The 138,770-nt window shown below is 43.7% G+C and overlaps 73 non-coding genes across 73 annotated transcripts; 38 read left to right on the forward strand and 35 right to left on the reverse strand.

The window, feature by feature from the left end:
- The first annotated feature begins 6,776 nt into the window (after window positions 1-6,776).
- On the forward strand, window positions 6,777-6,848 carry Trnaq-uug (transfer RNA glutamine (anticodon UUG)). The gene has a single exon. It is a non-coding gene; the product is annotated as a tRNA-Gln (tRNA).
- Window positions 6,849-7,973: 1,125 nt separating this feature from the next.
- On the forward strand, window positions 7,974-8,045 carry Trnaq-cug (transfer RNA glutamine (anticodon CUG)). Its single transcript has one exon. It is a non-coding gene; the product is annotated as a tRNA-Gln (tRNA).
- Window positions 8,046-9,170: 1,125 nt separating this feature from the next.
- Window positions 9,171-9,242, forward strand: Trnaq-cug (transfer RNA glutamine (anticodon CUG)). Its single transcript has one exon. It is a non-coding gene; the product is annotated as a tRNA-Gln (tRNA).
- Window positions 9,243-10,367: 1,125 nt separating this feature from the next.
- On the forward strand, window positions 10,368-10,439 carry Trnaq-uug (transfer RNA glutamine (anticodon UUG)). The gene has a single exon. It is a non-coding gene; the product is annotated as a tRNA-Gln (tRNA).
- Window positions 10,440-11,564: 1,125 nt separating this feature from the next.
- Trnaq-uug (transfer RNA glutamine (anticodon UUG)) lies at window positions 11,565-11,636 on the forward strand. The gene has a single exon. It is a non-coding gene; the product is annotated as a tRNA-Gln (tRNA).
- Window positions 11,637-12,761: 1,125 nt separating this feature from the next.
- Window positions 12,762-12,833, forward strand: Trnaq-uug (transfer RNA glutamine (anticodon UUG)). Its single transcript has one exon. It is a non-coding gene; the product is annotated as a tRNA-Gln (tRNA).
- Window positions 12,834-13,958: 1,125 nt separating this feature from the next.
- On the forward strand, window positions 13,959-14,030 carry Trnaq-uug (transfer RNA glutamine (anticodon UUG)). Its single transcript has one exon. It is a non-coding gene; the product is annotated as a tRNA-Gln (tRNA).
- Window positions 14,031-14,528: 498 nt separating this feature from the next.
- On the reverse strand, window positions 14,529-14,600 carry Trnap-ugg (transfer RNA proline (anticodon UGG)). Its single transcript has one exon. It is a non-coding gene; the product is annotated as a tRNA-Pro (tRNA).
- A 555-nt stretch (window positions 14,601-15,155) lies between these two features.
- On the forward strand, window positions 15,156-15,227 carry Trnaq-uug (transfer RNA glutamine (anticodon UUG)). The gene has a single exon. It is a non-coding gene; the product is annotated as a tRNA-Gln (tRNA).
- Window positions 15,228-15,725: 498 nt separating this feature from the next.
- Window positions 15,726-15,797, reverse strand: Trnap-ugg (transfer RNA proline (anticodon UGG)). Its single transcript has one exon. It is a non-coding gene; the product is annotated as a tRNA-Pro (tRNA).
- A 555-nt stretch (window positions 15,798-16,352) lies between these two features.
- Window positions 16,353-16,424, forward strand: Trnaq-cug (transfer RNA glutamine (anticodon CUG)). Its single transcript has one exon. It is a non-coding gene; the product is annotated as a tRNA-Gln (tRNA).
- Window positions 16,425-17,549: 1,125 nt separating this feature from the next.
- On the forward strand, window positions 17,550-17,621 carry Trnaq-cug (transfer RNA glutamine (anticodon CUG)). Its single transcript has one exon. It is a non-coding gene; the product is annotated as a tRNA-Gln (tRNA).
- A 1,125-nt stretch (window positions 17,622-18,746) lies between these two features.
- On the forward strand, window positions 18,747-18,818 carry Trnaq-uug (transfer RNA glutamine (anticodon UUG)). Its single transcript has one exon. It is a non-coding gene; the product is annotated as a tRNA-Gln (tRNA).
- A 1,124-nt stretch (window positions 18,819-19,942) lies between these two features.
- Window positions 19,943-20,014, forward strand: Trnaq-cug (transfer RNA glutamine (anticodon CUG)). The gene has a single exon. It is a non-coding gene; the product is annotated as a tRNA-Gln (tRNA).
- Window positions 20,015-21,139: 1,125 nt separating this feature from the next.
- On the forward strand, window positions 21,140-21,211 carry Trnaq-uug (transfer RNA glutamine (anticodon UUG)). The gene has a single exon. It is a non-coding gene; the product is annotated as a tRNA-Gln (tRNA).
- A 498-nt stretch (window positions 21,212-21,709) lies between these two features.
- Trnap-ugg (transfer RNA proline (anticodon UGG)) lies at window positions 21,710-21,781 on the reverse strand. Its single transcript has one exon. It is a non-coding gene; the product is annotated as a tRNA-Pro (tRNA).
- Window positions 21,782-24,730: 2,949 nt separating this feature from the next.
- Window positions 24,731-24,802, forward strand: Trnaq-uug (transfer RNA glutamine (anticodon UUG)). Its single transcript has one exon. It is a non-coding gene; the product is annotated as a tRNA-Gln (tRNA).
- A 1,125-nt stretch (window positions 24,803-25,927) lies between these two features.
- On the forward strand, window positions 25,928-25,999 carry Trnaq-uug (transfer RNA glutamine (anticodon UUG)). The gene has a single exon. It is a non-coding gene; the product is annotated as a tRNA-Gln (tRNA).
- Window positions 26,000-26,497: 498 nt separating this feature from the next.
- Trnap-ugg (transfer RNA proline (anticodon UGG)) lies at window positions 26,498-26,569 on the reverse strand. Its single transcript has one exon. It is a non-coding gene; the product is annotated as a tRNA-Pro (tRNA).
- Window positions 26,570-27,694: 1,125 nt separating this feature from the next.
- Trnap-ugg (transfer RNA proline (anticodon UGG)) lies at window positions 27,695-27,766 on the reverse strand. The gene has a single exon. It is a non-coding gene; the product is annotated as a tRNA-Pro (tRNA).
- A 2,949-nt stretch (window positions 27,767-30,715) lies between these two features.
- Trnaq-uug (transfer RNA glutamine (anticodon UUG)) lies at window positions 30,716-30,787 on the forward strand. The gene has a single exon. It is a non-coding gene; the product is annotated as a tRNA-Gln (tRNA).
- A 1,123-nt stretch (window positions 30,788-31,910) lies between these two features.
- Trnaq-uug (transfer RNA glutamine (anticodon UUG)) lies at window positions 31,911-31,982 on the forward strand. Its single transcript has one exon. It is a non-coding gene; the product is annotated as a tRNA-Gln (tRNA).
- A 498-nt stretch (window positions 31,983-32,480) lies between these two features.
- On the reverse strand, window positions 32,481-32,552 carry Trnap-ugg (transfer RNA proline (anticodon UGG)). The gene has a single exon. It is a non-coding gene; the product is annotated as a tRNA-Pro (tRNA).
- Window positions 32,553-33,107: 555 nt separating this feature from the next.
- Trnaq-uug (transfer RNA glutamine (anticodon UUG)) lies at window positions 33,108-33,179 on the forward strand. The gene has a single exon. It is a non-coding gene; the product is annotated as a tRNA-Gln (tRNA).
- A 498-nt stretch (window positions 33,180-33,677) lies between these two features.
- Trnap-ugg (transfer RNA proline (anticodon UGG)) lies at window positions 33,678-33,749 on the reverse strand. Its single transcript has one exon. It is a non-coding gene; the product is annotated as a tRNA-Pro (tRNA).
- Window positions 33,750-34,303: 554 nt separating this feature from the next.
- Trnaq-uug (transfer RNA glutamine (anticodon UUG)) lies at window positions 34,304-34,375 on the forward strand. Its single transcript has one exon. It is a non-coding gene; the product is annotated as a tRNA-Gln (tRNA).
- A 498-nt stretch (window positions 34,376-34,873) lies between these two features.
- Window positions 34,874-34,945, reverse strand: Trnap-ugg (transfer RNA proline (anticodon UGG)). The gene has a single exon. It is a non-coding gene; the product is annotated as a tRNA-Pro (tRNA).
- Window positions 34,946-42,232: 7,287 nt separating this feature from the next.
- Window positions 42,233-42,304, reverse strand: Trnap-ugg (transfer RNA proline (anticodon UGG)). The gene has a single exon. It is a non-coding gene; the product is annotated as a tRNA-Pro (tRNA).
- A 1,124-nt stretch (window positions 42,305-43,428) lies between these two features.
- Trnap-ugg (transfer RNA proline (anticodon UGG)) lies at window positions 43,429-43,500 on the reverse strand. Its single transcript has one exon. It is a non-coding gene; the product is annotated as a tRNA-Pro (tRNA).
- Window positions 43,501-44,055: 555 nt separating this feature from the next.
- On the forward strand, window positions 44,056-44,127 carry Trnaq-uug (transfer RNA glutamine (anticodon UUG)). Its single transcript has one exon. It is a non-coding gene; the product is annotated as a tRNA-Gln (tRNA).
- Window positions 44,128-44,625: 498 nt separating this feature from the next.
- Trnap-ugg (transfer RNA proline (anticodon UGG)) lies at window positions 44,626-44,697 on the reverse strand. Its single transcript has one exon. It is a non-coding gene; the product is annotated as a tRNA-Pro (tRNA).
- Window positions 44,698-45,252: 555 nt separating this feature from the next.
- On the forward strand, window positions 45,253-45,324 carry Trnaq-uug (transfer RNA glutamine (anticodon UUG)). Its single transcript has one exon. It is a non-coding gene; the product is annotated as a tRNA-Gln (tRNA).
- A 498-nt stretch (window positions 45,325-45,822) lies between these two features.
- Window positions 45,823-45,894, reverse strand: Trnap-ugg (transfer RNA proline (anticodon UGG)). Its single transcript has one exon. It is a non-coding gene; the product is annotated as a tRNA-Pro (tRNA).
- A 555-nt stretch (window positions 45,895-46,449) lies between these two features.
- Window positions 46,450-46,521, forward strand: Trnaq-uug (transfer RNA glutamine (anticodon UUG)). Its single transcript has one exon. It is a non-coding gene; the product is annotated as a tRNA-Gln (tRNA).
- Window positions 46,522-47,019: 498 nt separating this feature from the next.
- Window positions 47,020-47,091, reverse strand: Trnap-ugg (transfer RNA proline (anticodon UGG)). The gene has a single exon. It is a non-coding gene; the product is annotated as a tRNA-Pro (tRNA).
- A 555-nt stretch (window positions 47,092-47,646) lies between these two features.
- On the forward strand, window positions 47,647-47,718 carry Trnaq-uug (transfer RNA glutamine (anticodon UUG)). Its single transcript has one exon. It is a non-coding gene; the product is annotated as a tRNA-Gln (tRNA).
- A 498-nt stretch (window positions 47,719-48,216) lies between these two features.
- Window positions 48,217-48,288, reverse strand: Trnap-ugg (transfer RNA proline (anticodon UGG)). Its single transcript has one exon. It is a non-coding gene; the product is annotated as a tRNA-Pro (tRNA).
- A 1,124-nt stretch (window positions 48,289-49,412) lies between these two features.
- Window positions 49,413-49,484, reverse strand: Trnap-ugg (transfer RNA proline (anticodon UGG)). The gene has a single exon. It is a non-coding gene; the product is annotated as a tRNA-Pro (tRNA).
- A 555-nt stretch (window positions 49,485-50,039) lies between these two features.
- On the forward strand, window positions 50,040-50,111 carry Trnaq-uug (transfer RNA glutamine (anticodon UUG)). The gene has a single exon. It is a non-coding gene; the product is annotated as a tRNA-Gln (tRNA).
- A 498-nt stretch (window positions 50,112-50,609) lies between these two features.
- Window positions 50,610-50,681, reverse strand: Trnap-ugg (transfer RNA proline (anticodon UGG)). The gene has a single exon. It is a non-coding gene; the product is annotated as a tRNA-Pro (tRNA).
- A 555-nt stretch (window positions 50,682-51,236) lies between these two features.
- Window positions 51,237-51,308, forward strand: Trnaq-uug (transfer RNA glutamine (anticodon UUG)). The gene has a single exon. It is a non-coding gene; the product is annotated as a tRNA-Gln (tRNA).
- Window positions 51,309-51,806: 498 nt separating this feature from the next.
- On the reverse strand, window positions 51,807-51,878 carry Trnap-ugg (transfer RNA proline (anticodon UGG)). Its single transcript has one exon. It is a non-coding gene; the product is annotated as a tRNA-Pro (tRNA).
- A 555-nt stretch (window positions 51,879-52,433) lies between these two features.
- Trnaq-uug (transfer RNA glutamine (anticodon UUG)) lies at window positions 52,434-52,505 on the forward strand. Its single transcript has one exon. It is a non-coding gene; the product is annotated as a tRNA-Gln (tRNA).
- A 498-nt stretch (window positions 52,506-53,003) lies between these two features.
- Trnap-ugg (transfer RNA proline (anticodon UGG)) lies at window positions 53,004-53,075 on the reverse strand. The gene has a single exon. It is a non-coding gene; the product is annotated as a tRNA-Pro (tRNA).
- A 1,124-nt stretch (window positions 53,076-54,199) lies between these two features.
- On the reverse strand, window positions 54,200-54,271 carry Trnap-ugg (transfer RNA proline (anticodon UGG)). The gene has a single exon. It is a non-coding gene; the product is annotated as a tRNA-Pro (tRNA).
- A 554-nt stretch (window positions 54,272-54,825) lies between these two features.
- On the forward strand, window positions 54,826-54,897 carry Trnaq-cug (transfer RNA glutamine (anticodon CUG)). Its single transcript has one exon. It is a non-coding gene; the product is annotated as a tRNA-Gln (tRNA).
- A 498-nt stretch (window positions 54,898-55,395) lies between these two features.
- Trnap-ugg (transfer RNA proline (anticodon UGG)) lies at window positions 55,396-55,467 on the reverse strand. Its single transcript has one exon. It is a non-coding gene; the product is annotated as a tRNA-Pro (tRNA).
- An 8,754-nt stretch (window positions 55,468-64,221) lies between these two features.
- Trnaq-uug (transfer RNA glutamine (anticodon UUG)) lies at window positions 64,222-64,293 on the forward strand. The gene has a single exon. It is a non-coding gene; the product is annotated as a tRNA-Gln (tRNA).
- A 498-nt stretch (window positions 64,294-64,791) lies between these two features.
- Trnap-ugg (transfer RNA proline (anticodon UGG)) lies at window positions 64,792-64,863 on the reverse strand. The gene has a single exon. It is a non-coding gene; the product is annotated as a tRNA-Pro (tRNA).
- A 554-nt stretch (window positions 64,864-65,417) lies between these two features.
- Window positions 65,418-65,489, forward strand: Trnaq-uug (transfer RNA glutamine (anticodon UUG)). The gene has a single exon. It is a non-coding gene; the product is annotated as a tRNA-Gln (tRNA).
- A 498-nt stretch (window positions 65,490-65,987) lies between these two features.
- Window positions 65,988-66,059, reverse strand: Trnap-ugg (transfer RNA proline (anticodon UGG)). Its single transcript has one exon. It is a non-coding gene; the product is annotated as a tRNA-Pro (tRNA).
- Window positions 66,060-68,230: 2,171 nt separating this feature from the next.
- Trnaq-uug (transfer RNA glutamine (anticodon UUG)) lies at window positions 68,231-68,302 on the forward strand. Its single transcript has one exon. It is a non-coding gene; the product is annotated as a tRNA-Gln (tRNA).
- Window positions 68,303-68,800: 498 nt separating this feature from the next.
- Trnap-ugg (transfer RNA proline (anticodon UGG)) lies at window positions 68,801-68,872 on the reverse strand. Its single transcript has one exon. It is a non-coding gene; the product is annotated as a tRNA-Pro (tRNA).
- Window positions 68,873-75,485: 6,613 nt separating this feature from the next.
- Window positions 75,486-75,557, reverse strand: Trnas-uga (transfer RNA serine (anticodon UGA)). The gene has a single exon. It is a non-coding gene; the product is annotated as a tRNA-Ser (tRNA).
- A 552-nt stretch (window positions 75,558-76,109) lies between these two features.
- Window positions 76,110-76,181, forward strand: Trnaq-uug (transfer RNA glutamine (anticodon UUG)). Its single transcript has one exon. It is a non-coding gene; the product is annotated as a tRNA-Gln (tRNA).
- A 1,886-nt stretch (window positions 76,182-78,067) lies between these two features.
- On the reverse strand, window positions 78,068-78,139 carry Trnap-ugg (transfer RNA proline (anticodon UGG)). The gene has a single exon. It is a non-coding gene; the product is annotated as a tRNA-Pro (tRNA).
- A 1,121-nt stretch (window positions 78,140-79,260) lies between these two features.
- On the reverse strand, window positions 79,261-79,331 carry Trnas-uga (transfer RNA serine (anticodon UGA)). The gene has a single exon. It is a non-coding gene; the product is annotated as a tRNA-Ser (tRNA).
- A 552-nt stretch (window positions 79,332-79,883) lies between these two features.
- Trnaq-uug (transfer RNA glutamine (anticodon UUG)) lies at window positions 79,884-79,955 on the forward strand. The gene has a single exon. It is a non-coding gene; the product is annotated as a tRNA-Gln (tRNA).
- Window positions 79,956-80,888: 933 nt separating this feature from the next.
- On the reverse strand, window positions 80,889-80,960 carry Trnap-ugg (transfer RNA proline (anticodon UGG)). The gene has a single exon. It is a non-coding gene; the product is annotated as a tRNA-Pro (tRNA).
- A 554-nt stretch (window positions 80,961-81,514) lies between these two features.
- Trnaq-uug (transfer RNA glutamine (anticodon UUG)) lies at window positions 81,515-81,586 on the forward strand. The gene has a single exon. It is a non-coding gene; the product is annotated as a tRNA-Gln (tRNA).
- A 961-nt stretch (window positions 81,587-82,547) lies between these two features.
- Window positions 82,548-82,619, reverse strand: Trnas-uga (transfer RNA serine (anticodon UGA)). Its single transcript has one exon. It is a non-coding gene; the product is annotated as a tRNA-Ser (tRNA).
- Window positions 82,620-83,171: 552 nt separating this feature from the next.
- Trnaq-uug (transfer RNA glutamine (anticodon UUG)) lies at window positions 83,172-83,243 on the forward strand. Its single transcript has one exon. It is a non-coding gene; the product is annotated as a tRNA-Gln (tRNA).
- Window positions 83,244-83,741: 498 nt separating this feature from the next.
- On the reverse strand, window positions 83,742-83,813 carry Trnap-ugg (transfer RNA proline (anticodon UGG)). Its single transcript has one exon. It is a non-coding gene; the product is annotated as a tRNA-Pro (tRNA).
- A 552-nt stretch (window positions 83,814-84,365) lies between these two features.
- Window positions 84,366-84,437, forward strand: Trnaq-uug (transfer RNA glutamine (anticodon UUG)). The gene has a single exon. It is a non-coding gene; the product is annotated as a tRNA-Gln (tRNA).
- A 961-nt stretch (window positions 84,438-85,398) lies between these two features.
- Window positions 85,399-85,470, reverse strand: Trnap-ugg (transfer RNA proline (anticodon UGG)). The gene has a single exon. It is a non-coding gene; the product is annotated as a tRNA-Pro (tRNA).
- Window positions 85,471-92,728: 7,258 nt separating this feature from the next.
- On the reverse strand, window positions 92,729-92,800 carry Trnas-uga (transfer RNA serine (anticodon UGA)). Its single transcript has one exon. It is a non-coding gene; the product is annotated as a tRNA-Ser (tRNA).
- A 1,122-nt stretch (window positions 92,801-93,922) lies between these two features.
- Trnap-ugg (transfer RNA proline (anticodon UGG)) lies at window positions 93,923-93,994 on the reverse strand. The gene has a single exon. It is a non-coding gene; the product is annotated as a tRNA-Pro (tRNA).
- Window positions 93,995-94,546: 552 nt separating this feature from the next.
- On the forward strand, window positions 94,547-94,618 carry Trnaq-uug (transfer RNA glutamine (anticodon UUG)). Its single transcript has one exon. It is a non-coding gene; the product is annotated as a tRNA-Gln (tRNA).
- Window positions 94,619-95,116: 498 nt separating this feature from the next.
- Window positions 95,117-95,188, reverse strand: Trnas-uga (transfer RNA serine (anticodon UGA)). Its single transcript has one exon. It is a non-coding gene; the product is annotated as a tRNA-Ser (tRNA).
- A 552-nt stretch (window positions 95,189-95,740) lies between these two features.
- On the forward strand, window positions 95,741-95,812 carry Trnaq-uug (transfer RNA glutamine (anticodon UUG)). Its single transcript has one exon. It is a non-coding gene; the product is annotated as a tRNA-Gln (tRNA).
- A 961-nt stretch (window positions 95,813-96,773) lies between these two features.
- On the reverse strand, window positions 96,774-96,845 carry Trnap-ugg (transfer RNA proline (anticodon UGG)). The gene has a single exon. It is a non-coding gene; the product is annotated as a tRNA-Pro (tRNA).
- A 1,524-nt stretch (window positions 96,846-98,369) lies between these two features.
- On the reverse strand, window positions 98,370-98,441 carry Trnap-ugg (transfer RNA proline (anticodon UGG)). The gene has a single exon. It is a non-coding gene; the product is annotated as a tRNA-Pro (tRNA).
- A 555-nt stretch (window positions 98,442-98,996) lies between these two features.
- Window positions 98,997-99,068, forward strand: Trnaq-uug (transfer RNA glutamine (anticodon UUG)). The gene has a single exon. It is a non-coding gene; the product is annotated as a tRNA-Gln (tRNA).
- Window positions 99,069-138,770: the final 39,702 nt, after the last annotated feature.

The following is a 138,770-nucleotide window of genomic DNA, read 5'->3' on the forward strand; positions in this document are numbered from 1 at the left end:
CTGCGCTGGAAATCCACGATTGGCTGACTGAGGTAATCGGTATTAATTCTGACTCTGTTCATACCACGCAATTAGATGCTGAAAAATACTGTGTTTTTGTTAAATTTCTGAACTCAGTGACAGTCGATAAGTTGCTTGCAAAATGGGGTAATTCCGTCGAATTTGTTCATCGAGACGGTTCAAAAAGTAATGTCTCTGTACGAAAAGCTGATATCATGTACACCAATGTCAGGATTTTGAATGTTCCAATTGAAATTGATAATCAGTTGATCAAGGACGCTCTATCTAAATATGGCGAAGTTAAATCTATCTATAACGAAAGATGGTCGAAGCTATACAAGATACAGTGTTTTAATGGCATTAGATCCGTTGAAATGGAGGTGAAAGCCAACATTCCGTCCCATATATCCGTTGCAGGCCATAAAGCACATGTTGTGTATTCTGGTCAGGAGCGCACGTGCAATATTTGCAATGAGACAGGTCATTTCCGACAAGATTGTCCGCGCCGTGTTTTTGTTCTTAGGAACAATCTAACACAGCGTCAAAAACTGACCCTCAGCGATGTCTTACCAAATAGCACTTCCCTTCTTTCGGTTAACGACAGTGGTGCATGTACTTCTGCAGTGCCCGCCATAACTACTACGGAGTTCCCTCCCCTGAGCGTCATTACATCACACCCTTCTGTTCCCGATTGCGATCTCCAGAATAAGAAGCGACCGTTGGAAACGACCGATGACGGCTCGGACGGCGAGTCCGCCCGTAATTCGCCTTCCACCCGCAAGCAGAAGCAGTGTAATGCGGATATGCTCGAGGAAACAAACAGTACATGTATTGACGTGACGACAGCCGCTGAGGCAACCCGGCCGCTGTCGGCGGCTGAACAGGTACAAACGGTCCACGGAGGGGACGCAGTAACGATTGTCGCGGAGACGGAAGAGGCGCACTCCGAAGCACAAGAGGTGACGGAGCGGAACCCAACTCAAGAACTTACAGACCCACAAACCGCCGACTCAGTCAGTACTCTGGAGCTAGTGACGGAAGAACAAGGAAATGGCACTCGTAAAAAGGACGCTGTTGAGGCAGCTTCGGTCACAACGGTGGTAAAGATAGACAATCCGAATGACGGCGCGTTGAACCAAGATGTCCGAAGACGCCGACTCAAACCGCTACCTACTCTCAAAGCTTCCCGTAACCAAAGCAAACAACAACCAGCACAAGAGGAAGCGACGGCCAAGAACGTCTTGTATGAAATCATCACGGAAAGACCTAAGGAGGTACCTTCAAGTGACATTAGTGATGCAAAGCCCCTCGGTAAAACTAAAACCCGAGATGTTCGGAATCCTGCACCAAAATGAGGCTGTAAGATGAAAAAAAAAAAAAGGATTTTGTTGAACCAGTTTCATTTCTAATTGTACTACTGTCTTAGTCATATTTCAGAGGAACCAGATGAAGTGTTTACCGAGCTTCAAATACTGACTATTCTTTTAGATGTTTGTTTAAGCGGAGTCGTTTCTCTCTTCTAGAAGCTGCACATCTCTTTTCTTTTTTTTTTTATTAATATTTTGTTATCTTTTTAATCACTTATTTACTTTTTATGCAAACTAAATGTCCCAGGCATATACAATTACGACTATCAATATTAACAGGATTACATCCGTGACTAAAGTTACAGCGCTCAAGGATTATTTATATGAGTCAGGGACGGACATTGCTTTCCTACAGGAAGTAGTGCTGACTAATCTTACAGTGCCTGGATATTTGGCGATTTTAAATGTCTCACTTGACACCAACGTCGGTACAGCAATTTTAGTCAGGGAGGGGATTCCTGTCTCGGATATCGAGAGGTTGGACTCCGGCAGAGCGATAGGTATAAAAGTCTTTGGTTCTACCCTTATCAATCTGTATGCCCCTTCTGGCACATCCAATAGAATGGAAAGAGCACAGTTCTATAAAGAAGAAATCATTTATTTATTACGGAAAAACCCAAAAGATCTTATAATAGGCGGTGATTTTAATTGTGTGATAAATAAGAAAGACCAGGTTCCGAATTTTAATAACTGCAGTGAACTGAAGCGTTTCGTCACTGTTTTACAGCTTAAAGATGCTTGGGAAATAATGTATCCCACTTTTGTGGCATTTACATTCCTAGGTCCTCACTCACGTAGCAGGATCGACAGACTCTACATATCGCAAAGTCTAGTTAGCTCCTTCATTAAAGCAGAGACGATTCCAGTTTACTTTTCTGATCATAGCTCCGTGCTAGCTTCCATCAACCTTACTGCGCAACCCACTCGCCGTTTTAGAAGTTCATGGCACCTTAATACGTCACTGATGCAGGACGACGGATTAGAAGAAAGTTTGACAGAAGCGTGGGCATTGTGCCTCCGCTCTGCAGATAGACACGTCTCAGTACTAGACTGGTGGTGCAACAGGGCAAAGCCTAAACTGAGAAAAGTTCTCATCCAGTATAGTGTACAACGATCGAAAGACTTGAAAAATTCCATCGAATTTTATTATACCATGCTGCGAAATTTATATGAGCAGGCAAACACTTCCAACGTCCGTCTGGCAGATATCAAGCAAACTAAGGCCAAATTGCTCAGTCTTAAAAGACAGCAGATGGAGGGTCTGAAATTAAAATCCAAGGCTAAGACAGTCGTGGAGGATGAACATGCTTCCTTGTACCATCTACTGAAGCACGAAAGAAACAGGAGACGCACCTTCATTGATGGACTTCAGTCTGAAACTGGCGAGACACTCACGACTCAGAGAGACATCGTCAATGCAGTGCACAAATATTACGAAGACCTATACACTGCCAACCCGGTATGTGAAGAGTCCTTCGATGAGTTCCTTAGTTACATAGCTCCACAGGTCTCGGACGAGGAAAACGAAGACCTTCTCGTTGAGTGTACTAACGAAGATATCCACAGAATCATCTGCAAATCTCCTCTGAGGAAATCGCCGGGACCGGATGGTTTGCCTGTTGAATTTTATAAACGATACTGGCCACTGATTGGTGACATGTTTACCCGAATGACGAACGAGGTGCTTCAAGGAAAGCATTTACCTGCTGTTTTTAAAGAGAGCACAATAGTACTAATCCCAAAAAATGCTGCAAAAAGAAACCTCAACAACTTTCGTCCTATTTCCCTGTTAAACTCTGATTATAAAATCATCGGCAGAATTTTAAACAACAGACTCTCTCAGTTGGCCAAAAAGATAGTAAGTCCATACCAGTCCTGTGTGCCTACCAAGAGCATTTTCAAAAGCATAGCTGAATATAGAGATATAATTGCCATCACTGCTGTGACCACCATAAAATGTGCTATCATGTTTATTGACTTCCAGAAAGCATTTGATCGTGTGGATCATAGATTCCTTAGTGCCACACTGAACAAAATAGGTTTTAATGAGCGAGTCGTAAGTGTGATCAGCAATGTTGCAACAGGCATCAGCGCTTGTATATCAGTTAACTGCCAGAGGACAAAGCAGATTCAGATCAGGCGCGGCGTTCCTCAAGGAAGCCCCCTCTCCATGTTCCTATTCGTGCTTTCATTAGAACCTTTCCTCCGCAGTGTTCATGCCACTCTAACTGGCATCACATTATCTGGTCACCGAACAGTCATAAAAGCCTATGCCGATGATGTCGGAGTCGTCCTGCGAAATCCCGACGACATTTTGAAATTGGAAACGCTAATTAAAAAGTACTGTAGAGTCTCCGGAGCAGGTGTCAACGCAAACAAAAGCAAACTCCTAAACCTGCGGGGTTTTCAACATACCACCTTAGCCTGGGCCACAATGGTCACCCAATGCAAAGCACTAGGAATAACACTGACACCTTGTCCGTTAAAAATGGCAGCTATCAATTGGAGAAATACGTCGGGACAACTTCTTGGAACAACAAGAGAAAACCTCCACCGTAACTTGAACCAAGTTCAGAGGGTGATTTTCATTAACCACTGCATTCTCTCCAGGAGTTACTTTATAGCACAGATCTTCCCACTACCGAAAATGATTGGAAAAAAGATAATGTCTACCATTGCCAGCTATCTTTGGAGAGGGGAAATATTCAGAGTCGACGCAAAAACTGCGACCTTAGATCCCAGGAATGGAGGTTTGGGGTTAGTTGACATCAGAAATAAGGCGTCTGCGCTTTTTATAAAAAGGACCGCCACTATCCTTAGCGACCACGCTGATAGCATTACAACTAAATTATTTGAAGTTGTCAGGCCTGCCAGTTTACAGGCGCCGGTGAATGTGCAAAAAATAAATAACCGGCTCCAGTACGTTCGTGTATATTTTGTGGAATTCAGCTATCTCGGCGGTGTCATCATCAACTCACGACGGATTACGGCCCGCGATATTCTGTCCCATCGAAAGAAAATGGAGGGGAGAAACAAATTGGAAAGTAAATACCCACACACTGATTGGGACGCCATATGGAAAAATATTAATATGCGTGGTCTACCATCGGACGTCAAGTCAGCGTGGTATAAAACAGTGAATGAGACCGTAAGCACCAATGAAAGGTTACATGCAATCGGCGTTAGCGACACGAACCTATGTCTCAAATGTAAATTGATCGACACGTTAGTGCACAGATTCACGTGCGGTGGCAATCTACAACTCTGTAATTGGATTAGGGAACAACTGGCTTTTCTTACGAGATCTTCGGTGGAAAATTTTCCCCCTGTTACATTCCTCAGGCCTCAGACTTGCTATTTTCCAGCAGCAAAAAACAACTCGGTCCATTGGTTAATGGGACACTATGTGAATTACGTAATTAATCACCTGGGAAATGACAATTCCACTGATTTTTACATGTACTTGAAGTGTGCTTTTTATAACGCCCTGAAATATAAAGACCACAAGAAAAACTACGGCAATATGCTTAAAATTGTATTCGAGCGACTGGGCATTGGTTGACAAGCCAACGAGATAAACAAAAATCGTTTATTTAAGCGAAACGACGCTTAAACAAAAACAATTGGGGAGAAGTACACTTTTACAGTTTCATATTACAATCACTTATCTTCTGCTGGCAAAGAAGGCTATTTTGTTTATTGCACAGAAGAAGCCGAAGCCGAAAGCCAGTATCGCAGGGTTAAAGATAAATTGTTTTCTTATACATTCATTTATGACTGAGAAGGAAGTCTTATTTGTTTCCATGGAAGGGAACATACTTTTTTATTATTATTATTAATCTCAAGAAGGAAAGGAGGCTATGGAATTAGTGCCTTAACATAAAATTCCTTCTTCACATTCCATGAAGATTTTTCTTTTACAATAAAAAAATAACAAACAAACAAAAATAATAATAATAACAATAAAAAAAAAACTAAACAGAAATTAAAAAAAATAATATACAGGTTCAGGGTCCACTACTTCCCATAACTTTATTATATATTACAAAGAAGTATGCTAGGTTGCCGAGAAGCAGTGGATGAAAAAAAAAAAAAAAAAAAAAAAAAAAAAGCACTAAAGCTATAACCTTCAATCTCTATTGCCTCGGCATGACATAAATTTTTTGTTTCAAATGAAGCATCTTTTGGTTAAAAAAAAAAAAAAAAAAAAAAAAAAAAATGGTGTAATGGTTAGCACTCTGGACTTTGAATCCAGCGATCCGAGTTCGAGTCTCGGTGGAACCTGATTCAGTGTTTTGCGATCGTTTCTAGAAACGTGTACGAGCTGGCAGTTGGAATTGTATATGCAAAATTTTAGCTAGGATCATGTAATGCAAATTGTTAATAGCAGTCCACACGTGAATGGGGAAGGCTCCAAATGCTTATGCTTTTGCTACTAGGATTAATAACGGAACGTAAGGGGTTCAACTGCGAGAAGACGACCTCAGCTGCTTCTCCCAGCATCTCTCCGTTTTGGGTGCTGCATGCACATGCATTTAACAAACGTGTATGCGATGTACTAGTTCCTGGGAAACGAATAGAATCGTTGTACGTGTCAGTCTTTAGGTATAGATATAAGTAATCGAAGACGGCTTAATCCTGCTTCGTAGATTGCTTTCCACAAGACGCACTTGCCAGTATCATTGGCCGGAGGCCCGACATGCATTTTGCCCCGTTGCATGGCTTACTTTCAGAGACTCGCTAGTTTATCGTAGTGCTTGGTTGTCGCGAAAGTGAATAGTAGGGCCTGTCCGGCATTTGAATCCGGGACCTCCTGCACCCAAAGCAGGAATCATACCCCTAGAAAAACAGGCGGCAAAAGTAAGCAGCTGTGCACCCCGCCACCTACTGAGATCTTGCCGCACTTGCTATTGAAGCATCCAATCTGGACCATATTCTCAAAGAGGTTTCTTAATCCGACACCTACAACATGAGCTGTGCTGAGGACCAATGTAGTTGAAGGCTGAAAGAGCTGCTTGAGTTGTGAGACAGTATGTCGATCGTGTGAAGTGCAAATGTAATAGTGTCAAGCACCATCCGCCCACTACGTAGCGTTGTGTGACAGCACGTACTTTTCGACAGTACTCTGTGTCCATAGCTGTTTTCATAGCTAGGCTGCTTCCAGCACAAAGCATCCACCATACGAAAGTGGCTGTTCCGCGATTTTGATTACCTGACCCTTCGACATCACTTCATGTACGAATACTGGCAAGAATTCTCGCTACATTCGAAGTTGTTCCCTCCACTTTCAACCTACTTGGTTGCTTCATTTGCCACGCAAACACTTCCTGAGGACGCTACATGTAATAAATCGCAGCTTACTGGTATAATGACATGATGCTGCTCAGTTTACGTCCGCTAGAGGCACACGGTTCCATGGTGTAATGGTTAGCACTCTGGACTTTGAATCCAGCGATCCGAGTTCGAGTCTCGGTGGAACCTGATTCAGTGTTTTGCGATCGTTTCTAGAAACGTGTACGAGCTGGCAGTTGGAATTGTATATGCAAAATTTTAGCTAGGATCATGTAATGCAAATTGTTAATAGCAGTCCACACGTGAATGGGGAACGCTCCAAATGCTTATGCTTTTGCTACTAGGATTAATAACGGAACGTAAGGGGTTCAACTGCGAGAAGACGACCTCAGCTGCTTCTCCCAGCATCTCTCCGTTTTGGGTGCTGCATGCACATGCATTTAACAAACGTGTATGCGATGTACTAGTTCCTGGGAAACGAATAGAATCGTTGTACGTGTCAGTCTTTAGGTATAGATATAAGTAATCGAAGACGGCTTAATCCTGCTTCGTAGATTGCTTTCCACAAGACGCACTTGCCAGTATCATTGGCCGGAGGCCCGACATGCATTTTGCCCCGTTGCATGGCTTACTTTCAGAGACTCGCTAGTTTATCGTAGTGCTTGGTTGTCGCGAAAGTGAAAAGTAGGGCCTGTCCGGCATTTGAACCCGGGACCTCCTGCACCCAAAGCAGGAATCATACCCCTAGAAAAACAGGCCGCAAAAGTAAGCAGCTGTGCACCCCGCCACCTACTGAGATCTTGCCGCACTTGCTATTGAAGCATCCAATCTGGACCATATTCTCAAAGAGGTTTCTTAATCCGACACCTACAACATGAGCTGTGCTGAGGACCAATGTAGTTGACGTCTGAAAGAGCTGCTTGAGTTGTGAGACAGTATGTCGATCGTGTGAAGTGCAAATGTAATCGTGTCAAGCACCATCCGCCCACTACGTAGCGTTGTGTGACAGCACGTACTTTTCGACAGTACTCTGTGTCCATAGCTGTTTTCAGAGACAGGCTGCTTCCAGCACAAAGCATCCACCATACGAAAGTGGCTGTTCCGCGATTTTGATTACCTGACCCTTCGACATCACTTCATGTACGAATACTGGCAAGAATTCTCGCTACATTCGAAGTTGTTCCCTCCACTTTCAACCTACTTGGTTGCTTCATTTGCCACGCAAACACTTCCTGAGGACGCTACATGTAATAAATCGCAGCTTACCGGTTTAATGACATGATGCTGCTCAGTTTAAGTCCGCTAGAGGCACACGGTTCCATGGTGTAATGGTTAGCACTCTGGACTCTGAATCCAGCGATTTGAGTTCGAGTCTCGGTGGAACCTGATTCAGTGTTTTGCGATCGTTTCTAGAAACGTGTACGAGCTGGCAGTTGGAATTGTATATGCAAAATTTTAGCTAGGATCATGTAATGCAAATTGTTAATAGCAGTCCACACGTGAATGGGGAAGGCTCCAAATGCTTATGCTTTTGCTACTAGGATTAATAACGGAACGTAAGGGGTTCAACTGCGAGAAGACGACCTCAGCTGCTTCTCCCAGCATCTCTCCGTTTTGGGTGCTGCATGCACATGCATTTAACAAACGTGCATGCGATGTACTAGTTCCTGGGAAACGAATAGAATCGTTGTACGTGTCAGTCTTTAGGTATAGATATAAGTAATCGAAGACGGCTTAATCCTGCTTCGTAGATTGCTTTCCACAAGACGCACTTGCCAGTATCATTGGCCGGTGGCCCGACATGCAGTTTGCCCCGTTGCATGGCTTACTTTCAGAGACTCGCTAGTTTATCGTAGTGCTTGGTTGTCGCGAAAGTGAAAAGTAGGGCCTGTCCGGCATTTGAATCCGGGACCTCCTGCACCCAAAGCAGGAATCATACCCCTAGACCAACAGTCCGCAAACGTAAGCAGCTGTGCACCCCGCCACCTACTGAGATCTTGCCGCACTTGCTATTGAAGCATCCAATCTGGACCATATTCTCAAAGAGGTTTGTTAATCCGACACCTACAACATGAGCTGTGCTGAGGACCAATGTAGTTGAAGGCTGAAAGAGCTGCTTGAGTTGTGAGACAGTATGTCGATCGTGTGAAGTGCAAATGTAATCGTGTCAAGCACCATCAGCCCACTACGTAGCGTTGTGTGACAGCACGTACTTTTCGACAGTACTCTGTGTCCATAGCTGTTTTCATAGCTAGGCTGCTTCCAGCACAAAGCATCCACCATACGAAAGTGGCTGTTCCGCGATTTTGATTACCTGACCCTTCGACATCACTTCATGTACGAATACTGGCAAGAATTCTCGCTACATTCGAAGTTGTTCCCTCCACTTTCAACCTACTTGGTTGCTTCATTTGCCACGCAAACACTTCCTGAGGACGCTACATGTAATAAATCGCAGCTTACCGGTTTAATGACATGATGCTGCTCAGTTTAAGTCCACTAGAGGCACACGGTTCCATGGTGTAATGGTTAGCACTCTGGACTCTGAATCCAGCGATCCGAGTTCGAGTCTCGGTGGAACCTGATTCAGTGTTTTGCGATCGTTTCTAGAAACGTGTACGAGCTGGCAGTTGGAATTGTATATGCAAAATTTTAGCTAGGATCATGTAATGCAAATTGTTAATAGCAGTCCACACGTGAATGGGGAACGCTCCAAATGCTTATGCTTTTGCTACTAGGATTAATAACGGAACGTAAGGGGTTCAACTGCGAGAAGACGACCTCAGCTGCTTCTCCCAGCATCTCTCCGTTTTGGGTGCTGCATGCACATGCATTTAACAAACGTGCATGCGATGTACTAGTTCCTGGGAAACGAATAGAATCGTTGTACGTGTCAGTCTTTAGGTATAGATATAAGTAATCGAAGACGGCTTAATCCTGCTTCGTAGATTGCTTTCCACAAGACGCACTTGCCAGTATCATTGGCCGGAGGACCGACATGCAGTTTGCCCCGTTGCATGGCTTACTTTCAGAGACTCGCTAGTTTATCGTAGTGCTTGGTTGTCGCGAAAGTGAAAAGTAGGGCCTGTCCGGCATTTGAATCCGGGACCTCCTGCACCCAAAGCAGGAATCATACCCCTAGACCAACAGTCCGCAAACGTAAGCAGCTGTGCACCCCGCCACCTACTGAGATCTTGCCGCACTTGCTATTGAAGCATCCAATCTGGACCATATTCTCAAAGATGTTTCTTAATCCGACACCTACAACATGAGCTGTGCTGAGGACCAATGTAGTTGAAGGCTGAAAGAGCTGCTTGAGTTGTGAGACAGTATGTCGATCGTGTGAAGTGCAAATGTAATAGTGTCAAGCACCATCCGCCCACTACGTAGCGTTGTGTGACAGCACGTACTTTTCGACAGTACTCTGTGTCCATAGCTGTTTTCATAGCTAGGCTGCTTCCAGCACAAAGCATCCACCATACGAAAGTGGCTGTTCCGCGATTTTGATTACCTGACCCTTCGACATCACTTCATGTACGAATACTGGCAAGAATTCTCGCTACATTCGAAGTTGTTCCCTCCACTTTCAACCTACTTGGTTGCTTCATTTGCCACGCAAACACTTCCTGAGGACGCTACATGTAATAAATCGCAGCTTACCGGTTTAATGACATGATGCTGCTCAGTTTAAGTCCGCTAGAGGCCCACGGTTCCATGGTGTAATGGTTAGCACTCTGGACTTTGAATCCAGCGATCCGAGTTCGAGTCTCGGTGGAACCTGATTCAGTGTTTTGCGATCGTTTCTAGAAACGTGTACGAGCTGGCAGTTGGAATTGTATATGCAAAATTTTAGCTAGGATCATGTAATGCAAATTGTTAATAGCAGTCCACACGTGAATGGGGAACGCTCCAAATGCTTATGCTTTTGCTACTAGGATTAATAACGGAACGTAAGGGGTTCAACTGCGAGAAGACGACCTCAGCTGCTTCTCCCAGCATCTCTCCGTTTTGGGTGCTGCATGCACATGCATTTAACAAACGTGCATGCGATGTACTAGTTCCTGGGAAACGAATAGAATCGTTGTACGTGTCAGTCTTTAGGTATAGATATAAGTAATCGAAGACGGCTTAATCCTGCTTCGTAGATTGCTTTCCACAAGACGCACTTGCCAGTATCATTGGCCGGTGGCCCGACATGCAGTTTGCCCCGTTGCATGGCTTACTTTTAGAGACTCGCTAGTTTATCGTAGTGCTTGGTTGTCGCGAAAGTGAATAGTAGGGCCTGTCCGGCATTTGAATCCGGGACCTCCTGCACCCAAAGCAGGAATCATACCCCTAGAAAAACAGGCGGCAAAAGTAAGCAGCTGTGCACCCCGCCACCTACTGAGATCTTGCCGCACTTGCTATTGAAGCATCCAATCTGGACCATATTCTCAAAGAGGTTTCTTAATCCGACACCTACAACATGAGCTGTGCTGAGGACCAATGTAGTTGAAGGCTGAAAGAGCTGCTTGAGTTGTGAGACAGTATGTCGATCGTGTGAAGTGCAAATGTAATCGTGTCAAGCACCATCAGCCCACTACGTTGCGTTGTGTGACAGCACGTACTTTTCGACAGTACTCTGTGTCCATAGCTGTTTTCATAGCTAGGCTGCTTCCAGCACAAAGCATCCACCATACGAAAGTGGCTGTTCCGCGATTTTGATTACCTGACCCTTCGACATCACTTCATGTACGAATACTGGCAAGAATTCTCGCTACATTCGAAGTTGTTCCCTCCACTTTCAACCTACTTGGTTGCTTCATTTGCCACGCAAACACTTCCTGAGGACGCTACATGTAATAAATCGCAGCTTACCGGTTTAATGACATGATGCTGCTCAGTTTAAGTCCGCTAGAGGCACACGGTTCCATGGTGTAATGGTTAGCACTCTGGACTTTGAATCCAGCGATCCGAGTTCGAGTCTCGGTGGAACCTGATTCAGTGTTTTGCGATCGTTTCTAGAAACGTGTACGAGCTGGCAGTTGGAATTGTATATGCAAAATTTTAGCTAGGATCATGTAATGCAAATTGTTAATAGCAGTCCACACGTGAATGGGGAACGCTCCAAATGCTTATGCTTTTGCTACTAGGATTAATAACGGAACGTAAGGGGTTCAACTGCGAGAAGACGACCTCAGCTGCTTCTCCCAGCATCTCTCCGTTTTGGGTGCTGCATGCACATGCATTTAACAAACGTGCATGCGATGTACTAGTTCCTGGGAAACGAATAGAATCGTTGTACGTGTCAGTCTTTAGGTATAGATATAAGTAATCGAAGACGGCTTAATCCTGCTTCGTAGATTGCTTTCCACAAGACGCACTTGCCAGTATCATTGGCCGGTGGCCCGACATGCAGTTTGCCCCGTTGCATGGCTTACTTTTAGAGACTCGCTAGTTTATCGTAGTGCTTGGTTGTCGCGAAAGTGAATAGTAGGGCCTGTCCGGCATTTGAATCCGGGACCTCCTGGACCCAAAGCAGGAATCATACCCCTAGAAAAACAGGCGGCAAAAGTAAGCAGCTGTGCACCCCGCCACCTACTGAGATCTTGCCGCACTTGCTATTGAAGCATCCAATCTGGACCATATTCTCAAAGAGGTTTCTTAATCCGACACCTACAACATGAGCTGTGCTGAGGACCAATGTAGTTGAAGGCTGAAAGAGCTGCTTGAGTTGTGAGACAGTATGTCGATCGTGTGAAGTGCAAATGTAATCGTGTCAAGCACCATCAGCCCACTACGTAGCGTTGTGTGACAGCACGTACTTTTCGACAGTACTCTGTGTCCATAGCTGTTTTCATAGCTAGGCTGCTTCCAGCACAAAGCATCCACCATACGAAAGTGGCTGTTCCGCGATTTTGATTACCTGACCCTTCGACATCACTTCATGTACGAATACTGGCAAGAATTCTCGCTACATTCGAAGTTGTTCCCTCCACTTTCAACCTACTTGGTTGCTTCATTTGCCACGCAAACACTTCCTGAGGACGCTACATGTAATAAATCGCAGCTTACCGGTTTAATGACATGATGCTGCTCAGTTTAAGTCCGCTAGAGGCACACGGTTCCATGGTGTAATGGTTAGCACTCTGGACTTTGAATCCAGCGATCCGAGTTCGAGTCTCGGTGGAACCTGATTCAGTGTTTTGCGATCGTTTCTAGAAACGTGTACGAGCTGGCAGTTGGAATTGTATATGCAAAATTTTAGCTAGGATCATGTAATGCAAATTGTTAATAGCAGTCCACACGTGAATGGGGAACGCTCCAAATGCTTAAGCTTTTGCTACTAGGATTAATAACGGAACGTAAGGGGTTCAACTGCGAGAAGACGACCTCAGCTGCTTCTCCCAGCATCTCTCCGTTTTGGGTGCTGCATGCACATGCATTTAACAAACGTGCATGCGATGTACTAGTTCCTGGGAAACGAATAGAATCGTTGTACGTGTCAGTCTTTAGGTATAGATATAAGTAATCGAAGACGGCTTAATCCTGCTTCGTAGATTGCTTTCCACAAGACGCACTTGCCAGTATCATTGGCCGGTGGCCCGACATGCAGTTTGCCCCGTTGCATGGCTTACTTTCAGAGACTCGCTAGTTTATCGTAGTGCTTGGTTGTCGCGAAAGTGAAAAGTAGGGCCTGTCCGGCATTTGAATCCGGGACCTCCTGCACCCAAAGCAGGAATCATACCCCTAGACCAACAGTCCGCAAACGTAAGCAGCTGTGCACCCCGCCACCTACTGAGATCTTGCCGCACTTGCTATTGAAGCATCCAATCTGGACCATATTCTCAAAGAGGTTTCTTAATCCGACACCTACAACATGAGCTGTGCTGAGGACCAATGTAGTTGAAGGCTGAAAGAGCTGCTTGAGTTGTGAGACAGTATGTCGATCGTGTGAAGTGCAAATGTAATAGTGTCAAGCACCATCCGCCCACTACGTAGCGTTGTGTGACAGCACGTACTTTTCGACAGTACTCTGTGTCCATAGCTGTTTTCATAGCTAGGCTGCTTCCAGCACAAAGCATCCACCATACGAAAGTGGCTGTTCCGCGATTTTGATAACCTGACCCTTCGACATCACTTCATGTACGAATACTGGCAAGAATTCTCGCTACATTCGAAGTTGTTCCCTCCACTTTCAACCTACTTGGTTGCTTCATTTGCCACGCAAACACTTCCTGAGGACGCTACATGTAATAAATCGCAGCTTACCGGTTTAATGACATGATGCTGCTCAGTTTAAGTCCGCTAGAGGCCCACGGTTCCATGGTGTAATGGTTAGCACTCTGGACTTTGAATCCAGCGATCCGAGTTCGAGTCTCCGTGGAACCTGATTCAGTGTTTTGCGATCGTTTCTAGAAACGTGTACGAGCTGGCAGTTGGAATTGTATATGCAAAATTTTAGCTAGGATCATGTAATGCAAATTGTTAATAGCAGTCCACACGTGAATGGGGAAAGCTCCAAATGCTTATGCTTTTGCTACTAGGATTAATAACGGAACGTAAGGGGTTCAACTGCGAGAAGACGACCTCAGCTGCTTCTCCCAGCATCTCTCCGTTTTGGGTGCTGCATGCACATGCATTTAACAAACGTGCATGCGATGTACTAGTTCCTGGGAAACGAATAGAATCGTTGTACGTGTCAGTCTTTAGGTATAGATATAAGTAATCGAAGACGGCTTAATCCTGCTTCGTAGATTGCTTTCCACAAGACGCACTTGCCAGTATCATTGGCCGGTGGCCCGACATGCAGTTTGCCCCGTTGCATGTCTTACTTTCAGAGACTCGCTAGTTTATCGTAGTGCTTGGTTGTCGCGAAAGTGAAAAGTAGGGCCTGTCCGGCATTTGAATCCGGGACCTCCTGCACCCAAAGCAGGAATCATACCCCTAGACCAACAGGCCGCAAAAGTAAGCAGCTGTGCATCCCGCCACCTACTGAGATCTTGCCGCACTTGCTATTGAAGCATCCAATCTGGACCATATTCTCAAAGAGGTTTCTTATTCCGACACAAACAACATGAGCTGTGCTGAGGACCAATGTAGTTGAAGGCTGAAAGAGCTGCTTGAGTTGTGAGACAGTATGTCGATCGTGTGAAGTGCAAATGTAATCGTGTCAAGCACCATCAGCCCACTACGTAGCGTTGTGTGACAGCACGTACTTTTCGACAGTACTCTGTGTCCATAGCTGTTTTCATAGCTAGGCTGCTTCCAGCACAAAGCATCCACCATACGAAAGTGGCTGTTCCGCGATTTTGATTACCTGACCCTTCGACATCACTTCATGTACGAATACTGGCAAGAATTCTCGCTACATTCGAAGTTGTTCCCTCCACTTTCAACCTACTTGGTTGCTTCATTTGCCACGCAAACACTTCCTGAGGACGCTACATGTAATAAATCGCAGCTTACCGGTTTAATGACATGATGCTGCTCAGTTTAAGTCCGCTAGAGGCCCACGGTTCCATGGTGTAATGGTTAGCACTCTGGACTTTGAATCCAGCGATCCGAGTTCGAGTCTCCGTGGAACCTGATTCAGTGTTTTGCGATCGTTTCTAGAAACGTGTACGAGCTGGCAGTTGGAATTGTATATGCAAAATTTTAGCTAGGATCATGTAATGCAAATTGTTAATAGCAGTCCACACGTGAATGGGGAAAGCTCCAAATGCTTATGCTTTTGCTACTAGGATTAATAACGGAACGTAAGGGGTTCAACTGCGAGAAGACGACCTCAGCTGCTTCTCCCAGCATCTCTCCGTTTTGGGTGCTGCATGCACATGCATTTAACAAACGTGCATGCGATGTACTAGTTCCTGGGAAACGAATAGAATCGTTGTACGTGTCAGTCTTTAGGTATAGATATAAGTAATCGAAGACGGCTTAATCCTGCTTCGTAGATTGCTTTCCACAAGACGCACTTGCCAGTATCATTGGCCGGTGGCCCGACATGCAGTTTGCCCCGTTGCATGGCTTACTTTCAGAGACTCGCTAGTTTATCGTAGTGCTTGGTTGTCGCGAAAGTGAAAAGTAGGGCCTGTCCGGCATTTGAATCCGGGACCTCCTGCACCCAAAGCAGGAATCATACCCCTAGACCAACAGGCCGCAAAAGTAAGCAGCTGTGCACCCCGCCACCTACTGAGATCTTGCCGCACTTGCTATTGAAGCATCCAATCTGGACCATATTCTCAAAGAGGTTTCTTAATCCGACACCTACAACATGAGCTGTGCTGAGGACCAATGTAGTTGAAGGCTGAAAGAGCTGCTTAAGTTGTGAGACAGTATGTCGATCGTGTGAAGTGCAAATGTAATCGTGTCAAGCACCATCAGCCCACTACGTAGCGTTGTGTGACAGCACGAACTTTTCGACAGTACTCTGTGTCCATAGCTGTTTTCATAGCTAGGCTGCTTCCAGCACAAAGCATCCACCATACGAAAGTGGCTGTTCCGCGATTTTGATTACCTGACCCTTCGACATCACTTCATGTACGAATACTGGCAAGAATTCTCGCTACATTCGAAGTTGTTCCCTCCACTTTCAACCTACTTGGTTGCTTCATTTGCCACGCAAACACTTCCTGAGGACGCTACATGTAATAAATCGCAGCTTACCGGTTTAATGACATGATGCTGCTCAGTTTAAGTCCGCTAGAGGCACACGGTTCCATGGTGTAATGGTTAGCACTCTGGACTCTGAATCCAGCGATCCGAGTTCGAGTCTCGGTGGAACCTGATTCAGTGTTTTGCGATCGTTTCTAGAAACGTGTGCGAGCTGGCAGTTGGAATTGTATATGCAAAATTTTAGCTAGGATCATGTAATGCAAATTGTTAATAGCAGTCCACACGTGAATGGGGAAGGCTCCAAATGCTTATGCTTTTGCTACTAGGATTAATAACGGAACGTAAGGGGTTCAACTGCGAGAAGACGACCTCAGCTGCTTCTCCCAGCATCTCTCCGTTTTGGGTGCTGCATGCACATGCATTTAACAAACGTGCATGCGATGTACTAGTTCCTGGGAAACGAATAGAATCGTTGTACGTGTCAGTCTTTAGGTATAGATATAAGTAATCGAAGACGGCTTAATCCTGCTTCGTAGATTGCTTTCCACAAGACGCACTTGCCAGTATCATTGGCCGGTGGCCCGACATGCAGTTTGCCCCGTTGCATGGCTTACTTTCAGAGACTCGCTAGTTTATCGTAGTGCTTGGTTGTCGCGAAAGTGAAAAGTAGGGCTTGTCCGGCATTTGAATCCGGGACCTCCTGCACCCAAAGCAGGAATCATACCCCTAGACCAACAGTCCGCAAACGTAAGCAGCTGTGCACCCCGCCACCTACTGAGATCTTGCCGCACTTGCTATTGAAGCATCCAATCTGGACCATATTCTCAAAGAGGATTCTTAATCCGACACCTACAACATGAGCTGTGCTGAGGACCAATGTAGTTGAAGGCTGAAAGAGCTGCTTGAGTTGTGAGACAGTATGTCGATCGTGTGACGTGCAAATGTAATAGTGTCAAGCACCATCCGCCCACTACGTAGCGTTGTGTGACAGCACGTACTTTTCGACAGTACTCTGTGTCCATAGCTGTTTTCATAGCTAGGCTGCTTCCAGCACAAAGCATCCACCATACGAAAGTGGCTGTTCCGCGATTTTGATTACCTGACCCTTCGACATCACTTCATGTACGAATACTGGCAAGAATTCTCGCTACATTCGAAGTTATTCCCTCCACTTTCAACCTACTTGGTTGCTTCATTTGCCACGCAAACACTTCCTGAGGACGCTACATGTAATAAATCGCAGCTTACCGGTTTAATGACATGATGCTGCTCAGTTTAAGTGCGCTAGAGGCACACGGTTCCATGGTGTAATGGTTAGCACTCTGGACTCTGAATCCAGCGATCCGAGTTCGAGTCTCGGTGGAACCTGATTCAGTGTTTTGCGATCGTTTCTAGAAACGTGTACGAGCTGGCAGTTGGAATTGTATATGCAAAATTTTAGCTAGGATCATGTAATGCAAATTGTTAATAGCAGTCCACACGTGAATGGGGAACGCTCCAAATGCTTATGCTTTTGCTACTAGGATTAATAACGGAACGTAAGGGGTTCAACTGCGAGAAGACGACCTCAGCTGCTTCTCCCAGCATCTCTCCGTTTTGGGTGCTGCATGCACATGCATTTAACAAACGTGCATGCGATGTACTAGTTCCTGGGAAACGAATAGAATCGTTGTACGTGTCAGTCTTTAGGTATAGATATAAGTAATCGAAGACGGCTTAATCCTGCTTCGTAGATTGCTTTCCACAAGACGCACTTGCCAGTATCATTGGCCGGAGGCCCGACATGCAGTTTGCCCCGTTGCATGGCTTACTTTCAGAGACTCGCTAGTTTATCGTAGTGCTTGGTTGTCGCGAAAGTGAAAAGTAGGGCCTGTCCGGCTTTTGAATCCGGGACCTCCTGCACCCAAAGCAGGAATCATACCCCTAGACCAACAGTCCGCAAACGTAAGCAGCTGTACACCCCGCCACCTACTGAGATCTTGCCGCACTTGCTATTGAAGCATCCAATCTGGACCATATTCTCAAAGAGGTTTCTTAATCCGACACAAACAACATGAGCTGTGCTGAGGACCAATGTAGTTGAAGGCTGAAAGAGCTGCTTGAGTTGTGAGACATAATGTCGATCGTGTGAAGTGCAAATGTAATAGTGTCAAGCACCATCCGCCCACTACGTAGCGTTGTGTGACAGCACGTACTTTTCGACAGTACTCTGTGTCCATAGCTGTTTTCATAGCTAGGCTGCTTCCAGCACAAAGCATCCACCATACGAAAGTGGCTGTTCCGCGATTTTGATTACCTGACCCTTCGACATCACTTCATGTACGAATACTGGCAAGAATTCTCGCTACATTCGAAGTTATTCCCTCCACTTTCAACCTACTTGGTTGCTTCATTTGCCATGCAAACACTTCCTGAGGACGCTACATGTAATAAATCGCAGCTTACCGGTTTAATGACATGACGATGCTCACATTAAGACCGCTAGAGGCACTCGGTTCCATGGTGTAATGGTTAGCACTCTGGGCTTTGAATCCAGCGGTCCGAGATCGAGTCTCGGTGGAACCTGGTTCAGTGTTTTGCGATCGTTTCTAGAAACGTGTACGAGCTGGCAGTTGGAATTGTATATGCAAAATTTTAGCTAGGATCATGTAATGCAAATTGTTAATAGCAGTCCACACGTGAATGGGGAACGCTCCAAATGCTTATGCTTTTGCTACTAGGATTAATAACGGAACGTAAGGGGTTCAACTGCGAGAAGACGACCTCAGCTGCTTCTCCCAGCATCTCTCCGTTTTGGGTGCTGCATGCACATGCATTTAACAAACGTGCATGCGATGTACTAGTTCCTGGGAAACGAATAGAATCGTTGTATGTGTCAGTCTTTAGGTATAGATATAAGTAATCGAAGACGGCTTAATCCTGCTTCGTAGATTGCTTTCCACAAGACGCACTTGCCAGTATCATTGGCCGGTGGCCCGACATGCAGTTTGCCCCGTTGCATGGCTTACTTTCAGAGGCTCGCTAGTTTATCGTAGTGCTTGGTTGTCGCGAAAGTGAAAAGTAGGGCCTGTCCGGCATTTGAATCCGGGACCTCCTGCACCCAAAGCAGGAATCATACCCCTAGAAAAACAGGCGGCAAAAGTAAGCAGCTGTGCACCCCGCCACCTACTGAGATCTTGCCGCACTTGCTATTGAAGCATCCAATCTGGACCATATTCTCAAAGAGGTTTCTTAATCCGACACCTACAACATGAGCTGTGCTGAGGACCAATGTAGTTGAAGGCTGAAAGAGCTGCTTGAGTTGTGAGACAGTATGTCGATCGTGTGAAGTGCAAATGTAATCGTGTCAAGCACCATCAGCCCACTACGTAGCGTTGTGTGACAGCACGTACTTTTCGACAGTACTCTGTGTCCATAGCTGTTTTCATAGCTAGGCTGCTTCCAGCACAAAGCATCCACCATACGAAAGTGGCTGTTCCGCGATTTTGATTACCTGACCCTTCGACATCACTTCATGTACGAATACTGGCAAGAATTCTCGCTACATTCGAAGTTGTTCCCTCCACTTTCAACCTACTTGGTTGCTTCATTTGCCACGCAAACACTTCCTGAGGACGCTACATGTAATAAATCGCAGCTACCGGTTTAATGACATGATGCTGCTCAGTTTAAGTCCGCTAGAGGCACACGGTTCCATGGTGTAATGGTTAGCACTCTGGACTCTGAATCCAGCGATCCGAGTTCGAGTCTCGGTGGAACCTGATTCAGTGTTTTGCGATCGTTTCTAGAAACGTGTACGAGCTGGCAGTTGGAATTGTATATGCAAAATTTTAGCTAGGATCATGTAATGCAAATTGTTAATAGCAGTCCACACGTGAATGGGGAAGGCTCCAAATGCTTATGCTTTTGCTACTAGGATTAATAACGGAACGTAAGGGGTTCAACTGCGAGAAGACGACCTCAGCTGCTTCTCCCAGCATCTCTCCGTTTTGGGTGCTGCATGCACATGCATTTAACAAACGTGCATGCGATGTACTAGTTCCTGGGAAACGAATAGAATCGTTGTACGTGTCAGTCTTTAGGTATAGATATAAGTAATCGAAGACGGCTTAATCCTGCTTCGTAGATTGCTTTCCACAAGACGCACTTGCCAGTATCATTGGCCGGTGGCCCGACATGCAGTTTGCCCCGTTGCATGGCTTACTTTCAGAGACTCGCTAGTTTATCGTAGTGCTTGGTTGTCGCGAAAGTGAAAAGTAGGTCCTGTCCGGCATTTGAATCCGGGACCTCCTGCACCCAAAGCAGGAATCATACCCCTAGACCAACAGTCCGCAAACGTAAGCAGCTGTGCACCCCGCCACCTACTGAGATCTTGCCGCACTTGCTATTGAAGCATTCAATCTGGACCATATTCTCAAAGAGGTTTCTTAATCCGACACCTACAACATGAGCTGTGCTGAGGACCAATGTAGTTGAAGGCTGAAAGAGCTGCTTGAGTTGTGCGACAGTATGTCGATCGTGTGAAGTGCAAATGTAATAGTGTCAAGCACCATCCGCCCACTACGTAGCGTTGTGTGACAGCACGTACTTTTCGACAGTACTCTGTGTCCATAGCTGTTTTCATAGCTAGGCTGCTTCCAGCACAAAGCATCCACCATACGAAAGTGGCTGTTCCGCGATTTTGATTACCTGACCCTTCGACATCACTTCATGTACGAATACTGACAAGAATTCTCGCTAAATTCGAAGTTGTTCCCTCCACTTTCAACCTACTTGGTTGCTTCATTTGCCACGCAAACACTTCCTGAGGACGCTACATGTAATAAATCGCAGCTTACCGGTTTAATGACATGATGCTGCTCAGTTTACGTCCGCTAGAGGCACACGGTTCCATGGTGTAATGGTTAGCACTTTGGACTTTGAATCCAGCGATCCGAGTTCGAGTCTCGGTGGAACCTGATTCAGTGTTTTGCGATCGTTTCTAGAAACGTGTACGAGCTGGCAGTTGGAATTGTATATGCAAAATTTTAGCTAGGATCATGTAATGCAAATTGTTAATAGCAGTCCACACGTGAATGGGGAACGCTCCAAATGCTTATGCTTTTGCTACTAGGATTAATAACGGAACGTAAGGGGTTCAACTGCGAGAAGACGACCTCAGCTGCTTCTCCCAGCATCTCTCCGTTTTGGGTGCTGCATGCACATGCATTTAACAAACGTGTATGCGATGTACTAGTTCCTGGGAAACGAATAGAATCGTTGTACGTGTCAGTCTTTAGGTATAGATATAAGTAATCGAAGACGGCTTAATCCTGCTTCGTAGATTGCTTTCCACAAGACGCACTTGCCAGTATCATTGACCGGAGGCCCGACATGCAGTTTGCCCCGTTGCATGGCTTACTTTCAGAGACTCGCTAGTTTATCGTAGTGCTTGGTTGTCGCGAAAGTGAAAAGTAGGGCCTGTCCGGCATTTGAACCCGGGACCTCCTGCACCCAAAGCAGGAATCATACCCCTAGACCAACAGGCCGCGAAAGTAAGCAGCTGTGCACCCCGCCACCTACTGAGATCTTGCCGCACTTGCTATTGAAGCATCCAATCTGGACCATATTCTCAAAGAGGTTTCTTAATCCGACACCTACAACATGAGCTGTGCTGAGGACCAATGTAGTTGAAGTCTGAAAGAGCTGCTTGAGTTGTGAGACAGTATGTCGATCGTGTGAAGTGCAAATGTAATCGTGTCAAGCACCATCAGCCCACTACGTAGCGTTGTGTGACAGCACGTACTTTTCGACAGTACTCTGTGTCCATAGCTGTTTTCATAGCTAGGCTGCTTCCAACACAAAGCATCCACCATACGAATGTGGCTGTTCCGCGATTTTGATTACCTGACCTTTCGACATCACTTCATGTACGAATACTGGCAAGAATTCTCGCTACATTCGAAGTTGTTCCCTCCACTTTCAACCTACTTGGTTGCTTCATTTGCCACGCAAACACTTCCTGAGGACGCTACATGTAATAAATCGCAGCTTACCGGTTTAATGACATGATGCTGCTCAGTTTAAGTCCGCTAGAGGCACACGGTTCCATGGTGTAATGGTTAGCACTCTGGAATTTGAATCCAGCGATCCGAGTGCGAGTCTCGGTGGTACCTGGTTCAGTGTTTTGCGATCGTTTCTAGAAACGTGTACGAGCTGGCAGTTGGAATTGTATATGCAAAATTTTAGCTAGGATCATGTAATGCAAATTGTTAATAGCAGTCCACACGTGAATGGGGAAGGCTCCAAATGCTTATGCTTTTGCTACTAGGATTAATAACGGAACGTAAGGGGTTCAACTGCGAGAAGACGACCTCAGCTGCTTCTCCCAGCATCTCTCCGTTTTGGGTGCTGCATGCACATGCATTTAACAAACGTGTATGCGATGTACTAGTTCCTGGGAAACGAATAGAATCGTTGTACGTGTCAGTCTTTAGGTATAGATATAAGTAATCGAAGACGGCTTAATCCTGCTTCGTAGATTGCTTTCCACAAGACGCACTTGCCAGTATCATTGGCCGGAGGCCCGACATGCAGTTTGCCCCGTTTCATGGCTTACTTTCAGAGACTCGCTAGTTTATCGTAGTGCTTGGTTGTCGCGAAAGTGAAAAGTAGGGCCTGTCCGGCATTTGAACCCGGGACCTCCTGCACCCAAAGCAGGAATCATACGCCTAGAAAAACAGGCCGCAAACGTAAGCAGCTGTGCACCCCGCCACCTACTGAGATCTTGCCGCACTTGCTATTGAAGCATCCAATCTGGACCATATTCTCAAAGAGGTTTCTTAATCCGACACCTACAACATGAGCTGTGCTGAGGACCAATGTAGTTGAAGGCTGAAAGAGCTGCTTGAGTTGTGAGACAGTATGTCGATCGTGTGAAGTGCAAATGTAATCGTGTCAAGCACCATCAGCCCACTACGTAGCGTTGTGTGACAGCACGTACTTTTCGACAGTACTCTGTGTCCATAGCTGTTTTCATAGCTAGGCTGCTTCCAGCACAAAGCATCCACCATACGAAAGTGGCTGTTCCGCGATTTTGATTACCTGACCCTTCGACATCACTTCATGTACGAATACTGGCAAGAATTCTCGCTACATTCGAAGTTGTTCCCTCCACTTTCAACCTACTTGGTTGCTTCATTTGCCACGCAAACACTTCCTGAGGACGCTACATGTAATAAATCGCAGCTTACCGGTTTAATGACATGATGCTGCTCAGTTTAAGTCCGCTAGAGGCACACGGTTCCATGGTGTAATGGTTAGCACTCTGGAATTTGAATCCAGCGATCCGAGATCGAGTCTCGATGGAACCAGATTCAGTGTTTTGCGATCGTTTCTAGAAACGTGTACGAGCTGGCAGTTGGAATTGTATATGCAAAATTTTAGCTAGGATCATGTAATGCAAATTGTTAATAGCAGTCCACACGTGAATGGGGAACGCTCCAAATGCTTATGCTTTTGCTACTAGGATTAATAACGGAACGTAAGGGGTTCAACTGCGAGAAGACGACCTCAGCTGCTTCTCCCAGCATCTCTCCGTTTTGGGTGCTGCATGCACATGCATTTAACAAACGTGTATGCGATGTACTAGTTCCTGGGAAACGAATAGAATCGTTGTACGTGTCAGTCTTTAGGTATAGATATAAGTAATCGAAGACGGCTTAATCCTGCTTCGTAGATTGCTTTCCACAAGACGCACTTGCCAGTATCATTGGCCGGAGGCCCGACATGCAGTTTGCCCCGTTTCATGGCTTACTTTCAGAGACTCGCTAGTTTATCGTAGTGCTTGGTTGTCGCGAAAGTGAAAAGTAGGGCCTGTCCGGCATTTGAACCCGGGACCTCCTGCACCCAAAGCAGGAATCATACGCCTAGAAAAACAGGCCGCAAACGTAAGCAGCTGTGCACCCCGCCACCTACTGAGATCTTGCCGCACTTGCTATTGAAGCATCCAATCTGGACCATATTCTCAAAGAGGTTTCTTAATCCGACACCTACAACATGAGCTGTGCTGAGGACCAATGTAGTTGAAGGCTGAAAGAGCTGCTTGAGTTGTGAGACAGTATGTCGATCGTGTGAAGTGCAAATGTAATCGTGTCAAGCACCATCAGCCCACTACGTAGCGTTGTGTGACAGCACGTACTTTTCGACAGTACTCTGTGTCCATAGCTGTTTTCATAGCTAGGCTGCTTCCAGCACAAAGCATCCACCATACGAAAGTGGCTGTTCCGCGATTTTGATTACCTGACCCTTCGACATCACTTCATGTACGAATACTGGCAAGAATTCTCGCTACATTCGAAGTTGTTCCCTCCACTTTCAACCTACTTGGTTGCTTCATTTGCCACGCAAACACTTCCTGAGGACGCTACATGTAATAAATCGCAGCTTACCGGTTTAATGACATGATGCTGCTCAGTTTACGTCCGCTAGAGGCACACGGTTCCATGGTGTAATGCTTAGCACTCTGGACTTTGAATCCAGCGATCCGAGTTCGAGTCTCGGTGGAACCTGATTCAGTGTTTTGCGATCGTTTCTAGAAACGTGTACGAGCTGGCAGTTGGAATTGTATATGCAAAATTTTAGCTAGGATCATGTAATGCAAATTGTTAATAGCAGTCCACACGTGAATGGGGAAGGCTCCAAATGCTTATGCTTTTGCTACTAGGATTAATAACGGAACGTAAGGGGTTCAACTGCGAGAAGACGACCTCAGCTGCTTCTCCCAGCATCTCTCCGTTTTGGGTGCTGCATGCACATGCATTTAACAAACGTGCATGCGATGTACTAGTTCCTGGGAAACGAATAGAATCGTTGTACGTGTCAGTCTTTAGGTATAGATATAAGTAATCGAAGACGGCTTAATCCTGCTTCGTAGATTGCTTTCCACAAGACGCACTTGCCAGTATCATTGGCCGGTGGCCCGACATGCAGTTTGCCCCGTTTCATGGCTTACTTTCAGAGACTCGCTAGTTTATCGTAGTGCTTGGTTGTCGCGAAAGTGAAAAGTAGGGCCTGTCCGGCATTTGAACCCGGGACCTCCTGCACCCAAAGCAGGAATCATACCCCTAGAAAAACAGGCCGCAAAAGTAAGCAGCTGTGCACCCCGCCACCTACTGAGATCTTGCCGCACTTGCTATTGAAGCATCCAATCTGGACCATATTCTCAAAGAGGTTTCTTAATCCGACACCTACAACATGAGCTGTGCTGAGGACCAATGTAGTTGAAGGCTGAAAGAGCTGCTTGAGTTGTGAGACAGTATGTCGATCGTGTGAAGTGCAAATGTAATCGTGTCAAGCACCATCAGCCCACTACGTAGCGTTGTGTGACAGCACGTACTTTTCGACAGTACTCTGTGTCCATAGCTGTTTTCATAGCTAGGCTGCTTCCAGCACAAAGCATCCACCATACGAAAGTGGCTGTTCCGCGATTTTGATTACCTGACCCTTCGACATCACTTCATGTACGAATACTGGCAAGAATTCTCGCTACATTCGAAGTTGTTCCCTCCACTTTCAACCTACTTGGTTGCTTCATTTGCCACGCAAACACTTCCTGAGGACGCTACATGTAATAAATCGCAGCTTACCGGTTTAATGACATGATGCTGCTCAGTTTACGTCCGCTAGAGGCACACGGTTCCATGGTGTAATGCTTAGCACTCTGGACTTTGAATCCAGCGATCCGAGTTCGAGTCTCGGTGGAACCTGATTCAGTGTTTTGCGATCGTTTCTAGAAACGTGTACGAGCTGGCAGTTGGAATTGTATATGCAAAATTTTAGCTAGGATCATGTAATGCAAATTGTTAATAGCAGTCCACACGTGAATGGGGAAGGCTCCAAATGCTTATGCTTTTGCTACTAGGATTAATAACGGAACGTAAGGGGTTCAACTGCGAGAAGACGACCTCAGCTGCTTCTCCCAGCATCTCTCCGTTTTGGGTGCTGCATGCGCATGCATTTAACAAACGTGCATGCGATGTACTAGTTCCTGGGAAACGAATAGAATCGTTGTACGTGTCAGTCTTTAGGTGTAGATATAAGTAATCGAAGACGGCTTAATCCTGCTTCGTAGATTGCTTTCCACAAGACGCACTTGCCAGTATCATTGGCCGGAGGCCCGACATGCAGTTTGCCCCGTTTCATGGCTTACTTTCAGAGACTCGCTAGTTTATCGTAGTGCTTGGTTGTCGCGAAAGTGAAAAGTAGGGCCTGTCCGGCATTTGAACCCGGGACCTCCTGCACCCAAAGCAGGAATCATACCCCTAGACCAACAGGCCGCGAAAGTAAGCAGCTGTGCACCCCGCCACCTACTGAGATCTTGCCGCACTTGCTATTGAAGCATCCAATCTGGACCATATTCTCAAAGAGGTTTCTTAATCCGACACCTACAACATCAGCTGTGCTGAGGACCAATGTAGTTGAAGTCTGAAAGAGCTGCTTGAGTTGTGAGACAGTATGTCGATCGTGTGAAGTGCAAATGTAATCGTGTCAAGCACCATCAGCCCACTACGTAGCGTTGTGTGACAGCACGTACTTTTCGACAGTACTCTGTGTCCATAGCTGTTTTCATAGCTAGGCTGCTTCCAGCACAAAGCATCCACCATACGAATGTGGCTGTTCCGCGATTTTGATTACCTGACCCTTCGACATCACTTCATGTACGAATACTGGCAAGAATTCTCGCTACATTCGAAGTTGTTCCCTCCACTTTCAACCTACTTGGTTGCTTCATTTGCCACGCAAACACTTCCTGAGGACGCTACATGTAATAAATCGCAGCTTACCGGTTTAATGACATGATGCTGCTCAGTTTAAGTCCGCTAGAGGCACACGGTTCCATGGTGTAATGGTTAGCACTCTGGAATTTGAATCCAGCGATCCGAGTGCGAGTCTCGGTGGTACCTGGTTCAGTGTTTTGCGATCGTTTCTAGAAACGTGTACGAGCTGGCAGTTGGAATTGTATATGCAAAATTTTAGCTAGGATCATGTAATGCAAATTGTTAATAGCAGTCCACACGTGAATGGGGAAGGCTCCAAATGCTTATGCTTTTGCTACTAGGATTAATAACGGAACGTAAGGGGTTCAACTGCGAGAAGACGACCTCAGCTGCTTCTCCCTGCATCTCTCCGTTTTGGGTGCTGCATGCACATGCATTTAACAAACGTGTATGCGATGTACTAGTTCCTGGGAAACGAATAGAATCGTTGTACGTGTCAGTCTTTAGGTATAGATATAAGTAATCGAAGACGGCTTAATCCTGCTTCGTAGATTGCTTTCCACAAGACGCACTTGCCAGTATCATTGGCCGGAGGCCCGACATGCAGTTTGCCCCGTTTCATGGCTTACTTTCAGAGACTCGCTAGTTTATCGTAGTGCTTGGTTGTCGCGAAAGTGAAAAGTAGGGCCTGTCCGGCATTTGAACCCGGGACCTCCTGCACCCAAAGCAGGAATCATACCCCTAGACCAACAGGCCGCGAAAGTAAGCAGCTGTGCACCCCGCCACCTACTGAGATCTTGCCGCACTTGCTATTGAAGCATCCAATCTGGACCATATTCTCAAAGAGGTTTCTTAATCCGACACCTACAACATGAGCTGTGCTGAGGACCAATGTAGTTGAAGTCTGAAAGAGCTGCTTGAGTTGTGAGACAGTATGTCGATCGTGTGAAGTGCAAATGTAATCGTGTCAAGCACCATCAGCCCACTACGTAGCGTTGTGTGACAGCACGTACTTTTCGACAGTACTCTGTGTCCATAGCTGTTTTCATAGCTAGGCTGCTTCCAGCACAAAGCATCCACCATACGAAAGTGGCTGTTCCGCGATTTTGATTACCTGACCCTTCGACATCACTTCATGTACGAATACTGGCAAGAATTCTCGCTACATTCGAAGTTGTTCCCTCCACTTTCAACCTACTTGGTTGCTTCATTTGCCACGCAAACACTTCCTGAGGACGCTACATGTAATAAATCGCAGCTTACCGGTTTAATGACATGATGCTGCTCAGTTTAAGTCCGCTAGAGGCACACGGTTCCATGGTGTAATGGTTAGCACTCTGGAATTTGAATCCAGCGATCCGAGTGCGAGTCTCGGTGGAACCTGGTTCAGTGTTTTGCGATCGTTTCTAGAAACGTGTACGAGCTGGCAGTTGGAATTGTATATGCAAAATTTTAGCTAGGATCATGTAATGCAAATTGTTAATAGCAGTCCACACGTGAATGGGGAACGCTCCAAATGCTTATGCTTTTGCTACTAGGATTAATAACGGAACGTAAGGGGTTCAACTGCGAGAAGACGACCTCAGCTGCTTCTCCCAGCATCTCTCCGTTTTGGGTGCTGCATGCACATGCATTTAACAAACGTGTATGCGATGTACTAGTTCCTGGGAAACGAATAGAATCGTTGTACGTGTTAGTCTTTAGGTATAGATATAAGTAATCGAAGACGGCTTAATCCTGCTTCGTAGATTGCTTTCCACAAGACGCACTTGCCAGTATCATTGGCCGGAGGCCCGACATGCAGTTTGCCCCGTTTCATGGCTTACTTTCAGAGACTCGCTAGTTTATCGTAGTGCTTGGTTGTCGCGAAAGTGAAAAGTAGGGCCTGTCCGGCATTTGAACCCGGGACCTCCTGCACCCAAAGCAGGAATCATACGCCTAGAAAAACAGGCCGCAAACGTAAGCAGCTGTGCACCCCGCCACCTACTGAGATCTTGCCGCACTTGCTATTGAAGCATCCAATCTGGACCATATTCTCAAAGAGGTTTCTTAATCCGACACCTACAACATGAGCTGTGCTGAGGACCAATGTAGTTGAAGGCTGAAAGAGCTGCTTGAGTTGTGAGACAGTATGTCGATCGTGTGAAGTGCAAATGTAATCGTGTCAAGCACCATCAGCCCACTACGTAGCGTTGTGTGACAGCACGTACTTTTCGACAGTACTCTGTGTCCATAGCTGTTTTCATAGCTAGGCTGCTTCCAGCACAAAGCATCCACCATACGAAAGTGGCTGTTCCGCGATTTTGATTACCTGACCCTTCGACATCACTTCATGTACGAATACTGGCAAGAATTCTCGCTACATTCGAAGTTGTTCCCTCCACTTTCAACCTACTTGGTTGCTTCATTTGCCACGCAAACACTTCCTGAGGACGCTACATGTAATAAATCGCAGCTTACCGGTTTAATGACATGATGCTGCTCAGTTTAAGTCCGCTAGAGGCACACGGTTCCATGGTGTAATGGTTAGCACTCTGGAATTTGAATCCAGCGATCCGAGATCGAGACTCGGTGGTACCTGGTTCAGTGTTTTGCGATCGTTTCTAGAAACGTGTACGAGCTGGCAGTTGGAATTGTATATGCAAAATTTTAGCTAGGATCATGTAATGCAAATTGTTAATAGCAGTCCACACGTGAATGGGGAAGGCTCCAAATGCTTATGCTTTTGCTACTAGGATTAATAACGGAACGTAAGGGGCTCAACTGCGAGAAGACGACCTCAGCTGCTTCTCCCAGCATCTCTCCGTTTTGGGTGCTGCATGCACATGCATTTAACAAACGTGTATGCGATGTACTAGTTCCTGGGAAACGAATAGAATCGTTGTACGTGTCAGTCTTTAGGTATAGATATAAGTAATCGAAGACGGCTTAATCCTGCTTCGTAGATTGCTTTCCACAAGACGCACTTGCCAGTATCATTGGCCGGAGGCCCGACATGCAGTTTGCCCCGTTTCATGGCTTACTTTCAGAGACTCGCTAGTTTATCGTAGTGCTTGGTTGTCGCGAAAGTGAAAAGTAGGGCCTGTCCGGCATTTGAACCCGGGACCTCCTGCACCCAAAGCAGGAATCATACGCCTAGAAAAACAGGCCGCAAACGTAAGCAGCTGTGCACCCCGCCACCTACTGAGATCTTGCCGCACTTGCTATTGAAGCATCCAATCTGGACCATATTCTCAAAGAGGTTTCTTAATCCGACACCTACAACATGAGCTGTGCTGAGGACCAATGTAGTTGAAGGCTGAAAGAGCTGCTTGAGTTGTGAGACAGTATGTCGATCGTGTGAAGTGCAAATGTAATCGTGTCAAGCACCATCAGCCCACTACGTAGCGTTGTGTGACAGCACGTACTTTTCGACAGTACTCTGTGTCCATAGCTGTTTTCATAGCTAGGCTGCTTCCAGCACAAAGCATCCACCATACGAAAGTGGCTGTTCCGCGATTTTGATTACCTGACCCTTCGACATCACTTCATGTACGAATACTGGCAAGAATTCTCGCTACATTCGAAGTTGTTCCCTCCACTTTCAACCTACTTGGTTGCTTCATTTGCCACGCAAACACTTCCTGAGGACGCTACATGTAATAAATCGCAGCTTACCGGTTTAATGACATGATGCTGCTCAGTTTACGTCCGCTAGAGGCACACGGTTCCATGGTGTAATGCTTAGCACTCTGGACTTTGAATCCAGCGATCCGAGTTCGACTCTCGGTGGAACCTGATTCAGTGTTTTGCGATCGTTTCTAGAAACGTGTACGAGCTGGCAGTTGGAATTGTATATGCAAAATTTTAGCTAGGATCATGTAATGCAAATTGTTAATAGCAGTCCACACGTGAATGGGGAAGGCTCCAAATGCTTATGCTTTTGCTACTAGGATTAATAACGGAACGTAAGGGGTTCAACTGCGAGAAGACGACCTCAGCTGCTTCTCCCAGCATCTCTCCGTTTTGGGTGCTGCATGCACATGCATTTAACAAACGTGCATGCGATGTACTAGTTCCTGGGAAACGAATAGAATCGTTGTACGTGTCAGTCTTTAGGTATAGATATAAGTAATCGAAGACGGCTTAATCCTGCTTCGTAGATTGCTTTCCACAAGACGCACTTGCCAGTATCATTGGCCGGTGGCCCGACATGCAGTTTGCCCCGTTGCATGGCTTACTTTCAGAGACTCGCTAGTTTATCGTAGTGCTTGGTGTCGCGAAAGTGAAAAGTAGGGCCTGTCCGGCATTTGAATCCGGGACCTCCTGCACCCAAAGCAGGAAACATACACCTAGACCAACAGGCCGCAAAAGTTAGCAGCTGTGCACCCCGCCACCTACTGAGATCTTGCCGCACTTGCTACTGAAGCATCCAATCTGGACCATATTCTCAAAGAGGTTTCTTAATCCGACACCTACAACATGAGCTGTGCTGAGGACCAATGTAGTTGAAGGCTGAAAGAGCTGCTTGAGTTGTGAGACAGTATGTCGATCGTGTGAAGTGCAAATGTAATCGTGTCAAGCACCATCAGCCCACTACGTAGCGTTGTGTGACAGCACGTACTTTTCGACAGTACTCTGTGTCCATAGCTGTTTTCATAGATAGGCTGCTTCCAGCACAAAGCATCCACCATACGAAAGTGGCTGTTCCGCGATTTTGATTACCTGACCCTTCGACATCACTTCATGTACGAATACTGGCAAGAATTCTCGCTACAGTCGAAGTTGTTCCTTCCACTTTCAACCTACTTGGTTGCTTCATTTGCCACGCAAAGACTTCTTGAGGACGCTACATGTAAAAATCGCAGCTTACCGGTTTAATGACATGACGATGCTCAAAATATGACCGCTAGAGGCACACGGTTCCATGCTGTAATGGTTAGCACTCTGGACTTTGAATCCAGCGATCCGAGTTCGAGTCTCGGTGGAACCTGATTCAGTGTTTTGAGATCGTGTCTAGAAACGTGTACGAGCTGGCAGTTGGAATTGTATATGCAAAATTTTAGCTAGGATCATGTAATGCAAATTGTTAATGGCAGTCCACACGTGAATGGGGAACGCTCCAAATGCTTATGCTTTTGCTACTAGGATTAATAACGGAACGTAAGGGGTTCAAATGCGAGAAGACGACCTCAGCTGCTTCTCCCTGCATCTCTCCGTTTTGGGTGCTGCATGCACATGCATTTAACAAACGTGCATGCGATGTACTAGTTCCTGGGAAACGAATAGAATCGTTGTACGTGTCAGTCTTTAGGTATAGATATAAGTAATCGAAGACGGCTTAATCCTGCTTCGTAGATTGCTTTCCACAAGACGCACTTGCCAGTATCATTGGCCGGTGGCCCGACATGCAGTTGGCCCCGTTGCATGGCTTACTTTCAGAGACTCGCTAGTTTATCGTAGTGCTTGGTTGTCGCGAAAGTGAAAAGTAGGGCCTGTCCGGCATTTGAACCCGGGACCTCCTGCACCCAAAGCAGGAATCATACCCCTAGACCAACAGGCCGCAAAAGTAAGCACCTGTGCACCCCGCCACCTACTGAGATCTTGCCGCACTTGCTATTGAAGCATCCAATCTGGACCATATTCTCAAAGAGGTTTCTTAATCCGACACCTACAACATGAGCTGTGCTGAGGACCAATGTAGTTGAAGGCTGAAAGAGCTGCTTGAGTTGTGAGACAGTATGTCGATCGTGTGAAGTGCAAATGTAATCGTGTCAAGCACCATCAGCCCACTACGTAGCGTTGTGTGACAGCACGTACTTTTCGACAGTACTCTGTGTCCATAGCTGTTTTCATAGCTAGGCTGCTTCCAGCACAAAGCATCCACCATACGAAAGTGGCTGTTACGCGATTTTGATTACCTGGCCCTTCGACATCACTTCATGTACGAATACTGGCAAGAATTCTCGCTACATTCGAAGTTGTTCCCTCCACTTTCAACCTACTTGGTTGCTTCATTTGCCACGCAAACACTTCCTGAGGACGCTACATGTAATAAATCGCAGCTTACCGGTTTAATGACATGACGATGCTCAAAATATGACCGCTAGAGGCACACGGTTCCATGGTGTAATGGTTAGCTCTCTGGACTTTGAATCCAGCTATCCGAGTTCGAGTCTCGGTGGAACCTGATTCAGTGTTTTGCGATCGTTTCTAGAAACGTGTACGAGCTTGCAGTTGGAATTGTATATGCAAAATTTTAGCTAGGATCATGTAATGCAAATTGTTAATAGCAGTCCACACGTGAATGGGGAACGCTCCAAATGCTTATGCTTTTGCTACTAGGATTAATAACGGAACGTAAGGGGTTCAACTGCGAGAAGACGACCTCAGCTGCTTCTCCCAGCATCTCTCCGTTTTGGGTGCTGCATGCACATGCATTTAACAAACGTGCATGCGATGTACTAGTTCCTAGGAAACGAATAGAATCGTTGTACGTGTCAGTCTTTAGGTATAGATATAAGTAATCGAAGACGGCTTAATCCTGCTTCGTAGATTGCTTTCCACAAGACGCACTTGCCAGTATCATTGGCCGGTGGCCCGACATGCAGTTTGCCCCGTTGCATGGCTTACTTTCAGAGACTCGCTAGTTTATCGTAGTGCTTGGTTGTCGCGAAAGTGAAAAGTAGGGCCTGTCCGGCATTTGAACCCGGGACCTCCTGCACCCAAAGCAGGAATCATACCCCTAGACCAACAGGCCGCAAAAGTAAGCACTTGTGCACCCCGCCACCTACTGAGATCTTGGCGCACTTGCTATTGAAGCATCCAATCTGGACCATATTCTCAAAGAGGTTTCTTAATCCGACACCTACAACATGAGCTGTGCTGAGGACCAATGTCGTTGAAGGCTGAAAGAGCTGATTGAGTTGTGAGACAGTATGTCGATCGTGTGAAGTGCAAATGTAATCGTGTCAAGCACCATCAGCCCACTACGTAGCGTTGTGTGACAGCACGTACTTTTCGACAGTACTCTGTGTCCATAGCTGTTTTCATAGCTAGGCTGCTTCCAGCACAAAGCATCCACCATACGAAAGTGGCTGTTCCGCGATTTTGATTACCTGACCCTTCGACATCACTTCATGTACAAATACTGGCAAGAATTCTCGCTGCAGTCGAAGTTGTTCCTTCCACTTTCAACCTAATTGGTTGCTTCATTTGCCACGCAAACACTTCCTGAGGACGCTACATGTAAAAATCGCAGCTTACCGGTTTAATGACATGACGATGCTCAAAATATGACCGCTAGAGGCACACGGTTCCATGGTGTAATGGTTAGCACTCTGGACTTTGAATCCAGCGATCCGAGTTCGAGTCTCGGTGGAACCTGATTCAGTGTTTTGCGATCGTTTCTAGAAACGTGTACGAGCTGGCAGTTGGAATTGTATATGCAAAATTTTAGCTAGGATCATGTAATGCAAATTGTTAATGGCAGTCCACACGTGAATGGGGAACGCTCCAAATGCTTATGCTTTTGCTACTAGGATTAATAACGGAACGTAAGGGGTTCAACTGCGAGAAGACGACCTCAGCTGCTTCTCCCAGCATCTCTCCGTTTTGGGTGCTGCATGCACATGCATTTAACAAACGTGCATGCGATGTACTAGTTCCTGGGAAACGAATAGAATCGTTGTACGTGTCAGTCTTTAGGTATAGATATAAGTAATCGAAGACGGCTTAATCCTGCTTCGTAGATTGCTTTCCACAAGACGCACTTGCCAGTATCATTGGCCGGTGGCCCGACATGCAGTTTGCCCCGTTTCATGGCTTACTTTCAGAGACTCGCTAGTTTATCGTAGTGCTTGGTTGTCGCGAAAGTGAAAAGTAGGGCCTGTCCGGCATTTGAACCCGGGACCTCCTGCACCCAAAGCAGGAATCATACCCCTAGACCAACAGGCCGCGAAAGTAAGCAGCTGTGCACCTCGCCACCTACTGAGATCTTGGCGCACTTGCTATTGAAGCATCCTATCTGGACCATAATCTCAAAGAGGTTTCTTAATCCGACACCTACAACATGAGCTGTGCTGAGGACCAATGTCGTTGAAGGCTGAAAGAGCTGATTGAGTTGTGAGACAGTATGTCGATCGTGTGAAGTGCAAATGTAATCGTGTCAAGCACCATCAGCCCACTACGTAGCGTTGTGTGACAGCACGTACTTTTCGACAGTACTCTGTGTCCATAGCTGTTTTCATAGCTAGGCTGCTTCCAGCACAAAGCATCCACCATACGAAAGTGGCTGTTCCGCGATTTTGATTACCTGACCCTTCGACATCACTTCATGTACGAATAATGGCAAGAATTCTCGCTACATTCGAAGTTGTTCCCTCCACTTTCAACCTACTTGGTTGCTTCATTTGCCACGCAAACACTTCCTGAGGACGCTACATGTAATAAATCGCAGCTTACCGGTTTAATGACATGATGCTGCTCAGTTTAAGTCCGCTAGAGGCACACGGTTCCATGCTTTAGCCGTCGCCGCGGTCGGACGTGCTTGTTGTTTACTCCGCGTACGTTAGCGCTATCGCCGGTGTTTGGTGTTTACGTGAAGTTAGCTGTACATTTTCGCTGTTATTTTTTGAGTGGTGTCTCTGATAAGTGTTTTTATAGTGCTTTCGTCCGTTCCACGTTTCGTGCTTCGCCGCAATTTCGGTTGTTGCCGGAATTTCGTCGGAACCGACGACCATGTCTGACACCGTCAGGAAGAATACTTTAGTCTTCTCGTTCGAGAAAGAAACACGGCCGGTCCAACCCACTGCGCTGGAAATCCACGATTGGCTGACTGAGGTAATCGGTATAAATTCTGACTCTGTTCATACCACGCAATTAGATGCTGAAAAATACTGTGTTTTTGTTAAATTTCTGAACTCAGTGACAGTCGATAAGTTGCTTGCAAAATGGGGTAATTCCGTCGAATTTGTTCACCGAGACGGTTCAAAAAGTAATGTCTCTGTACGAAAAGCTGATATCATGTACACCAATGTCAGGATTTTGAATGTTCCAATTGAAATTGATAATCAGTTGATCAAGGACGCTCTATCTAAATATGGCGAAGTTAAATCTATCTATAACGAAAGATGGTCGAAGCTATACAAGATACAATGTTTTAATGGCATTAGATCCGTTGAAATGGAGGTGAAAGCCAACATTCCGTCCCATATATCCGTTGCAGGCCATAAAGCACATGTTGTGTATTCTGGTCAGGAGCGCACGTGCAATATTTGCAATGAGACAGGTCATTTCCGACAAGATTGTCCGCGCCGTGTTTTTGTTCTTCGGAACAATCTAACACAGCGCCAAAAACTGACCCTCAGCGATGTCTTACCAAATAGCACTTCCCTTCTTTCGGTTAACGACAGTGGTGCATGTACTTCTGCAGTGCCCGCCATAACTACTACGGAGTTCCCTCCCCTGAGCGTCATTACATCACACCCTTCTGTTCCCGATTGCGATCTCCCGAATAAGAAGCGACCGTTGGAAACGACCGATGACGGCTCGGACGGCGAGTCCGCCCGTAATTCGCCTTCCACCCGCAAGCAGAAGCAATGTAATGCGGATGTGCTCGAGGAAACAAACAGTACATGTATTGACGTGACGACAGCCGCTGAGCCAACCCGGCCGCTGTCGGCGGCTGAACAGGTACAAACGGTCCACGGAGGGGACGCAGTAACGATTGTCGCGGAGACGGATGAGGCGCACTCCGAAGCACAGGAGGTGACGGAGCGGAACCCAACTCAAGAACTTACAGACCCACAAACCGCCGACTCAGTCAGTGCTCTGGAGCTAGTGACGGAAGAACAAGGAAATGACACTCGTAAAAAGGACGCTGTTGAGGCAGCTTCGGTCACAACGGTGGTAAAGATAGACAATCCGACTGACGGCGCGTTGAACCAAGATGTCCGAAGACGCCGACTCAAACCGCAACCTACTCTCAAAGCTTCCCGTAACCAAAGCAAACAACAACCAGCACAAGAGGAAGCGACGGCCAAGAACGTCTTGTATGAAATCATCACGGAAAGACCTAAGGAGGTACCTTCAAGTGACATTAGTGATGCAAAGCCCCTCGGTAAAACTAAAACCCGAGATGTTCGGAATCCTGCACCAAAATGAGGCTGTAAGATGAAAAAAAAAAAAAAAGGATTTTGTTGAACCAGTTTCATTTCTAATTGTACTACTGTCTTAGTCATATTTCAGAGGAACCAGATGAAGTGTTTACCGAGCTTCAAATACTGACTATTCTTTTAGATGTTTGTTTAAGCGGAGTCGTTCTCCCTTCTAGAAGCTGCACATCTCTTTTCTTTTTTTTTTTATTAATATTTTGTTATCTTTTTAATCACTTATTTACTTTTTATGCAAACTAAATGTCCCAGGCATATACAATTACGACTATCAATATTAACAGGATTACATCCGTGACTAAAGTTACAGCGCTCAAGGATTATTTATATGAGTCAGGGACGGACATTGCTTTCCTACAGGAAGTAGTGCTGACTAATCTTACAGTGCCTGGATATTTGGCGATTTTAAATGTCTCACTTGACACCAACGTCGGTACAGCAATTTTAGTCAGGGAGGGGATTCCTGTCTCGGATATCGAGAGGTTGGACTCCGGCAGAGCGATAGGTATAAAAGTCTTTGGTTCTACCCTTATCAATCTGTATGCCCCTTCTGGCACATCCAATAGAATGGAAAGAGCACAGTTCTATAAAGAAGAAATCATTTATTTATTACGGAAAAACCCAAAAGATCTTATAATAGGCGGTGATTTTAATTGTGTGATAAATAAGAAAGACCAAGTTCCGAATTTTAATAACTGCAATGAACTGAAGCGTTTCGTCACTGTTTTACAGCTTAAAGATGCTTGGGAAATAATGTATCCCACATTTGTGGCATTTACATTCCTAGGTCCTCACTCACGTAGCAGGATCGACAGACTCTACATATCGCAAAGTCTAGTTAGCTCCTTCATTAAAGCAGAGACGATTCCAGTTTACTTTTCTGATCATAGCTCCGTGCTAGCTTCCATCAACCTTACTGCGCAACCCACTCGCCGTTTTAGAAGTTCATGGCACCTTAATACGTCACTGATGCAGGACGACGGATTAGAAGAAAGTTTGACAGAAGCGTGGGCATTGTGCCTCCGCTCTGCAGATAGACACGTCTCAGTACTAGACTGGTGGTGCAACAGGGCAAAGCCTAAACTGAGAAAAGTTCTCATCCAGTATAGTGTACAACGATCGAAAGACTTAAAAAATTCCATAGAATTTTATTATACCATGCTGCGAAATTTATATGAGCAGGCAAACACTTCCAACGTCCGTCTGGCAGATATCAAGCAAACTAAGGCCAAATTGCTCAGTCTTAAAAGACAGCAGATGGAGGGTCTGAAATTAAAATCCAAGGCTAAGACAGTCGTGGAGGATGAACATGCTTCCTTGTACCATCTACTGAAGCACGAAAGAAACAGGAGACGCACCTTCATTGATGGACTTCAGTCTGAAACTGGCGAGACACTCACGACTCAGAGAGACATCGTCAATGCAGTGCACAAATATTACGAAGACCTATACACTGCCAACCCGTTATGTGAAGAGTCCTTCGATGAGTTCCTTAATTCCATAGCTCCACAGGTCTCGGACGAGGAAAACGAAGACCTTCTCGTTGAGTGTACTAACGAAGATATCCACAGAATCATCTGCAAATCTCCTCTGAGGAAATCGCCGGGACCGGATGGTTTGCCTGTTGAATTTTATAAACGATACTGGCCACTGATTGGTGACATGTTTACCCGAATGACGAACGAGGTGCTTCAGGGAAAGCATTTACCTGCTGTTTTTAAAGAGAGCACAATAGTACTAATCCCAAAAAATGCTGCAAAAAGAAACCTCAACAACTTTCGTCCTATCTCCCTGTTAAACTCCGATTATAAAATCATCGGCAGAATTTTAAACAACAGACTCTCACAGTTGGCCAAAAAGATAGTAAGTCCATACCAGTCCTGTGTGCCTACCAAGAGCATTTTCAAAAGCATAGCTGAATATAGAGATATAATTGCAATCACTGCTGTGACCACCATAAAATGTGCTATCATGTTTATTGACTTCCAGAAAGCATTTGATCGTGTGGATCATAGATTCCTTAGTGCCACACTGAACAAAATAGGTTTTAATGAGCGAGTCGTAAGTGTGATCAGAAATGTTGCAACAGGCATCAGCGCTTGTATATCAGTTAACTGCCAGAGGACAAAGCAGATTCAGATCGGGCGCGGCGTTCCTCAAGGAAGCCCCCTCTCCATGTTCCTATTCGTGCTTTCATTAGAACCTTTCCTCCGCAGTGTTCATGCCACTCTAACTGGCATCACATTATCTGGTCACCGAACAGTCATAAACGCCTATGCCGATGATGTCGGAGTCGTCCTGCGAAATCCCGACGACATTTTGAAATTGGAAACGCTAATTAAAAAGTACTGTAGAGTCTCCGGAGCAGGTGTCAACGCAAACAAAAGCAAACTCCTAAACCTGCGGGGTTTTCAACATACCACCTTAGCCTGGGCCACAATGGTCACCCAATGCAAAGCACTAGGAATAACACTGACACCTTGTCCGTTAAAAATGGCAGCTATCAATTGGAGAAATACGTCGGGACAACTTCTTGGAACAACAAGAGAAAACCTCCACCGTCACATGAACCAAGTTCAGAGGGTGATTTTCATTAACCACTGCATTCTCTCCAGGAGTTACTTTATAGCACAGATCTTCCCACTACCGAAAATGATTGGAAAAAAGATAATGTCTACCATTGCCAGCTATCTTTGGAGAGGGGATATATTCAGAGTCGACGCAAAAACTGCGACCTTAGATCCCAGGAATGGAGGTTTGGGGTTAGTTGACATCAGAAATAAGGCGTCTGCGCTTTTTATAAAAAGGACCGCCACTATCCTTAGCGACCACGCTGATAGCATTACAACTAAATTATTTGAAGTTGTCAGGCCTGCCAGTTTACAGGCGCCGGTGAATGTGCAAAAAATAAATAACCGGCTCCAGTACGTTCGTGTATATTTTGTGGAATTCAGCTATCTCGGCGGTGTCATCATCAACTCACGACGGATCACGGCCCGCGATATTCTGTCCCATCGAAAGAAAATGGAGGGGAGAAACAAATTGGAAAGTAAATACCCACACACTGATTGGGACGCCATATGGAAAAATATTAATATGCGTGGTCTACCATCGGACGTCAAGTCAGCGTGGTATAAAACAGTGAATGAGACCGTAAGCACCAATGAAAGGTTACATGCAATCGGCGTTAGCGACACGAACCTAAGTCTCAAATGTAAATTGATCGACACGTTAGTGCACAGATTCACGTGCGGTGGCAATCTACAACTCTGTAATTGGATTAGGGAACAACTGGCTTTTCTTACGAGATCTTCGGTGGAAAATTTTCCCCCTGTTACATTCCTCAGGCCTCAGACTTGCTATTTTCCAGCAGCAAAAAACAACTCGGTCCATTGGTTAATGGGACACTATGTGAATTACGTAATTAATCACCTGGGAAATGACAATTCCACTGATTTTTACATGTACTTGAAGTGTGCTTTTTATAACGCCCTGAAATATAAAGACCACAAGAAAAACTACGGCAATATGCTTAAAGTTGTATTCGAGCGACTGGGCATTGGTTGACAAGCCAACGAGATAAACAAAAATCGTTTATTTAAGCGAAACGACGCTTAAACAAAAACAATTGGGGAGAAGTACAATTTTACAGTTTCATATTACAATCACTTATCCTCTGCTGGCAAAGAAGGCTATTTTTGTTTATTGCACAGAAGAAGCCGAAGCCGAAAGCCAGTATCGCAGGGTTAAAGATAAATTGTTTTCTTATACATTCATTTTATGACTGAGAAGGAAGTCTCATTTGTTTCCATGGAAGGGAACATACTTTTTTATTATTATTATTAATCTCAAGAAGGAAAGGAGGCTATGGAATTAGTGCCTTAACATAAAATTCCTTCTTCACATTCCATGAAGATTTTTCTTTTACGATAAAAAAATAACAAACAAACAAAAATAATAATAATAACAATAAAAAAACTAAACAGAAATTAAAAAAAATAATATACAGGTTCAGGGTCCACTACTTCCTACAACTTTATTATATATTACAAAGAAGTATGCTAGGTTGCCGAGAAGCAGTGGATGAGGAAAAAAAAAAAAAAAAAAAAAAAAAAAAAAAAAAAAAAAAAAAAAAAAAAAAAAAAAGAGCACTAAAGCTATAACCTTCAATCTCTATTGCCTCGGCATGACATAAATTTTTTGTTTCAAATGAAGCATCTTTTGGTTCAGGATTTCGAAGGCAAAACAGCATATATCTACGTATACACAAGATGTAAAATTTCTTATTGAAAACTATGATAAAGACACGCCTCAGCAACAGGACTGGGTGGAGACATCGCGGCCAGGCCTCGAGATTTTGACCCCTGCCCGCTTTGCCTCCGCCTGCCTCATGCTGCTTATATAAGAAAAAAAAAAAAAAAAAAAAAAGTGGCTAGGATACCTGGCTCTCACCCAGGAGGCCCGGGTTCGATTCCCGGTAAAAAAAAAAAAAAAAAAAAAAAAAAAAATGGTGTAATGGTTAGCACTCTGGACTTTGAATCCAGCGATCCGAGTTCGAGTCTCGGTGGAACCTGATTCAGTGTTTTGCGATCGTTTCTAGAAACGTGTACGAGCTGGCAGTTGGAATTGTATATGCAAAATTTTAGCTAGGATCATGTAATGCAAATTGTTAATAGCAGTCCACACGTGAATGGGGAACGCTCCAAATGCTTATGCTTTTGCTACTAGGATTAATAACGGAACGTAAGGGGTTCAACTGCGAGAAGACGACCTCAGCTGCTTCTCCCAGCATCTCTCCGTTTTGGGTGCTGCATGCACATGCATTTAACAAACGTGCATGCGATGTACTAGTTCCTGGGAAACGAATAGAATCGTTGTACGTGTCAGTCTTTAGGTATAGATATAAGTAATCGAAGACGGCTTAATCCTGCTTCGTAGATTGCTTTCCACAAGACGCACTTGCCAGTATCATTGGCCGGTGGCCCGACATGCAGTTTGCCCCGTTGCATGGCTTACTTTCAGAGACTCGCTAGTTTATCGTAGTGCTTGGTTGTCGCGAAAGTGAAAAGTAGGGCCTGTCCGGCATTTGAACCCGGGACCTCCTGCACCCAAAGCAGGAATCATACCCCTAGACCAACAGGCCGCAAAAGTAAGCACTTGTGCACCCCGCCACCTACTGAGATCTTGGCGCACTTGCTATTGAAGCATCCAATCTGGACCATATTCTCAAAGAGGTTTCTTAATCCGACACCTACAACATGAGCTGTGCTGAGGACCAATGTCGTTGAAGGCTGAAAGGGCTGATTGAGTTGTGAGACAGTATGTCGATCGTGTGAAGTGCAAATGTAATCGTGTCAAGCACCATCAGCCCACTACGTAGCGTTGTGTGACAGCACGTACTTTTCGACAGTACTCTGTGTCCATAGCTGTTTTCATAGCTAGGCTGCTTCCAGCACAAAGCATCCACCATACGAAAGTGGCTGTTCCGCGATTTTGATTACCTGACCCTTCGACATCACTTCATGTACAAATACTGGCAAGAATTCTCGCTACAGTCGAAGTTGTTCCTTCCACTTTCAACCTACTTGGTTGCTTCATTTGCCACGCAAACACTTCCTGAGGACGCTATATGTAAAAATCGCAGCTTACCGGTTTAATGACATGACGATGCTCAAAATATGACCGCTAGAGGCACACGGTTCCATGGTGTAATGGTTAGCACTCTGGACTTTAAATCCAGCGATCCGAGTTCGAGTCTCGGTGGAACCTGATTCAGTGTTTTGCGATCGTTTCTAGAAACGTGTACGAGCTGGCAGTTGGAATTGTATATGCAAAATTTTAGCTAGGATCATGTAATGCAAATTGTTAATGGCAGTCCACACGTGAATGGGGAACGCTCCAAATGCTTATGCTTTTGCTACTAGGATTAATAACGGAACGTAAGGGGTTCAAATGCGAGAAGACGACCTCAGCTGCTTCTCCCTGCATCTCTCCGTTTTGGGTGCTGCATGCACATGCATTTAACAAACGTGCATGCGATGTACTAGTTCCTGGGAAACGAATAGAATCGTTGTACGTGTCAGTCTTTAGGTATAGATATAAGTAATCGAAGACGGCTTAATCCTGCTTCGTAGATTGCTTTCCACAAGACGCACTTGCCAGTATCATTGGCCGGTGGCCCGACATGCAGTTGGCCCCGTTGCATGGCTTACTTTCAGAGACTCGCTAGTTTATCGTAGTGCTGGGTCGTCGCGAAAGTGAAAAGTAGGGCCTGTCCGGCATTTGAACCCGGGACCTCCTGCACCCAAAGCAGGAACCATACCCCTAGACCAACAGGCCCCAAAAGTAAGCACCTGTGCACCCCGCCACCTACTGAGATCTTGCCGCACTTGCTATTGAAGCATCCAATCTGGACCATATTCTCAAAGAGGTTTCTTAATCCGACACCTACAACATGAGCTGTGCTGAGGACCAATGTAGTTGAAGGCTGAAAGAGCTGATTGAGTTGTGAGACAGTATGTCGATCGTGTGAAGTGCAAATGTAATCGTGTCAAGCACCATCAGCCCACTACGTAGCGTTGTGTGACAGCACGTACTTTTCGACAGTACTCTTTTTCCATACCTGTTTTCATAGCTAGGCTGCTTCCAGCACAAAGCATCCACCATACGAAAGTGGCTGTTACGCGATTTTGATTACCTGGCCCTTCGACATCACTTCATGTACGAATACTGGGAAGAATTCTCGCTACATTCGAAGTTGTTCCCTCCACTTTCAACCTACTTGGTTGCTTCATTTGCCACGCAAACACTTCCTGAGGACGCTACATGTAATAAATCGCAGCTTACCGGTTTAATGACATGACGATGCTCAAAATATGACCGCTAGAGGCACACGGTTCCATGGTGTAATGGTTAGCTCTCTGGACTTTGAATCCAGCTATCCGAGTTCGAGTCTCGGTGGAACCTGATTCAGTGTTTTGCGATCGTTTCTAGAAACGTGTACGAGCTTGCAGTTGGAATTGCATATGCAAAATTTTAGCTAGGATCATGTAATGCAAATTGTTAATAGCAGTCCACACGTGAATGGGGAACGCTCCAAATGCTTATGCTTTTGCTACTAGGATTAATAACGGAACGTAAGGGGTTCAACTGCGAGAAGACGACCTCAGCTGCTTCTCCCAGCATCTCTCCGTTTTGGGTGCTGCATGCACATGCATTTAACAAACGTGCATGCGATGTACTAGTTCCTGGGAAACGAATAGAATCGTTGTACGTGTCAGTCTTTAGGTATAGATATAAGTAATCGAAGACGGCTTAATCCTGCTTCGTAGATTGCTTTCCACAAGACGCACTTGCCAGTATCATTGGCCGGTGGCCCGACATGCAGTTTGCCCCGTTGCATGGCTTACTTTCAGAGACTCGCTAGTTTATCGTAGTGCTTGGTTGTCGCGAAAGTGAAAAGTAGGGCCTGTCCGGCATTTGAACCCGGGACCTCCTGCACCCAAAGCAGGAATCATACCCCTAGACCAACAGGCCGCGAAAGTAAGCAGCTGTGCACCTCGCCACCTACTGAGATCTTGGCGCACTTGCTATTGAAGCATCCTATCTGGACCATAATCTCAAAGAGGTTTCTTAATCCGACACCTACAACATGAGCTGTGCTGAGGACCAATGTAGTTGAAGGCTGAAAGAGCTGCTTGAGTTGTGAGACAGTATGTCGATCGTGTGAAGTGCAAATGTAATCGTGTCAAGCACCATCAGCCCACTACGTAGCGTTGTGTGACAGCACGTACTTTTCGACAGTACTCTGTGTCCATAGCTGTTTTCATAGCTAGGCTGCTTCCAGCACAAAGCATCCACCATACGAAAGTGGCTGTTCCGCGATTTTGATTACCTGACCCTTCGACATCACTTCATGTACGAATACTGGCAAGAATTCTCGCTACATTCGAAGTTGTTCCCTCCACTTTCAACCTACTTGGTTGCTTCATTTGCCACGCAAACACTTCCTGAGGACGCTACATGTAATAAATCGCAGCTTACCGGTTTAATGACATGATGCTGCTCAGTTTAAGTCCGCTACAGGCACACGGTTCCATCGTGTAATGGTTAGCACTCTGGACTTTGAATCCAGCGATCCGAGTTCGAGTCTCCGTGGAACCTGATTCAGTGTTTTGCGATCGTTTCTAGAAACGTGTACGAGCTGGCAGTTGGAATTGTATATGCAAAATTTTAGCTAGGATCATGTAATGCAAATTGTTAATAGCAGTCCACACGTGAATGGGGAAGGCTCCAAATGCTTATGCTTTTGCTACTAGGATTAATAACGGAACGTAAGGGGTTCAACTGCGAGAAGACGACCTCAGCTGCTTCTCCCAGCATCTCTCCGTTTTGGGTGCTGCATGCACATGCATTTAACAAACGTGCATGCGATGTACTAGTTCCTGGGAAACGAATAGAATCGTTGTACGTGTCAGTCTTTAGGTATAGATATAAGTAATCGAAGACGGCTTAATCCTGCTTCGTAGATTGCTTTCCACAAGACGCACTTGCCAGTATCATTGGCCGGTGGCCCGACATGCAGTTTGCCCCGTTGCATGGCTTACTTTCAGAGACTCGCTAGTTTATCGTAGTGCTTGGTTGTCGCGAAAGTGAAAAGTAGGGCCTGTCCGGCATTTGAACCCGGGACCTCCTGCACCCAAAGCAGGAATCATACCCCTAGACCAACAGGCCGCGAAAGTAAGCAGCTGTGCACCTCGCCACCTACTGAGATCTTGGCGCACTTGCTATTGAAGCATCCTATCTGGACCATAATCTCAAAGAGGTTTCTTAATCCGACACCTACAACATGAGCTGTGCTGAGGACCAATGTAGTTGAAGGCTGAAAGAGCTGCTTGAGTTGTGAGACAGTATGTCGATCGTGTGAAGTGCAAATGTAATCGTGTCAAGCACCATCAGCCCACTACGTAGCGTTGTGTGACAGCACGTACTTTTCGACAGTACTCTGTGTCCATAGCTGTTTTCATAGCTAGGCTGCTTCCAGCACAAAGCATCCACCATACGAAAGTGGCTGTTCCGCGATTTTGATTACCTGACCCTTCGACATCACTTCATGTACGAATACTGGCAAGAATTCTCGCTACATTCGAAGTTGTTCCCTCCACTTTCAACCTACTTGGTTGCTTCATTTGCCACGCAAACACTTCCTGAGGACGCTACATGTAATAAATCGCAGCTTACCGGTTTAATGACATGATGCTGCTCAGTTTAAGTCCGCTACAGGCACACGGTTCCATCGTGTAATGGTTAGCACTCTGGACTTTGAATCCAGCGATCCGAGTTCGAGTCTCCGTGGAACCTGATTCAGTGTTTTGCGATCGTTTCTAGAAACGTGTACGAGCTGGCAGTTGGAATTGTATATGCAAAATTTTAGCTAGGATCATGTAATGCAAATTGTTAATAGCAGTCCACACGTGAATGGGGAACGCTCCAAATGCTTATGCTTTTGCTACTAGGATTAATAACGGAACGTAAGGGGTTCAACTGCGAGAAGACGACCTCAGCTGCTTCTCCCAGCATCTCTCCGTTTTGGGTGCTGCATGCACATGCATTTAACAAACGTGCATGCGATGTACTAGTTCCTGGGAAACGAATAGAATCGTTGTACGTGTCAGTCTTTAGGTATAGATATAAGTAATCGAAGACGGCTTAATCCTGCTTCGTAGATTGCTTTCCACAAGACGCACTTGCCAGTATCATTGGCCGGTGGCCCGACATGCAGTTTGCCCCGTTTCATGGCTTACTTTCAGAGACTCGCTAGTTTATCGTAGTGCTTGGTTGTCGCGAAAGTGAAAAGTAGGGCCTGTCCGGCATTTGAACCCGGGACCTCCTGCACCCAAAGCAGGAATCATACCCCTAGACCAACAGGCCGCGAAAGTAAGCAGCTGTGCACCTCGCCACCTACTGAGATCTTGGCGCACTTGCTATTGAAGCATCCTATCTGGACCATAATCTCAAAGAGGTTTCTTAATCCGACACCTACAACATGAGCTGTGCTGAGGACCAATGTCGTTGAAGGCTGAAAGAGCTGATTGAGTTGTGAGACAGTATGTCGATCGTGTGAAGTGCAAATGTAATCGTGTCAAGCACCATCAGCCCACTACGTAGCGTTGTGTGACAGCACGTACTTTTCGACAGTACTCTGTGTCCATAGCTGTTTTCATAGCTAGGCTGCTTCCAGCACAAAGCATCCACCATACGAAAGTGGCTGTTCCGCGATTTTGATTACCTGACCCTTCGACATCACTTCATGTACGAATACTGGCAAGAATTCTCGCTACATTCGAAGTTGTTCCCTCCACTTTCAACCTACTTGGTTGCTTCATTTGCCACGCAAACACTTCCTGAGGACGCTACATGTAATAAATCGCAGCTTACCGGTTTAATGACATGATGCTGCTCAGTTTAAGTCCGCTAGAGGCACACGGTTCCATGGTGTAATGGTTAGCACTCTGGACTTTGAATCCAGCGATCCGAGTTCGAGTCTCGGTGGAACCTGATTCAGTGTTTTGCGATCGTTTCTAGAAACGTGTACGAGCTGGCAGTTGGAATTGTATATGCAAAATTTTAGCTAGGATCATGTAATGCAAATTGTTAATAGCAGTCCACACGTGAATGGGGAACGCTCCAAATGCTTATGCTTTTGCTACTAGGATTAATAACGGAACGTAAGGGGTTCAACTGCGAGAAGACGACCTCAGCTGCTTCTCCCAGCATCTCTCCGTTTTGGGTGCTGCATGCACATGCATTTAACAAACGTGCATGCGATGTACTAGTTCCTGGGAAACGAATAGAATCGTTGTACGTGTCAGTCTTTAGGTATAGATATAAGTAATCGAAGACGGCTTAATCCTGCTTCGTAGATTGCTTTCCACAAGACGCACTTGCCAGTATCATTGGCCGGTGGCCCGACATGCAGTTTGCCCCGTTGCATGGCTTACTTTCAGAGACTCGCTAGTTTATCGTAGTGCTTGGTTGTCGCGAAAGTGAAAAGTAGGGCCTGTCCGGCATTTGAACCCGGGACCTCCTGCACCCAAAGCAGGAATCATACCCCTAGACCAACAGGCCGCAAAAGTAAGCACTTGTGCACCCCGCCACCTACTGAGATCTTGGCGCACTTGCTATTGAAGCATCCAATCTGGACCATATTCTCAAAGAGGTTTCTTAATCCGACACCTACAACATGAGCTGTGCTGAGGACCAATGTCGTTGAAGGCTGAAAGAGCTGATTGAGTTGTGAGACAGTATGTCGATCGTGTGAAGTGCAAATGTAATCGTGTCAAGCACCATCAGCCCACTACGTAGCGTTGTGTGACAGCACGTACTTTTCGACAGTACTCTGTGTCCATAGCTGTTTTCATAGCTAGGCTGCTTCCAGCACAAAGCATCCACCATACGAAAGTGGCTGTTCCGCGATTTTGATTACCTGACCCTTCGACATCACTTCATGTACAAATACTGGCAAGAATTCTCGCTACAGTCGAAGTTGTTCCTTCCACTTTCAACCTACTTGGTTGCTTCATTTGCCACGCAAACACTTCCTGAGGACGCTATATGTAAAAATCGCAGCTTACCGGTTTAATGACATGACGATGCTCAAAATATGACCGCTAGAGGCACACGGTTCCATGGTGTAATGGTTAGCACTCTGGACTTTAAATCCAGCGATCCGAGTTCGAGTCTCGGTGGAACCTGATTCAGTGTTTTGCGATCGTTTCTAGAAACGTGTACGAGCTGGCAGTTGGAATTGTATATGCAAAATTTTAGCTAGGATCATGTAATGCAAATTGTTAATGGCAGTCCACACGTGAATGGGGAACGCTCCAAATGCTTATGCTTTTGCTACTAGGATTAATAACGGAACGTAAGGGGTTCAAATGCGAGAAGACGACCTCAGCTGCTTCTCCCTGCATCTCTCCGTTTTGGGTGCTGCATGCACATGCATTTAACAAACGTGCATGCGATGTACTAGTTCCTGGGAAACGAATAGAATCGTTGTACGTGTCAGTCTTTAGGTATAGATATAAGTAATCGAAGACGGCTTAATCCTGCTTCGTAGATTGCTTTCCACAAGACGCACTTGCCAGTATCATTGGCCGGTGGCCCGACATGCAGTTGGCCCCGTTGCATGGCTTACTTTCAGAGACTCGCTAGTTTATCGTAGTGCTGGGTCGTCGCGAAAGTGAAAAGTAGGGCCTGTCCGGCATTTGAACCCGGGACCTCCTGCACCCAAAGCAGGAACCATACCCCTAGACCAACAGGCCCCAAAAGTAAGCACCTGTGCACCCCGCCACCTACTGAGATCTTGCCGCACTTGCTATTGAAGCATCCAATCTGGACCATATTCTCAAAGAGGTTTCTTAATCCGACACCTACAACATGAGCTGTGCTGAGGACCAATGTAGTTGAAGGCTGAAAGAGCTGATTGAGTTGTGAGACAGTATGTCGATCGTGTGAAGTGCAAATGTAATCGTGTCAAGCACCATCAGCCCACTACGTAGCGTTGTGTGACAGCACGTACTTTTCGACAGTACTCTTTTTCCATACCTGTTTTCATAGCTAGGCTGCTTCCAGCACAAAGCATCCACCATACGAAAGTGGCTGTTACGCGATTTTGATTACCTGGCCCTTCGACATCACTTCATGTACGAATACTGGGAAGAATTCTCGCTACATTCGAAGTTGTTCCCTCCACTTTCAACCTACTTGGTTGCTTCATTTGCCACGCAAACACTTCCTGAGGACGCTACATGTAATAAATCGCAGCTTACCGGTTTAATGACATGACGATGCTCAAAATATGACCGCTAGAGGCACACGGTTCCATGGTGTAATGGTTAGCTCTCTGGACTTTGAATCCAGCTATCCGAGTTCGAGTCTCGGTGGAACCTGATTCAGTGTTTTGCGATCGTTTCTAGAAACGTGTACGAGCTTGCAGTTGGAATTGCATATGCAAAATTTTAGCTAGGATCATGTAATGCAAATTGTTAATAGCAGTCCACACGTGAATGGGGAACGCTCCAAATGCTTATGCTTTTGCTACTAGGATTAATAACGGAACGTAAGGGGTTCAACTGCGAGAAGACGACCTCAGCTGCTTCTCCCAGCATCTCTCCGTTTTGGGTGCTGCATGCACATGCATTTAACAAACGTGCATGCGATGTACTAGTTCCTGGGAAACGAATAGAATCGTTGTACGTGTCAGTCTTTAGGTATAGATATAAGTAATCGAAGACGGCTTAATCCTGCTTCGTAGATTGCTTTCCACAAGACGCACTTGCCAGTATCATTGGCCGGTGGCCCGACATGCAGTTTGCCACGTTGCATGGCTTACTTTCAGAGACTCGCTAGTTTATCGTAGTGCTTGGTTGTCGCGAAAGTGAAAAGTAGGGCCTGTCCGGCATTTGAACCCGGGACCTCCTGCACCCAAAGCAGGAATCATACCCCTAGACCAACAGGCCGCGAAAGTAAGCAGCTGTGCACCTCGCCACCTACTGAGATCTTGGCGCACTTGCTATTGAAGCATCCTATCTGGACCATAATCTCAAAGAGGTTTCTTAATCCGACACCTACAACATGAGCTGTGCTGAGGACCAATGTAGTTGAAGGCTGAAAGAGCTGCTTGAGTTGTGAGACAGTATGTCGATCGTGTGAAGTGCAAATGTAATCGTGTCAAGCACCATCAGCCCACTACGTAGCGTTGTGTGACAGCACGTACTTTTCGACAGTACTCTGTGTCCATAGCTGTTTTCATAGCTAGGCTGCTTCCAGCACAAAGCATCCACCATACGAAAGTGGCTGTTCCGCGATTTTGATTACCTGACCCTTCGACATCACTTCATGTACGAATACTGGCAAGAATTCTCGCTACATTCGAAGTTGTTCCCTCCACTTTCAACCTACTTGGTTGCTTCATTTGCCACGCAAACACTTCCTGAGGACGCTACATGTAATAAATCGCAGCTTACCGGTTTAATGACATGATGCTGCTCAGTTTAAGTCCGCTACAGGCACACGGTTCCATCGTGTAATGGTTAGCACTCTGGACTTTGAATCCAGCGATCCGAGTTCGAGTCTCCGTGGAACCTGATTCAGTGTTTTGCGATCGTTTCTAGAAACGTGTACGAGCTGGCAGTTGGAATTGTATATGCAAAATTTTAGCTAGGATCATGTAATGCAAATTGTTAATAGCAGTCCACACGTGAATGGGGAACGCTCCAAATGCTTATGCTTTTGCTACTAGGATTAATAACGGAACGTAAGGGGTTCAACTGCGAGAAGACGACCTCAGCTGCTTCTCCCAGCATCTCTCCGTTTTGGGTGCTGCATGCACATGCATTTAACAAACGTGCATGCGATGTACTAGTTCCTGGGAAACGAATAGAATCGTTGTACGTGTCAGTCTTTAGGTATAGATATAAGTAATCGAAGACGGCTTAATCCTGCTTCGTAGATTGCTTTCCACAAGACGCACTTGCCAGTATCATTGGCCGGTGGCCCGACATGCAGTTTGCCCCGTTGCATGGCTTACTTTCAGAGACTCGCTAGTTTATCGTAGTGCTTGGTTGTCGCGAAAGTGAAAAGTAGGGCCTGTCCGGCATTTGAACCCGGGACCTCCTGCACCCAAAGCAGGAATCATACCCCTAGACCAACAGGCCGCGAAAGTAAGCAGCTGTGCACCCCGCCACCTACTGAGATCTTGGCGCACTTGCTATTGAAGCATCCTATCTGGACCATAATCTCAAAGAGGTTTCTTAATCCGACACCTACAACATGAGCTGTGCTGAGGACCAATGTAGTTGAAGGCTGAAAGAGCTGCTTGAGTTGTGAGACAGTATGTCGATCGTGTGAAGTGCAAATGTAATCGTGTCAAGCACCATCAGCCCACTACGTAGCGTTGTGTGACAGCACGTACTTTTCGACAGTACTCTGTGTCCATAGCTGTTTTCATAGCTAGGCTGCTTCCAGCACAAAGCATCCACCATACGAAAGTGGCTGTTCCGCGATTTTGATTACCTGACCCTTCGACATCACTTCATGTACGAATACTGGCAAGAATTCTCGCTACATTCGAAGTTGTTCCCTCCACTTTCAACCTACTTGGTTGCTTCATTTGCCACGCAAACACTTCCTGAGGACGCTACATGTAATAAATCGCAGCTTACCGGTTTAATGACATGATGCTGCTCAGTTTAAGTCCGCTACAGGCACACGGTTCCATCGTGTAATGGTTAGCACTCTGGACTTTGAATCCAGCGATCCGAGTTCGAGTCTCCGTGGAACCTGATTCAGTGTTTTGCGATCGTTTCTAGAAACGTGTACGAGCTGGCAGTTGGAATTGTATATGCAAAATTTTAGCTAGGATCATGTAATGCAAATTGTTAATAGCAGTCCACACGTGAATGGGGAACGCTCCAAATGCTTATGCTTTTGCTACTAGGATTAATAACGGAACGTAAGGGGTTCAACTGCGAGAAGACGACCTCAGCTGCTTCTCCCAGCATCTCTCCGTTTTGGGTGCTGCATGCACATGCATTTAACAAACGTGCATGCGATGTACTAGTTCCTGGGAAACGAATAGAATCGTTGTACGTGTCAGTCTTTAGGTATAGATATAAGTAATCGAAGACGGCTTAATCCTGCTTCGTAGATTGCTTTCCACAAGACGCACTTGCCAGTATCATTGGCCGGTGGCCCGACATGCAGTTTGCCCCGTTGCATGGCTTACTTTCAGAGACTCGCTAGTTTATCGTAGTGCTTGGTTGTCGCGAAAGTGAAAAGTAGGGCCTGTCCGGCATTTGAACCCGGGACCTCCTGCACCCAAAGCAGGAATCATACCCCTAGACCAACAGGCCGCAAAAGTAAGCACTTGTGCACCCCGCCACCTACTGAGATCTTGGCGCACTTGCTATTGAAGCATCCAATCTGGACCATATTCTCAAAGAGGTTTCTTAATCCGACACCTACAACATGAGCTGTGCTGAGGACCAATGTAGTTGAAGGCTGAAAGAGCTGATTGAGTTGTGAGACAGTATGTCGATCGTGTGAAGTGCAAATGTAATCGTGTCAAGCACCATCAGCCCACTACGTAGCGTTGTGTGACAGCACGTACTTTTCGACAGTACTCTTTTTCCATAGCTGTTTTCATAGCTAGGCTGCTTCCAGCACAAAGCATCCACCATACGAAAGTGGCTGTTACGCGATTTTGATTACCTGGCCCTTCGACATCACTTCATGTACGAATACTGGGAAGAATTCTCGCTACATTCGAAGTTGTTCCCTCCACTTTCAACCTACTTGGTTGCTTCATTTGCCACGCAAACACTTCCTGAGGACGCTACATGTAAAAATCGCAGCTTACCGGTTTAATGACATGACGATGCTCAAAATATGACCGCTAGAGGCACACGGTTCCATGGTGTAATGGTTAGCACTCTGGACTTTAAATCCAGCGATCCGAGTTCGAGTCTCCGTGGAACCTGATTCAGTGTTTTGCGATCGTTTCTAGAAACGTGTACGAGCTGGCAGTTGGAATTGTATATGCAAAATTTTAGCTAGGATCATGTAATGCAAATTGTTAATAGCAGTCCACACGTGAATGGGGAACGCTCCAAATGCTTATGCTTTTGCTACTAGGATTAATAACGGAACGTAAGGGGTTCAACTGCGAGAAGACGACCTCAGCTGCTTCTCCCAGCATCTCTCCGTTTTGGGTGCTGCATGCACATGCATTTAACAAACGTGCATGCGATGTACTAGTTCCTGGGAAACGAATAGAATCGTTGTACGTGTCAGTCTTTAGGTATAGATATAAGTAATCGAAGACGGCTTAATCCTGCTTCGTAGATTGCTTTCCACAAGACGCACTTGCCAGTATCATTGGCCGGTGGCCCGACATGCAGTTTCCCCCGTTGCATGGCTTACTTTCAGAGACTCGCTAGTTTATCGTAGTGCTCGGTTGTCGCGAAAGTGAAAAGTAGGGCCTGTCCGGCATTTGAACCCGGGACCTCCTGCACCCAAAGCAGGAATCATACCCCTAGACCAACAGGCCGCGAAAGTAAGCAGCTGTGCACCTCGCCACCTACTGAGATCTTGGCGCACTTGCTATTGAAGCATCCTATCTGGACCATATTCTCAAAGAGGTTTCTTAATCCGACACCTACAACATGAGCTGTGCTGAGGACCAATGTAGTTGAAGGCTGAAAGAGCTGCTTGAGTTGTGAGACAGTATGTCGATCGTGTGAAGTGCAAATGTAATCGTGTCAAGCACCATCAGCCCACTACGTAGCGTTGTGTGACAGCACGTACTTTTCGACAGTACTCTGTGTCCATAGCTGTTTTCATAGCTAGGCTGCTTCCAGCACAAAGCATCCACCATACGAAAGTGGCTGTTCCGCGATTTTGATTACCTGACCCTTCGACATCACTTAATGTACGAATACTGGCAAGAATTCTCGCTACATTCGAAGTTGTTCCCTCCACTTTCAACCTACTTGGTTGCTTCATTTGCCACGCAAACACTTCCTGAGGACGCTACATGTAATAAATCGCAGCTACCGGTTTAATGACATGATGCTGCTCAGTTTAAGTCCGCTAGAGGCACACGGTTCCATGGTGTAATGGTTAGCACTCTGGACTCTGAATCCAGCGATCCGAGTTCGAGTCTCGGTGGAACCTGATTCAGTGTTTTGCGATCGTTTCTAGAAACGTGTACGAGCTGGCAGTTGGAATTGTATATGCAAAATTTTAGCTAGGATCATGTAATGCAAATTGTTAATAGCAGTCCACACGTGAATGGGGAACGCTCCAAATGCTTATGCTTTTGCTACTAGGATTAATAACGGAACGTAAGGGGTTCAACTGCGAGAAGACGACCTCAGCTGCTTCTCCCAGCATCTCTCCGTTTTGGGTGCTGCATGCACATGCATTTAACAAACGTGCATGCGATGTACTAGTTCCTGGGAAACGAATAGAATCGTTGTACGTGTCAGTCTTTAGGTATAGATATAAGTAATCGAAGACGGCTTAATCCTGCTTCGTAGATTGCTTTCCACAAGACGCACTTGCCAGTATCATTGGCCGGTGGCCCGACATGCAGTTTGCCCCGTTGCATGGCTTACTTTCAGAGACTCGCTAGTTTATCGTAGTGCTCGGTTGTCGCGAAAGTGAAAAGTAGGGCCTGTCCGGCATTTGAACCCGGGACCTCCTGCACCCAAAGCAGGAATCATACCCCTAGACCAACAGGCCGCGAAAGTAAGCAGCTGTGCACCTCGCCACCTACTGAGATCTTGGCGCACTTGCTATTGAAGCATCCTATCTGGACCATATTCTCAAAGAGGTTTCTTAATCCGACACCTACAACATGAGCTGTGCTGAGGACCAATGTAGTTGAAGGCTGAAAGAGCTGCTTGAGTTGTGAGACAGTATGTCGATCGTGTGAAGTGCAAATGTAATCGTGTCAAGCACCATCAGCCCACTACGTAGCGTTGTGTGACAGCACGTACTTTTCGACAGTACTCTGTGTCCATAGCTGTTTTCATAGCTAGGCTGCTTCCAGCACAAAGCATCCACCATACGAAAGTGGCTGTTCCGCGATTTTGATTACCTGACCCTTCGACATCACTTAATGTACGAATACTGGCAAGAATTCTCGCTACATTCGAAGTTGTTCCCTCCACTTTCAACCTACTTGGTTGCTTCATTTGCCACGCAAACACTTCCTGAGGACGCTACATGTAATAAATCGCAGCTTACCGGTTTAATGACATGATGCTGCACAGTTTAAGTCCGCTAGAGGCACACGGTTCCATGGGCGCATTCTGGCTTTAGCCGTCGCCGCGGTCGGACGTGCTTGTTGTTTACTCCGCGTACGTTAGCGCTATCGCCGGTGTTTGGTGTTTACGTGAAGTTAGCTGTACATTTTCGCTGTTATTTTTTGAGTGGTGTCTCTGATAAGTGTTTTTATAGTGCTTTCGTCCGTTCCACGTCTCGTGCTTCGCCGCAATTTCGGTTGTTGCCGAAATTTCGTCGGAACCGACGACCATGTCTGACACCGTCAGGAAGAATACTTTAGTCTTCTCGTTCGAGAAAGAAACACGGCCGGTCCAACCCACTGCGCTGGAAATCCACGATTGGCTGACTGAGGTAATCGGTATAAATTCTGACTCTGTTCATACCACGCAATTAGATGCTGAAAAATACTGTGTTTTTGTTAAATTTCTGAACTCAGTGACAGTCGATAAGTTGCTTGCAAAATGGGGTAATTCCGTCGAATTTGTTCATCGAGACTGTTCAAAAAGTAATGTCTCTGTACGAAAAGCTGATATCATGTACACCAATGTCAGGATTTTGAATGTTCCAATTGAAATTGATAATCAGTTGATCAAGGACGCTCTATCTAAATATGGCGAAGTTAAATCTATCTATAACGAAAGGTGGTCGAAGCTATACAAGATACAGTGTTTTAATGGCATTAGATCCGTTGAAATGGAGGTGAAAGCCAACATTCCGTCCCATATATCCGTTGCAGGCCATAAAGCACATGTTATGTATTCTGGTCAGGAGCGCACGTGCAATATTTGCAATGAGACAGGTCATTTCCGACAAGATTGTCCGCGCCGTGTTTTTATTCTTCGGAACAATCTAACACAGCGTCAAAAACTGACCCTCAGCGATGTCTTACCAAATAGCACTTCCCTTCTTTCGGTTAACGACAGTGGTGCATGTACTTCTGCAGTGCCCGCCATAACTACTACGGAGTTCCCTCCCCTGAGCGTCATTACATCACACCCTTCTGTTCCCGATTGCGATCTCCAGAATAAGAAGCGACCGTTGGAAACGACCGATGACGGCTCGGACGGCGAGTCCGCCCGTAATTCGCCTTCCACCCGCAAGCAGAAGCAGTGTAATGCGGATGTGCTCGAGGAAACAAACAGTACATGTATTGACGTGACGACAGCCGCTGAGGCAACCCGGCCGCTGTCGGCGGCTGAACAGGTACAAACGGTCCACGGAGGGGACGCAGTAACGATTGTCGCGGAGACGGAAGAGGCGCACTCCGAAGCACAGGAGGTGACGGAGCGGAACCCAACTCAAGAACTTACAGACCCACAAACCGCCGACTCAGTCAGTGCTCTGGAGCTAGTGACGGAAGAACAAGGAAATGGCACTCGTAAAAAGGACGCTGTTGAGGCAGCTTCGGTCACAACGGTGGTAAAGATAGACAATCCGAATGACGGCGCGTTGAACCAAGATGTCCGAAGACGCCGACTCAAACCGCAACCTACTCTCAAAGCTTCCCGTAACCAAAGCAAACAACAACCAGCACAAGAGGAAGCGACGGCCAAGAACGTCTTGTATGAAATCATCACGGAAAGACCTAAGGAGGTACCTTCAAGTGACATTAGTGATGCAAAGCCCCTCGGTAAAACTAAAACCCGAGATGTTCGGAATCCTGCACCAAAATGAGGCTGTAAGATGAAAAAAAAAAAGGATTTTGTTGAACCAGTTTCATTTCTAATTGTACTACTGTCTTAGTCATATTTCAGAGGAACCAGATGAAGTGTTTACCGAGCTTCAAATACTGACTATTCTTTTAGATGTTTGTTTAAGCGGAGTCGTTTCTCCCTTCTAGAAGCTGCACATCTCTTTTCTTTTTTTTTTATTAATATTTTGTTATCTTTTTAATCACTTATTTACTTTTTATGCAAACTAAATGTCCCAGGCATATACAATTACGACTATCAATATTAACAGGATTACATCCGTGACTAAAGTTACAGCGCTCAAGGATTATTTATATGAGTCAGGGACGGACATTGCTTTCCTACAGGAAGTAGTGCTGACTAATCTTACAGTGCCTGGATATTTGGCGATTTTGAATGTCTCACTTGACACCAACGTCGGTACTGCAATTTTAATCAGGGAGGGGATTCCTGTCTCGGATATCGAGAGGTTGGACTCCGGCAGAGCGATAGGTATAAAAGTCTTTGGTTCTACCCTTATCAATCTGTATGCCCCTTCTGGCACATCCAATAGAATGGAAAGAGCACAGTTCTATAAAGAAGAAATCATTTATTTATTACGGAAAAACCCAAAAGATCTTATAATAGGCGGTGATTTTAATTGTGTGATAAATAAGAAAGACCAGGTTCCGAATTTTAATAACTGCAATGAACTGAAGCGTTTCGTCACTGTTTTACAGCTTAAAGATGCTTGGGAAATAATGTATCCCACATTTGTGGCATTTACATTCCTAGGTCCTCACTCACGTAGCAGGATCGACAGACTCTACATATCGCAAAGTCTAGTTAGCTCCTTCATTAAAGCAGAGACGATTCCAGTTTACTTTTCTGATCATAGCTCCGTGCTAGCTTCCATCAACCTTACTGCGCAACCCACTCGCCGTTTTAGAAGTTCATGGCACCTTAATACGTCACTGATGCAGGACGACGGATTAGAAGAAAGTTTGACAGAAGCGTGGGCATTGTGCCTCCGCTCTGCAGATAGACACGTCTCAGTACTAGACTGGTGGTGCAACAGGGCAAAGCCTAAACTGAGAAAAGTTCTCATCCAGTATAGTGTACAACGATCGAAAGACTTGAAAAATTCCATAGAATTTTATTATACCATGCTGCGAAATTTATATGAGCAGGCAAACACTTCCAACGTCCGTCTGGCAGATATCAAGCAAACTAAGGCCAAATTGCTCAGTCTTAAAAGACAGCAGATGGAGGGTCTGAAATTAAAATCCAAGGCTAAGACAGTCGTGGAGGATGAACATGCTTCCTTGTACCATCTACTGAAGCACGAAAGAAACAGGAGACGCACCTTCATTGATGGACTTCAGTCTGAAACTGGCGAGACACTCACGACTCAGAGAGACATCGTCAATGCAGTGCACAAATATTACGAAGACCTATACACTGCCAACCCGGTATGTGAAGAGTCCTTCGATGAGTTCCTTAGTTCCATAGCTCAACAGGTCTCGGACAAGGAAAACGAAGACCTTCTCGTTGAGTGTACTAACGAAGATATCCACAGAATCATCTGCAAATCTCCTCTGAGGAAATCGCCGGGACCGGATGGTTTGCCTGTTGAATTTTATAAACGATACTGGCCACTGATTGGTGACATGTTTACCCGAATGACGAACGAGGTGCTTCAGGGAAAGCATTTACCTGCTGTTTTTAAAGAGAGCACAATAGTACTAATCCCAAAAAATGCTGCAAAAAGAAACCTCAACAACTTTCGTCCTATCTCCCTGTTAAACTCCGATTATAAAATCATCGGCAGAATTTTAAACAACAGACTCTCACAGTTGGCCAAAAAGATAGTAAGTCCATACCAGTCCTGTGTGCCTACCAAGAGCATTTTCAAAAGCATAGCTGAATATAGAGATATAATTGCAATCACTGCTGTGACCACCATAAAATGTGCTATCATGTTTATTGACTTCCAGAAAGCATTTGATCGTGTGGATCATAGATTCCTTAGTGCCACACTGAACAAAATAGGTTTTAATGAGCGAGTCGTAAGTGTGATCAGAAATGTTGCAACAGGCATCAGCGCTTGTATATCAGTTAACTGCCAGAGGACAAAGCAGATTCAGATCGGGCGCGGCGTTCCTCAAGGAAGCCCCCTCTCCATGTTCCTATTCGTGCTTTCATTAGAACCTTTCCTCCGCAGTGTTCATGCCACTCTAACTGGCATCACATTATCTGGTCACCGAACAGTCATAAACGCCTATGCCGATGATGTCGGAGTCGTCCTGCGAAATCCCGACGACATTTTGAAATTGGAAACGCTAATTAAAAAGTACTGTAGAGTCTCCGGAGCAGGTGTCAACGCAAACAAAAGCAAACTCCTAAACCTGCGGGGTTTTCAACATACCACCTTAGCCTGGGCCACAATGGTCACCCAATGCAAAGCACTAGGAATAACACTGACACCTTGTCCGTTAAAAATGGCAGCTATCAATTGGAGAAATACGTCGGGACAACTTCTTGGAACAACAAGAGAAAACCTCCACCGTAACATGAACCAAGTTCAGAGGGTGATTTTCATTAACCACTGCATTCTCTCCAGGAGTTACTTTATAGCACAGATCTTCCCACTACCGAAAATGATTGGAAAAAAGATAATGTCTACCATTGCCAGCTATCTTTGGAGAGGGGATATATTCAGAGTCGACGCAAAAACTGCGACCTTAGATCCCAGGAATGGAGGTTTGGGGTTAGTTGACATCAGAAATAAGGCGTCTGCGCTTTTTATAAAAAGGACCGCCACTATCCTTAGCGACCACGCTGATAGCATTACAACTAAATTATTTGAAGTTGTCAGGCCTGCCAGTTTACAGGCGCCGGTGAATGTGCAAAAAATAAATAACCGGCTCCAGTACGTTCGTGTATATTTTGTGGAATTCAGCTATCTCGGCGGTGTCATCATCAACTCACGACGGATCACGGCCCGCGATATTCTGTCCCATCGAAAGAAAATGGAGGGGAGAAACAAATTGGAAAGTAAATACCCACACACTGATTGGGACGCCATATGGAAAAATATTAATATGCGTGGTCTACCATCGGACGTCAAGTCAGCGTGGTATAAAACAGTGAATGAGACCGTAAGCACCAATGAAAGGTTACATGCAATCGGCGTTAGCGACACGAACCTATGTCTCAAATGTAAATTGATCGACACGTTAGTGCACAGATTCACGTGCGGTGGCAATCTACAACTCTGTAATTGGATTAGGGAACAACTGGCTTTTCTTACGAGATCTTCGGTGGAAAATTTTCCCCCTGTTACATTCCTCAGGCCTCAGACTTGCTATTTTCCAGCAGCAAAAAACAACTCGGTCCATTGGTTAATGGGACACTATGTGAATTACGTAATTAATCACCTGGGAAATGACAATTCCACTGATTTTTACATGTACTTGAAGTGTGTTTTTTATAATGCCCTGAAATATAAAGACCATAAGAAAAACTACGGCAATATGCTTAAAATTGTATTCGAGCGACTGGGCATTGGTTGACAAGCCAACGAGATAAACAAAAATCGTTTATTTAAGCGAAACGACGCTTAAACAAAAACAATTGGGGAGAAGTACAATTTTACAGTTTCATATTACAATCACTTATCCTCTGCTGGCAAAGAAGGCTATTTTGTTTATTGCACAGAAGAAGCCGAAGCCGAAAGCCAGTATCGCAGGGTTAAAGATAAATTGTTTTCTTATACATTCATTTTATGACTGAGAAGGAAGTCTCATTTGTTCCCATGGAAGGGAACATACTTTTTTATTATTATTATTAATCTCAAGAAGGAAAGGAGGCTATGGAATTAGTGCCTTAACATAAAATTCCTTCTTCACATTCCATGAAGATTTTTCTTTTACAATAAAAAAATAACAAACAAACAAAAATAATAATAATAACAATAAAAAAACTAAACAGAAATTAAAAAAAAATAATATACAGGTTCAGGGTCCACTACTTCCTACAACTTTATTATATATTACAAAGAAGTATGCTAGGTTGCCGAGAAGCAGTGGATGAGAAAAAAAAAAAAATAAAAAAAATAAAAAAAAAAAAAAAAGCACTAAAGCTATAACCTTCAATCTCTATTGCCTCGGCATGACATAAATTTTTTGTTTCAAATGAAGCATCTTTTGGTTCAGGATTTCGAAGGCAAAACAGCATATATCTACGTATACACAAGTTGTAAAATTTCTTATTGAAAACTATGATAAAGACACGCCTCAGCAACAGGACTGGGTGGAGACATCGCGGCCAGGCCTCGAGATTTTGACCCCTGCCCGCTTTGCCTCCGCCTGCCTCATGCTGCTTATATAAAAATAAAAAAAAAAAAAAAAAAAAATGGATCAGGCGTCGGACTTCGGATCTGATGATTACAAGTTCGAATGCTGTCACGCTCGTGTTTTTCCAGTTCTGAAAAAGAAACATACAGTTTTATTGTAGCAATTGAGCAGTACGAAACCGTCTGAATGTTGCTGTTTACCATTTTTTGCTTGGAGTTGCTCTTGAGCTTGAAACACACACAACAAGACCGGTGTTAACCAGCGAAATGGTCGGCAGGGTGCCGTCACCGCGAGTTTTGACTGGCACACGCACATCTAAAACAACGTCGGAAAGTAACTCGTTCGGCTTTTGAGTCACATCAAGTATGTGTGTTAATTTTGACGCCACTAGCTCTGGATGTTGTCATGCAATTCCTTTACCTCTCAGAAATGATTATGAAATAAGAGTGAAGTACGTGACGAGTGTGACGTAAGGAAAACATTATTCAGCATGGAGAGATTCTGTATGGGACCACCCAACCCAAACGAGTACTGTGTGACTTGCTACCCGACAGGTATTAACCGAGGCAGACGGATAGCTACGTCGGTAGAGTGTAAGAGTATTAACCTCATGGTTGTGGGTTCGAGCCACACGCTGGGCGGAACGGAATTTTGTTCCGCTGCAGATGTAAATTACCGTTCTTCTGATTAACGTGATATAATGTAAATAGCAACTTTCAACTTTGCCTACGTCTCTGTCAGTCGCAAGGAAACTGTATTTGAAGGTGAAGGTGATTTTGTAGACATGTGTGAAAGACATGTTCTGAAATGCAAGTGTTGTTGTTTGGAGAGCACATCGGTTACGTGTCAGATGTGTAGCCAAGCAGTAATGGGTCGCCATAGCTGCAAATATGAGAAGGTAATACGAAGTGTTGTCAGCTGAAGTCTGATGATGCAGGCATAACAAAAAAAAATAAAAAAAAAAGAAAAAAAAAACAAAACAAAAAAAAAATGGTGTAATGGTTAGCACTCTGGACTTTGAATCCAGCGATCCGAGTTCGAGTCTCGGTGGAACCTGGTTCAGTGTTTTGCGATCGTTTCTAGAAACGTGTACGAGCTGGCAGTTGGAATTGTATATGCAAAATTTTAGCTAGGATCATGTAATGCAAATTGTTAATAGCAGTCCACACGTGAATGGGGAACGCTCCAAATGCTTATGCTGTTGCTACTAGGATTAATAACGGAACGTAAGGGGTTCAACTGCGAGAAGACGACCTCAGCTGCTTCTCCCAGCATCTCTCCGTTTTGGGTGCTGCATGCACATGCATTTAACAAACGTGCATGCGATGTATTAGCTCCTGGGAAACGAATAGAATCGTTGTACGTGTCAGTCTTTAGGTATAGATATAAGTAATCGAAGACGGCTTAATCCTGCTTCGTAGATTGCTTTCCACAAGACGCACTTGCCAGTATCATTGGCCGGTGGCCCGACATGCAGTTTGCCCCGTTGCATGGCTTACTTTCAGAGACTCGCTAGTTTATCGTAGTGCTTGGTGTCGCGAAAGTGAAAAGTAGGGCCTGTCCGGCATTTGAATCCGGGACCTCCTGCACCCAAAGCAGGAAACATACCCCTAGACCAACAGGCCGCAAAAGTTAGCAGCTGTGCACCCCGCCACCTACTGAGATCTTGCCGCACTTGCTACTGAAGCATCCAATCTGGACCATATTCTCAAAGAGGTTTCTTAATCCGACACCTACAACATGAGCTGTGCTGAGGACCAATGTAGTTGAAGGCTGAAAGAGCTGCTTGAGTTGTGTGACAGTAAGTCGATCGTGTGAAGTGCAAATGTAATCGTGTCAAGCACCATCAGCCCACTACGTAGCGTTGTGTGACAGCACGTACTTTTCGACAGTACTCTGTGTCCATGGCTGTTTTCATAGCTAGGCTGCTTCCAGCACAAAGCATCCACCATACGAAAGTGGCTGTTCCGCGATTTTGATTACCTGACCCTTCGACATCACTTCATGTACGAATACTGGCAAGAATTCTCGCTACATTCGAAGTTGTTCCCTCCACTTTCAACCTACTTGGTTGCTTCATTTGCCACGCAAAGACTTCCTGAGGACGCTACATGTAATAAATCGCAGCTTACCGGTTTAATGACATGATGCTGCTCAGTTTAAGTCCGCTACAGGCACACGGTTCCATCGTGTAATGGTTAGCACTCTGGACTTTGAATCCAGCGATCCGAGTTCGAGTCTCGATGGAACCAGATTCAGTGTTTTGCGATCGTTTCTAGAAACGTGTACGAGCTGGCAGTTGGAATTGTGTATGCAAAATTTTAGCTAGGATCATGTAATGCAAATTGTTAATAGCAGTCCACACGTGAATGGGGAACGCTCCAAATGCTTATGCTTTTGCTACTAGGATTAATAACGGAACGTAAGGGGTTCAACTGCGAGAAGACGACCTCAGCTGCTTCTCCCAGCATCTCTCCGTTTTGGGTGCTGCATGCACATGCATTTAACAAACGTGCATGCGATGTACTAGTTCCTGGGAAACGAATAGAATCGTTGTACGTGTCAGTCTTTAGGTATAGATATAAGTAATCGAAGACGGCTTAATCCTGCTTCGTAGATTGCTTTCCACAAGACGCACTTGCCAGTATCATTGGCCGGTGGCCCGACATGCAGTTTGCCCCGTTGCATGGCTTACTTTCAGAGACTCGCTAGTTTATCGTAGTGCTTGGTTGTCGCGAAAGTGAAAAGTAGGGCCTGTCCGGCATTTGAACCCGGGACCTCCTGCACCCAAAGCAGGAATCATACCCCTAGACCAACAGGCCGCAAAAGTAAGCACTTGTGCACCCCGCCACCTACTGAGATCTTGGCGCACTTGCTATTGAAGCATCCAATCTGGACCATATTCTCAAAGAGGTTTCTTAATCCGACACCTACAACATGAGCTGTGCTGAGGACCAATGTCATTGAAGGCTGAAAGAGCTGATTGAGTTGTGAGACAGTATGTCGATCGTGTGAAGTGCAAATGTAATCGTGTCAAGCACCATCAGCCCACTACGTAGCGTTGTGTGACAGCACGTACTTTTCGACAGTACTCTGTGTCCATAGCTGTTTTCATAGCTAGGCTGCTTCCAGCACAAAGCATCCACCATACGAAAGTGGCTGTTCCGCGATTTTGATTACCTGACCCTTCGACATCACTTCATGTACAAATACTGGCAAGAATTCTCGCTACATTCGAAGTTGTTCCTTCCACTTTCAACCTACTTGGTTGCTTCATTTGCCACGCAAACACTTCCTGAGGACGCTACATGTAAAAATCGCAGCTTACCGGCTTAATGACATGACGATGCTCAAAATATGACCGCTAGAGGCACACGGTTCCATGGTGTAATGGTTAGCACTCTGGACTTTGAATCCAGCGATCCGAGTTCGAGTCTCGGTGGAACCTGATTCAGTGTTTTGCGATCGTTTCTAGAAACGTGTACGAGCTGGCAGTTGGAATTGTATATGCAAAATTTTAGCTAGGATCATGTAATGCAAATTGTTAATGGCAGTCCACACGTGAATGGGGAACGCTCCAAATGCTTATGCATTTGCTACTAGGATTAATAACGGAACGTAAGGGGTTCAAATGCGAGAAGACGACCTCAGCTGCTTCTCCCTGCATCTCTCCGTTTTGGGTGCTGCATGCACATGCATTTAACAAACGTGCATGCGATGTACTAGTTCCTGGGAAACGAATAGAATCGTTGTACGTGTCAGTCTTTAGGTATAGATATAAGTAATCGAAGACGGCTTAATCCTGCTTCGTAGATTGCTTTCCACAAGACGCACTTGCCAGTATCATTGGCCGGTGGCCCGACATGCAGTTGGCCCCGTTGCATGGCTTACTTTCAGAGACTCGCTAGTTTATCGTAGTGCTTGGTTGTCGCGAAAGTGAAAAGTAGGGCCTGTCCGGCATTTGAACCCGGGACCTCCTGCACCCAAAGCAGGAATCATACCCCTAGACCAACAGGCCGCAAAAGTAAGCAGCTGTGCACCCCGCCACCTACTGAGATCTTGCCGCACTTGCTATTGAAGCATCCAATCTGGACCATATTCTCAAAGAGGTTTCTTAATCCGACACCTACAACATGAGCTGTGCTGAGGACCAATGTAGTTGAAGGCTGAAAGAGCTGATTGAGTTGTGAGACAGTATGTCGATCGTGTGAAGTGCAAATGTAATCGTGTCAAGCACCATCAGCCCACTACGTAGCGTTGTGTGACAGCACGTACTTTTCGACAGTACTCTTTTTCCATAGCTGTTTTCATAGCTAGGCTGCTTCCAGCACAAAGCATCCACCATACGAAAGTGGCTGTTACGCGATTTTGATTACCTGGCCCTTCGACATCACTTCATGTACGAATACTGGGAAGAATTCTCGCTACATTCGAAGTTGTTCCCTCCACTTTCAACCTACTTGGTTGCTTCATTTGCCACGCAAACACTTCCTGAGGACGCTACATGTAATAAATCGCAGCTTACCGGTTTAATGACATGACGATGCTCAAAATATGACCGCTAGAGGCACACGGTTCCATGGGGTAACGGTTAGCTCTCTGGACTTTGAATCCAGCTATCCGAGTTCGAGTCTCGGTGGAACCTGATTCAGTGTTTTGCGATCGTTTCTAGAAACGTGTACGAGCTTGCAGTTGGAATTGCATATGCAAAATTTTAGCTAGGATCATGTAATGCAAATTGTTAATAGCAGTCCACACGTGAATTTTTAACGCTTCAAATGCTTATGCTTTTGCTACTAGGATTAATAACGGAACGTAAGGGGTTCAACTGCGAGAAGACGACCTCAGCTGCTTCTCCCAGCATCTCTCCGTTTTGGGTGCTGCATGCACATGCATTTAACAAACGTGCATGCGATGTACTAGTTCCTGGGAAACGAATAGAATCGTTGTACGTGTCAGTCTTTAGGTATAGATATAAGTAATCGAAGACGGCTTAATCCTGCTTCGTAGATTGCTTTCCACAAGACGCACTTGCCAGTATCATTGGCCGGTGGCCCGACATGCAGTTTGCCCCGTTGCATGGCATACTTTCAGAGACTCGCTAGTTTATCGTAGTGCTTGGTTGTCGCGAAAGTGAAAAGTAATTGTGAAAAGTAAATTGTTAATAGCAGTCCACACGTGAATGGGGAACGCTCCAAATGCTTATGCTTTTGCTACTAGGATTAATAACGGAACGTAAGGGGTTCAACTGCGAGAAGACGACCTCAGCTGCTTCTCCCTGCATCTCTCCGTTTTGGGTGCTGCATGCACATGCATTTAACAAACGTGCATGCGATGTACTAGTTCCTGGGAAACGAATAGAATCGTTGTACGTGTCAGTCTTTAGGTATAGATATAAGTAATCGAAGACGGCTTAATCCTGCTTCGTAGATTGCTTTCCACAAGACGCACTTGCCAGTATCATTGGCCGGTGGCCCGACATGCAGTTGGCCCCGTTGCATGGCTTACTTTCAGAGACTCGCTAGTTTATCGTAGTGCTTGGTTGTCGCGAAAGTGAAAAGTAGGGCCTGTCCGGCATTTGAACCTGGGACCTCCTGCACCCAAAGTAGGAATCATACCCCTAGACCAACAGGCCGCAAAAGTAAGCAGCTGTGCACCCCGCCACCTACTGATATCTTGCCGCACTTGCTATTGAAGCATCCAATCTGGACCATATTCTCAAAGAGGTTTCTTAATCCGACACCTACAACATGAGCTGTGCTGAGGACCAATGTAGTTGAAGGCTGAAAGAGCTGCTTGAGTTGTGAGACAGTATGTCGATCGTGTGAAGTGCAAGTGTAATCGTGTCAAGCACCATCATCCCACTACGTAGCGTTGTGTGACAGCACGTACTTTTCGACAGTACTCTGTGTCCATAGCTGTTTTCAGAGACAGGCTGTCTCAGCACAAAGCATCCACCATACGAAAGTGGCTGTTCCGCGATTTTGATTACCTGACCCTTCGACATCACTTCATGTACGAATACTGGCAAGAATTCTCGCTACATTCGAAGTTGTTCCCTCCACTTTCAACCTACTTGGTTGCTTCATTTGCCATGCAAACACTTCCTGAGGACGCTACATGTAATAAATCGCAGCTTACCGGTTTAATGTCATGACGATGCTCACATTAAGACCGCTAGAGGCACCCGGGTCCATGGTGCAATGGTTAGCGCTCTGGACTTTGAATCCAGCGATCCGAGTTCGAGTCTCGGTGGAACCTGGTTCAGTGTTTTGCGATCGTTTCTAGAAACGTGTACGAGCTGGCAGTTGGAATTGTATATGCAAAATTTTAGCTAGGATCATGTAATGCAAATTGTTAATAGCAGTCCACACGTGAATGGGGAACGCTCCAAATGCTTATGCTTTTGCTACTAGGATTAATAACGGAACGTAAGGGGTTCAACTGCGAGAAGACGACCTCAGCTGCTTCTCCCAGCATCTCTCCGTTTTGGGTGCTGCATGCACATGCATTTAACAAACGTGCATGCGATGTACTAGTTCCTGGGAAACGAATAGAATCGTTGTACGTGTCAGTCTTTAGGTATAGATATAAGTAATCGAAGACGGCTTAATCCTGCTTCGTAGATTGCTTTCCACAAGACGCACTTGCCAGTATCATTGGCCGGTGGCCCGACATGCAGTTGGCCCCGTTGCATGGCTTACTTTCAGAGACTCGGTAGTTTATCGTAGTGCTTGGTTGTCGCGAAAGTGAAAAGTAGGGCCTGTCCGGGGTTTGAACCCGGGACCTCCTGCACCCAAAGCAGGAATCATACCCCTAGACCAACAGGCCGCGAAAGTAAGCAGCTGTGCACCCCGCCACCTACTGAGATCTTGCCGCACTTGCTATTGAAGCATCCAATCTGGAACATATTCTCAAAGAGGTTTCTTAATCCGACACCTACAACATGAGCTGTGCTGAGGACCAATGTAGTTGAAGGCTGAAAGAGCTGCTTGAGTTGTGAGACAGTATGTCGATCGTGTGAAGTGCAAATGTAATCGTGTCAAGCACCATCATCCCACTACGTAGCGTTGTGTGACAGCACGTACTTTTCGACAGTGTCCATAGCTGTTTTCAGAGCTAGGCTGCTTCCAGCACAAAGCATCCACCATACGAAAGTGGCTGTTACGCGATTTTGATTACCTGGCCCTTCGACATCACTTCATGTACGAATACTGGGAAGAATTCTCGCTACATTCGAAGTTGTTCCCTCCACTTTCAACCTACTTGGTTGCTTCATTTGCCACGCAAACACTTCCTGAGGACGCTACATGTAATAAATCGCAGCTTACCGGTTTAATGACATGATGCTGCTCAGTTTAAGTCCGCTAGAGGCACACGGTTCTATGGTCAGTCTGCCTGCGGCAGCGGTGGTGAGCGGACCTCCAGGGCCAGCGCGCTGTGGCAGGAAGTGTTTACGTCAGGCGGTGAGTCGCGTGTTTACAGCGTCTGCTTATTAGTATTCGTTCCGTTCTGTAGGATCTGATATGGAATTATGAATCCGACTAACAGGAAAGATACCTTGAAGTTTACCTTTGATATGAACTTTTCGAAACCAAATTCGTTTGAAGTTGAAGCATGGTTAGAGGAAACAGCTAAGATTACTTTTGATGACATTGTAGGGATAAATTTCTCTATCGTGACTAGTGTTGTTTATGTGAAATTAACGTCCTCTGAAATGTGTGATAGAATTGTGGAGTCCAGTGGAGGTGTACTGAAGTTTAAACATAGAGATGGTACCGTCAGTGACGTCAGCATTATCATGCTGGACTGGGCATCCGAACGGCACGTATTTTCGAACTCCCGTTTGAAATATCAGCCGCGCAAATAAATTCTCCATTAACACCTTACGGGAGTGTCATTAACAATTTTGCGGAGCGTTGGTCCAAAGCCCACAAATTTCCGGTGCTTAACGGCGTCAGGCAGGTCAAGATCGATCTACAGAAGCACATACCTTCATATATTTACGTAGGTGGACATCGCGGAATTGTCATATATGATGGGCAGCCAAAAACGTGTGCCGGCTGTGGTGCGCCCGGCCACGTGCGCTCTGAATGTATACAAAGACGCGTGACGCAGATACCTGTCGGTGAAGCCGCTAGCCCCCCTGTGACGACGGCACTGCCACTGACATACGCTGCCGCGGCTTCTGGTCTTCCACCCGCGACCCCGCCTGTAGATGCCCCTCTTTTGAATGATGTTTTGGCCGATAACGTCAAAGAACCGAGTGCTGACGCGGCACCGCCGCTACCACACTCAGAGATGGAGGTAACGACGGATGATTCCCCAGTGGTTGATGCCACTGGTACTGAGGGTGAAGCAGACGCTGTGTTCCCGGCGGATCAACCCCAGAGTCAACAGTCCACTTCGGATGTTGATGATACCGCGAACCCTAACAGGAAGCCTTCCAAAAAGAAGCGGAGACTTGCACATCAAGGAGCCAATCAGCTCGCCCCACAGCTCCGCGAAAAAGCGAAACGAATAAGCAGCCAAATGAGTCAGAACACTTCTGAACCCTCTGAAGTTGGTCTCCCTGCGTCTGGTCGAATGGACATTGATCCTGTAGTGTCTCCCCCTGTGAATCCACGACGGGTGGAAGATAGTGATACCTCGAGTAGAGTCGTTTTGCCGGATACCCACGCTCAAGGAAACGCAGGATCGCTTTTGTCAGAGGCCACTCTCACTGGGAATTGGGCACAGGAAATGGAAGTATTGGATGCGAGCAATGATGCGGATGTCATGCGAACCATTGAGACGGAATCTTCGGCACCCCCCACAGAGCAGCATACACCAACCGTACCGGGAACTACAGGAACTCCGACTGACGCGCTTGGCCTCAATTTCGTTAGCCATCCTTCTAAGACTGTTTAATTAATAGTATGTGCCTTCTCCCATGAACGAGCCCCAAGCCTATAACATTGCCACGTTAAACATCAATAAGATACAGTCGTACTGGCGGCTCCGTAATTTACAAGATTTTGTATACGCAGCGGATATCGATATTCTGTTACTTCAAGAAGTCGCTGCGATTGAACTTGACCGAATAACTGGTTATACTACTCTCTCCAATTCCGGGAGCGGTGCGAATTTAGGGACAGCGATTCTGTTAAAAGAAGGGATTGTAGCGACCGACGCAGAAAAACTGCCTGATCATAGAGGGATCGCTGTCACTTTCCATCGGACACGCATAATCAATGTTTACGCCCCGTCCGGCAGTAGCAAAGGGCTGAGTTCTTCACAAGCGCCATAGTCCCACTTTTTAGGGGAACCTACGATCGTATAATTTTTGCGGGTGACTTCAATTGTGTCTTAAGTCCAAAAGACCAGACGCCTAATTTTAACAAATCTGGAGAACTACAACGTATCGTCCAAGAAATGAACCTCATTGACACATGGGAGCATACGCACGGAGCGGCACCTGGGTTCACTCATGTCACGAACCACTCTGCAAGCCGGCTAGACAGAATCTATGTATCGGCGTGTATGAAGACTCAAGTCCTCCATTCCGAAGTTTGGCCCACAATTTTTTCCGATCATGCCGAATATATTTGTACTGTTAACATGGTCAAGCAAGGCACATTTCGCGGCAGAGGTTTCTGGAAACTTAACAATGCTCTCCTTAACGATGTTGACTGTCACCGTGTCTTTAACGAAACATGGGAGGCATGTGAACGACGGGTTGCACAGTATGCCTCCGTTACTGAATGGTGGATAACACATGCCAAACCAACTTTATCAAAAATGTTTAAACGCTACGCTCGGGACAAATCCTGGTGGCAACGGCAAACGTCTGAGTTTTATTTTACTTGTCTCAGGGAGCTCTACCAGTCCGATGTGACTGTACCTGAAAATTTTATGCAGATTAAAAAAATTAAGGCAAAATTATTAAAACTTCAGCGGCAGCAGGCAGAAGGCTTTCAAATAAGGTCCAGGCCACAGAATGTGATAGACGACGAAATGACATCCATGTTTCACGTCATTCGTGAAAATAAGAGGGGGCGGCGGAGATTAATAACTCGTCTTCAGTTGAGTGAAGGCGTTGCGCTCACGCGGCAACAAGACATACGGAACGCACTTCACAATCACCTGGCAGATCTGCTGGCAACGACACATACCGACGATGGAACTCACGATGAATGACTCAATAACTTGCAAAGGACTTTGGGTGCTGCTGAAGTCGAAACTCTCATGCGAGAAATTGATGAAGACGAATTGGATTCTGCGCTATCACGAAGTCCGAAAAATAAATCGCCGGGACCCGACGGTCTCACTGCCGAATTTTATCTTACTTTCTGCGACAAATTAAAGCCCAAGTTGTTGAGTATGTTTAATGAAATTTTACGGCCTGATTTTAATGTTCCTCAGGCTCTCGTGGAAGGCATCGTGGTTTTAATCCCTAAACGCCCAATGTGCAGTTCTGTTGACGATTTTCGGCCGCTTACTTTACTGAACAGTGACTACAAAATTTTAGCACGTATTATTTCTAATAGATTGAAAATGTTGATGAATACTGTCATTGGTCAGTACCAGACTAGTGTAGGTGTCGGTAGGACGATCTTCCAAAATTTGTCTCAATACAGGGACGTCATAGCCATTGCAGATGCGTGCAAGATACGGTGTGCGCTAGTTTCCCTTGACTTTTCAAAGGCATTCGACAGAGTAAACCATCAGTTTCTCATCCGGACGATGCATGCCATGGGATTTCCACTACGTTTTATCAATCTTATACATGAGCTCCTTCGTAAAGGAGTAACTCGACTCATGGTGAATGGCCAGCTGAGCGCATCGATTAATATTACTAATTCAGTGCGACAGGGATGCCCTATGTCAATGGCCTTGTTTGCCATTGCCATTGAGCCTTTGCTTGTCACCTTGACACAGCGTCTACAAGGATTAACCATCCACGGCATTAAGATTGTTTGTACTGCATATGCGGATGACGTCGGATTTTTGGTCATGGACGAAGGTGAAGTCGAGGAAGCCCTTCAGATCGTCAAAAACTACGAACTTGTTGCGGGTGCGAAGTTGAATGCCAGGAAATCTGGCATTATGAACATAGGACTCGGCATCTCGCTGCACCATCACGGTCAGTTGCAACTACTTTCTAAAATGAAATGCCTTGGTATTGAGTACAGGAGCAACATACAGCACACAATTGCGGTGAACTATAGGAATCTCCTGGCAAGTATGCGTGCTTGCATGCAGACCCACTACCTAAGGAGCCTTGATGAACTGCAGAAAGTCACCTTCGCTAATGTCTACCTCACCTCAAAGATTAACTACGTTGCACAAGTACTGCCCATGCCACAGGAGACAGCGAAGCGTATGATGTCCGCTCTAGGCCATTTTGTCACACGTGGACACATTTTTAAAGTCAAGTACGATACGCTCACTCTCTCCACGACCGATGGAGGCTTAAATTTAACAGATGTTCGTTCCAAGTCACGAGCTTTGTACGTATGCACCACCTACAAACGGTGGAGGTCTTTACCGAACAGTCTAACGGCTCACCTGTTAACCGAACTAGCGCCGGCCTGCCTGCAGCCTCCCGTCTCTGTTCAACATATTCCGCCTGCGCTGACTCACTTTAAGAGCTTTTTCATTGAGTTCAGTTACGTACGGTCAACTCTCCCAGAAAATGAGCTTTCCGCGGTGAAGTTAGTTTATAATAAACTACTAGCAACCAAGAACAGGAACAACATCGAACACAAATACCCCAATCATCGCTGGCCAGTGATATGGAAAAACATACATAGCCGTGATTTACCAACGTCAGTGAAAGCCTCTTGGTACAGGGTCGTGAACCGTAAAATAAGTACCAATTCACGACTTCATGCTCTACATTTGGCTGACTCACCTTTGTGCCTTACGTGCAACTTGCCTGATACTGATGAACATCGTTTTCTGTGCACCATTGTCCAAGCAGTTTGGCCATGCATTCGCCGAAAACTGGCTACGATTATGAGGACTTCCCAGCTTTGTATTAAACCTGAAGATTTCCTGTATCCGGATTCAGTGCCGTACCCGAAACCCAACGGAACTCTGTCAATTGGTTGAAGGGTCATTATGTTCATTATTTACAGACGCAAGAACCCAAGAGTGAGGCGGCGTTCTGTCTTTACCTGGCATTACAGTTTCACATACTTTCACAGACGCGACATTAAAGGAAACGATATGCGAATTTTTTAGAAGTCGTTCTTCGATGAAAGAAGTATTTTTTCTTTCCTTCATTCTACATTGCTTTGTTTTTTTTTTTTCATTTCTTCTTCAAATGTTACAGTGACGTATACTGAACAGGGTTACGACAAGGACTATTTTATTTTCTTCTGTTTTTCTAGAGGACCAGAGTTCCTTGTTTCATTTTCTATTAAAAAAAACAAAAATAAATAAATAAATAAATAAATTATAATAAAAAATAAACAATTATAAAAGTTGATAAAAAACCAACAACACAACGAAAGCACTAAAAAGAACAACAAACAACAGAAAGAGTGTTGCAGACCAGAAGTAGGGGATTGCTGCCTGGGGTGAAGTACGGTGGGGACTTCGTGGGCCCTCTCGCCGCTACGGCAGCCGTGAAGGCCCAGGACAAATCTCTGAAAATGGAATACAACACACGCACAAAAAAAAAAAAAAATCTACTTTGTCACCATTGCGGGACTATGCATAAGGTTTAGAAGTATCTTTGGTTTGGAAATTGGAATAGTTCAGAAGAATAAGTAATTCAGAAATCTTGGCAGATGAAGCCGACGCCGACGAAGGCGATTTGTGGCGAGCGCAAGGCGGGGCTGAAGGGGAGGAAGGAGGCCCTAAAAAAAAAAAAAAATAAAAAAAAAATAAAATGGTGTAATGGTTAGCACTCTGGACTTTGAGTCCAGCGATCCGAGTTCGAGTCTCGGTGGGACCTGACTCCGTGTTTTGCGATCGTTTCTAGAAATGTGTACGGGCTGGTAGTTGGAATTGTATATGAAGAATTTTAGCTAGGATCATGTAATTCAAATTGTTAATAGCAGTCCACACGTGAATTTTTAACGCTTCAAATGCTTATGCTTTTGCTACTAGGATTAATAACGGAACGTAAGGGGTTCAACTGCGAGAAGACGACCTCAGCTGCTTCTCCCAGCATCTCTCCGTTTTGGGTGCTGCATGCGCATGCATTTAACAAACGTGCATGCGATGTACTAGTTCCTGGGAAACGAATAGAATCGTTGTCCGTGTTAGTCTTTAGGTATAGATATATGTAATCGAAGACGGTTTAATCCTGCTTCGTAGATTGCTTTCCACAAGACGCACTTGCCAGTAACATTGGCCGGTGGTCCGACATGCAGTTTGTCCTGTTGCATGGCTTACTTTCAGAGACTCGCTAGTTTATCGTAGTGCTTGGTTGTCGCGAAAGTGAAAAGTAGGGCCTGTCCGGGATTTGAACCCGGGACCTCCTGCAGTCAAAGCAGGAATCATACCCCTAGACCAACAGGCCGCAAAAGTAAAAATGTGTGCACCCCGCCACCTACTTGAATCTTGCCGCACTTGCTATTGCATTAACTATCTTTACCATATTCTCAAAGAGGTTTTTAATCCGACACCTACAACATGAACTGTGCTGAGGACCAGTGTAGTTGATGGCTGAAAGAGCTGCTTGATTTGTGTGACAGTATGTCGATCGTGTGAAGTGCAAATGTTATCGTGTCAAGCACCATCCGCCCACTAAGTAGCGGTGTGTGATAGCACGCACTTTTCGACAGTACTCTGTGTACATAGCTGTTTTCATAGCTAGGCTGCTTCCAGCACAAGGCATTCACCATACGAAAGTGGCTGTTCCGCGATTTTGGTTACCTGACCCTTCGACATCACTTCATGTACGAATACTGGCAAGAATTCTGCTACATTCGAAGTTGCTCCCTCCACTTTCAGCATACTTGGTTGCTTCATTTGCCACGCAAACACTTCCTGAGGACGCTACATGTAATAAATCGCAGCTTACCGGTTTAATGACATGATGGTCCTCAATCTATGCCCAGTACAGACACCTGGTTCCATGGTGTAATGGTTAGCACTCTGGACTTTGAATCCAGCGATCCGAGTTCGAGTCTCCGTGGATCCTGACTCTGTGTTTTGCGATCGTTTTTAGAAATGTGTACGAGCTGGTAGTTGGAATTGTATATGCAGAATTTTAGCTAGGATCATGTAATGCAAATTGTTAATAGCAGTCCACACGTGATTTTAAACGCTCCAAATGCTTATGCTTTTGCTACTAGGATTAATAACGGAACGTAAGGGGTGAAACTGCGAGAAGACGACCTCAGCTGCTTCTCCCAGCATCTCTCCGTTTTGGGTGCTGCATGCGCATGCATTTAACAATCGTGCATGCGATGTACTAGTTCCTGGGAAACGAATAGAATCGTTGTACGTGTCAGTCTTTAGGTATAGATATAAGTAATCGAAGACGGTTTAATCCTGCTTCGTAGATTGCTTTCCACAAGACGCACTTGCCAGTAACATTGGCCGGTGGCCCGACATGCAGTATGTCCCGTTGCATGGCAAACTTTCAGAGACTCGCTAGTTTATCGTAGTGCTTGGTTGTCGCGAAAGTGAAAAGTAGGGCTTGTCGGGGATTTGAACCCGGGACCTCCTGCACCCAAAGCAGGAACAATACCCCTAGACCAACAGGCCGCTCACATGAATGGGGAACGCTCCAAATGCTTATGCTTTTGCTACTAGGATTAATAACGGAATGTAAGGGGTTCAACTGCGAGAAGACGACCTCAGCTGCTTCTCCCAGCATCTCTCCGTTTTGGGTGCTGCATGCGCATGCATTTAACAAACGTGCATGCGATGTACTAGTTCCTGGGAAACGAATAGAATCGTTGTACGTGTCAGTCTTTAGGTATAGATATAAGTAATCGAAGACGGTTTAATCCTGCTTCGTAGATTGCTTTCCACAAGACGCACTTGCCAGTAACATTGGCCGGTGGCCCGACATGCAGTATGTCCCGTTGCATGGCAAACTTTCAGAGACTCGCTAGTTTATCGTAGTGCTTGGTTGTCGCGAAAGTGAAAAGTAGGGCTTGTCGGGGATTTGAACCCGGGACCTCCTGCACCCAAAGCAGGAACAATACCCCTAGACCAACAGGCCGCTCACATGAATGGGGAACGCTCCAAATGCTTATGCTTTTGCTACTAGGATTAATAACGGAATGTAAGGGGTTCAACTGCGAGAAGACGACCTCAGCTGCTTCTCCCAGCATCTCTCCGTTTTGGGTGCTGCATGCGCATGCATTTAACAAACGTGCATGCGATGTACTAGTTCCTGGGAAACGAATAGAATCGTTGTACGTGTCAGTCTTTAGGTATAGATATAAGTAATCGAAGACGGTTTAATCCTGCTTCGTAGATTGCTTTCCACAAGACGCACTTGCCAGTAACATTGGCCGGTGGCCCGACATGCAGTATGTCCCGTTACATGGCAAACTTTCAGAGACTCGCTAGTTTATCGTAGTGCTTGGTTGTCGCGAAAGTGAAAAGTAGGGCTTGTCGGGGATTTGAACCCGGGACCTCCTGCACCCAAAGCAGGAACAATACCCCTAGACCAACAGGCCGCTCACATGAATGGGGAACGCTCCAAATGCTTATGCTTTTGCTACTAGGATTAATAACGGAATGTAAGGGGTTCAACTGCGAGAAGACGACCTCAGCTGCTTCTCCCAGCATCTCTCCGTTTTGGGTGCTGCATGCGCATGCATTTAACAAACGTGCATGCGATGTACTAGTTCCTGGGAAACGAATAGAATCGTTGTACGTGTCAGTCTTTAGGTATAGATATAAGTAATCGAAGACGGCTTAATCCTGTTTCGTAGATTGCTTTCCACAAGACGCAATTGCCAGTATCATTGGCCGGTGGCCCGACATATAGTTTGTCCTGTTGCATGGCTTACTTTCAGAGACTCGCTAGTTTATCGTAGTGCTTGGTTGTCACGAAAGTGAAAAGTAGGGCCTGTCCGGGATTTGAACCCGGGACCTCCTGCACCCAAAGCAGGAATCATACCCCTAGACCAACAGGCCGCAAAAGTAAAAATGTGTGCACCCCGCCACCTACTTGAATCTTGCCGCACTTGCTATTGCATTAACTATCTTTACCATATTCTCAAAGAGGTTTTTAATCCGACACCTACAACATGAACTGTGCTGAGGACCAGTGTAGTTGATGGCTGAAAGAGCTGCTTGATTTGTGTGACAGTATGTCGATCGTGTGAAGTGCAAATGTTATCGTGTCAAGCACCATCCGCCCACTAAGTAGCGTTGTGTGATAGCACGCACTTTTCGACAGTACTCTGTGTACATAGCTGTTTTCATAGCTAGGCTGCTTCCAGCCCAAAGCATTCACCATACGAAAGTGGCTGTTCCGCGATTTTGGTTACCTGACCCTTCGACATCACTTCATGTACGAATACTGGCAAGAATTCAGCTACATTCGAAGTTTCTCCCTCCACTTTCAGCATACTTGGTTGCTTCATTTGCCACGCAAACACTTCCTGAGGACGCTACATGTAACAAATCGCAGCTTACCGTTTAATGACATGATGCTGCTCAGTTTAATTCCGCTAGAGGCACCCGGTTCCATGGTGTAATGGTTAGCACTCTGTACTTTGAATCCAGCTATCCGAGTTCGAGTCTCGGTGGAAACTGACTCTGTGTTTTGCGATCGTTTTTAGAAATGTGTACGAGCTGGTAGTTGGAATTGTATATGCAGAATTTTAGCTAGGATCATGTAATTCAAATTGTTAATAGCAGTCCACACGCGAATGGGGAACGCTCCAAATGCTTATGCTTTTGCTACTAGGATTAATAACGGAATGTAAGGGGTTCAACTGCTAGAAGACGACCTCAGCTGCTTCTCCCAGCATCTCTCCGTTTTGGGTGCTGCATGCGCATGCATTTAACAAACGTGCATGCGATGTACTAGTTCCTGGGAAACGAATAGAATCGTTGTACGTGTCAGTCTTTAGGTATAGATATAAGTAATCGAAGACGGCTTAATCCTGCTTCGTAGATTGCATTCCACAAGACGCACTTGCCAGTAACATTGGCCGGTGGCCCGACATGCAGTTTGTCCCGTTGCATGGCATACTTTCAGAGACTCGCTAGTTTATCGTAGTGCTTGGTTGTCGCGAAAGTGAAAAGTAGGGCCTGTCCGGGATTTGAACCCGGGACCTCCTGCAGTCAAAGCAGGAATCATACCCTAGACCAACAGGCCGCAAAAGTAAAAATGTGTGCACCCCGCCACCTACTTGAATCTTGCCGCACTTGCTATTGCATTAACTATCTTTACCATATTCTCAAAGAGGTTTTTAATCCGACACCTACAACATGAACTGTGCTGAGGACCAGTGTAGTTGATGGCTGAAAGAGCTGCTTGATTTGTGTGACAGTATGTCGATCGTGTGAAGTGCAAATGTTATTGTGTCAAGCACCATCCGCCCACTAAGTAGCGGTGTGTGATAGCACGCACTTTTCGACAGTACTCTGTGTACATAGCTGTTTTCATAGCTAGGCTGCTTCCAGCACAAGGCATTCACCATACGAAAGTGGCTGTTCCGCGATTTTGGTTACCTGACCCTTCGACATCACTTCATGTACGAATACTGGCAAGAATTCTGCTACATTCGAAGTTGCTCCCTCCACTTTCAGCATACTTGGTTGCTTCATTTGCCACGCAAACACTTCCTGAGGACGCTACATGTAATAAATCGCAGCTTACCGGTTTAATGACATGATGGTCCTCAATCTATGCCCAGTACAGACACCTGGTTCCATGGTGTAATGGTTAGCACTCTGGACTTTGAATCCAGCGATCCGAGTTCGAGTCTCCGTGGATCCTGACTCTGTGTTTTGCGATCGTTTTTAGAAATGTGTACGAGCTGGTAGTTGGAATTGTATATGCAGAATTTTAGCTAGGATCATGTAATGCAAATTGTTAATAGCAGTCAACACGTGATTGGGTAACGCTCCAAATGCTTATGCTTTTGCTACTAGGATTAATAACGGAACGTAAGCGGTTCAACTGCGAGAAGACGACCTCAGCTGCTTCTCCCAGCATCTCTCCGTTTTGGGTGCTGCATGCGCATGCATTTAACAAACGTGCATGCGATGTACTAGTTCCTGGGAAACGAATAGAATCGTTGTACGTGTCAGTCTTTAGGTATAGATATAAGTAATCGAAGACGGCTTAATCCTGCTTCGTAGATTGCATTCCACAAGACGCACTTGCCAGTAACATTGGCCGGTGGCCCGACATGCAGTATGTCCCGTTGCATGGCAAACTTTCAGAGACTCGCTAGTTTATCGTAGTGCTTGGTTGTCGCGAAAGTGAAAAGTAGGGCTTGTCGGGGATTTGAACCCGGGACCTCCTGCACCCAAAGCAGGAACAATACCCCTAGACCAACAGGCCGCTCACGTGAATGGGGAACGCTCCAAATGCTTATGCTTTTGCTACTAGGATTAATAACGGAATGTAAGGGGTTCAACTGCGAGAAGACGACCTTTGGGTACTGCATGCGCATGCATTTAACAAACGTGCATGCGATGTACTAGTTCCTGGGAAACGAATAGAATCGTTGTACGTGTCAGTCTTTAGGTATAGATATAAGTAATCGAAGACGGCTTAATCCTGCTTCGTAGATTGCTTTCCACAAGACGCACTTGCCAGTAACATTGGCCGGTAGCCCGACATGCAGTATGTCCCGTTGCATGGCATACTTTCAGAGACTCGCTAGTTTATCGTAGTGCTTGGTTGTCGCGAAAGTGAAAAGTAGGGCCTGTCCGGGATTTGAACCCGGGACCTCCTGCACCCAAAGCAGGAATCATACCCCTAGACCAACAGGCCGCAAAATGAAGGAACTGTGCACCCCGCCACCTACTGAAATATTGCCGCACTTGCTATTGCATTATCCAATCTTTTCCATATTCTCAAAGAGGTTTTTAATCCGACACCTACAACATGAACTGTGCTGAGGACCAGTGTAGTTGAAGGCTGAAAGAGCTGCTTGAGTTGTGTGACAGTATGTCGATCGTGTGAAGTACAAATGTTATCGCGTCACACACCATCCGCCCACTACGTAGAGTTGTGTGACAGCACGCACTTTTCGACAGTACTCTGTGTCCATAGCTGTTTTCATAGCTAGGCTGCTTCCAGCACAAAGCATCCACCATACGAAAGTGGCTGTTCTGCGATTTTGATTACCTGACCCTTCGACATCACTTCATGTACGAATACTGGCAAGAATTCTCGCTACATTCGAAGTTGCTCCCTCCACTTTCAGCATACTTGGTTGCTTCATTTGCCACGCAAACACTTCCTGCGGACGCTACATGTAATAAATCGCAGCTTACCGGTTTAATGACATGATGCTCCTCAATTTAAGCCCACTACAGACACCTGGTTCCATGGTGTAATGGTTAGCACTCTGGACTTTGAATCCAGCGATCCGAGTTTGAATCTCGGTGGGACCTGACTCTGTGTTTTGCGATCGTTTCTAGAAATGTGTACGGGCTGGTAGTTGGAATTGTATATGCAGAATTTTAGCTAGGATCATGTAATGCAAATTGTTAATAGCAGTCCACACGTGAATGGGGAACGCTCCAAATGCTTATGCTTTTGCTACTAGGATTAATAACGGAATGTAAGGGGTTCAACTGCGAGAAGACGACCTCAGCTGCTTCTCCCAGCATCTCTCCGTTTTGGGTGCTGCATGCGCATGCATTTAACAAACGTGCATGCGATGTACTAGTTCCTGGGAAACGAATAGAATCGTTGTACGTGTCAGTCTTTAGGTATAGCTATAAGTAATCGAAGACGGCTTAATCCTGCTTCGTAGATTGCTTTCCACAAGACGCACTTGCCAGTAACATTGGCCGGTGGCCCAACATGCAGTATGTCCCGTTGCACGGCAAACTTTCAGAGACTCGCTAGTTTATCGTAGTGCTTGGTTGTCGCGAAAGTGAAAAGTAGGGCCTGTCGGGGATTTGAACCCGGGACCTCCTGCACCCAAAGCAGGAACAATACCCCTAGACCAACGGGCCGCTCACGTGAATGGGGAACGCTCCAAATGCTTATCCTTTTGCTACTAGGATTAATAACGGAATGTAAGGGGTTCAACTGCGAGAAGACGACCTCAGCTGCTTCTCCCAGCATCTCTCCGTTTTGGGTGCTGCATGCGCATGCATTTAACAAACGTGCATGCGATGTACTAGTTCCTGGGAAACGAATAGAATCGTTGTACGTGTCAGTCTTTAGGTATAGATATAAGTAATCAAAAACGGCTTAATCCTGCTTCGTAGATTGCTTTCCACAAGACGCACTTGCCAGTAACATTGGCCGGTAGCCCGACATGCAGTATGTCCCGTTGCATGGCATACTTTCAGAGACTCGCTAGTTTATCGTAGTGCTTGGTTGTCGCGAAAGTGAAAAGTAGGGCCTGTCCGGGATTTGAACCCGGGACCTCCTGCAGTCAAAGCAGGAATCATACCCCTAGACCAACAGGCCGCAAAAGTAAAAATGTGTGCACCTCGCCACCTACTTGAATCTTGCCGCACTTGCTATTGCATTAACTATCTTTACCATATTCTCAAAGAGGTTTTTAATCCGACACCTACAACATGAACTGTGCTGAGGACCAGTGTAGTTGATGGCTGAAAGAGCTGCTTGATTTGTGTGACAGTATGTCGATCGTGTGAAGTGCAAATGTTATCGTGTCAAGCACCATCCGCCCACTAAGTAGCGGTGTGTGATAGCACGCACTTTTCGACAGTACTCTGTGTACATAGCTGTTTTCATAGCTAGGCTGCTTCCAGCACAAGGCATTCACCATACGAAAGTGGCTGTTCCGCGATTTTGGTTACCTGACCCTTCGACATCACTTCATGTACGAATACTGGCAAGAATTCTGCTACATTCGAAGTTGCTCCCTCCACTTTCAGCATACTTGGTTGCTTCATTTGCCACGCAAACACTTCCTGAGGACGCTACATGTAATAAATCGCAGCTTACCGGTTTAATGACATGATGCTGCTCAGTTTAATTCCGCTAGAGGCACCCGGTTCCATGGTGTAATGGTTAGCACTCTGGACTTTGAATCCAGCGATCCGAGTTCGAGTCTCCGTGGATCCTGACTCTGTGTTTTGCGATCGTTTTTAGAAATGTGTACGAGCTGGTAGTTGGAATTGTATATGCAGAATTTTAGCTAGGATCATGTAATGCAAATTGTTAATAGCAGTCCACACGTGAATTTTAAACGCTCCAAATGCTTATGCTTTTGCTACTAGGATTAATAACGGAACGTAAGGGGTTCAACTGCGAGAAGACGACCTCAGCTGCTTCTCCCAGCATCTCTCCGTTTTGGGTGCTGCATGCGCATGCATTTAACAAACGTGCATGCGATGTACTAGTTCCTGGGAAACGAATAGAATCGTTGTACGTGTCAGTCTTTAGGTATAGATATAAGTAATCGAAGACGGCTTAATCCTGTTTCGTAGATTGCTTTCCACAAGACGCACTTGCCAGTATCATTGGCCGGTGGCCCGACATATAGTTTGTCCTGTTGCATGGCTTACTTTCAGAGACTCGCTAGTTTATCGTAGTGCTTGGTTGTCGCGAAAGTGAAAAGTAGGGCCTGTCCGGGATTTGAACCCGGGACCTCCTGCACCCAAAGCAGGAATCATACCCCTAGACCAACAGGCCGCAAAAGTAAAAATGTGTGCACCCCGCCACCTACTTGAATCTTGCCGCACTTGCTATTGCATTAACTATCTTTACCATATTCTCAAAGAGGTTTTTAATCCGACACCTACAACATGAACTGTGCTGAGGACCAGTGTAGTTGATGGCTGAAAGAGCTGCTTGATTTGTGTGACAGTATGTCGATCGTGTGAAGTGCAAATGTTATCGTGTCAAGCACCATCCGCCCACTAAGTAGCGTTGTGTGATAGCACGCACTTTTCGACAGTACTCTGTGTACATAGCTGTTTTCATAGCTAGGCTGCTTCCAGCACAAAGCATTCACCATACGAAAGTGGCTGTTCCGCGATTTTGGTTACCTGACCCTTCGACATCACTTCATGTACGAATACTGGCAAGAATTCAGCTACATTCGAAGTTTCTCCCTCCACTTTCAGCATACTTGGTTGCTTCATTTGCCACGCAAACACTTCCTGAGGACGCTACATGTAGCAAATCGCAGCTTACCGGTTTAATGACATGATGCTGCTCAGTTTAATTCCGCTAGAGGCACCCGGTTCCATGGTGTAATGGTTAGCACTCTGTACTTTGAATCCAGCTATCCGAGTTCGAGTCTCGGTGGAACCTGACTCTGTGTTTTGCGATCGTTTTTAGAAATGTGTACGAGCTGGTAGTTGGAATTGTATATGCAGAATTTTAGCTAGGATCATGTAATTCAAATTGTTAATAGCAGTCCACACGCGAATGGGGAACGCTCCAAATGCTTATGCTTTTGCTACTAGGATTAATAACGGAATGTAAGGGGTACAACTGCTAGAAGACGACCTCAGCTGCTTCTCCCAGCATCTCTCCGTTTTGGGTGCTGCATGCGCATGCATTTAACAAACGTGCATGCGATGTACTAGTTCCTGGGAAACGAATAGAATCGTTGTACGTGTCAGTCTTTAGGTATAGCTATAAGTAATCGAAGACGGCTTAATCCTGCTTCGTAGATTGCTTTCCACAAGACGCACTTGCCAGTAACATTGGCCGGTGGCCCAACATGCAGTATGTCCCGTTGCACGGCAAACTTTCAGAGACTCGCTAGTTTATCGTAGTGCTTGGTTGTCGCGAAAGTGAAAAGTAGGGCCTGTCGGGGATTTGAACCCGGGACCTCCTGCACCCAAAGCAGGAACAATACCCCTAGACCAACGGGCCGCTCACGTGAATGGGGAACGCTCCAAATGCTTATCCTTTTGCTACTAGGATTAATAACGGAATGTAAGGGGTTCAACTGCGAGAAGACGACCTCAGCTGCTTCTCCCAGCATCTCTCCGTTTTGGGTGCTGCATGCGCATGCATTTAACAAACGTGCATGCGATGTACTAGTTCCTGGGAAACGAATAGAATCGTTGTACGTGTCAGTCTTTAGGTATAGATATAAGTAATCGAAAACGGCTTAATCCTGCTTCGTAGATTGCTTTCCACAAGACGCACTTGCCAGTAACATTGGCCGGTAGCCCGACATGCAGTATGTCCCGTTGCATGGCATACTTTCAGAGACTCGCTAGTTTATCGTAGTGCTTGGTTGTCGCGAAAGTGAAAAGTAGGGCCTGTCCGGGATTTGAACCCGGGACCTCCTGCACCCAAAGCAGGAATCATACCCCTAGACCAACAGGCCGCAAAAGTAAAAATGTGTGCACCTCGCCACCTACTTGAATCTTGCCGCACTTGCTATTGCATTAACTATCTTTACCATATTCTCAAAGAGGTTTTTAATCCGACACCTACAACATGAACTGTGCTGAGGACCAGTGTAGTTGATGGCTGAAAGAGCTGCTTCATTTGTGTGACAGTATGTCGATCGTGTGAAGTGCAAATGTTATCGTGTCAAGCACCATCCGCCCACTAAGTAGCGGTGTGTGATAGCACGCACTTTTCGACAGTACTCTGTGTACATAGCTGTTTTCATAGCTAGGCTGCTTCCAGCACAAGGCATTCACCATACGAAAGTGGCTGTTCCGCGATTTTGGTTACCTGACCCTTCGACATCACTTCATGTACGAATACTGGCAAGAATTCTCGCTACATTCGAAGTTGCTCCCTCCACTTTCAGCATACTTGGTTGCTTCATTTGCCACGCAAACACTTCCTGAGGACGCTACATGTAATAAATCGCAGCTTACCGGTTTAATGACATGATGGTCCTCAATCTATGCCCAGTACAGACACCTGGTTCCATACATTCTGGCTTTAGCCGTCGCCGCGGTCGGACGTGCTTGTTGTTTACTCCGCGTACGTTAGCGCTATCGCCGGTGTTTGGTGTTTACGTGAAGTTAGCTGTACATTTTCGCTGTTATTTTTTGAGTGGTGTCTCTGATAAGTGTTTTTATAGTGCTTTCGTCCGTTCCACGTTTCGTGCTTCGCCGCAATTTCGGTTGTTGCCGGAATTTCGTCGGAACCGACGACCATGTCTGACACCGTCAGGAAGAATACTTTAGTCTTCTCGTTCGAGAAAGGAACACGGCCGGTCCAACCCACTGCGCTGGAAATCCACGATTGGCTGACTGAGGTAATCGGTATTAATTCTGACTCTGTTCATACCACGCAATTAGATGCTGAAAAATACTGTGTTTTTGTTAAATTTCTGAACTCAGTGACAGTCGATAAGTTGCTTGCAAAATGGGGTAATTCCGTCGAATTTGTTCATCGAGACGGTTCAAAAAGTAATGTCTCTGTACGAAAAGCTGATATCATGTACACCAATGTCAGGATTTTGAATGTTCCAATTGAAATTGATAATCAGTTGATCAAGGACGCTCTATCTAAATATGGCGAAGTTAAATCTATCTATAACGAAAGATGGTCGAAGCTATACAAGATACAGTGTTTTAATGGCATTAGATCCGTTGAAATGGAGGTGAAAGCCAACATTCCGTCCCATATATCCGTTGCAGGCCATAAAGCACATGTTGTGTATTCTGGTCAGGAGCGCACGTGCAATATTTGCAATGAGACAGGTCATTTCCGACAAGATTGTCCGCGCCGTGTTTTTGTTCTTAGGAACAATCTAACACAGCGTCAAAAACTGACCCTCAGCGATGTCTTACCAAATAGCACTTCCCTTCTTTCGGTTAACGACAGTGGTGCATGTACTTCTGCAGTGCCCGCTATAACTACTACGGAGTTCCCTCCCCTGAGCGTCATTACATCACACCCTTCTGTTCCCGATTGCGATCTCCAGAATAAGAAGCGACCGTTGGAAACGACCGATGACGGCTCGGACGGCGAGTCCGCCCGTAATTCGCCTTCCACCCGCAAGCAGAAGCAGTGTAATGCGGATATGCTCGAGGAAACAAACAGTACATGTATTGACGTGACGACAGCCGCTGAGGCAACCCGGCCGCTGTCGGCGGCTGAACAGGTACAAACGGTCCACGGAGGGGACGCAGTAACGATTGTCGCGGAGACGGAAGAGGCGCACTCCGAAGCACAAGAGGTGACGGAGCGGAACCCAACTCAAGAACTTACAGACCCACAAACCGCCGACTCAGTCAGTACTCTGGAGCTAGTGACGGAAGAACAAGGAAATGGCACTCGTAAAAAGGACGCTGTTGAGGCAGCTTCGGTCACAACGGTGGTAAAGATAGACAATCCGAATGACGGCGCGTTGAACCAAGATGTCCGAAGACGCCGACTCAAACCGCTACCTACTCTCAAAGCTTCCCGTAACCAAAGCAAACAACAACCAGCACAAGAGGAAGCGACGGCCAAGAACGTCTTGTATGAAATCATCACGGAAAGACCTAAGGAGGTACCTTCAAGTGACATTAGTGATGCAAAGCCCCTCGGTAAAACTAAAACCCGAGATGTTCGGAATCCTGCACCAAAATGAGGCTGTAAGATGAAAAAAAAAAGGGATTTTGTTGAACCAGTTTCATTTCTAATTGTACTACTGTCTTAGTCATATTTCAGAGGAACCAGATGCAGTGTTTACCGAGCTTCAAATACTGACTATTCTTTTAGATGTTTGTTTAAGCGGAGTCGTTTCTCTCTTCTAGAAGCTGCACATCTCTTTTCTTTTTTTTTTATTAATATTTTGTTATCTTTTTAATCACTTATTTACTTTTTATGCAAACTAAATGTCCCAGGCATATACAATTACGACTATCAATATTAACAGGATTACATCCGTGACTAAAGTTACAGCGCTCAAGGATTATTTATATGAGTCAGGGACGGACATTGCTTTCCTACAGGAAGTAGTGCTGACTAATCTTACAGTGCCTGGATATTTGGCGATTTTAAATGTCTCACTTGACACCAACGTCGGTACAGCAATTTTAGTCAGGGAGGGGATTCCTGTCTCGGATATCGAGAGGTTGGACTCCGGCAGAGCGATAGGTATAAAAGTCTTTGGTTCTACCCTTATCAATCTGTATGCCCCTTCTGGCACATCCAATAGAATGGAAAGAGCACAGTTCTATAAAGAAGAAATCATTTATTTATTACGGAAAAACCCAAAAGATCTTATAATAGGCGGTGATTTTAATTGTGTGATAAATAAGAAAGACCAGGTTCCGAATTTTAATAACTGCAGTGAACTGAAGCGTTTCGTCACTGTTTTACAGCTTAAAGATGCTTGGGAAATAATGTATCCCACTTTTGTGGCATTTACATTCCTAGGTCCTCACTCACGTAGCAGGATCGACAGACTCTACATATCGCAAAGTCTAGTTAGCTCCTTCATTAAAGCAGAGACGATTCCAGTTTACTTTTCTGATCATAGCTCCGTGCTAGCTTCCATCAACCTTACTGCGCAACCCACTCGCCGTTTTAGAAGTTCATGGCACCTTAATACGTCACTGATGCAGGACGACGGATTAGAAGAAAGTTTGACAGAAGCGTGGGCATTGTGCCTCCGCTCTGCAGATAGACACGTCTCAGTACTAGACTGGTGGTGCAACAGGGCAAAGCCTAAACTGAGAAAAGTTCTCATCCAGTATAGTGTACAACGATCGAAAGACTTGAAAAATTCCATCGAATTTTATTATACCATGCTGCGAAATTTATATGAGCAGGCAAACACTTCCAACGTCCGTCTGGCAGATATCAAGCAAACTAAGGCCAAATTGCTCAGTCTTAAAAGACAGCAGATGGAGGGTCTGAAATTAAAATCCAAGGCTAAGACAGTCGTGGAGGATGAACATGCTTCCTTGTACCATCTACTGAAGCACGAAAGAAACAGGAGACGCACCTTCATTGATGGACTTCAGTCTGAAACTGGCGAGACACTCACGACTCAGAGAGACATCGTCAATGCAGTGCACAAATATTACGAAGACCTATACACTGCCAACCCGGTATGTGAAGAGTCCTTCGATGAGTTCCTTAGTTACATAGCTCCACAGGTCTCGGACGAGGAAAACGAAGACCTTCTCGTTGAGTGTACTAACGAAGATATCCACAGAATCATCTGCAAATCTCCTCTGAGGAAATCGCCGGGACCGGATGGTTTGCCTGTTGAATTTTATAAACGATACTGGCCACTGATTGGTGACATGTTTACCCGAATGACGAACGAGGTGCTTCAGGGAAAGCATTTACCTGCTGTTTTTAAAGAGAGCACAATAGTACTAATCCCAAAAAATGCTGCAAAAAGAAACCTCAACAACTTTCGTCCTATTTCCCTGTTAAACTCTGATTATAAAATCATCGGCAGAATTTTAAACAACAGACTCTCTCAGTTGGCCAAAAAGATAGTAAGTCCATACCAGTCCTGTGTGCCTACCAAGAGCATTTTCGAAAGCATAGCTGAATATAGAGATATAATTGCCATCACTGCTGTGACCACCATAAAATGTGCTATCATGTTTATTGACTTCCAGAAAGCATTTGATCGTGTGGATCATAGATTCCTTAGTGCCACACTGAACAAAATAGGTTTTAATGAGCGAGTCGTAAGTGTGATCAGCAATGTTGCAACAGGCATCAGCGCTTGTATATCAGTTAACTGCCAGAGGACAAAGCAGATTCAGATCAGGCGCGGCGTTCCTCAAGGAAGCCCCCTCTCCATGTTCCTATTCGTGCTTTCATTAGAACCTTTCCTCCGCAGTGTTCATGCCACTCTAACTGGCATCACATTATCTGGTCACCGAACAGTCATAAACGCCTATGCCGATGATGTCGGAGTCGTCCTGCGAAATCCCGACGACATTTTGAAATTGGAAACGCTAATTAAAAAGTACTGTAGAGTCTCCGGAGCAGGTGTCAACGCAAACAAAAGCAAACTCCTAAACCTGCGGGGTTTTCAACATACCACCTTAGCCTGGGCCACAATGGTCACCCAATGCAAAGCACTAGGAATAACACTGACACCTTGTCCGTTAAAAATGGCAGCTATCAATTGGAGAAATACGTCGGGACAACTTCTTGGAACAACAAGAGAAAACCTCCACCTTAACTTGAACCAAGTTCAGAGGGTGATTTTCATTAACCACTGCATTCTCTCCAGGAGTTACTTTATAGCACAGATCTTCCCACTACCGAAAATGATTGGAAAAAAGATAATGTCTACCATTGCCAGCTATCTTTGGAGAGGGGAAATATTCAGAGTCGACGCAAAAACTGCGACCTTAGATCCCAGGAATGGAGGTTTGGGGTTAGTTGACATCAGAAATAAGGCGTCTGCGCTTTTTATAAAAAGGACCGCCACTATCCTTAGCGACCACGCTGATAGCATTACAACTAAATTATTTGAAGTTGTCAGGCCTGCCAGTTTACAGGCGCCGGTGAATGTGCAAAAAATAAATAACCGGCTCCAGTACGTTCGTGTATATTTTGTGGAATTCAGCTATCTCGGCGGTGTCATCATCAACTCACGACGGATTACGGCCCGCGATATTCTGTCCCATCGAAAGAAAATGGAGGGGAGAAACAAATTGGAAAGTAAATACCCACACACTGATTGGGACGCCATATGGAAAAATATTAATATGCGTGGTCTACCATCGGACGTCAAGTCAGCGTGGTATAAAACAGTGAATGAGACCGTAAGCACCAATGAAAGGTTACATGCAATCGGCGTTAGCGACACGAACCTATGTCTCAAATGTAAATTGATCGACACGTTAGTGCACAGATTCACGTGCGGTGGCAATCTACAACTCTGTAATTGGATTAGGGAACAACTGGCTTTTCTTACGAGATCTTCGGTGGAAAATTTTCCCCCTGTTACATTCCTCAGGCCTCAGACTTGCTATTTTCCAGCAGCAAAAAACAACTCGGTCCATTGGTTAATGGGACACTATGTGAATTACGTAATTAATCACCTGGGAAATGACAATTCCACTGATTTTTACATGTACTTGAAGTGTGCTTTTTATAACGCCCTGAAATATAAAGACCACAAGAAAAACTACGGCAATATGCTTAAAATTGTATTCGAGCGACTGGGCATTGGTTGACAAGCCAACGAGATAAACAAAAATCGTTTATTTAAGCGAAACGACGCTTAAACAAAAACAATTGGGGAGAAGTACACTTTTACAGTTTCATATTACAATCACTTATCTTCTGCTGGCAAAGAAGGCTATTTTGTTTATTGCACAGAAGAAGCCGAAGCCGAAAGCCAGTATCGCAGGGTTAAAGATAAATTGTTTTCTTATACATTCATTTTATGACTGAGAAGGAAGTCTTATTTGTTTCCATGGAAGGGAACATACTTTTTTATTATTATTATTAATCTCAAGAAGGAAAGGAGGCTATGGAATTAGTGCCTTAACATAAAATTCCTTCTTCACATTCCATGAAGATTTTTCTTTTACAATAAAAAAATAACAAACAAACAAAAATAATAATAATAACAATAAAAAAACTAAACAGAAATTAAAAAAAAATAATATACAGGTTCAGGGTCCACTACTTCCCATAACTTTATTATATATTACAAAGAAGTATGCTAGGTTGCCGAGAAGCAGTGGATGAGAAAAAAAAAAAAAAAAAAAAAAGCACTAAAGCTATAACCTTCAATCTCTATTGCCTCGGCATGACATAAATTTTTTGTTTCAAATGAAGCATCTTTTGGTTCAGGATTTCGAAGGCAAAACAGCATATATCTACGTATACACAAGTTGTAAAATTTCTTATTGAAAACTATGATAAAGACACGCCTCAGCAACAGGACTGGGTGGAGACATCGCGGCCAGGCCTCGAGATTTTGACCCCTGCCCGCTTTGCCTCCGCCTGCCTCATGCTGCCAAGTTCCTTACAAAAAAAAAAAAAAAAAAAAAAAACAAAAAAAAAAAAAAAAAAAAAAAGTGGCTAGGATACCTGGCTTTCACCCAGGAGGCCCGGAAAAAAAAAAAAAAAAAAAAATGGTGTAATGGTTAGCACTCTGGACTTTGAATCCAGCGATCCGAGTTCGAGTCTCGGTGGAACCTGACTCTGTGTTTTGCGATCGTTTTTAGAAATGTGTACGAGCTGGTAGTTGGAATTGTATATGCAGAATTTTAGCTAGGATCATGTAATTCAAATTGTTAATAGCAGTCCACACGCGAATGGGGAACGCTCCAAATGCTTATGCTTTTGCTACTAGGATTAATAACGGAATGTAAGGGGTACAACTGCTAGAAGACGACCTCAGCTGCTTCTCCCAGCATCTCTCCGTTTTGGGTGCTGCATGCGCATGCATTTAACAAACGTGCATGCGATGTACTAGTTCCTGGGAAACGAATAGAATCGTTGTACGTGTCAGTCTTTAGGTATAGATATAAGTAATCGAAGACGGCTTAATCCTGCTTCGTAGATTGCTTTCCACAAGACGCACTTGCCAGTAACATTGGCCGGTGGCCCGACATGCAGTTTGTCCCGTTGCATGGCATACTTTCAGAGACTCGCTAGTTTATCGTAGTGCTTGGTTGTCGCGAAAGTGAAAAGTAGGGCCTGTCCGGGATTTGAACCCGGGACCTCCTGCAGTCAAAGCAGGAATCATACCCCTAGACCAACAGGCCGCAAAAGTAAAAATGTGTGCACCCCGCCACCTACTTGAATCTTGCCGCACTTGCTATTGCATTAACTATCTTTACCATATTCTCAAAGAGGTTTTTAATCCGACACCTACAACATGAACTGTGCTGAGGACCAGTGTAGTTGATGGCTGAAAGAGCTGCTTGATTTGTGTGACAGTATGTCGATCGTGTGAAGTGCAAATGTTATCGTGTCAAGCACCATCCGCCCACTAAGTAGCGGTGTGTGATAGCACGCACTTTTCGACAGTACTCTGTGTACATAGCTGTTTTCATAGCTAGGCTGCTTCCAGCACAAGGCATTCACCATACGAAAGTGGCTGTTCCGCGATTTTGGTTACCTGACCCTTCGACATCACTTCATGTACGAATACTGGCAAGAATTCAGCTACATTCGAAGTTTCTCCCTCCACTTTCAGCATACTTGGTTGCTTCATTTGCCACGCAAACACTTCCTGAGGACGCTACATGCAACAAATCGCAGCTTACCGGTTTAATGACATGATGCTGCTCAGTTTAATTCCGCTAGAGGCACCCGGTTCCATGGTGTAATGGTTAGCACTCTGTACTTTGAATCCAGCTATCAGAGTTCGAGTCTCGGTGGAACCTGACTCTGTGTTTTGCGATCGTTTCTAGAAATGTGTACGGGCTGGTAGTTGGAATTGTATATGCAGAATTTTAGCTAGGATCATGTAATGCAAATTGTTAATAGCAGTCCACACGTGAATTTTAAACGCTCCAAATGCTTATGCTTTTGCTACTAGGATTAATAACGGAACGTAAGGGGTTCAACTGCGAGAAGACGACCTCAGCTGCTTCTCCCAGCATCTCTCCGTTTTGGGTGCTGCATGCGCATGCATTTAACAAACGTGCATGCGATGTACTAGTTCTTGGGAAACGAATAGAATCGTTGTACGTGTCAGTCTTTAGGTATAGATATAAGTAATCGAAGACGGCTTAATCCTGCTTCGTAGATTGCTTTCCACAAGACGCACTTGCCAGTAACATTGGCCGGTGGCCCGACATGCAGTATGTCCCGTTGCATGGCATACTTTCAGAGACTCGCTAGTTTATCGTAGTGCTTGGTTGTCGCGAAAGTGAAAAGTAGGGCCTGTCCGGGATTTGAACCCGGGACCTCCTGCACCCAAAGCAGGAATCATACCCCTAGACCAACAGGCCGCAAAAGTAAAAATGTGTGCACCCCGCCACCTACTTGAATCTTGCCGCACTTGCTATTGCATTAACTATCTTTACCATATTCTCAAAGAGGTTTTTAATCCGACACCTACAACATGAACTGTGCTGAGGACCAGTGTAGTTGATGGCTGAAAGAGCTGCTTGATTTGTGTGACAGTATGTCGATCGTGTGAAGTGCAAATGTTATCGTGTCAAGCACCATCCGCCCACTAAGTAGCGTTGTGTGATAGCACGCACTTTTCGACAGTACTCTGTGTACATAGCTGTTTTCATAGCTAGGCTGCTTCCAGCACAAAGCATTCACCATACGAAAGTGGCTGTTCCGCGATTTTGGTTACCTGACCCTTCGACATCACTTCATGTACGAATACTGGCAAGAATTCAGCTACATTCGAAGTTTCTCCCTCCACTTTCAGCATACTTGGTTGCTTCATTTGCCACGCAAACACTTCCTGAGGACGCTACATGTAGCAAATCGCAGCTTACCGGTTTAATGACATGATGCTGCTCAGTTTAATTCCGCTAGAGGCACCCGGTTCCATGGTGTAATGGTTAGCACTCTGTACTTTGAATCCAGCTATCCGAGTTCGAGTCTCGGTGGAACCTGACTCTGTGTTTTGCGATCGTTTTTAGAAATGTGTACGAGCTGGTAGTTGGAATTGTATATGCAGAATTTTAGCTAGGATCATGTAATTCAAATTGTTAATAGCAGTCCACACGCGAATGGGGAACGCTCCAAATGCTTATGCTTTTGCTACTAGGATTAATAACGGAATGTAAGGGGTACAACTGCTAGAAGACGACCTCAGCTGCTTCTCCCAGCATCTCTCCGTTTTGGGTGCTGCATGCGCATGCATTTAACAAACGTGCATGCGATGTACTAGTTCCTGGGAAACGAATAGAATCGTTGTACGTGTCAGTCTTTAGGTATAGATATAAGTAATCGAAGACGGCTTAATCCTGCTTCGTAGATTGCTTTCCACAAGACGCACTTGCCAGTAACATTGGCCGGTGGCCCGACATGCAGTTTGTCCCGTTGCATGGCATACTTTCAGAGACTCGCTAGTTTATCGTAGTGCTTGGTTGTCGCGGAAGTGAAAAGTAGGGCCTGTCCGGGATTTGAACCCGGGACCTCCTGCAGTCAAAGCAGGAATCATACCCCTAGACCAACAGGCCGCAAAAGTAAAAATGTGTGCACCCCGCCACCTACTTGAATCTTGCCGCACTTGCTATTGCATTAACTATCTTTACCATATTCTCAAAGAGGTTTTTAATCCGACACCTACAACATGAACTGTGCTGAGGACCAGTGTAGTTGATGGCTGAAAGAGCTGCTTGATTTGTGTGACAGTATGTCGATCGTGTGAAGTGCAAATGTTATCGTGTCAAGCACCATCCGCCCACTAAGTAGCGGTGTGTGATAGCACGCACTTTTCGACAGTACTCTGTGTACATAGCTGTTTTCATAGCTAGGCTGCTTCCAGCACAAGGCATTCACCATACGAAAGTGGCTGTTCCGCGATTTTGGTTACCTGACCCTTCGACATCACTTCATGTACGAATACTGGCAAGAATTCAGCTACATTCGAAGTTTCTCCCTCCACTTTCAGCATACTTGGTTGCTTCATTTGCCACGCAAACACTTCCTGAGGACGCTACATGTAACAAATCGCAGCTTACCGGTTTAATGACATGATGCTGCTCAGTTTAATTCCGCTAGAGGCACCCGGTTCCATGGTGTAATGGTTAGCACTCTGTACTTTGAATCCAGCTATCCGAGTTCGAGTCTCGGTGGAACCTGACTCTGTGTTTTGCGATCGTTTTTAGAAATGTGTACGGGCTGGTAGTTGGAATTGTATATGCAGAATTTTAGCTAGGATCATGTAATGCAAATTGTTAATAGCAGTCCACACGTGAATGGGTAACGCTCCAAATGCTTATGCTTTTGCTACTAGGATTAATAACGGAACGTAAGCGGTTCAACTGCGAGAAGACGACCTCAGCTGCTTCTCCCAGCATCTCTCCGTTTTGGGTGCTGCATGAGCATGCATTTAACAATCGTGCATGCAATGTACTAGTTCCTGGGAAACGAATAGAATCGTTGTCCGTGTTAGTCTTTAGGTATAGATATATGTAATCGAAGACGGTTTAATCCTGCTTCGTAGATTGCTTTCCACAAGACGCACTTGCCAGTAACATTGGCCGGTGGCCCGACATGCAGTATGCCCCGTTGCATGGCAAACTTTCAGAGACTCGCTAGTTTATCGTAGTGCTTGGTTGTCGCGAAAGTGAAAAGTAGGGCTTGTCGGGGATTTGAACCCGGGACCTCTTGCACCCAAAGCAGGAACAATACCCCTAGACCAACAGGCCGCTCACGTGAATGGGGAACGCTCCAAATGCTTATGCTTTTGCTACTAGGATTAATAACGGAATGTAAGGGGTTCAACTGCGAGAAGACGACCTCAGCTGCTTCTCCCAGCATCTCTCCGTTTTGGGTACTGCATGCGCATGCATTTAACAAACGTGCATGCGATGTACTAGTTCCTGGGAAACGAATAGAATCGTTGTACGTGTCAGTCTTTAGGTATAGATATAAGTAATCGAAGACGGCTTAATCCTGCTTCGTAGATTGCTTTCCACAAGACGCACTTGCCAGTAACATTGGCCGGTAGCCCGACATGCAGTATGTCCCGTTGCATGGCATACTTTCAGAGACTCGCTAGTTTATCGTAGTGCTTGGTTGTCGCGAAAGTGAAAAGTAGGGCCTGTCCGGGATTTGAACCCGGGACCTCCTGCACCCAAAGCAGGAATCATACCCCTAGACCAACAGGCCGCAAAATGAAGGAACTGTGCACCCCGCCACCTACTGAAATATTGCCGCACTTGCTATTGCATTATCCAATCTTTTCCATATTCTCAAAGAGGTTTTTAATCCGACACCTACAACATGAACTGTGCTGAGGACCAGTGTAGTTGAAGGCTGAAAGAGCTGCTTGATTTGTGTGACAGTATGTCGATCGTGTGAAGTGCAAATGTTATCGTGTCAAGCACCATCCGCCCACTAAGTAGCGTTGTGTGACAGCACGTACTTTTCGACAGTACTCTGTGTACATAGCTGTTTTCATAGCTAGGCTGCTTCCAGCACAAAGCATTCACCATACGAAAGTGGCTGTTCCGCGATTTTGGTAACCTGACCCTTCGACATCACTTCATGTACGAATACTGGCAAGAATTCTCGCTACATTCGAAGTTGCTCCCTCCAGTTTCAGCATACTTGGTTGCTTCATTTGCCACGCAAACACTTCCTGAGGACGCTACATGTAATAAATCGCAGCTTACCGGTTTAATGACATGATGCTCCTCAAATTATGCCCACTACAGACACCTGGTTCCATGGTGTAATGGTTAGCACTCTGACATTGAATCCAGCGATCCGAGTTCGAGTCTCGGTGGAACCTGATACAGTGTTTTGCGATCGTTTCTAGAAACGTGTACGAGCTGACAGTTGGAATTGTATATGCAGAAATTTAGCTAGGATCATGTAATGCAAATTGTTAATAGCAGTCCACACGTGAATTTTAAACGCTCCAAATGCTTATGCTTTTGCTACTAGGATTAATAACGGAACGTAAGGGGTGAAACTGCGAGAAGACGACCTCAGCTGCTTCTCCCAGCATCTCTCCGTTTTGGGTGCTGCATGCGCATGCATTTAAAAAAAATGCATGCGATGTACTAGTTCCTGGGAAACGAATAGAATCGTTGTACGTGTCACTCTTTAGGTATAGATATAAGTAATCGAAGACGACTTAATCCTGCTTCGTAGTTTGCTTTCCACAAGACGCACTTGCCAGTATCATTGTCCGGTGTCCCGACATGCAGTTTGTCCTGTTGCATGGCTTACTTTCAGAGACTCGCTAGTTTATCGTAGTGTTTGGTTGTCGCGAAAGTGAAATTGTTAATAGCAGTCCACACGTGAATAGGGAACGCTCCAAATGCTTATGCTTTTGCTACTAGGATTAATAACGGAACGTAAGGGGTTCAACTGCGAGAAGACGACCTCAGCTGCTTCTCCCAGCACCTCTCTGTTTTGGGTGCTCCATGCACATGCATTTAACGAACGTGCATGCGATGTACTAGTTCCTGGGAAACGAATAGAATCGTTGTACGTGTCAGTCTTTAGGTATAGATATAAGTAATCGAAGACGGCTTAATCCTGCTTTGTAGATTGCTTTCCACAAGACGCACTTGCCAGTATCATTGGCCGGTGGCCCGACATGCAGTTGGCCCCGTTGCATGGCTTACTTTCAGAGACTCGCTAGTTTATCGTAGTGCTTGGTTGACGCGAAAGTGAAAAGTAGGGCCTGTCCGGCATTTGAACCCGGGACCTCCTGCACCCAAAGCAGGAATCATACCCCTAGACCAACAGGCCGCAAATGTAAGCAGCTGTGCACCCCGCCACCTACTGAGATCTTGCCGCACCTGCTATTGAAGCATCCAATCTGGACCATATTCTCAAAGAGGTTTCTTAATCCGACACCTACAACATGAGCTGTGCTGAGGACCAATGTAGTTGAAGGCTGAAAGAGCTGCTTGAGTTGTGAGACAGTATGTCGATCGTGTGAAGTGCAAATGTAATCGTGTCAAGCACCATCCGCCCACTACGTAGCGTTGTGTGACAGCACGTACTTTTCGACAGTACTCTGTGTCCATAGCTGTTTTCAGAGACAGGCTGCTTCCAGCACAAAGCATCCACCATACGAAAGTGGCTGTTCCGCGATTTTGATTACCTGACCCTTCGACATCACTTCATGTACGAATACTGGCAAGAATTCTCGCTACATTCGAAGTTGTTCCCTCTACTTTCAACCTACTTGGTTGCTTCATTTGCCACGCAAACACTTCCTGAGGACGCTACATGTAATAAATCGCAGCTTACCGGTTTAATGACATGATGCTGCTCAGTTTAAGTCCGCTAGAGGCACACGGTTCCATGGTGTAATGGTTAGCACTCTGGACTTTGAATCCAGCGATCCGAGTTCGAGTCTCGGTGGAACCTGATTCAGTGTTTTGCGATCGTTTCTAGAAACGTGTACGAGCTGGCAGTTGGAATTGTATATGCAAAATTTTAGCTAGGATCATGTAATGCAAATTGTTAATAGCAGTCCACACGTGAATGGGGAACGCTCCAAATGCTTATGCTTTTGCTACTAGGATTAATAACGGAACGTAAGGGGTTCAACTGTGAGAAGACGACCTCAGCTGCTTCTCCCAGCATCTCTCCGTTTTGGGTGCTGCATGCACATGCATTTAACAAACGTGCATGCGATGTACTAGTTCCTGGGAAACAAATAGAATCGTTGTACGTGTCAGTCTTTAGGTATAGATATAAGTAATCGAAGACGGCTTAATCCTGCTTTGTAGATTGCTTTCCACAAGATGCACTTGCCAGTATCATTGGCTGGTGGCCCGACATGCAGTTTGTCCTGTTGCATGGCTTACTTTCAGATACTCGCTAGTTTATCGTAGAGCTTGGCTGTCGCGAAAGTGAAAAGTAGGGCCTGTTCAGATATGTGGGGAATATTGGTCCTAGGTCAATTGTAGTTACTCTTGGAAGTGTCACCCATGCTTCTGGACTTATTCAGCAACATCTGAGGAAATCCACCCAAAGAATTGCAGCAGAGATTGATTTGAATCATTCAAGAAAGCGTACAATAATGAGAAATGTTTTGATATTCTAAATCAAAGCATCCAGGTCATAGCCAAACCCAATGTGTGATGAAACACTTATTTTGCAAATGAGGTTCTCAAAATGATTGTATTGAAACATTTGATATTGGCTGTATCTGGTTCATAGATAAGCACACTTCCACCTGAATGAGTTAGTGAATAAACAAATCTGGAAATTTTGGAATTTCAAAGATGCCCATTTGTGTGAAGCAAACCACTGTATTCACCCAAAGTTACCATTTAGATTGTGTTACGCAGCAGAGGCAATATCGACCTCTGTTATATGTGATAATCAATAACTGGTGATTGTTACAGTGCAAATGTGGAATAATTTGTCAACACACAGTGAGTGTTAGAAAATTGAGCAAGTATTGCATAGTTCATGCAAGCTGGGGTCTGTAATCTATCCCTCCCGCACATCAATTGTTGACTGTCGCTGTCTTTATGCTTAACTCCTTTAATAAGTTTCAACAAGAGCAAGATTTACAATAAACTTTTTACTTATCTTCTTTTCTTATAGTTGGCTCCAGTCATTAATGTTTAGGGGCTGATTCTCGAAGCTGAAATTTTTGACATTATAGTTTCTCATGGTTCCAGCTGACATAATTGATTTTGAAGTAAGCTGTTCAGATTTTTATTCTCTCACATTTTTCTATATCACACTATCTTTTGAATTTTCACATTAACAAAGCCAAAATTACATTGTTATTTCAAAACACAAAAACACATCTGATCACATCAGAGACATGCCCACCACGACTTCACTCTGTAGTACTAACAGCATTCCATGGAGCTTACAAATTCTCTTGACAATTGAATTTCTATTAATTTACAAATGAAGCCAGAAATAAACATAAGAAACAGTACTAAAGTGCATAATTAATAATAGCAATTTTAAGAAAAAAAGTTCATACAAAGCTAGTACATATAGATTGTAACAACAAAAATAAAGTAATTTCTCTTCATAAATTTCAGCTTGAAATGTAACACAGCATGTATAAAATTCATTGAAATTCTTTTAGAAAAATAGCTGAGATAATACTAACCAGTGTAAAAAGTCGAAAATAGTTTTCGTGTTGAATACTTCTGTTGAGAAAAAGTAATGCTTAAGGAGGATGTCCCTTTACAGGACTGACAACATTGCTCCAAACAGGTGTTTCACTTTTTGGGGGAATACCTTGGGAATAGAATCACTGGGTTGGATTAACTGAAGTTAATTGGCACAGGCATGGATTGGCCTCCCATATTCAACCTAACTGACTCCTTTGGACTGACGATGTGAAGTATATTAAAACATACTGTCTACTGGAACTTTCCCACAATAGTAGATGAGCTTGAATCATTGATCTGTGTGGCAGTTGAATCCATTTCTGTTGAGACATTATAATTGCATTGTGCATTGGTGACACCTCTCCTCTGTGATCTGATTGCAAAGACTACTTGCAGAGTATGAGTTTGCTGTTGCATGCTGATATGAGCTGTACCTTATGCAGTGGCATCTGTTAGCCACTTTTGTACCTCCTATTTTAAAAATTATGCAGAAAATTCTTGCAGCTTTCATAATAAACATGCCATTTGTTGCTTTCTTTTATTGAAGTTTGTTTTTATCTTATTTAATTTTGAAATTACAGAGTCCTTTACTGGACACCCCATGCAGTCTCCATGTGCTAGAATTTATTGAAAATAAGCTGGATGTAAAATATTGTTGCATTATTTTCCTAATTCTATCAGCTGTCTTGCCACCATTTATGATCACACTCACTAAGCACTTTAAAGTTTTGACCACTTACAATATTTTTCCACCCAGTTTTATCTTTCCTCTGCCTTCCTCTTGCCATCACTACTATTTTGCTCTTCCCTATGCATACTCTCAGCTTAAATATTTCTACCTCACATTTCCATACAGCTACTTGCTTTTGCACTTCCATTTAATCCTCATCCCCATATCATTATCTCATCTTCAAACAACATGGATTTATTTGCATCTCCTCCTAATTTCTGCTTAATATTCTTATGAATTTTGTCCAAGACCATGACGAATATCATGGAGGATGGCACACTTCCCTGTTGTTGAGCCATTTCAATTTTAAATAATTGTGTTTCATATACACTGTTCTTTAGAGCACTGACACAATTTTTGTGCATAGCCTTTATCATTGGCACTTCCACTTTACTATTTTGTGTATCCCTTAAGGTTGCACATACTGTATGTCTAGGCACACTGCCACAGGCCTTCTTAATATAAATAAATATCATCACCATTTCAAGGCAGACATTCAACCTGTCCCAGAAAAAATGATGTTTTACCTACTCCTGTGCAAGAATGCTCTCGAAAGTTAATTCCAAGAGGCTGTAGTCTCAGTATATACAAGGCTTCGACCCCACTGCAGCAGATAAGTTAAAAGAATATATCTCCCACTATAAAGACAACCCATTTGGCAAGGACACAACTAATTCAGTCTATGGGTGAAATAAAGAGAGAATGCTGGGTTAAGCTGATGGTAGAACTGGACATGGCAAAAAAAGCAGAGAGGCCTAGAAGTTAATAAGATCTCTGAACAATGACCCCATGAAAGACTCCTTGCACTCCAATATTACACGTAACCAGATTGCTCATCTACTCTTGATAAATGGCAAAACAAATAAAACAAGAAGACCATCTAAGCTTCAAAGAAATGTCAAACAAGAAACATCTAACCTGTCCAACCCATTCACTATCAAAGAATTGGAAGACACTATAAAAAAGGGTAAGACAGGCAAAACAGCCGGACTAGATGATATGTGTATGGAGCAGATTCATCACTTTGGAAACCTTACCAAGCAATGGATTCTACAGCTATTCAATAACTGCCTGGGATGATGCCAAATCCCTAAAATCTGGAGGAAGACTAAAGTTTTTGCTATTCTGAAATGTGGAAAGCAGCCAACAGACCCAAAGAACTTCAGGCCAATGTCACTTCTGTGCCATCTTTATAAGGTTTTCAAAAGACTGTTATTGAACCGCGTAACACTACATGTTGAACCTCTTCTTATCCCAGAGCAAGCTGGATTTAGGCCAGGAGAGAACTGCTGCACACAGACCCTTAACCTGATACACCACATAGAAGATGAATGATGACTAAATGAAACCCTCAGTTGCCGACAGGTGTTGGTGATATACTTCGATGTGGACAGCCGAAAAAGGGAATCGCCAAAGCGTGCACGAGTAATGAGTGGATGGGCAAATGTCTATAAAGTACATGACATATGTAGAATTGTGGACAGTTGGGAATGTGAGTCCCACAGGAAGCAAGCAAGGCATAAGTCCCAGTCGCGCTATTCATCTGTGTCCTTGGTGGCTCAGATGGATAGAGCATCTGCCATGTGAGCAGGAGATCCCAGGTTTGAGTCCCAGTCGGGGCACACATTTTCAGCTGTCCATATCGAGGTATATCAACAACTCCTCTCGGCAGCTGAGGGTTTCAGTTAGCCATAATTTATTCCAAGGAAAAGCTGCACGGTCATCAACAGTTTCCGGTCTTTTGAGAACAGTTTCTGTCTTCATATACATAGAAGATGGTTTTCAGCTCAGAAATAACACTGGAGTGGCCTTTGTTGATCTCTCTTCAGCCTATGACACTGTACGGCTGTGTGGCTTCGGGATTACGTAAATCGTTACCACCGTGTTGCAGAATCGATGTTTCTTTGTAAAATTTCAAGGAGGCAGAGCAGATGGAGAATACAAAAGCATGGGCTCCCACAAGGCAGTGTATTAGCACCGATGCTGTTTAATATCTACACTAATGACCAACCACTTCCTCTCCACACAAGAAGCTTCCTATATGCAGACAACCTGGCATTGGCAACTCAGGGTAAGAATTTTGAGACAGTAGAAGAAAATCTCACTGCTGCTCTGAAGATTCTCTCAGAATAGTATGAGGAAAATCATCTCAAGCCAAACCCATCAAAACCTAAAACATGTTCTTTTCGTCTGAAGAACAGAGAAGCTTCTTGACAGCTGCATGTGAACTGGAATGGAAGCGAGTTGGAACACTGCAGTGCTCCAGTTTAACCTGGACTGCTCCCTGACCTTCAAGGCAGACTGCACCAACCTTAAAGCCAAGGTTTCATCACAAAATTGCCTACTGCTCAAGGTGACTGGTTCTGGATGGAGTGCCCATCCCCAGATAGTAATAACAACTGCCCTGGCAGTCTGCTACTCCGCTGCCGAATACGCCGCTCCAATGTGGTACAATTCTGCACATGCAAAAAAAGTGGACATCACCCTGAATGAAACCTGCAGGCTGATCACAGGCTGTTTACTGCCAACGCCAATACAGAGAGTTGTATATACTTGCGGGTAGAGCCCCACCTGGCATTAGATGCGAGATAGCTGCTAGCAACGAGAGGCAAAAGGTCTGCAATAACCAGGCCCACCCCTTGCACAAACATCAGCAACCACCACCTCAACTGAAGTCCAGGGAGAACTTTCTACAGTCTTCTGTCCCAGTTGACAGAGATCAAAGTATAGCCAGGGTTGAACTGTGGAGAAAAAGACATCCTGTCCATCCAGAGTGAGATGTAATTGAAGAAACTCTGGTTGTATTCATTTTATTACATATATATGTCTTTGAACTATTCCTGTATACAAAAATGTACACTCCTGGAAATTGAAATAAGAACACCGTGAATTCATTGTCCCAGGAAGGGGAAACTTTATTGACACATTCCTGGGGTCAGATACATCACATGATCACACTGACAGAACCACAGGCACATAGAGACAGGCAACAGAGCAAGCACAATGTCGGCACTAGTACAGTGTATATCCACGTTTCGCAGCAATGCAGGCTGCTATTCTCCCATGGAGACGATCGTAGAGATGCTGGATGTAGTCCTGTGGAACGGCTTGCCATGCCATTTCCACCTGGCGCCTCAGTTGGACCAGCGTTCGTGCTGGACATGCAGACCGCGTGAGACGACGCTTCATCCAGTCCCAAACATGCTCAATGGGGGACAGATCCGGAGATCTTGCTGGCCAGGCTAGTTGACTTACACCTTCTAGAGCACGTTGGGTGGCAAGGGATACATGCGGACGTGCATTGGAACAGCAAGTTCCCTTGCCGGTCTAGGAATGGTAGAACGATGGGTTCGATGACGGTTTGGATGTACCGTGCACTATTCAGTGTCCCCTCGACGATCACCAGAGGTGTACGGCCAGTGTAGGAGATCGCTCCCCACACCATGATGCCGGGTGTTGGCCCTGTGTGCCTCGGTCGTATGCAGTCCTGATTGTGGCGCTCACCTGCACGGCGCCAAACACGCATACAACCATCATTGGCACCAAGGCAGAAGCGACTCTCATCGCTGAAGACGACACGTCTCCATTCGTCCCTCCATTCACGCCTGTCGCGACACCACTGGAGGCGGGCTGCACGATGTTGGGGTGTGAGCGGAAGACGGCCTAACGGTGTGCGGGACCGTAGCCCAGCTTCATGGAGACGGTTGCGAATGGTCCTCGCCGATACCCCAGGAGCAACAGTGTCCCTAATTTGCTGGGAAGTGGCGGTGCGGTCCCCTACGGCACTGCGTAGGATCCTACGGTCTTGGCGTGTATCCATGCGTCGCTGCGGTCCGGTCCCGGGTCGACGGGCACGTGCACCTATCGCCGACCACTGGCGACAACATCGATGTACTGTGGAGACCTCACGCCCCACGTGTTGAGCAATTCCGCGGTACGTCCACCCGGCCTCCCGCATGCCCACTATACGCCCTCGCTCAAACTCCGTCAACTGCACATACGGTTCACGTCCACGCTGTCGCGGCTTGCTACCAGTGTTAAAGACTGCGATGGAGCTCCGTATGCCACGGCAAACTGGCTGACACTGACGGCGGCGGTGCACAAATGCTGCGCAGCTAACGCCATTCGATGGCCAACACCGCGGTTCCTGGTGTGTCCGCTGTGCCGTGTGTGTGATCATTGCTTGTACAGCCTTCTCGCAGTGTCCGGAGCAAGTATGGTGGGTCTGACACACTGGTGTCAATGTGTTCTTTTTTCCATTTCCAGGAGTGTATATTTTTAAATCAGCACAGTCTGTGTCCTGGAACTTCAGACACAAATAAATAAAAAATACCATTTCTTTTCCAAATTCACATATTTTCTCAATCAGATGTGTTACTATTCTAAGACTGCTGTTCCCTAAGTCCAAGTAAAGTCTTTATTAGGTAAACTGTTATTGATGTTATGGTATGCTTACATTCTTCATCAAGACAATCTGCTGTATAAATGCTTAATTGGATGGAAAGGGAGACAGTATCAGAGATCTCTTTACTTCCTCTCTTGTTTTGCCATCTGCCACCTGTACTGGTTGTTATCTTTCTCGTTTTTTAGATAACTGAAAAACTGTTTGTAGAATCTTAGGCGGTACATTGTGGTAAGACCACTCTCATCACATGTTTTTGAATGGGGATAATACGACCATCTCCAGCACAATTTCAGCAAGAATTATTTTTTAGTAGCTCCTGAAAGATTACACAGTGCAGATAACGTTTGCCTAGGGGTTTTTTGAAGTTTGATCTGAAAAATAATCATTTCAACAAGCATGGTTTTCCTTCTGGGTTTCCTTCTGTTTGAAATAAACTCCACCAGATCTGAATTACTTTCGGCTAAAAATTATATTTATTCATACTTTTTGTTAGCAACTACACCATTTTCACTGTTAACATTGATAATCTAATTCCATTATACTACGCTTGTCACATAAGCTTGTCTGTCTCCCTCCAATACTGACAAAGAAGTGGTGAGCAAGCCAAAATGTGCCCGGAAGTTTCAGACATTCCCGCTTTACTGTGGGCATCATACTTTTCACTTCAGATAACTTTATCTTAAATGGTCAATTACATTACACTCCTTAAATTCATTTCATTTTCATTTTTGCCTAATTACCATTAACATGCATGAGTATAGTCTGCATTTCCATAAAATAGAAAGGTTGGCCCTCAGTCTTAAGTAATATAGTACCAGGTCTAATTTTGTGCTTAGTTTTGTGTATGTAATTAATTTCCTAATTTATTTTGACCATTCCTAGTTAATATCTTCTGCTATAGGGTGAAATCAGAAAATGTTTCGTGACTTAGATTCTATTGTTGACTTAAAAACAAATATAAATTCTGTGATAATTATAAACATTTGGAAGAAGAACTACTAGGATTCTTAAATGTTTATTTGACTCTATTCGAAAACATATTAACAAAACCAACCCTTAATTAATTCCAAAATAATTACTGTCAAAAGTATTGTTTGTATAACTATATCTGTTAATTTCATTATTTAAACAAATAGTTCAGCCTAAACTTTGTGATTGGAGGAACTGTTAAAAAGAAGGAATTTTTCGATGTATTCAGTTAATTGAATGTGTTATGTTTTAATTGTAATTTCTATATCTTAAACATTGAACAATGTATAGTTGCAGTGCCTATATTGTGAGGATATATAAAGGACCAATTTTTGCTCCTGAGACAGTCAGCCCATGGCCGATTTTCAGACGGGAATTTTGTATTGGTTAAGTTAACATCAATGCATCAACTTAACAGTGGAATATGTGTAACACAAATAGGCTGTGTTTGAACAATTAATGACAGTGTCTGTTCAGTTTATTTCAGAAATAACGTCACAAACACTGTATTATTCTGCAAGAACTGTGAGCTGTGTGGTTAGGTTTTTACTGCTGATAGATGCTCAACAGCAAACTATTGTAGCAGTATGCTGATGTTTTCCTGCAACCTATTAACGAGGCTTATGAACATTTACCAATAGTGAACTGGCCATAAAATTGTGTAGCATTGGGGGATTGTGAGCAGTGAAAGGAAAGAAAAAGAACTGAGAAATGCAATTGCGCAACTATTGGCTACATCATTTACAGTAGTCAGTGTTAAACTCCCCCCCCCCCCCCCCCCCCCCCCCCATTTTTCAGCCAGTACAACAATGCAGTATGAGGATTATCAATGAAGAAATAAAGCAGTTGAATGTCACCCTGTGGTGCCCTTTTGGGTGAGAATATTGTATTTGGAAACAATAAACAAGGGCTCACAAATTTTAAACAGTGAACTGAAGAACGGTTTACAGTAGAGTACAGTGATTTTAACAAAGTAAGGGTGTGATACTATGGCTTCGGAATTTTGTCGAGGACAGTTAACAGACAATATTATGGGAGTGTGAAATTCAAGTATTTTGAAATATCAGAATTGATGTAGCTGCCATTAAACAGGGAGGTACAACAGCCAATCAGTGCATAGGTTTCGTGGCCACAGTAACAGAGTATGACAGCAGACAATCAGCAAGTGGGTTCTAAACAAGTGGCCATTGAGTACAGGAGCAGCCAATCAGCACGCAGGTTGACACTGGATTTGACTGTGATAAACAACAAACCTCATTGAGAGAATTACAACTTGCACCAGTCTTGCAGATGATGAATCGAGATGACAACTGCAGCAGCAATAAGAGACAAGTGAATAAAAATAAGGTAATTGATAGCAAAAGCTGTTTTATATTAAGTGATGCATAATGAGTGGCCTTAACAAACAAGACAGTGTGATGGACAACAGGGGAGTGATGTGATTGATAAAAAAGCTGTACAGGTTAAGTTTGTAAATCAATAGAAAGACTAAATGGGGACTGACTTGGTAGGTGATAGTGGGTATAAATCAGATATGAATGTAACGTTGAATGATGGGGGTGAAGGTCATATTGTAGATGAGATGATAATAGCGTTATCTACATTGTGTAGTGATGTGAGTGAAATGAATGGAAACAGTACTAATGTGGGTGAAATCATTAAGGCTAAGGAGGAAGAATCTGGTAGCAAATGTCAGCAAAGGCAACAGTTTATGGCAGATGGAAAATTGGAAGTGATGTTAAGGCAAATTATGAGTAGTTTGACTAGTATGAGTATGAAAGAAGACATGACAGGGTGGAAAATAGCAGGAAAGAAGACATTAGTAGGATGGAGATAAGATGATAGAAGACAGTAGTAGTATTGAAACTGACATGGCTAGCTTAAAGGATGAACTGAAGAAAGAAATTAAAAATGAAATTAAGGAAGTCAGCTCTAATCTTTCAGAATCAAATAAGAAGGTTGAGGCAGTAGAGAAAAATTGTGATGAAAAGATAAAGAAAGTAGTTCAGATTACTAATGAGAAATTAACATTAATGAGTACTGTAATAAATGTGTAGAAAGAAACTTAGTGATTACTACAGTAGGAGGGTGGAGGCTTCCAAGAGATATTGTAAAGATGAAGTCAAAGAAGCCAGGAAAGTTCATGCTGAAAATAGGGTTAATCTTAAGAACCAAATCGATCAGATTAAAAATGATTTACCAACAGAGGTAGAAACTATGTGTGCAGTAGTGGTAGTGGAAAAGCTGGTAAAAGTAAATAAAAATGTAGATTCAAAATTGGTTGAAATGGAGGAAAAGGTGGAAGTGTTACAAAATCTAAAGCATGGAGAGAGTGGCAGTGGGTCTGATTCTGACAGTAGTTGTAATGACAGCAATGACGAATCCAGTAGTGATGAGGATGAGGTACTTGAATTTATTGTCGATAATGATGGCAATGTGTTAAGTAAAGAAAGAATACAGGATCAGGCCTGATGAAGAGTTAGTGCTTAATGAGAGAGGCAATGAGGAAGAGGACCATGCTATCTGTCATTTGACTGTGTCTGATAGTTGTTTTGGCATGTAAGTTGACAGTTTTTCCAGGAAAAGGATTAATGAGGATTTGTTGTAGGAAGATCATTCAGTAAGTAATAAGGAAGTGTGGCACCCTATAATAACAGCAGGTGTACAAGGTACACATGTTAGGTGTTTACTGAACAGTGGTAGTGATTTGAAGGACATTTCAGAGGCATTTTTTAATTTATTAAGAACACAGAGAGTGCAGTAGTGATGAATGTTGCTGGAATAAAAACTATTGATGCTACTGGTAAGTTACCAAAGAGTATAAAACAAGAGATACTATTAACAGTGGAATTGCCAAGACAGCTATTGGAGTGCAATTTCTTGGTGATTGAAAATCTCAACATTGATGTAATATTTGGGACTTAATTTCTTGTGCAAGTTGCAAGTAGAGGGTCCAACATTCTGTGTTGGATTCAGTTACGTGTCATTTTTTGTTTCCTGAGGCAGCCAAATTCTTCTCCCACCCTATCTGTAGTTTATAAGTGAATCAGAAACGTTCCATCTTCAACATTCATGTGATTTTGTACAGCAGGATACTTTAACATAGGAATATTTTAGAAAGGATTTCTCCATAGTTATCTGTAAATATTATGTTGTGTAAGTGATAAGAAATGGAATCATAGGAGGATGGAAGAAAAGGCAATATAAAAAAACAGTAGTGGTATTTGGAAAAAATCTATAAAATATTGTGTTTATTCTGGTTTAATGAAATATGATGGAAGTAAATTGGTGTCATGGTTAAAGAATTTCTGTCAAACAGAGGTAAGGTAAACAGAAAATGAAAGATGTCAACATATGTGGAAGAGAAGGTGCAAATCATTAGAAAACTATAATTAACATCTGAAGTAATCAGCTCATGTGTGCAATTAGTATAATTTTGTGCAGCATCAGAGGCAATATGCAGCAAAAACCTGGTCTTAATATTAATTGTGGCATAGTAGAAGTGTTTGTGTTCAGTGCAGTCGGTATATGGAGATAACTATCTGCCTAAAGAAGTGTGTCTTCTAACATTAAGGAAATAAAACTTTAAACTTAGTTGCCTGGAGTAATGTGTGTGGAATGAATAAACAAGATTTGTATGTATATCACCCTTCAGGCTAGAATCTCAAGCAGTTTGATGGAATACAGTGAAATAATAGTTTTTCGAAGTGATAATTTTGTCTAGTCAGTAAAGAGAGTTAAGTTTGCCTTAGCATAAGTATCTATTACTGTGAAGTGTTTTTCAGTAGATTCAATTTTGTAGTGGATAAGCACAGCAGGTGTTTATTTGTTAGATAATGAAGCAATAATGAAATAATAAAATAATGAATAATGTTAGGGTCTTAATGGTTCAGGAGCCCGTCTCTGCAGTAGCGATATTTTTTGTAAATGCACTCCACTAGCTATCGAAGTAAGAAATGTAAGTAAAATAATGGAGCTGATAGACATGATTGAGTTATGTAAAAGATAACTGTGTACAAACAGAAGTGAAATAACTATATCAATGATCTATTTTTGAACTCGGCAATATTGGGTACTGTGTATATTGTGCAGTTCATGACACTGCAGCTATGAATGAGTGCTTAACAGAAAGAGAAATATTTTAGTGAAGTACAAGACATATAATTCTGCATTATCAGATCTATAGGTTACCTGAAAACTCCTATTTCTGGTCTGAGGAATTATGAGCTTAAAGTAGTAATACAGGAATAAGGAAAAGTAATTTTACTGATTAACTGATAATTGTGGTGCTAGAGTGATGTTAATATTCTGACAGGTCAACTATTTGGTAACTTTTATCATTTTTGTGAGGTTTTAATTTTCTGGTTAAATGAGAGTGGCACTCAGAGTTGAACGGAGAAGTAGGGCAATGATTTGGTACAACTTCCATCCCCTTAATTTTAATTTGAGTAGTAATCAAGTAATGTGATGGTGACTCTATCCTTTTTTTATAATGTAATAATTATTAAATCTATGCCACTGCTCATTTTGAGTTTTTGTTAGAGTTAATGCACATATTGTGGCCATTAAGGTGGTATGAGTCCATAAGTGATGTGATTTTCAAACTAGGACTTGGCAACTTAGTGATTTTGCAAATGGAAAAGCAAATCAAATCTTTCAAGTTTAACCATTTTGAGACAGAGTTACGACCTAGAGTAATGTTTTGTAGTGTAATGTTCATTTGATTTTAAAATAAAAAAATCCTAGAAAGTTCAGGTCTTGTGTTAAATCAGTAAGTGTATCGAAACAGCATATCCAGACACTCCGGGATGATGGCATTGAAACAGAGGATGACATGCGTAAAGCTGAAATACTACAACACCTTTTTCCAAAGCTGTTTCACAGAGGAAGACTGCACTGTGGTTCCTTCTCTAAATCCTCGCACAAACAAAAAAATGGCTGACATCGAAATAAGTCTCCAAGGAAAAGAAAAGCAACTGAAATCACTCAACAGAGGAAAGTCCACTGGACCTGATGGGATACCGATTCGATTCTACACAGAGTACACGAAAGAACTTGTCCCCTTCTAACAGCCGTGTACCGCAAGTCTCTAGAGGAATAGAAGGTTCCAAATGATTGGAAAAGAGCAGAGGTAGTCCCAGTCTTCAAGAAGGGTCATTGAGCAGATGCGCAAAACTGTAGACCTATATCTCTGACGTCGATCTGTTGTAGAATTTTGGAACATTATTTTTGCTCGCATGTCATGTCTTTTCTGGAAACCCAGAATCTACTCTGTAGGAATCAACATGGATTCCGAAAACAGCGATCATGTGAGACTCAGAAAATATTAGATACAGGCTCCCAGGTAGATGCAATTTTCCTTGACTTCCGAAAGGCATTCGATACAGTTCTGCACTGTCGCCAGATAAACAAAGTAAGAGCCTACGGAATATCAGACCAGCTGTGTGGTTCGATTGAATAGTTTTTACCAAACAGAACACAACATGTTGTTCTCAATGGAGAGACATCTACAGATGTTAAAGTAACCTCTGGCATGCCACAGGGGAGTGTTATGGGACTATCGCTTTTCACAATATATATAAATGACCTAGTAGATAGTGTTGGAAGTTCCATGCGGCTTTTTGTGGATGATGCTGTAGTATACAGAGAAGTTGCAGCATTAGAAAATTGTAGAAAACTGACCCTTCACATAGACAAATGTAATGTACTGCAAATACATAGAAAGAAGGATCCTTTATTGTATGATTATATGATAGCGGAACAAACACTGGTAGCAGTTACTTCTGTTAAATATCTGGGAGTATGCGTAAGGAACGATTTGAAATGTAATGATCATATAAAATTAATTGTTGGTAAGGCAGGTACCAGGTTGAGATTCATTGGGAGAGTCCTTAGAAAATGTAGTCCATCAACAAAGGAGGTGGCTTACAAAACACTTGTTCGGCCTATACTTGAGTATTGCTCATCAGTGTGGGATTCGTACCAGATCGAGTTGACAGAGGAGATAGAGAAGATCCAAAGAAGCATTTCATCACAGGGTTATTTGGTAACCGTGATAGCGTTACGGAGATGTTTAGCAAACTCAAGTGGCAGACTCTGTGAGAGAGGCGCTCTGCATCGCGGTGTAGCTTGCTCGCCAGGTTTCTAGAGGGTGCGTTTCAGGATGAGGTATTGAATATACTGCTTCCCCCTACTTATACCTCCCGTGGAGATCATGAATGTAAAATTAGAGAGATTCAAGCGCGCACGGAGGCTTTCAGACAGTCGTTCTTCCCGCGAACCATACGTGACTGGAACAGGAAAGGGAGGTAATGACAGTGGCATGTAAAGTGCCCCCCACCACACACCGTTGGGTGGCTTGTGTAGTATAAATGTAGATGTAGAAAATTTTTACTAGTCCCCATCTTTCATACTACAGTCAATTTTATTGATAATTATTGTGATGTTATGAGTTCTGTGTAGTGTATTTATTTATGAAGTAATGACTATTATTAGCCATTAGTGCGAAACATTTTTTTCTTACACTTAGAAGTAAATGCGAATGTACTAAAGTACAGTATTTTGTCTAATTTTCTCATGTACTGTTTCAGAGGAGAATCACCTCTAATGGACGTGATAGCAGTGCATTTCCTTACTAACTGCCACTTGGACTTGTTGAAGGTGTTGATGACTTGCTGAGAAAATGTGTTAAAGCCCATTAAAAGAGTGAAAGTGCTTGTGCAAAATATTAAACATTGAAAAAATGAAATTTTCTCTCTGAATATGAACTGCAAAGTGCAGTTCCATTTAACGTTTTGTGACTCATGATCATTTATTCTTGGAAGCAATGCAGGACTTGTACAAGGTGATATCTATCACAGAATGTAATCTTTGTTTATCCAAAAAGGATGTCATTTATGATGAGAATGCCTAATTTTATTAAAAGTATAATTTGTGGATATTTTGTGCCATTGTACAATACACTATATGTAAATACTTTGTATGGGGATGATGCCAGTTCATATAAGTAGAAACTTGAAAAACATAGCTACTGTACTTTCTGATAAGGAGATTTCTTACGTAATATTCTTTTGTGTGTAGAATGTTAAACCCACTCTCTGGGATCACGTGTGGTCACTGAATTGCCCAGTTAGCTATTTACAATATCTATCTGGTCAATTCAATGAGGGGGTAATGTGACGAAGCAAGCTGGGATCTCGTTACTTCCTCTCGTTTTGCCATCTGCCTCCTTAAATTGATTTTATTTTCATTTCTGCATAATTACCATTAACATACAAGAGTATAGTCTGCATTTCCATAAAAGAGAAAGGTTGGCTCACAGTCTTGAGGAATATAGTGCCAGGTCTAATTTTGTGCTTAGTTTTGTGTATGTATTTAATTTCCTTTGCCTTTCCTCTTTGTCTTTAGAAATGTCTGCTTGTGTCTGTGTAAATGCGGATGGATATGTGTATGTGGGAGTGTATAGCTGTCTTTTTTTCCCCCTAAGGTAAGTCTTTCTGCTCCCGGGATTGGAATGACTCCTTACCCTCTCCCTGAAAACCCACATCCTTTCGTCTTTCCCTCTCCTTCCCTCTTTCCTGATGAAGCAACTGTTGGTTGCAAAAGCTTAAATTTTGTGTGTATGTTTGTGTTTGTTTGTATGTCTATCAACATGCCACCACTTTCGTTTGGTAAGTCACATCATCTTTGTTTTTAGATATAATTAATTTCCTAAATTATTTTGACCATTCCTAGTTAATACCTTTTGTTATAGGGTGAAATCAGTAACAGTTTCATGACTAAGATTTTGTTGTTGACTTATAAACAAATATAAATTCTGTAGTGATTATAAACATTTGGAAGAAGAACTACTAAGATTCTTAAAAGTTTATTTGGCTCTATTTGAAAACATATCAACAAAGCCAGCCCTTAATTAATTTCAAAATAATTACTAGGTTTTTCAAAAGTATTGTTTGTATAACTATATTTGTTAATTTCATTATTTAAACAAAATTAGTGGCCTAAACTTTGTGACAGAAGGAACTGTTAAAAAGAAGGAATTTTTTGATGTATTCAGTTAATTGAATGAGTTATGTTTTAATAATAATTTCTGTAACTTAAACATTGAACAATGTATAGTTGCAGTGTCTATTATTGTGAAAATATATAAAGGATCAATTTTTGTTCGCAAGACACTCAGTCCATGGCCGATTTTCAGATGGGAATTATTTATTGGTTAAATTAACAACCATGCATCAACTTAACAGTGGAATAAGTGTAACACAAATAGGCCATGTGTTAAAACAATTAATGATAATGTCTGTTCAATTTATTTCAGAAATAATCATTTACCAGTAGTAAACTGGCCATATAATTGTGTAATATTGGGGGGGATTGTGAACAGTGAAAGTACACAACTGTGAAATGCAATTGTGCAACTATTGGCTACATCATTTACAGTAGTCAGTGTTGGACTTTCTCCCCCTCCCCAAATTTTTCAGCCAGTATAAAAATGCAGTGTGTCGACACTGAGGACTATCAAAGAAAGAAATAAAGCAGGAAAATGTCACAAGTTGTGCAGGAAACCAGTTCTAAAATTGTTCTTGCAGTGAGTAGCAACATTATTTAATACTGGTCTTATTTTATTGAAGTTGTTGTTGCTCTAATCGATGTCTTCTTGTTATGTAGGGCCTGATGTTCAGATCCCACACCATGTTGAATCATACTTAATCACATTTTCAATGCATTGTGGTGTATTTCCACTTTAAACATGGCTAACAATCAACTTAATATCTCAATTTTATGCATTTTGCTACAGAAAGTCTTCCATATTTCTTATAATAAAGTTTCCTCAAAATGACATGGCTGTATTGTTTCAAATAGATTTTCATTTAAAAGCAACAAGTTTGAATAAAACTGATGTACATGATGCACACTTAATTGACATTGTCCAGACCAAACGTCCTACACAGCTCTAAAAGAAAAGAATGCCCTGCATGAAAGTTGAACAAAGACTAACCTATGATGCAAAGCCCAATGATATGTGGGGATATGAACCTCAGCCACTATAGGAATCTCCCTGACGAAGCAGGGAGGAAGATCTTTGACAAACAGTGCAGTGGGGGTGCCTATTGTATGGACGTGTTAGACGTAGTTTGACACTGCTTATATTGGTGACCTTGCATCTACCACAGAACATAAATATGTTGGGCATTAGCAAAAATCTGGTCCAGACTATCGTGCTGCAGCTATGTGGCTGTCCCACACCATTTTGTCCACTGCACCAATTTCCTTGGACAACAGATCAAAGATTGCAGTGTAGGAAGAGCAGTGTTGTCAGTACAGGAATCAATGATTAAAACTGAGTGCAACATTCCATAGTGCACTGTTTCAATTACTAACACCAACCTTATTATACCTCAACAATGGCCACTTGCTGTGAACCTATAATAGACTTTGAGGACAATACCAAGTGTGCCCATTCTTCCATTTAGCAATAGCCACAAACTATATATGATACCGTTCCACCATTTCACCATAACCAGTTGTGTGCTACGCAGATCTGGCAGCCATGTTGCATAATGTGTAAACTGATGTGACTGTTCACCTACACTTCTCATCACAGTGGCCAGGCACTCATTTGAAACTACTGCCATTTGATGTCACTTTGTTAGTATTATGATTCACAGCCACAGTATGTATTTTTGAGAGTTCCAAAATTTTTGAAAATGCAAAAAAGTGTGTGCATGTACTTTGCCATCCAGCAGCTCTGGCTAATCTCATTAGTGACATTATCCTGACTCTGCAGTATAAGAATAAGTATGGTGGAATGACTGCATTGTGGACCCTTTGGCTAGTGAAGTGAATGGGTGGCATACAACTTGCAAGGATCCTTATAAGATTGGCTCACATTGGCAGATCACATGTCTTTGGTTATCCCTCACCAACACAATTAATAAGTGCAAGGATACTATGCCTAGTGGTGTTGGAGGGATATTCAAGTTCACTTGAACTATCACAACCACTCACAAAGTGGATGCCAAACCCCCATGATAGTTGACAACTGGCCACAGCTTGGCCATCCAGCCTGCACTGCTCAGCAACAACATATTAGGTACCACTCCCACCCAGTGAATAGTGACTTGCCGGCTTTGTGGCCAATTTGGCAGTGCTGCACATAAGTGCCATAAGTCCTGCGATTACCCTAACACTGCCAGTGGTCTGATATAGGGTCGCAGCAATGCTGCATTGACTGTCACAATCAATCCTTGTGGCTTTGCACTGAAAATGAGGACTTAGGTGCCACATCAACAACATAACTAGAGAACTGCAACTGACCTGAGAATGCCTCCACATGACAGAATGTCATGTTTTTGGCTCTCTAATTGTCCAGTTACCTTATTATACTATACTATAAATATTACATTATAAAGATTAAATATGTTTCAAAGAGCTATTATATTTTGTACTTTCGTTTGCTGAAAATAGAGTATTCGTTTGCTATGAAAGCTGATTTCCAGTTTTGCAGTGTACTTGTGACGTGCTTCATTGGCATTTCATCAACAGTTATACCTAATATTTTCATGAAAGGTAATGAATTACCTTAAATGTGTGCAGTTTGCTTTAGATGTCAGTTCTATAGCATGAATGAGGTTAGAAGTAATCAAAGGAAAATTGATTTTTTTTAGTATCTTATTGTAGGAACAACTATGATAAATCTACTTGGTTACTGAGTGAGTCACTATATAACAGGGCTCAGAATGGTGGTTAAATAACTGAAACATGAGATTTGTGAAAGGGCACACACATTTTATGACTGATGCCAAGTCATAGGATTCATGATCTCAGTTGTATTAATAAATAGAAAGACACCAGTTGGATCACAGTTTCTTTTAATGACTAGTACTGTTTTCGATCTGGCCTGCAGTTCATCTGCAGGTTTAAGTTAGACCAGAAAAAAGAAGCGACAGAAATTAGAAAAGTTTAACAATATAACCAACACTATCAAAGGTAGCATAAAAACATCAAAACTGCTTGACCTTCCACTGACAACAAATGGCTAGTCTGCTGACAGATGTATGGGATATTCAAACCTGCATGTTTATTAAACAAGTGGCGAAGAAGATGGAGTAACAAAAGATAACACAAGTGAGCCCAACAATCCATATAATTAAGCTACTGTCTCAAAAACTGGTAGCAGGTGCGGGTTTCCTACCTGATGGTTTCCAGGAGCAACAAAAGTTAAATTTTCAAAATTTTGTGTAATTATTGATCAAATTACAAAATTTAAAACGCTACAATAATATACTCATTAAGAGTATAATGTTAAAATTTTAACACAATAAGACAAGTAGTACAGTACCGTCTGTAAATTTGAGGCAGAGTACCTGATGGCGCACAAATACCCAGACTTTACCCATCCAGTATTTAAAACTTTTTCTGACTGACATCACTCCACAAGATTATGAAAAGAAAAAAGTTTGTCACTTACTACACTTTCACTGTTCATGCAGGAAAATTTCAGCATCAAACATGACATTTTAATTTATTACTTCTTTACTTCCAACCCTATTTGCACATTACACTGAATGTACCTGGAGAATTATATCATTCAGGGAAAGTCCCTGAGACCAACCCTTTTTGTATGCCACAGCGTAACGTTTTTTGTATACCACATTATTGTCAGAGAGATGGACCTCTGAACCTAATGTTAGAGGAACAATTCATTGCAGTAACTGGTTTAGAAACTTAGACTGTGAATCAAAATTTTATTTGAAGAAATGATTCTCTGATTCATATTTAGTGCAACAGCCAACAAATCAACAGTGTAGTGCAACATAAGTTCAGGGAGCTAATGAACTGTTTACTGCATCACAGAATGGGAAAACATAGATATTTAACTCAGCAATGAGAATACTTAGCCAGAAAATTTAGAATAAATCAACAAAACACAAATGTTGGTGGTAATACTTCTAGGATACACCCCAAACTTTATAACAGTGGCTGAACAAAGGTTGAAAGAAAATCAGATGGAGTTTCACAATTTAAAAAAAATACATATGTGTATATTGTAGAAAAATGGATAAAAGTGGTGAAGGTGCTATATTTTGTAGTAATAAGTCAACTGAAACCTTGCCAAATATCACAAAATAAATTGTAGATGAATAAACTCTGAACCAAAAGAAGTGGAAATGGAAATAAGTTAATATATAGAGGTAGGAGATACTATGTACTTGGCTTGTATCAGTCAATAAACAGAGAAGCAAAGATATTTTTAGAGCAATTTGAATATACAGTGTATTGCCACAAGTTGTGCTGTATACCTTATGGAGTACCAGTTATCTGACATGCTGTTGTTTGCCAGTTCCCCATCACTAGCAAATACATGTTACTTAGTGTTTACCACATCTGGAAGATTCTCGAAATTTATTAAGTTTGCAATGTTTGCATATTCCAAAATATTGTCATATTTGTTCTGGAATATTTGATGTTTGTATAAATAGCAGTAATCTCTCTCCAGAAGGAGTTTGGATCTCTCTCTAACTGGTAAACATGCTTTCAGTGCTAAGTGGTGTACTTCACTGATAACCCGGCTGTCAGATTTGGACTTGATTGTAGTTATGGCTTGACATTGTTCAGTGGAAATGCTGGGTACTTCAAAACATCTACATCACTGTAACTCCAATTAGGCAATGGAAAAGCCATTGTCTACACAGACAGGAACCAGGATACAAGCAGTACATTACTCCAAGTGTCAGTACAGTCAGGAGACGAATTCAAAACCTGCAGTCAGTTGCACATGAGGTATTCAAAAATGTTTTCTGAAGAAGCTGCTCAGGATCCAACAAAATGGCTGGAAAGATTTGACTGAGTTCCCAAATACAACAAGTGGGATGGCTTGATGTATTTGGAAAATGTGTACTCTTTCTTGGATAGCATGGCAGTGGTTCAAGAACAACAGAGGGAAGCTTAACAGCTGGGACAAATTCTAGGCTGAACTGAAGAAAATATTTGGTGACAATCAACATCAATTCTGCTTAGCAGAAGAATGACTGAAGAATTGGGCTTCACATCATGGTGAAACAGCAGTCTTACATAAAGAATGTTTCAGCCCTAAGCAACACGTTGAATCCAAATATCACAGAAGCCAATAAAATCTCAACTTTGATTAAAAGAATCACATGTTCTTCTCGTAAAGGCTGTCACAATGACAATGACCAAGGAATTCATCAAGCAGTGCCATCACTTCAGGGTTGTGGAAAACCACCATGACCTTACCTCTCTTCTACACCAAGCAGCAAGAGGTGAGATACAGCATTTTGTGGGAGTGAGAAATGTCAGTTCTGAGTACACAAGAGATAGCATTCCTGAACATCAATCCCATAAATCAGAGTGTAGTAGACAAAACTGAAGAAGACTGAAGAAGATGTGTATCAGTCCTTAGCAACAGTCCTTGGCCAACTTGGACTTTTGCCGCAGTCATCAAAAAACAATCCAGCATCTGACCATTGCTGGTATAACCCACTTCTCTACCAAGTATAATGCCCCATAGAACAACACACATTTGGAGGACAGACAACAGAATGCTAGTCTATTTCCCATGTTGATGCCCCTAACATGTTGTGTGCCACTGACTATTGTGCTGCAAGATGCCAACAGTCAGAAAAGCACTATTTGCTTCAGTCAAATGCAGCCATTTATATGAGGGTCATCCTATAATTCGTGGCTACTATGGTATATCTTGCTATAATGAGACAACATGAGAATTCCACAGTGTGAGTGAACTGGTAAGGCGGTGTGTATCTGAATGCCACCATAAAACAGAGTTCCAGTACAGGAGGCCACAGCAAAGATTGAAATGACACACATGCATTGGAACTCTGTGTAAATATATTTTACTTAAGTACAAATGATCATTATCTATGTCTTTCAGAATAGTCTCCTGGTGCATCCACACAGTCTTGCCAATGAGGGGGAAGGCATAGAATACCGTTGGCATTGCCATCAATGTGTGCCACCTGTTGCCAAAATGCTGTGAGGATATCCATCCTGTTTGCAAAGCACCTCCCACACAATATTTTTTTTTTTTTTTTTTTTTCAATTGTGGAACGAGGAAAAGATCACATGGACTGAAGCCTGCTGATTAGAATGGCTGGGGGGAGGATTTCCCAGCCCCACCACTGGACACAATTCTTCATGATATCTGCAGTGTAAGCTGTAGCATTATCATGGAGACCACTGGACACAATTCTTCATGATATCTGCAGTGTAAGCTGTAGCATTATCATGGAGTATGATTGCATTATCCAGCAGTGCCAGATGTTTTTGCCAAAGTATTCATTACAGACGATACAGCAGAAAGTTGTAGTAATATTGGGCATTGAGGGTGTGGCTGTCCCTAACAGGGTGAGACTCCAGAATACTATGGCTGTTAAATGCCATTAATACTAATCAGCACAACCTTTGCAAGTGATGGATTTCCCCCCCCCCCCCCCCCCCCCCTCTATATGATCCGTAGTGAGGAGGTCCTCCAGGATGTGGAACATGTCAGAAAAACAACAGTACATGACAAATATTTACAACTAAAACAAATAAGCTAATGCACCATTCCACACGTCCCAAGTGGAATGATCGTCATTTTTTAGTGAACTAGTTCCCTAAACAGGTTTCTGCAGGATGTTCTTGAGTTCACACCACATATAACTCTTACTGCACGTTTTTGTGAAAGGAAAACTTTAGCTTGGCTTGATGAATTACCCCAAAAAATAATCCCATATGACACTATAATATTCTAATTTACTTAAAAGGATATTGTGATTTACACAGTCAAATGCCTTTGACAGATCACAAAATATACCAGTTGCCTGCAACTTTTTGTCTAATGAATTAAGCACATTTTCACTGTAAGTGTAAATAGCCTTCTCAATATCAGAACCTTTTAGAAATCCAAACTGTGACTTTGACAGTATGTTATTTGAGATAAGATGGTTATAAAGCTGACTGTACATTACTTTTTCGAAAATTTTTGACAATGCTGGCAACAGTGAAATTGGACGGAAATTTGATGCTATTTCTTTATCTCCCTTCTTAAACAGTGGCTTAACTTCAACATATTTCAGCCATTCAGGAAATATTCCACTGATAAACGACTGGTTACACAGATAACTTAATATGTTACTTAGCTCAGAATCACATTCTTTAATTAACTTTGTTGATATTTCATCATACCCACTGGATGCTTTTGATTTTAAAGATTTTATGATGGACATTATTTCTGTTGGGGTAGTGAGGGTCAAATTAGTATTATGGAAGTTGCTTGAAATGTCTGGTCTGAGGTATTCCATATCAGCATCTACCGAACTTGACAAACCCATCTTTTCAGTAACAGTTATAAAACATTTGTTAAAAAGTTCTGCAACACTATACACATCTGTCACCAATGTATCATTTACTCTTAATGCTATTTGTTCCTCTTCATGTCTGGTTCTACTGGTCTCCTCCTTCACTATATCCCATATTGTCTTTATTTTGTTATCTGATATGACTATCTTTCCCTTATAATATATTTGCTTTGTCACCCGTATTACAGTCTTTAATATTTTGCAGTATTTCTTATAATGTGCTATAGCATCAACATTGGAAATGTTTTGGATTGACAGATACAGTTTTCTTTTTGTTTTACAAGACACCCCTATTCCTCGAGTAATAGGGGTATGTTGTGACATTGTCGTGAACCTGGATACTGCCATTCTGCTGACTGAATCCTTAACTCTGGTTCATATGCTCAGGCCCAGATTTCATCATTCACTGAAATATGGCTGAGCATGTAATTCCCTTCCCACTCAAACAGCCAGATTGACATGGCTGGTCTCATATTGTGTCCACTTTTGCATGTCAGTTAACTGATTGGTAATCATTTTGGACACTTATTATGCACTTTTAGGTCCTATCGTAAAATGTGGATCACCACTGCCCTCAGCACATTCATTTATATCATTAATTCCTACACATTCCAATGATGGGGGAGGTGTTGAATGCCATTGGCACTGATGCCATGAGGGTATTCACCCTGTTTGTAAAGTGTCTCCCATGCAATGATTTCTACTATTGTGGAATGACATGGAAGTTGCTTGAACTGAGAGGTCTGGTCCTCCGTTAAACATTGTTCAATAAGAGCCATGGACAGCTCAGTATGGGCAGACGTGAGCTGCCCACTTCACAGCAAGTCTGTCATTGTTGCACTTCCATGTTGGAAAGCCTCATCCAACATGTGACTGTTTGACAGGGCAATGCCCTATCACCCAATGCTGTTCATACTTCCACATGACACTGAGTAGCATTTTACTCATTCTTGCTGTTCCACTTTGCTTGCATTCATCTTGTAGCCTGCCAAGATCACACTGAATGTTTCAGTTGCTGGTACCAAGACATCCTCTCATGCAGTCACAATCTGTCGATTGATTTCAGTACCATTTGTTGTAGCCGTTTGAATGTATACACTGTGATTATGATTATGGTGATGCCATATTTTCACAGATATACTGTTACTGACATTGCTTATGGAATGACCCTTGTAGTCAAGCTGTGGGATGCCGTCACTCCCTGACATGCTTCAGCCTTTGCCTGTCACTGTATGGAGGTACCAGCTGCTCACCTAGAGGCCAAACTGAGGAAGAGTAAGTGGGGTGACCATCTATGTAGGTGAGGCCACAACAGATGACAATTTTCCATGGACAACAGTTACCCAGATGTCAGAAAAACTCATAGATGTGGTCTATGATGTCCAACCTGTCCAGGCATTCACCAACTCAGGGACTTCGTTTCCTGTAATCTCTAGTACTTACTGTTATCAGCTAAAGAAGATTCTATTCTGTGATATGAAAATAATTGTGTTCTAAGTCACAAAAGGGAAATACATCCAGCTGACAGAAATGTGTGACAAGAATAACTATCAATGACAGAACACAGCCATCAAATTTGTCCTTTATCAAAATGTAGCCATAATATTATTCTCAGGTGGGATTTCTTTAAGGCATCACAAAAGCTCATAAACTGTGGAAGATCAGAGCTCCATATGTGATGACTTTGTTTCAATAATGATGGCCCTGAGCAGTTATTTGCCATTGAAGATGTTATTTTGCAATCATGAAGATGAGTTTCAGTTGTCAGTCTAGATTCTTAGTTAAACTGCAAAGTTTTTGGCATATGCAGAAAGCTACTCAGGTTCAAAGAAAAATCTACATATCAGTGATGATCATAAGCATTGGAGATGGCCAAGGAGAACTCTGGGTCACTATTTTTCGCAAGAAGCCACAACTCACCCCTAATTGTATGAACATAGGAACTGCCAGGAAAGTGCGAGATTGAGAGCTCAGTGGCATCAACAAAGAACAGTGCTTCACTAGCACTACAGACAACCAGTAGATGAAGCTACTATTGAACTGCCAATAAGATCTGGCCTAACTGAGGCACAATGACAGTGAATATTAGCTGTTTTCTGCCAATTTTTGGATGCTTTCAACTCTAGAGTGGAGAAAAGACTGACCAAGCAGTCCATGATAAAACACTATATCAACACTGGGGACCATATAACAATTATCGAGTGTTTGCATATGGTGTCACTGGCTAAGTGATGCAAAATTCTGGAGGAAGTGGAGAAAATGCTGTAAGATGACATTAGTGAACCTTCAGAGAGTCTGTGACCCTATTCTGTGGTCCTTTTGTAGAAGTAGGTTACCACTTGGCATTTCTGCTGCGACATTTGATGTCTGAACAAAATTATGTAAAAGGGTTTCTACACAGTGCTGTGCATTGATGATATGTTAGACTGCTTGGAAGAGGACAAAGTATTTCTCAACTATCAACGTGCAGAAAGGCTAATGGCAAATCAAAGCTGATGACACTGACTGGGAAAGACTCCCTTCATACTACCTTGTGGCCACTATGAGTTCAAAATTATGCCATTTGGACTGTATAACACTCCAGCCACCTTCAAGCTTATAATGGACAATCTGCTGTGACACCTTAAATAGATGACATGTCCTTGCCATCTGAGTGACTTTGTCATTTTTTAAAGATATTTCAGAACATCTTAGCCTCCTGACAACCATGATGAAAAGTGATCAGGCTGCAGGCTCCACCTGAATCCATAAACGTGCCTCTTTGTTGCCCAAGAAAAAACTTTGGGTTCCTAGTTAATGGCAATAACAATCAACCCTGAACAGAAAAAATAAGAGCAGTCAGCGATCTATTGACTCATTAGCATATTTATGACTAGATTAGATTAGATTAGTACTTGTTCCATAGATCATGAATACGACACTTTGTAATGATGTGGAACATGTCAGATTAATAGAAGGTGTCTATCGAAGATACTACATTACACGAAATATTACATGACACTTAAGATAAATATATTTGTTTTTTTTTGGGGGGGGGGGGGTGGAGGGGGGGGGGGGTAATTACCCACTTACAACATCCAAAAGCACTGTCCCTTTCATACCACAGTACTTGAGCTTATCTAGAAGTATTCCATGATTTACACAGTCAAAAGCCTTTGAGAGACGGGTGACTTCCGGTTACTCAGAGCATTTAATATTTCATTAGTGAAAGTATATATAGCACTCTCCATTGAAAAACCTTTCTGGTAACCAAACTGACATTTTGTTAGAATTTTATTTCTACAAAGGTGTGAAGCTACTCTACAATACATTACTTTTTCTAGAATTTTGGATAAGGCAGTCAGAAGAGAGATTGGGCGGTAGTTGTTGACATGAGACGTATCCCCTTTTTTGTGCAGTGGCTTAACAATGGCATTCTTCAGTCTATCTGGGAAAATACCCTCCTTCAGAGAGCTATTACATATGTGGCTAAGAATCCCACTTATCTCTTGGGCACAAGCTTTTATTATCCTGCTGGAAATGCCATCAATTCCATGTGATCTTTTATTCTTGAGAGAGTTTACTATCTTCCTAATTTCAGAAGGAGAGGCTTTCTTGTAATGTGCTTGTACTACCATTGATTCATAAAGAAATTCTGTGCCATTGAATGTCCCTTGCAAGAACTACTGCAGGGAGATACCATATTTTCCAGGACCAAGATGCAAGAAAGGAGGCATTAACATCTTCTCTGGTCCTAGGTCTGTACGATGAGAATGCCAAGTTTTCACTCCAACCCTGAGAACTTACAAACAAATATGTTTATTTAACAATTGTTGGAGATCTGATAGATAACAGAATATGCAGCAAACATCAAACCATCTGTGAATCTGCTGTATACTTCTAACATAAAATCTAATATAAGTGAACAAAGTTGTTTAACTGTAAAGGTGGGAATTGGTATGTTCATACACTGATTCAAATAGTAAGAGGGAATAGTTAAAAACTTCATTCAATTACCATTATAACATCATAAGTCCTGTGTATAAAAGAATAGTAAAAATAAGCTAAAAAAGAATAAAAATTGTAGTACAGGCAGGAAATAAACTGAATGTTCACTGCTATGTCTCTAAGCAATAATGACTGTGGCATCTAATATTCTGTGCAAGACAAAAAAGAAGACATGCTGCAGATTGAAATTTAACCTCTTTGGACAGCTTATATTACTTGAGTGCTATATTTAATAAAGAACAAGTTATATTTATTGATCCTACAACTATTTGTCTCAGGTTTCTGGCAATTTTGTGTGATCAGCTGACATGTTTGCTCAAACAGTTCATGGGAATACTGCTGGTTCATAGTGTCCAGTGGGTACAATACTTTTCAGGTATGCTGATGAACTGAGCTGCTGTGTGTGTGTGGCCAGCTTAATTCTCCCCTCCAGAACCTGCCATGCCCGAGTGCATACATTAGTGGATAGACAGTTGGCATCTGTCATAGTGACATTGTAGTTGCTCTGTCTGTCCTGGTTGCCAGATTGTTGTGTTGGATGTGTTTGCTGAGTGTCTTCCTAATTAGACTCAGTGCTGCTTTTCAAGCCTTACTGAGACTGTAGCTGCAGTTCAGGTTGATGAAGATTGTTCCTGGTGCAAACTTTGATGGCTTCTGTAACCACACTGTCCCAGTATTTTTGAGGTCTGTGCTAAAATCCTGGTGCATTCCTGTTCCGTCAGGTGATTTTCTGACAAACAATGCTCTGTGACCACCACTGTGTTGGGATAGTGCCACTTCTGTTCTTGGCATTGATATTCAAGGAAGCACACTTTTTGTCCAATAAGAGAGGTGATCAGAGTACAAGTGGTGTAAGTCGACAAAAACTGTGTTTTGAGAATGGATTGCTGACTAGTGAATTAAGTCCCTAGTTGAGCTGTGTGGTATCAAATGACAGCACTTTACTTGACAACTGAACCAGCTGTTTATTTTAGATGACAAGTGAAACAAGTCTACACTGCATGCTGTGTTTCAAAGTTTTGTAGTTCCATTACACCAAGTAATCATTGCTTTGAAGGAATTATTGCAGGAACCTGGTATGGAAACAGCATTTATAGACCATAAATGTCTTGTGTCAGGGCATTCATACCTATACTGATGGCTTGCTAGAAGCAAAGAGTAGGGAAGCAGTCCATATTTATTTGCCAGATGGCTGGATAATCATTGTGAAAAAACTAAAAAGAAAAATCTATTTACAGTAATTTATGTGATGCATACAGACATTTTATCCACAAGGAACCTGGAAGCAGCCATTGTAAACCAGGAGAAAATAGTTGATGGTCATAAAGTGAACCGGCTAAACATTCAGTGGTTGAAGTGTGAAAAGGGATGTGCATATTCACCAAAATACAAAAACAGCCTTGATCCTGACATATGGTTCCATGAAATTAATTTGGCAGAAAAAGGTAAAGGATGGCCATCATGTCAGCTATCATAAAAAGACAGTCTCTACAGGCACTGATGTGCAATTACAGATTCAAATAAGAAGAAAGATATGGTGGATTTGCTGTCTTTTATTACTCCCATTCTGCACCATTATTGCAAATGCATTTCTTGCACTGCAAGCACCTATCAAGATCGGTTTGCTGAAAATGATGCCAAGTCTGAAGATAACGATGAATTGTTCTGTATGTGAATATTTGGTAAATGTAGTCAATCCAAGGATGCATGAGGTTTCTAGTTGCAGGGAGCAGACTGTCTGCATCTGATTGGTGTGTGCAGGATGGTGGCAAGTACAAGTGAAGTACAACTGACTGTTTCAAAATAAATAAATTTATGTTTGTGCAGTTTATGCTGATTTATTTATTCATTTGCATATATCTTTATAATGAGATATCTCTGAAACACTTTCACTGGTCTTGCACCACTTGTATTCTGAATGCGTCTTATGTCATGACACAGTGGCACAGAATCTGATATATCCCAGCCTTCTGTAAATTAAGGTCATCTTTGACACTCCTCAATAATTCCTGAAATTTATTGGGTGGGCAAAAGACATTTCTTACTAGGATATTTTTCAGTATGTGTGTGGCTTCTCCTGATAGAGCACCTCTGTACAGTATAAAGCCTGTGGCTACCTCTTCCTCAATGTTTTCTTCCAACTCCACAGCTTGCACAGTAGTGGTGGGGCTAAGAGCATGCTTAATCTGCCATTCCGAGTAACCATTTTTTTGGTACAAAGTTCTGAGATGTTCTAGTTCCAGGGGCAGACTATCTGTATCTGAATGGCATGTACAGGGTGGTCGAAACTGTCTGCAAAACAAATACAGATCAGTGTGTGTTTTCTTCCGGTACACTCCATGGTCAGCGTGTCATCAGCTCTTTTCTTCACCATGACATCTAGGAGTGGTAGTTCTCCTTCTTCTTTGGTCTCCATAGTTAATTTGATGTTGGGATGTATGGAGTTCAGATGTGCAAGGAAGTCAAGGAGTTTGTCCCGTCCATGGGGTCAGATGATGAATGTATCATCCACATATAGGAAAAAGCAAGAGGGTTTCAATTTGGGTGATGTGGGGGGTTCCTTCTGGAAGTGCTCCACATACAAATTCACAACCATTGCCAAGAGTGGGCTGTCCACTGTGACTACCTCCATTTGTTCATACTATTGTCCATTAAACAGAAAATATGTGGAGGTTAGGATATGCCTGAAAATTTTGGTGGTCTTCTTATCAAATGCTGAACAGCTGACACTGGAATGGGTATATTAGCACAGATGCAGAGAGTCTGACCTAGGAACTAGAGAATGTCAGAACTGTGTTAAAAAATAAATAAAGATTACTCAGAATGGCAGATTAAGTGCGCTCTTCACCACACTAGTACTGTACAGCCTGTGGAGATGGAGGAAGTCATGGTTGAAGAGCCAGGCACTGGGAAAAGCTGGGCATATACTGAAAAAGCACTGAGTAAGAACTGCTTTTTGCCCACTAAATAAAATGGAGGTGTTATTGGGGAGCATCAAAATTCACCTCAGTTTGCAGAAGGCCCTAGTGTATCAGATTTTGTGCCAATGTGGCAAGATTTATATTGGACAAACAGTGTGCACATCAAAGATCAATACCAAGAACAGAGCCACACTTGACTAATGTATCCCAACAAGTCAGCTATCACAGAGCACTGTTTATCAGAGAATAATGTGATGGAATTCAAATGCACCAGGATTTTAGCATAGATGTCTAAATACTGTGACAGTGTCATTACAGAAGCCAACAAAATTCATGGCAGGGACAATCTTACCAGCTGGTACTGCTGCTGTATCTCAGCAATTCTAGGGAACTAGCAATGGCTCTAATTAATAAGACACTCCGAAAACACAACAATCTGACAGCTAGGGCGGAGACAGCAACTACAACACTGCTATGACAGGTGCCTAAGCAGTTGCCTCCTCGCCATCGATGCACACCCTTGGGCACAGACCACATCAGAGTGAATGGCTACTGGATGGGGGGGGGGGGGGGGGGATATAAATTGGCTGTGCACCCCCAGCAGCTCAGTTCATCAGCACCGTGACAACGGTGACATATCTGATTACTGAACAATTGTAGCCACTGTAGACTATGAACTGGCAGTGCACCCAAGGGTTGTTTGCTCAACAAATATGCTGGGAGAAATTGAAGAATCACAGTTAACACATTTGACTGATAATTTGTGGAGTTTTGTTTAGTTATGTAATTAATTATAGTAGCCAGTGAAACTAATAATGTCTGATAAAATAGTTACACATGAAGCAGTACATTGTGTGCACCATGAAAATATACAGATCAGAAAATGGTAAGGTGTTCTATGTGATGTTAAGTTGTTATGTGGGCAAGTGTTTAATCCCAGTATTAATGAAATACTTTGTAATTTCTCAGAATGTGAAAATAAATGTCACTCAGATAAAAAAAAGATTAAAAACTCAGATTAAAAAGTTTAGAATTCTAAAAAAAAAAACTATAATACAGACAAATTTGAGAGAACTGTTAAAATAATTATTATGCCAAGCCTGTCACATTATCATCACTTTGTACTGAAAGTAATTGAAAATTAATATATACCAAAGAAACAATGATACACAATGTTAAAGACTTCTAAATGTTATCACAGTTGCAACTTTATTGCTCAACATTATTTTAATTTGGTTTGACTCAATTTGCCACTTTTTTATAATTGTTGGATGGAGTCATGAAATAAACAATGAATGTGAAGAAAATATGTCTCATTTCATAATGTAAAAACCTGAGGACCATTGAACATGATTTATACTTAACAGAAGATAAGTACCATACTGAAACTAAATTTACAACGATCTATGTAGTAACATGATGATCACTCACAACTTCATATGTGGTATCACTAACTTTTGGCAGTTGCAGTAAAGCAAAAGCAACAATCAAAACAAGATAAAAATGTTTTTATTAAATATTACATATTTTTATAGTGGGATAGAAAATTAAGGTAGTAGCATTTCAAGATTTATCAGAGGAGCAATGGCCATTTTTTTCAGTATGGCAGATGCAGGTGAAGCAGAGAATTACTCTGAAGATTAATTGTTGCTCTTAACTGAGGACAAATGAAAAGTGACATAGTGAACAGGTGACATCTGGCCTCTGAGAAATTGTGTAGGAAGAAAGAAAGATTAGGGTTTAATGTCGCATGAACGTTGAGGTCATTAGAGATGGAGCACAAGCTTGTATTTATTCAAGGATAGGAAAGAAACTCTTTCAAAGGAACCATCATGGCATTTGCCTGGAGCAATTTAGGGATATCATAGAAAACCAAAATCAATATTGTCAGGCATGAATTTGAACAATTGTCCCCTCAATACAAGTCCAGTGCGTAAACCACAGAGCCACCTTGCTTGGTCTGAGAAAAAGTAAAGCTAATGTAGCTCCTAAAGGCTGAGAAAACACTTTCAGGAAATAACTGTGGCACTCAACGCGATAACATAAAATTACAGAAATGAAGACAGAATCTTGTCAAAAAGTGCAAGTGTAAAGCACAGTATTCACAACAATTGAGACATATTTCAAACATAATAAAACAATTAAAAATCAAATACATATCTGGTTTCCATTGTGTTACATCATACCTCACAAAGAAGTGCAATGACATTCTCCTAAAACCCTTAACATATCTACTGAATGCTACAGTAGGAGGTTTATTTCTAGATTCATTGAATGTAAGTGAAGTAAAACCAGTTGCTAAGTGATGAACGAGAGGTGAATTAACAAACTAAAGGTCCACATAATTTATTTACACTTTTTCAAAGAATTAAAAGCAACAAAAAATTTGTTTGTAAGCTTGCTAATAAAATTTTAAATACCACACACAGTACTATATCTTTTCAAGAAACAGACGTAAAAAAGAAAAGGAAACAAAGGATTTTGTTGCTCATTTTGTAAGCTACCTTGACAGACAAAAAAAGGTGCATGGGAATATTTTATTGATGTTCCAAAGTCACACCAGAAAAAATTAGGTGTGTCTGTATGGGATGTGAGGGAAATTCTATGATACTGTAAAATCTTACATGACAGATAGTAAATGGGACAAGAGTTCTGATTTACTTGTGCATGAAATGCATTTGATTACAGATCTACTTGGAGTGTTAAACACAGTTTGCCACAATGTTCTGTAGTCAAGCTAACAGTATTTATTCCTTATGTTAATGATTTCTCACAAATGTCAATCCAAACCACACAACGTATACTGATGATACTACAGTTATCTGCTTAGGTCAGACAAATACCTGAGTTTGAAAATAGAACACACAGGAATTTTGAAAATGAAAGTAAATACCTAGTTTAAAATAACAATACCAGAGAAGGAAAGTTGCTACTTACCATACAGCGGAGATGCTGAGTCGCAATAGGCACAACAAAAAGATTCACACAATTATAGCTCTTGGCCATTAAGGCCTTCACACAAACACACACACACACACACACACACACACACACACACACACACACACACACACACAGAACTTGGACACATGTCTACAGTCTCAGAGAACTGAAACCACACTGTGAGCTGCAGCACCAGTGCAGGATGGGAGTGGCGACTGGGTGGGGGGAAGGAGGAGGCTGGGGGTTGGGGGAGGGATAGTGTGGTGGGAGTGGCAGACAGTGAAGTGCTGCAGTTTAGGTGGAGGGCAGGGGAGAAGGTGCGGAGGATGGAGGGGGTAAGTAACAGAAAGGAGAGAAATAAAATGAAATTAAAAGACTGGGTGTGGTGGTGAAATGACGGCTGTGTAGTGCTGGAATGGGAGCAGAGGGGGGGCTGGTTGGGTGAGGACAGTGACTAACAAATGTTGAGGCCAGGAGGGTTACTGGAATGTAGGATGTATTCCAGGGAAAGTTCCCACCTGCGCAATTCACGAAAGCTGGTGTTGGTGGGAAGGATCCATATGGCACAGGCTGTGAAGCAGTCATCGAGATGAAGGATATCAGCATGTTCAGCAACAGGGTGGTCCACTTGTTTTTTGGTCACAATTTGTCAGTGGCCATTCATGCGGACAGACAGTTTGTTGGTTGTCATGCCTACATAGAATGCAGCACAGTGGTTACAGCTTAGCTTGTAAATCAAACGGCTGGTTTCACAGGTAGCCCTACCTTTGATGGGATAGGTGATGTTAGTGACCGGACTGGAGTAGGTGGTGGTAGGAGTATGTATAGGACAGGTCTTGCATCTAGGTATATTACAGGGGTATGAGCCATGAGGTAAGGGATTGGGAGCAAGGGTTGTGTAAGGATGGACAAGTATATTGTGTGGATTCATTGGAAGGCGGAATACCGCGGTAAGAGGGGTGGGAAGGATAGTGGGCAGGACATTTCTCATTTCAGGGCACGATGAGAGGTAATCAAAACCCTGGCGGAGAATGTAATTCAGTTTCTCCAGTTCCGGGCGATACTGAGTTATGAGGGGAATGCTCCACTGTGGCTGGACTGTGGGACTTCTGGAGGTGGTGGGAGACTGCAAAGATAAGGCATGGGAGATTTGTTTTTGTATAAGGATGGGTGGGTAATTATGGTCAGTGGAAGCTTCAGTGAGGCCCTCAGTACATTTTGAGAGGGACTGCTCATCACTGCAGATGTGACGACTATGGTTGGCTGTGCTGTACAGAAGGGACTTCTTGGTATGGAATGAGTAGGAGCTGTCAAAGTGGAGGTATTGCTGGTGGTTAGTAGGTCAATGAACCATGGACCTTGCCATTGGTGGGGAGGCTTGCGTGCCTCAGTGATACAGATGGCCGTACCGTAGGTGCAACCGCAACGGAGGGGTATCTGTTGAGAGGCCAGACAAACGCATGGTTCCTGAAGAGGGGCAGCAGCCTTTTCAGTAGATGCAGGGGCAACAGTCTGGATGATTGACTGATCTGGCCTTGTAACCCTAACCAAAACAGCCTTGCTGTGCTTGTACTGTGAACGGCTGAAAGCAAGGGGAAACTACAGCTGTAATTTTTCCCGAGGGCATGCAGCTTTACTGTATGGTTAAATGATGATGGCATCCTCTTGGGTACAATATTCCAGACGTAAAATAGTCCACCATTCGGATCTCCGGAGAAAGAAAACTGGCATTCTGCAGATCAGAGTGTAGAATGTCAGATCCCTTAATTGGGCAGGTTGGTTAAAAACCCTAAACAGGGAAATAGGTAAGTTAAAGTTAGATATAGTGGGAATTAGTGAAGTTCAGTGGCAGGAGGTACAAGACTTTTGGTCAGGTGAATACAGGTTTATAATACAAAATCAAATAGGGGTAATGCAGGAGTAGGTTTAATAATGAAAAAATAGGAGTGCAGGTAAGCTACTACAAACAGCATAGTGAACGCATTATTTTGGCCAAGATGGACACGAAGCCCACACCTACTACAATAGCACAAGTTTATGTGCCGACTAGCTGTGCAGATGATGAAGAAATTGATGAAATGTATGATGAGATAAAAGAAATTATTCAGGTAGTGAAGGGAGATGAAAATTTAATAGTCATGGGTGATTGGAATTCGAGAGTAGGGAAAGGGAGAGAAGGAAACATAGTAGGTGAATATGGATTGATTAGATTAGATTAGATTAGATTAATACTTGTTCCATAGATCATGAATACGACACTTCGTAATGATGTGGAACGTGTCAGGTTAATAAAAGATGTCTGTACAAGAAATTACATTACACAAAATATTGCATGACACTAATGATTAAGTTGGTTTTTTTTTTTTTTTTTTTTTTTGGGGGGGGGGGGGGGGAAGAAATGAAAGAGGAAGCCGTCTGGTAGAATTTTGCACAGAGCATAACTTAATCATAGCTAACACTTGGTTCAAGAATTATAAAAGAAGGTTGTACACATAGAAGAATCCTGGAAATACTAGAAGGTATCAGATAGATTATATAATGGTAAGACAGAGATTTAGGAACAAGGAATTAGTTATGAGCTGTAGATTAAAACTGAAGAAACTGCAAAAAGGTGGAAATTTAAGGAGATGGGCCCTGGATAAATTGACTAAACCAGAGGTTGTACAGAGTGTCAGGGAGAGCATAAGGGAACAATTGACAGGAATGGGGGAAAGAAATACAGTAGAAGAAGAATGGGGAGCTCTGAGGGATGAAGTAGTGAAGGCAACAGAGGATCAAGTAGGTAAAAAGACGAGGGCTGGTAGAAATCCTTGGGTAACAAAAGAAATATTAAATTTAATTGATGAAAGGAGAAAATATAAAAATGCAGTAAATAAAGCAGGCAAAAAGGGATACAAACGTCTCCAAAATGAGATCGACAGGAAGTGCAAAATGGCTAAGCAGGGATGGCTAGAGGACAAATGTAAGGATGTAGAGGCTTATCTCACTAGGGGTAAGATAGATACTGCCTACAGGAAAATTAAAGAGACCTTTGGAGATAAGAGAACAACTTGTATGAATATCAAGAGCCAAGATGGAAATCCAGTTCTAAGCAAAGAAGGGAAAGCCGAAAGGTGGAAGGAGTATATAGAGGGTCTATACAAGGGTGATGCACTTGAGGGCAATATTCTGGAAATGGAAGAGAATGTAGATGAAGACGAAATGGGAGATACAGTACTGCGTGAAGAGTTTGACAGAGCACTGAAAGACCTGAGTCGAAACAAGGCCCCGGGAGTAGACAACATTCCATTAGAACTACTGACGGCCTTGGGAGAGCCAGTCCTGACAAAACTCTACCATCTGGTGAGCAAGATGTATGAGACAGGTGAAATACTCTCAGACTTCAAGAAGAATATAATAATTCCAATCCCAAAGAAAGCAGGTGTTGACAGATGTGAAAATTACCGAACAATCAGTTTAATAAGCCACAGCTGCAAAATACTAACGCGAATTCTTTACAGATGAATGGAAAAACTAGTAGAAGCCAACCTTGGGGAAGATCAGTTTGGATTCCATAGAAATATTGGAACATGTGAGACATTACTGACCTTACGACTTATCTTAGAAGAAAGATTAAGGAAAGGCAAACCTACATTACTAGCGTTTGTAGACTTAGAGAAAGCTTTTAACAATGTTGATTGGAATACTCTCTTTCAAATTCTAAAGGTGGCAGGGGTAAAATACAGGGAGCGAAAGGCTATTTACAATTTGAACAGAAACCAGATGGCAACTATAAGAGTCGAGGGACATGAAAGGGAAGCAGTGGTTGGGAAGGGAGTGAGACAGGGTTGTAGCCTCTCCCTGATGTTATTCAATCTGTATACTGAGCAAGCAGTGAAGGAAACAAAAGAATAATTTGGAGTAAGTATTAAAATCCATGGAGAAGAAATAAAAACTCTGAGGTTCGCCGATAACATTGTAAATCTGTCAGAGAGAGCAAAGGACTTGGAAGAGGAATTGAACAGAATGGACAGTGTCTTGAAAGGAGGGTATAAGATGAAGATCAACAAAAGCAAAACAAGGATAATGGAATGTAGTCGAATTAAGTAAGGTGATGCTGAGGGAATTAGATTAGGAAATGAGACACTTAAAGTAGTAAAGGAATTTTGCTATTTGGGGAGCAAAATAACTGATGATGGTTGAAGTAGAGGATATAAAATAAAGACTGCCAAGGGCAAGGAAAGCATTTCTGAAGAAGAGAAATTTGTTAACGTCGAGTATAGATTTAAGTGTCAGGAAGTCTTTTCTGAAAGTATTTGTATGGAGTGTAGCCATGTATGGAAGTGAAACATGGACGATAAATAGTTTGGACAAGAAGAGAATAGAAGCTTTCGAAATGTGGTACTACAGAAGAATGTTGAAGATTAGGTGGGTAGATCACATAACTAATGAGGAAGTATTGAATAGGATTGGGGAGAAGAGACGTTTGTGGCACAACTTGACCAGAAGAAGGGATCGGTTGGTAGGACATGTTCTGAGGCATCAAGGGATCAGCAATTTAGTATTGGAGGGCAACGTGGAGGGTAAAAATCATAGAGGGAGACCAAGAGATGAATACACTAAGCAGATTCAGAAGGATGTAGGTTGCAGTAGGTACTGGGATATGAAGGAGCTTGCACAGGATAGATTAGCATGGAGAGCTGCATCAAACCAGTCTCAGGACTGAAGACCACAACAACAAAAACAACATGATTCAGGGCACTATTCACTGCATATAATACATGTATCCAGTAACTGAACTTACTGCTAGGAGAATTTTTGTACTCATCTACTGTGATGGCTAACAGCACTAGCCTTACCACACAGATTGGACAGTTACCTACCACCCCCCCCCCCCTCCCCAGCCCCCCCCCCCCCCCTGTAACTTCTCTCCTGCCCTCTAACTAAACTGCAACACTTCACTGTCTGAGACTGTCTGAGACTTGTCTGAGACTGCAGACATGTGTGCAAGTTGCGTTTGAGTGACTGACTGAGTGAGTGAGTGTGTGTGTGTGTGTGTGTGTGTGTGTGTGTGTGTGTGTGTCTACTGCAGACAAAGGCCTTAATGGCCGAAAGCTATAATTGCGTGAATCTTTTTGATGTGCCTATCGCAACTCAGCATCTCTGCTATATGGTCAGTAGCAACTTTCCTTCTCTGATATTGTTACATTCCATCCTGAATTTTCCGTTGTTTGATTTTTACTTTAAAATAATACTTTTTAAAAAAATATATTGAAGAAAGTTACACAACATTTAAACTAGGCAGTCTGAAATGTAGACTGTTCAGATAGAGAGCTATTTTTTTAAGACACAAAGTTTCCTAAAATGACTATGTGCTTGTGAATGTGTCATATCTTCATAATAAGGATAATGATACACATGAGTATGAAGTGCAAGAAGAGGGAAAGTACTATATAAGGAAATCTGAAACTCACAATGAAAGCACCGGGTGATGCAGGCGCAAGGATGTATAATAAGCTGCCTGCCAAATAGAGGAATTAAGCTCCATAAAATATCTTTATTTCACATAAAAATTACATTAAGTATGAGAGAATTTTTATAATATAGGCCCTAAGTAAACTGACTTAAAAAAGGACTGTGATTAAAAACGTGTCCTCATGTTATTTATTGCACCAATAAAATATGGAATCAACAAAAACACAAGGAAATTAAATGAAAAATTCTTGAAGACACATTAAAGTTTCAATTTCAGACTCTTTCAGAGTTAAAAAAAGAAATTTAATGAGTTAATGATCTCTCACTGATTTCCTTCCATTTGGTGTAGGATAAATCTATAGAGGAATGGTGAAAAAACCTCAAGTGAGAACATCAAAGGAAATTATTTGGACAAGATAAAAAAGATTTCAAGTGAAATCCCTCATTTTCACCAATGTTACTGCTGTAATTTCTCTAGTAATCCTGCCAGACATGTCAATGAATGCTGCTGCGTTATTGATTCATCTTGTTACATCTGTGTTGGGTAGGGTCACTGTGAATGGTGACCAGCACAGAGCATCTCCAACCTGGCAGTCGCAGGGAACCATCATTCTCTCCAATTTAAGGCCAACTGACTGCAACGCTGGTCTCATTTCTGTTTGATAACTAATGTTTACCTCCCCATGGGTAACTGTAGTACTGATGATGACTCCATATTATATTGGCTGTACCTGGATATTCTTCAGTTGACTAATTTCTTTGTGATGGTTGGGCCTGTTTGGGATTTTTGTAATGGTGTCCACCTTCTGCTATGAAGTTCTACCTCAGCAGGCTGCAATCCAGTTCAGCCTAGCAATATATTTCACCTTCACTTATTGTATTTTGTTTTCATTTGTAGTCCTGCATAATTCACTGAGTCAGTAATGCTTATGAACTATGGATAGTTTATTCTGTGTTTCAATGTACTCAATGAAGTGTTCATAAAAGCTTTTTGTGTGAAACTGGGGACTACAAAAATTTTCAAAGAGAAAATACGTTAAATTTACACACAAAAGAAAAGAGCATAATGACACAGTATGTAAATATATCAAGATAACAGAAACTTAAGTAGTTGGGGATATGGACTCACTCAAATGGGCTGCATAACATGGCGAACGAAAATTAAACAAATATAATTTTCATGCAAACAGAC

This window comes from Schistocerca gregaria, chromosome 3 (genome assembly GCF_023897955.1).
Source record: "Schistocerca gregaria isolate iqSchGreg1 chromosome 3, iqSchGreg1.2, whole genome shotgun sequence".
In the NCBI taxonomy this organism is placed as follows: domain Eukaryota; kingdom Metazoa; phylum Arthropoda; class Insecta; order Orthoptera; family Acrididae; genus Schistocerca; species Schistocerca gregaria.